The sequence below is a fragment of the Lepidochelys olivacea genome, assembly GCF_965140295.1.
Source record: "Lepidochelys olivacea isolate rLepOli2 genome assembly, chromosome: 9".
Taxonomy (NCBI): Eukaryota; Metazoa; Chordata; order Testudines; family Cheloniidae; genus Lepidochelys; species Lepidochelys olivacea.
Genome location: NC_140419.1, coordinates 80,483,789 through 80,605,684, shown reverse-complemented (window position 1 = coordinate 80,605,684; position 121,896 = coordinate 80,483,789). Strand labels below are relative to the sequence as shown.

Sequence of the window (121,896 nt, the reverse complement as noted above, 5' to 3'; positions counted from 1 at the left end):
CTTGTAGAAATGGTCTGCAGAATTTTTGCTTAAAAGTTATTCCTCCTCTTAAAAGTAATAATTTATAAACATGGTTTAGTGTCCCTTGATCAGCTAATTTAACTTAGAACATTCAATGATCCACATATGTTTTAAGATATCTTCAAATGCCAATTCAAAACACTGACGTTTGTTAACCTTCAGCACTTAAGCTTAGATTTCTTCAAACACAGAAGAATTGATCCCAAGAAACACACGATCATTATTGTAAATATGAGTTTGTATAAATGCTCTTTTTGAGAGCACAATATTTAAATACACTTTAATTTGTGTAATAGAACAATTCCAGAGTATATATTTAAAAAGAAAAAAACTCCAAAGACTATCATAGTCCTAGATAAAGAACAGCAAAAAATAAAATTGGGTGAAATCCTGACCTATTGAAGTCAATATGGCCATGTTTTCATCCCAGGGCTCCCTAGCTTGCTGGTCTTCGTGTTCCTCAGCTATCTTACTTTTATGTAGTTTGTCACTGAAGATTACATTACCTTCAGTTTATTAGGCAACTGAGTAATGATTTGGAATAAATTAAATGTATTTCTGGAATGTTACCTGAAGCTACTTAATGTTTTTGTAAATATCACATTGTATTTAGTATTGTATTAGCTTGTGTATATAGATTATTTGACTACTATTAGTCCTGTTGGCGTACTATTGAGCTACAGTAGTTTGCGTTATCCATTTGTAGAATTAAACGTTACTGTTTAATTGTTGTAAAATTTTATAAAAACTCTTTGGGTTTTTTGGTTGACCCAAATATAATGTAAGTCTCAATGACAAAAAGAGTGAAAATGGACGTTAAACCAGTACATGGTCTTCGTAAATCACTGTACTAAGTGTGCAATGCTCTACCTGATGCTGCATGTAATGCATTCACTAGCATGGCCGTATTCTTAGCTTTTTGTAAAGTTTTGATTAATTTAACTGTTTTTAAAACGCAAAGAATGTGTATGGTTGATAAGAACAAACTGTAAAGCAGACTGACTAAATAACTTATCACCAAAGTATTTTTTTTATTATTATTATTATTATTTTTTTTTTTTTTTTTAAAGCCAGTTTGCCTCTGAAAATGTGAATTTTTGCCTTTTGGAGTGATTTCTAATGACTAAAAAAATCAGAATGATCAAGGTGTGAATGAAGAAATTTCCCCATATTACTCACTTTTAAAAATTTTACTATATCAAAACATTAGGTGGTGGTAAGGAAACGGAACCATATACATGCCATCTTCCAAAGAAAACTCCATCAGAGGGCATACTGTGAGCCCAGTCTTACTCCCCAGCAGCATGTGAGAACAGGAGTAGTCAAAAAAAGCACAGCAATTTTAGAGAGATGCTGTTCTGAGGAATTAAGTATTAACCAGTTTTGAACTATCAATTGATTACTTGAACGGGGAGTGGTGCAGTAAGTTCACAGTTCAGACCATTAGATGTTTCACCATTATACACTTGGAACTTTCAACAGTAAATGTTGACAGTTTGGTTGTTTTTTTTTTAATGACAGAGCGTTTCTCTTGCCTAAGGCTTCTTGTTGCGGAAAGATTGTTGCGTGTGAGATTGTCTGTATGTGTATTATATGTAAAAATCCCACCACAATATTTCAGGCTAAAGAATGTAAGTGCACTATCACATAGAAATCACAGTATGCTTTCCCGGTTACACTGTTTGGTTAGCCTCTGAGGAAGAAGCTCAGTCTGTCACTTTGGCCTGTTTAGCACATGCATGTGGTGGTGACTAGTGATGTAGTGTGCAAAATCCCCATAAAACTTGTCTGAATGTATTTAAAGGTTTGTTAGTGGTATTACGAGGCAAACCTGGAAGACATTTTAGGTTGATTGTAAAATATTACTTGTTCTCTCCCCCCCAGTAATATGTAACGGGTTTGCACAGCTATTAAATATGATCAGAACACTTAATGTTATGGATTATATATGGATTTACTTATTCAATAAACTTACGAAAGTCCCTGCACTACCTGTTTCTAGTTCATTACTTTATAAATTCCTTTAGGTAACGGAGTATGAAAAGCACTGTGATGTGTCCAAATTTCAGTCTACATTCGTTTAGGATTAAGAGATTAAACCTGAACCTTTTTACTTACTGACGTTTGCCAAGATCCTACAAGCACAGAAGCACCTGAGTAACAAGTCTTCCCATTTAGCTAAAAGGACTATTCATGTGTGTAAAAGTTACTCAAATGCTTAAGTGCACCGCGGATCAGGGCCAAAATGAAGGGGTTTGCATTTCAAGGTAAAACACATTGTCTAGGAAGCTGAAAAATCTTGATTGTTAAAGAGAAACTGAACACAGAGCATGATGAATGGTAAATAAAGGAGGGAATATTTTTTTAAAAAATTAATACTTTCTATGCATGGTTTGGGTTCTTAGAGCGTAATTACCTTTTTTAAAGAAATTTTAGTTTATCTTTAAGAGAAATCAACTATCTCCAACTGTATCCAAATATACGAGTGACCCAAATAGTTTTATCTAGCTTTTTAAATAATCTTGTCCCTTCAGATGAAATGTAAGCTATAGAAACAGATCTTTCTCATTTTTTTTAAGATGCCTATTCTTTTTAATTAAAAAAAGAAATCATATTACTGATAACATGAACCAGAGTTCTTGTGGGTAGAGGCTTACCTGATGCTAGAACATTTTTTAAAAAAAGAAATTAAACAGTCAAGAAATGGAAATGCACACATTACGTAAGAAACCTATGCTGAATTTGAAAAAAAAGTTTTATACAATGCTGATTCTGCAAAGAAACTGATTTGTAGACTTATTTATTTTCTATGGACATTTCAGTAGTACATCATCAGTACCTAACACCTACCCTTTTAAAAATTCTTAGGGGGTTTTTTAATTGCTTTTCCAGGTCAATCTGTAAATGGAAACCTAAATTAACATGCCCCAATAATATAGGTAATTTGAAATCTGTTTTGCTGCCTCCCTAAGATGTGCTTCCATAAAATGTCCTCATGCCACATTAATCTGTTTGGATTACCATTATAATGACACATCAGGGCATGTTAATAAATGTAGATACCACAATAATCAAGTCAGTACACAAAACATTCTTCCCAGTACAATGTGTCATGCTGATCTGTATTCAAAACCAAAAAGTTATCTTAGCAGCTTCTCTAATTAGTTCCATTAATTAATATACTAATATTAGTTGCTGGATTCAAATTGTGACATTGGGAGCCAGGGACAATTCATTCAGATGTACTGTCCCTGGCTCCCCAACCTCTGTTTGGAGGGGAGCCTCAGGCCTTTAATCCCTCTTACGCAGGTGGAGGAATGTGGAAGCTATCAGAAAGTGGGTTGGCCAAAGACAAAGGGAGTAACAGTTCAATGGCATGCTCTCAGCAAATTTGCGGATGATACTAAACTGGGAGGAGTGGTAGATACGCTGGAGAGCAGGGATAGGATACAGAGGGACCTAGACAAATTGGAGGTTTGGGCCAAAAGAAATCTGATGAGGTTCAATAAGGATAAGTGCAGAGTCCTGCACTTAGGACGGAAGAACCCAATGCACAGCTACAGACTAGGGACCGAATGGCTAGGCAGCAGTTCTGTGGAAAAGGACCTAGGGGTGACAGTGGACGAGAAGCTGGATATGAGTCAGCAGTGTGCCCTTGTTGCCAAGAAGGCCAATGGCATTTTGGGATGTATAAGTAGGGCCATAGCGAGCAGATCGAGGGAAGTGATCATCCCCCTCTATTCGACATTGGTGAGGCCTCATCTGGAGTACTGTGTCCAGTTTTGGGCCCCACACTACAAGAAGGATGTGGATAAATTGGAAAGAGTCCAGCGAAGGGCAACAAAAATGATTAGGCGTCTGGAACACATGACTGATGAGGAGAGGCTGAGGGGACGGGGATTGTTTAGTCTGCAGAAGAGAAGAATGAGGGGGGATTTGATAGCTGCTTTCAACTACCTGAGAGGTGGTTCCAGAGAGGATGGTTCTAGACTATTCTCGGTGGTAGAAGAGGACAGAACAAGGAGTAATGGTCTCAAGTTGCAGTGGGGGAGGTTTAGGTTGGATATTAGGACAAACTTTTTCACTACGAGGGTGGTGAAAGACTGGAATGCGTTACCTAGGGAGCTGGTAGAATCTCCATCCTTTGAAGTTTTTAAGGTCAGGCTTGACAAAGCCCTGGCTGGGATGATTTAATTGGGGATTGGTCCTGCTTTTGAGCAGGGGGTTGGACTAGATGACCTCCTGAGGTCCCTTCCAACCCTGATATTCTATGATTCCTCCCCCAAGAATCCACAATTCACACTCCATGCCTGGACCCAATATTTATCCCGGTGACAATTTATCAGGAGCTCCCCTCACCTGCTCTGGCTGTCTATAACTTCCCTTTGGTCATAGTCTTTCAGATAGCTTTCAAGGCACAGGAATGATCCTTTTCCAGGAAATCTTATGTGGGATGAAAAAACATTCAAATGCTTTAGGAAAACATATCTGCCATGTTCCCTTCACCCAGTCCAGTTGTACTTCTAGTAAAGAAAGCAACCAGGCTTGCTTGACAAGATTTAAATTCACAATACTTGATGCACGTTTCTAATAAAACAACAGAACTTCTAGAAGATAAAGGAATCAGAAGTTAGATCTATGAGATAGTATTTGCCAAGATCACACTTCCTTCCTTTCTAAACTGCTACATTTGCTTTGATAAAACCCCCAAAACTATCAGATACAACAATTGCTGGCTTACTCCCTTATCTGTCTTCCGAGCTATATATGTTCAAAAATTTTAAGTACTCTCTCAATTGCTTTCAGTCACTTTCTACAAGGTCTTCCAAATTTATCAAAGTTAAGAAGTTTGGACAAGTTACCACTAACGTATCCTTCTATATTACTGGACTTAGGCACATAATTTTAATGGTATTTAGGTGTTAGACCTTGCAATGCTGAATGGATCAATGCCTAAATACCTTTAAAAATATGGGCCTTGCTGTTTATCTGTACTTTCTCATTTGTAAGAGCCCTTGTTACCTTTATCCCAGGCTGGCCAAGAATTTCAGAAGTGATTATTTTGAGTGCTCAACTGAAGATGCCATAATGGGATCTGTTTTCCAGAAAGTCTGAGCACTTATTTTTTGAAAGGCAGGTCTGTCCAGATGGGTAATCACAGTCACTTTTTTAAAAATTGGTATCTCTGTCCCTTACTTTTTCCTTACAGCCCACTCCTGACTTTGCTTTCTTGTGTGGCTTCATTCCCTGTTCATAGAATCCTAGAATATCAAAGGGTTGGAAGAGACCTCAGGAGGTCATCTAGTCCAACCCCCTGCTCAAAGCAAGACCAATTCCCAACTAAATCATCCCAGTCAGGGCTTTGTCAAGCCTGACCTTAAAAACCTCTAAGGAAGGAGATTCAACCACCTCCCTAGGTAACGCATTCCAGTGCTTCACCACCCTCCTAGTGAAAAGTTTTTCCTAATATCCAACCTAAACCTCCCCCACTGCATTGAGACTGTTACTTCTTGTTCTGTCATCTGCCACCACTGAGAGCAGTCTAGATCCATCCTCTTTGGAACCACCTCTCAGGTAGTTGAAAGCAGCTATCAAATCCCCCCTCATTCTTCTCTTCTGACGACTAAACAGTCCCAGTTCCCTCAGCTTCTCCTCATAAATCATGTGTTCCAGTCCCCTAGTCATTTTTGTTGCCCTCTGCTGGACGCTTTCCAATTTATCCACATCCTTCTTGTAGCGTGGGGCCCAAAAGTGGACACAGTACTCCAGATGAGGCCTCACCAATGTCGAATAGAGGGGGACGATCACTTCCCTCGATCTACTGGCAATGCCCCTACTTATACAGCCCAAAATGCCATTAGCCTTCTTGGCAACAAGGGCACACTGTTGACTCATATCCAGCTTCTCATCCACTGTAACCCCTAGGTCCTTTTCTGCAGAACTGCTGCCTAGCCATTCAGTCCCTAGTCTGTAGCAATGCATGGGATTCTTCCGTCCTATGTGCAGGACTCTGCACTTGTCCTTGTTGAACCTCATCAAATTTCTTTTGGCCCAATCCTCTAATTTGTCTAGGTCCTCTGTATCCTATCCCGTCCCTCTAGCGTATCTACCACTCCTCCCAGTTTAGTGTCATCTGCAAACTTGGTGAGGGTGCAGTCCACGCCATCCTCCAGATCATTAATGAAGATATTGAACAACACTGGCCCCAGGACCAACCCTTGGGGCACTCCGCTCGATACCGGCTGCCAACTAGACATGGAGCCACTGATCACTACCTGTTGAGCCCAATGATCTAGCCAGCTTTCTAGCCACCTTATAGTCCATTCATCCAGCCCATACTTCTTTAACTTGCTGGCAAGAACACTGTGCGAGACCGTATCAAAAGCTTTGCTAAAGTCAAGGAATAACACGTCCACTGCTTTCCCTTCATCCACAGAGCCAGTTATCTCGTCATAGAAGGCAATTAGGTTAGTCAGGCATGACTTGTCCTTGGTGAATCCATGCTGACTGTTCCTGATCACTTTCCTCTCCTCTAAGTGCTTCAAAATGGATTCTTGGAGGACCTGCTCCATGATTTTTCCAGGGACTGAAGTGAGGCTGACTGGCCCGTAGTTCCCCGGATCCTTCTCCTTCCCTTTTTTAAAGATGGGCACTACATTAGCCTTTTTCCAGTTATCCGGGACCTCCCCTGATCACCATAAGTTTTCAAAGATAGTGGCTAATGGCTCTGCAATCACATCCGCCAATTCCTTTAGCACCCTCAGATGCAGGGCATCCAGTCCCATGGACTTGTGCTCATCCAGCTTTTCTAAATAGTCCTGAACCACTTCTTTCTCCACAGTGCGCTGGTCACCTCCTCCCCATGCTGTCCTGTCCAGTGGGAGCTGACCTTGTTCGTGAAGACAGGCAAAAAAAGCATTGAGTACATTAGCTTTTTCCACATCCTCTGTCACTAGGTTGCCTCCCTCATTCAGTAAGGGGCCCACACTTTCCTTGACTTTCTTCTTGTTGCTAACATACCTGAAGAAACCCTTCTTGTTACTCTTAACATCTCCTGCTAGCTGCAACTCCAAGTGTGATTTGGCCTTCCTGATTTTACTCCTGCATGCCTGAGCAATATTTTTATACTCCTCCCTGGTCATTTGTCCAATCTTCCACTTCCTGTAAACTTCTTTTTTGTATTTAAAATCAGCATGGATTTCACTGTTTTTTCATTTGCAGTAGTTTGTTTAAAACTCAGGAAGCCCTGTTAGCTGCTGCTTGTGCCTTGTATTCTTTTCCAGAAAAAGTTCTCGTCTGTTGCACCTTGACTATGGTGTGCTCTAAATTTTCCCACCATTTTAACACACCGATGTATTGTAATATTTCCCTTCACATACTTAGGACCTCAATCCTGGAATTCAGAGTAACAGCCGTGTTAGTCTGTATTCGCAAAAAGAAAAGGAGTACTTGTGGCACCTTAGAGACTAACCAATTTATCTGAGCATAAGCTTTTGTGAGCTACAGCTCACTTCATCGGATGTATCTGATGAAGTGAGATGTAGCTCACGAAAGCTTATGCTCAAATAAATTGGTGGGTCTCTAAGGTGCCACAAGTACTCCTTTTCTTTTTGCGAATCCTGGAATTGGATCTGTGAATCCTTGCAGCATCAGGGCCTTTATCACTTAATTTGCTAAATGTTCTGCTGTGTAAGGAGCAGAAACCTTAATTAAAGTCAGGTCATTGATCAAAGCCCTGAACCCAGCCTGGAGATAGCTGGTTCTCTTGGAACTGTTCCAGAATCTTGTCCCAAGACATTAACCATGAGGCCAAAGGACAGTTCTGGGATTTTTATGCAAACTGACTTTCCTTTTAAGCACAGTTTCCATATAGGCAACATCTGATCGAACAGGGACAATTGTTTCAGGGTTATCCTTTTACATCTAACCACTTCTAAAAATTAAGACGCTATCTTTCCTGACAAGAGAAATTCAGCCATGTACATGATTAAATCATGAGAGGAACCAGAACATGTGCTTCACTGAAAAAAGAAAGACCTCAATAGTGATCTATTGGAAATCAAGTATCTTTTTCAAGAACAATTGAACACAAAAGAGAAGCCAAGATCCAGGAAGAGGGTTCACTTTTAACTGGAGAATATTTTATTAAATATAAAAGTTTAAGAAACAATGAAGGATTCCAATGTAAGTTAACCCTAAAACTATATTTCACATAGCTCAGTTAAAAAGAGGTAGGAATTAACTTTTGTTGTTAAATAGACTAGAGTTACTAGACAAATGACCTCAAGCACAAATCAAGTTATAAAATAGTCAAACACTTTTATTTCCCCCAGGAATTTTTTGCATGATAGACTATTTTAATATCACCATGATATCTCTTTGTGCTACTTATCTTGTCTAAAACTGGCTGCTTAGAAGAGCTGAAGGCCACTTTTTATTCTATGGAGGTCATTCTGGGTCCACAATAATCCTTCCATCACACCTCCATTCGATTCAGGAGAGCTGCAGAAAGGAAGAAAAAGAGCAATTTAAAAGCCTCAGTGATTTGTGTAAGAGCTAAAGTGAAGAAAAATCACTTTGAAAAGCACTTTTAACTTTGCCAATGAGAGCACGCGAAAAAGGGCTTGTGATGCGTGCCCTTTGGCACCATACTCTTGGCTCATTTTTAACTCGAGCTGCAGTGTCTGAACGTCCCCAGTCAATATTCAGGATCAACTATGAAGCTGCCTTTCCCCTCTACAGGTAAATATAACATCTGCTAATGTGAAAGATGCAAATGGATGCAGAATTACCTGTGCAATAATATTTCAGCTGAACTGCTCTTTGGAATCGGGAACACAGATATATCAGGCAACATGGTATTTCAGCAAGCAGTCAACTTGAGACCTGCCTATGCCAGGAGATACCTGGTATGCACAATACAAGTAGGCACAAGTCTCACAGCCTTGCTGTATCAGCCATTTTCTATTACTGAGGTCCTTGTTGAGGTTGTGACCACCCTGCTCTCGGCAAGAAGGGGCACAGATCATGAATAACATCAGGAACTCCCACCTGTCAGCAGGATGATAAACCAGTATAATGAGAAGGATGGTTCTGAAATAAAGGTGCAGCCCTGGGGGTCAGGAGATGTAGATGTCACTCCTGGCTCAGCCAATGACTCCCCATTGCTTAGATCATAGGAGAGTCTCTTGTGCCTAGCCCAGTGCAGTCCTTACCCATAAGTGGGGCTCCTACCACCATACAAATAACTTCTAGAAACCAGAGTGTACTTAGAGTTTTGTTTAAGGAATTTATTGTTTGGGCAATGCCCACAGTGTTCTAGGCCATTTCCAAACATAGATGGTGGCTCGCTCCCTCACAATCAGTATAAATAACCCTTTCCACGGCACAAATTACCCTCTATGGGGACGTTTTAACAGTGTTTCCTTATCCCAGGGAGAACAACTGGGGAACACAGGTAAACCACGCTATGCCCATCAACACTGCAAGACACACGTGTGGTTGAAACTAGTCAAGACGCTACCAGGTTGTGAGAAGACCTTCAAACAGTAAGTTTTACAGCTCTTATTCATTTTCCTGGAGTTGAAAAGATGTGAACCACGGTTAAATTTAACAGTTAAGTGTCTAAGGGATTCACCTGAAACCTGCACTCTGGCGCTGTGGAGAGCAGACGGCAGTCCGTGCTGTCAATTTCAAGTTTTTCCATTTTTGTTCTCTTCATGCTCAAGGACAGATCAAATTTCAGCTACAACCCAGCGTCCTCCACAGTAAGTGTATGTTCTCTACTGACACTATTTGATGAAACCCCTGGGTTTAGATACAGACTGCAGTGTCTTTCCTGCTGACTCATCGCTCAAGGGCACTGAAATCCAGTGATTAAGCAAGACTATTAAAAATGAATCCTATTTCTGAAATGTCAAAACTACCTTTTGACATGATCTGCAAGGCTGTGCCATGCTAGCAGCTATGCCCAGCCACCCACAGACAGATTCCCTTCTGGCTATCTTATTGCCAGCACAGCTATTGCTCTCAGGCAAGTATGGAGAAAACAGTGATAAGAGTAACAGAGAGGTGAGAAAACCAAAGGCTCTGCTTGCCTATGTGCAAAGAGCAGTCCCTACTTGAGGAAATGGGAAGGGATTCAAGACTCAGCAGCACCGTTCCTAAACCACCAGTAGCCAGAGGCATCCACTGAATTCGAAGTCAGGTGAAATTCTTCCTTTAGGGCCCACAGTAATTCTTAATTTATTTCCCTGCCGCAGCTTTGAGCTGGGACACACCATCTGGTAATCTGCCCTCCACTGCCTGAGATTGTGGAGTTAGTGGCCAGTATCAAATCTATATTTGTAAGTAAAAAAAAAAAAAGGTGGCTACAAATTACAAGATAGAGAAATGATTCGTCACACACTTTTCACAAAGACATGGAGATGGGTGCACAAGGAAGACTCCCACGAAAGACTTCAGACTCAGTGCTCAGCTCATCTTCCCCTATCCCTCACCTTCATCAACAATGCCAGTTCTGACACACAGTTTGTTGTCTTTTCCCACTCCTGTCTGTGCCAAACATACAATATGAAGAAATACCCTCCCACCATACCTGTTCACATAGCCACCATCTTCTCATTTAAATCCTGCATAAAGACTGACTCTCTTCCTTTGCAATGCCTACCAGGAGTTCATATAAAAATTCCAACTTTATCCATCCTATGGGATTCCCAGAGTTCCAGACTTCTGTGTTTATCCTTTGAACTGTAAGCTGTTTCAGGCTGGGATTGTCTTGTGTATCTTGTACAACGCATACCACATAAATAGCATTTAAAGAAGACCCTATCAACCCACAAAACTATTTAACTCTTTGGCTCTTGTATACTGCCCTAAAATTGCCTACAAATACACAGAATATAAAAACTAAGGAGATATAATTATGAATAATGGTATGATACTAAGAAAAAACTAAGGCTTTCTGGAAGCATCTCCCAATAGCAACGTCTATTAGGCTATAGCCGAGTCTCACAAGGTCAGACACCTCTTCACTACTGCCATTTTAAAATTGGACATCAAAGAATTCTCATTCAAGTATGTCTCCCAGCAACTCACAATTTCTACAGCTACCTGTGGTAATTTCAACATCAAGTATTGTTCCACTACTAATTGTTTTCATTATATTTTTAATAAAACATCCAATAAACTAAATTGCAAAAGACTCTGGAGACAAATACTGCAGAGAACAAGCTGCACTGAGTGGAAGGTGGACTTCATGTGGTCAGGAAGGCCTTTTCAATCTTTGATTTTTTAGGATACAAATGTGTGTTGCGGTGCACTGTTAAACCGCTGCCAAGTTCCACCCCAGAGATGGCTGCACTTCAGCAGTGGGCAAGATCATTTCCGTAGATACACAGTTTACAAATTGCTTTGGGTACCACTTCGATAAGAGGTGCTCAAGAAGCATAAGGAACAGATTCATAGATTATAAAGCTGGAAAGAACCATTGTAATCATCTAGCCTGACTTTAGGTTACATAAAGCAGGTACCGCAAGCTGCATGTCTTCTGCAGTGCAGTTCTATGTGTGGGCTAGTTTCTGCTGTGTTGTAATTGCAAGAAGCTGCAGCTGAAGTCAGCTGTTAGGTGATTTCTTCAGGAAGGCAGCTGCATCCTATACGTCACTTGCCCTCTTCCTCTTTCACTTCCAAGAGATGCTGGGGAGAGCAGAAAGCTGAAGATAAAAGAGGTAAATAACCCTCACTCCCAACCACAAGACATTAAAAAAATAAAAGCCTGAGTCACAGAGAAACGACATTTCCAAAGGTATCATTCGTTGTGTATCGTTGGTTTTCCTTATGGCTGCTTCTATAAACCCCACCAGTCAAGGCCTCTCCCCCAAGCACCACCACAAAGTTTCCCCCAGCCTACTGGGAACTTATCTCAAGAAGCAGTTACTGCTCTCTTCAGGATTATCTGTAGCCTTTCAGATCATAAGAATGACTGACCAGCATCCTTCCTCCTCACTCCACTCTGAACAAAACACCCCCTCACACCAACAACTCTGTCACAAATTCACACTTACTACTGAACTGAGGCCTGTATTCTGCTATCACCTATTGCATTCACTTCTGCAACACCCCTGCTACACCAAATTACTGAGCACTGACAAATTATACATCAAGAGACAAAAAACAAACAAACATCCCTCCCCCAGTATCTTACAAAACAAGAAAGAGAGGAGGGAGAGAGAGAGACACACACACAAAAGCTCTCTGGATGGATGCAGATATGTAGATAAACTAGACGCCATGTGTCATTAGTTATTCTATTGCTGAGAGGAGAATCATTATGGGGATTTCAAGGGGAATGATGCATGCACCTAAAGAACATTTTGCTGCAGGCAGGAAGTTAGCAGAGAGTTTGAAAGTACAGCGAAAACAGCTAAAATGGGTCAGATCCCCACATTGTCATTTGTGGGACACTGGAAGATTCTGGGGGCTTTCACCCAAGCATTATTAAAACTCTGCATGACTTTCTGGGGTGGAAGTGAAGGCACTACATGCATATATCTGCCAGCACAGTATGCATCCCTGTAAAGCCCGTTTAGGTTTCATCCTCCTGGATCAAGCAAATGTGCACATCCACTTTTCCGTAAATTTTCCCACCAAAAATACAACATCACTCTGATTATCAGTCATTTATTCTCCAGTCAAGGTAAGAGCTGTGGATGAGAGAGTGCAATTGGGGTGGAAGAAGTTACAGTACTAGCTTAAGAACTCAGGAGATATTTTAAGGCTTCTCCCAAGTGAAGTATCTTTACCAATGTTTCCTGTCTGTTGTTCCATAGCTACGTTATACACCAGGGGTCTCAAACTCAATTAACCTTAGGTCCAGTGCCAGTCCTCAAATCCTCCCAGCGGGCCAGTAATGTCACTCATGCCGCCCAGAACCCGCCCCCGCGTAAGGCTCTGGGAGGGAGTTTGGGTTGGGGAGGGGGTCTGGGGTGCATGTTCTGGGATGGAGTTTGGGTGCTGAGTGCAGGCTCTGGGACGGAGTTTGGGGGCAGGTGGAGGTGCAGGCTCTGAGAGGGGGTTGGAGGGTTCGGTGCTTACCTGGGTTTCCAAGGTGAGGCAGGCCAGGGGGCCTCCACGTGCTGCTGCCCCCAGGCACCACCCCCGCAGCTTCCCAGAGGCCGCAGGGACGCTCGGGGTGGGGACAGTGCGTGGAGGCGCAGCCCCACCCTGCCCTGGGGCCGGCAGCCACATGGACCAAGCGCGCAGGAAGCCGCTCAGCTCCACTGCACTGCTGGTGGTGGGTGGGCCCCGGGCCATTTTAAATCGCCCGGGGAGGGAGTGCCTGGGGGTGGCAGGTGGGGCCAAGAGAAAGACCCATCTCCAAAATTGCTGGAGCCCTGCAAGCCACATTGGGGAGGTTCTCGGCTGCAGATAGCCCGCGGGCTGGGACTTTGAGACCCCCCATTATACAGTAAACATTCCAGTTATCCGCTTGAAGGAAAACGTTCATCTGGGTCTTTAGTTTTACCAACAAACTAATTTCTATTCTGTTTTTCTGTTCTACAGCAATGTCAGCTGCTCACTGCTCGACATGCTGATAAGTCAATCATTTTACCAATGGACATCCCTACCCGACAGGAATCAATTTTTTTAAATCTCTGTCCTGTTTTGTGTGTCAAGCAAAGTTTACCCCTTATTTCAGTCTATGGAAACCATGGCAGATTGTCAGAGGTCATCTGTGGAGAGACAGAAAAAAGCATTTCTTTGAATTTGTTATTTGGGGTGAAGTCCTAAGTAGGGAAGCACAGTGAATGACTTCTGAAGGCCTTGATGTTCAGAAATAAAGACAAATACGTTCTGCTAGGGGTCACTACTGTGATAGACAATTGAACGCCACATTGCAAAGGACACTTTAAAAAGAAAGAAAGATTGCCTAGGAGGTTGGAAATCCACTTCTGTACCAAATTACCCACATAAACCCCTTTTCTTTACTGTTTTAAAAGTACAATGACTCTAAAGACACAGGTGGCTTTTTACCCATATACCTGCCCTCTCCAGGCTGGAAGGGTCAGTTGGGACCAACTACAAGCCTGACTTTTTAAATATTCTCTTAACAGCCCATGAAACAACTGCAAAGTCAGTTATAAGGAGGAGGCGTTTAAATCTTGACAAGTAACATTCTATAAAAATTATGCAGTCTGGGGGAAAGTCTCCCAAAGGGTTTGCCAAGGATTTCTTCATGTTGCGACTGCTTTTTAGAGACACAGCTTTTACTTGCTCATCATTTTCATTTAAGAAACATATTTGACTGTCCTTAGTTTTGGCTTTAAAATAAATAATAATTTTTTTGCAATTATTTGGTGTCTTTCAACCAAGACTCTCAAAATACTTTACACATAGTAAGCCTTGCTGCACAAGTGCACTATCCATTTAAGGACACAAATGGTGTGTAGCATTTAAAAGTTGTATCAACAAATACAAGAGGGAGAAAAAATCACTCTAGAAGTTCTCGTTTTGGCAAGGTAACTCTGGCAGGTTTTACCCTGAAAATGTCTATAGCCCCTGCTAAGTTATTATATGCCCCAAAATCCACTTAATCAACATGGCCAGTCCAACTCTGATGTACCAAAGGTGATGTTCCATCAACTTCCGTGGGAAAGGAACAGTTGCTAGCAGTAGTATCATAGTATTCACCTGCTACTTCCTTTTGTTGTGCAATTACAATAGCTTCAGCTACCTCACAGTATTTAATACAGCAAATGAATTTCACATAAGCAGCTAAAGAAATGAGGAAGAGTAATCAGGTGCAGCAATGCTAAGAGAATACAATATTCAAAACAGCAGGTGAGCAAGAACCATGTGTCTAAAGCCATTTCTACTTTCTACTTGTAAGGAACTGTTCACAGGCTCTAAATGCAAAGAGTTTTTTCCTTCTTGTCAATCTATGTGATGGTATATATACCCCATATAGTGGTGAAAGGGTTAATGTGGGCTTGAAAGACCAATTAATCCAGCTGGCCATACCTGGAAGGTGGGCCAGCCCCAATTAAAGATGATGTCCAGCTGGGTAATGGCTGTAAAGAGAGGTAGTACACCATAGACAGGTGCTCCAGGGAGAGAGGCAAGAAATCTGTAGTCACTGTTTTGTTAGTGGAGAGACCTGTGGTGAACAGGAAGGCTCCTGCAGGGTAAGGAAGAAGGTTAGAGAGGGAAGATAGCTGAATACACATGACTGAAGCAAGCTCTCGTGGTTGACCCTGACACCAGGATGAGAAACCAGACCTGTGGGGAGAAGCCCTGGATGGTGTTTCTTATTACAAAGAGCCCAGAAGGAGCTGTGACAAAGGTTATGGTAGGAAGGGAGGCAGGAGTGTGTTTGGCACAACTTGGCTGCTCATCCAGGGGTCCCTGTGTAGAGGATGGGTCTAGGTTCCCCTACCAGCCACTAAGAAGGTGGTGTCAAGCCCCTGATGATGCACATAATGAAAATTCAGAGCCTTGAGAGGTGGTGTGATGACTGCTGGGTGCAAAACCAGAGACCTGATGCAAGGTTTTAGAATTTCTTGTTGTACTGTGTTACACTGGAAGGGATGGGACTAAATGTGACCTGGCTGCAGGACCAAGTCTTGAGAGGGGATGGACCACTGCAGGGCCGGACTGACTATCTGCAGGGCCGTGAGAGCTGAGAGCTGCCCAGCCATGAGAGGGCACACCAATGTTGAGTCTACAAGGAGCAACGGAAGCTCCCTAAAAGGGGGGGAGGCCCCCGTGCTGCCCCTTCTCCTGAGGCCATGCCCCTGCACCACCCTAAGCTCACTCCTCTCCACAAACCCCCAGCATCCCATCGCTCACCCTTATGGCCAGTAAAAAGCATCTAAAAGTGATGGGGCCCTGGCCTCCCCTGTTCTGGTGCCCCTGGAATCTACCCTTCCACAATCACACAAATTGGAAACACTGCCTGTAGGATTCCTACAGCTCAGACACTACAGCCAACGTTAGATAACTGTGTACAATTCTAGTACAAGGATAAGCAATGCTTGAAAACTGCAGCGGATGTTGGCAAGTCGGACACATTCTGTGAGGAGTGGGTGAAAGCTGGCAGGAGTGGAGTGAAAGTGACCAGAATGTGGTTAACGCCATTGCTGATAAGAAAGCAGCTGTGACAATAACCAGATGCCTATCAGCTGCGTGAATGGCTCCCACAGCAGTACTAAAAGCATGAACTTAGTGTCTGAGGGAGGCACTTTATGGTGATGAGTGTTTGTTCTTCCCCTCCTCCCCTCTTTCAAACAATGGAGGAGAGAATTGCTGCCTCTTGTGTTTGCTTCCAGCAACTCAGCAAAAAGCAAATCTCTGTTAGCTTTCACTGTCCCTTAACATTATGAGGTGTAGGAGTGACTGGGGAATGGGGGAGGGTGAAGAAGAGAGCATGAAGGGTGGGGAGAGATTCCCCTCTCGTTTCCAGCAGCTCTGAAAGGAAGGGTGGAAAGCTGTAGAGACCTTCAATGCCCATTCCTCCCTCCCACAAGGAGGGGAGCAGAGACTTCCCCCTAGGGTGACCAGACAGCAAGTATGAAAGATCGGGACAGGGGGTGGAGGGTAATAGGCGCCTATACAAGAAAAAGCCCCAAATAATGGGACTGTCCCAATAAAATCGGGACATCTGGTCACCCTATTCCCCCCTGCATTTTGCAGTAGCTGGGTGTGGTCAGGAACGGAGAAAAAATAAACTCCCGGTTCATCTAGCAGACAGGAGGAATTCTAAACATATCGGACAACAAGAAGAAAAGGGCAACAAGACAGACAGAGAACCTTATAGCAATGGCTCATGCCTGTTCTCCCCCACGCCCTCCCCAGGCATCAGGACGTACTGGGCTACTCCACTCTTCTGCAAGTCTTTTATGTTAGCCTCCAGCTAGTAGATTTAGTCCATTAGCTAGCAAGTGTTTGATAACTGTTTCAAACCCTATCTACAAAGATGTACTAAATCACCTGGAATGTGGTTAAGATGTAGGGGAAGAAATGATCATAGGCGCCCTGGTCACCTTGATCGATTGGTCTATCAGCCCTGACAAAGAGAGTGCCAATCACGTCTTTCGTGTTGTCCTAGCCATTCCTGGTCAGGCTGTCAGTGGCACCGGATGCCCAATCCGCATAGCGCACTGCAGCCCAGAACCCTTGAGCGCAAGTGATCTACCAGCCTCAGCCTCCCAAATACCTGGGATTACAGGCACACGCCACAGCACCTGGTTATAGGGCTCCTTGACAAGTTTAAAAAAATTTCTTATCAACTAAGATACTCTCTGCACTAAGAGACCAAAGTTCTAAGGAATCAGCTTTCCATATTAGGGTCCCCTACTATTCCCACTGAGTTCGCTGGCAAGGCACTCTGAACTCAGATGCATCATAATCAAGCCCATAAAAATCGTAAACATTACTGAATTTTGCTAATGAAGGAAAACACTGTGTGCTACAGAGGCAGGGATTGTACATTTACAGCTAGCTACAGGCAAACTTTAATACAATCCAAGTTCCAGACATTTTAACCAATGGACTGATGAGTTTCTATACATGGGAATTCCTTCACATGTAGACCGCAAATGGCAGTGTCCCAGACAGTGGGATTGTAGGGTAGCTATTATTCCCTACACTTCAGAAAAGCTGTATCACCACCAATTCTGGGAAATATGTTTGGACTACAGTATGTCTATTATGCCTACCTGGGTTGAATCAAAGGGCATATTCTGCAGCTGGCATCTAGAATAACAAGTTGCAATCAAACCTGAGGAATGAATCACACCATTCTTTCATGCATTTGATTGCAGCCTCCATAAGCAGGAGTCTATACTGTATAGCAAAACCAAGAGTTTGTCCACATGACCCTGCAGTTTCGACTGGAGCGGGAGGGAGATGAACCTCAGCGTGCCCCATAGTGGTATGCTGTAACTCCCCCCTGTGGATGCCGCAGGCATGAACTAAAAACTATGTAGTTCATGTTAATATAAATGATCTTCAAACAGAACTATGTTAATGTGAACCACGCACCTTTTAGTTCATGCCTGCAACAGCTACACGGGGGAGTTAAAATGCAGTGCTTTGGCACACATTGCAATTCATGCCCCAGTAGTCCGAATGTGGGGCCGTGTAGACAAGTCTTAAATCTACTGATGGGAAATGAATGACCATTAAAGAACAAGCAACCAGTCTCCTATCAGAGCATTTGCTGTCAATTTGACAAATCTAAAGTTCTACCACAGCTCCCCATTCTGATGTCTTCTCTCATCAATCTAAATACTAGTTATACAGCTGGATGTTATATTCTTCAAGGTAAAGGCTCCCTACCCAGCAGTATCAATTTTGGGATACAGAGATTTAATTAAAAATAGATCTCTAAATTCCAATATTTACCCTACATGAAACATGTCCTGATGATTAGAGTTCATGCCTTGGGTGACTTCGAAAACAAGCAGCAGGCTACAGGTCTGAGGGGTTGGAGATCTCCCTTTAAATGGAAGCAAACACACCAATGTCTAATTTTACCCTGACCAATCAAGCAGCAACACAGTCCTTGGTGCTGACTAAGAGAAAAGTGTACTATTGTGGCTCCATTCAGCTGACCATCTGTGCTTACTGTCACAGAGACAAGGTGGGGAAGGGAATATCTTTTATTGGACCAACTTCTGTTGTTGAGAGAAAAGCTTTCAAGCTTACACAGAGCTCTTCTTTGAGTTTCTATGACTTAGGCAGACTGAGCTAATAATGGATAAATTGAGGAGTTCCAATTGGAAAATGGGGCTGTCACTCTCCAAGGGTTAACCTGATGCAACTCACAGCAAAATCCAAAGCCAGCTCAGAAAGGTCAGCTAACACTACAGAAATATCTAATGAGCATGAATTATTCCATAGCAACTGTAAATTGCCATAGCTGCTTCTGTTACAGTAACCAAGTGAACAAAATGCCTTGAACTGCATGCAGAAAACCACAATCCACTTGGTCTCTTTACTGAGGGCTTCTTTTTGCCTGAGGTAAGAACTTGTTTGTATGTTCCATAGCCTGAAAGACACCAACAATTGTTCTGTATCTTGTTCATTCTGTGGACCAATGATGTGCAAGAGACTTCACAGACCCTCTCACTCTCCCAACACCCCAATCCTGAAATATATGGATCTCATGTTTCCTTCTCCAGAACACTAGGACAGGCTTTACAGACCAGTTTGAGAATCACAGGTCTAAAAGTGTGGTAGCTATCACAAATGCAATGCGTAGGAATGCAGGAACTGCCATTTACTTATATTTTGTTTTCGAAGAAGAAAGGGTTTCTGTGCCCCTGTACTGCAATGTAAGAGACAAAATTGACTGGACAGTGAAACAGCCTTGCCAAGGCGGAGCTACTGGATTAACAGGGCAAATACCACAGCCAAGTTAAAAAAATCTTAAAATGGAATTGATAACTCCACATTAACCAGAGCGGTCCCATTCCCTAGAAGAAAAGACTCAGCTAAAGCTTCCTCCAGTACTACCATCATCTCCAGCACATCCTGTAATTCTTCACTGAGGCTGGGTGCAACCCAGGGGGGGCCAGATCTTTGGCTAGTATAAATTGTGTAGTTTCTTTGAAGTCAATGGTGCTGTTTCAGTTTATATCAACTGAGAGTCTAATCCCTGATCTCTAACACAGCCACAACAGGTTTGAAAATTCAACTCCAAACATTCATCACAGTCTGTGAAAAACAATAGCTTCCCTGATGGGATACAGCAAAAACCCACCACTGCTGGTTTTTTTTGTTTGTTTGTTTGTTTTTAAAGGACGACAGAGGAAGGGGTGGGACATATGGGGGGATGAAGATGGGACTGCCAGGAGCTGGTTTCCTCAGCAGGATTGTACTGAAACTGTGCATGTGACAATTAGGTTCATCTTTCCACAGATGTAACTGCATTTAACTGTCCAACAGGTTAAAAAAAACCAACCCTGAGGTGCAAAAAGAGACAACACACAGATTCTCAGACAGAAAAAAAGAAAAAAGCTGCTTTTATAATGGCGGCAATTACAAAAAAAAAATCTCTCAAAATTATTCTTGCTAGATATAGGGGACAAACATTAGTGTAGGGTAAGATTCCTCCATTCAGAAAATGACTGCCACTGCTTTCTAAAGATTCATAGTGAGATGCTGGATGAGATTCAGAGGGTGTGCATGTCACTGCCAGGCAAAGATAACTTTCGTCCCATTATACGCAGCCCTGATTTTCTGAAGGTTTATAGAAGCACACACAAAGTCTCACAGGGAAACAAAGCATGAAGAGAATAGCCATCAGGGATGCCTGACTCACCTGTGGTTAACCAGAGACTGGATAGCTGAGACTACTACATTGTTAAAGAACTCATTCAGTAAACATTTTGTAATAGTCACACTGAGCATATTAAGTGAGATAAGTTTGTTTGCTCACACCAATTTCCAGGTATAGTCATCTCCATGGTTATGTAAAAGAAGCACCATTCTATATTATGACACACATTCTGCAGTTACTCATTTCCTGTAGCCCCCTGTGATAAGATTGATTTTTCTTTTAGTTCTTTTCACCAGAGTACCTCAAAGTGCTTTTATAAACACTTGTTCATTAAGTCTCAACACCTATCCCATGCAAGATAGGCTAATATGGGGAAAATGATGCACAAAGCGGTTAAATGACCTGCCTATGATTAAGCAGTGAGTAAGTGCGACAGCCAGGAACACAACACCCAGGTCTCCTGGCTTCCAGTGCAGTGCTTAAGCCACAAGATCATGCTTCTTTCCATTAAAGGCATCCTGACCACATCACATCATAGAGTGGCTGTTCTGGTTACTTGGATTTTTAACTTAACTTGAGGGATCTGGGTAGGAGGTAGTGATAGTAGGTGCTGGGACAGCATATTTTACCCAGTGACATCACTGAATGCATTTGCCAGTGGTTAAAATAATACAATTTGGACTGCCACATTACCGTGTTAATTGATCTTGTCAAGGTAAAGGTCTCTATGCCCCTGCCTTTTTCCTGTGAGATTCAGCCACTTTGCTCAAAACAGACCCCCCCCCTTTTTTTTTTTTTTAAGTAACCCTCTCTGGCCTCTTCCTGCATCCTCAAACTACAGGTCAATGAAATGCTAGTGGAGAGAGAGAGAACAATTAAACATTTCTCAAACTGCTACAGCTATTAACAGGAACAGCTGTCTCAGACTCTTCTTGTGGTGGTGCAGGGCTGAGCATAAACAACATGTACTTGTGGCATAATAGCAGAAACCCCCACCCATACCATTACTTACTTTGTACTGGGGGAGTTCCTTCCACCGTCTCTTGTCACTGGCTGATCAAGCATGGACATCATAGAATAACTATCCACCAATAGGCTATCAGGGTCATCTGTCTGACCTGGAAGTTTCCCAAGAGGAAAGTCTTTCCACTGCACTCCATCTGGGTGGGAAAATAACATTCATGGTACAAAACAAGTGCGCACTTTCTAAATAAACTTCAGAAAACAGTATGTGGGCTGTTCATACATTTCATAGCTCATGTAAGAATTGTGTAGCACACATTTGGGAATAACTTCTCCAAATTTTGATTCTGACTTCTGCTGCTTCTCCAAAGTATAGCTTGTCCAAACATTTTGGGATACTCTGAGTTATTAAACCCCACAGATTCCAAAGCCAGAAAGGACCATTCTTGTCATCCAGTCTGACCCCCTGTATAGAACTTTTGGGCAACAGAACTTCCCCAAAATAATTCCTAGAGCAGATCTTGTACAAAAATATTGAATCTTGATTTAAAAGTTGCCAGCGATGGAGAATCCACCACAACCCTTGGAAAACTGTTCCAATGGTTAATTACCCCACTGTTAAAAATTTACACCTTATTTCGAGTCAGAGTTTGTCTAGCTTCATCTTCCAACCACTGGATCGTGTTATGCCTTTCTCTGCTAGATTGAAGATCACATTATCAAATATTTGTTCCCCATGTTGCAGGTATTTATAGACTCTGATCAAGTCATCCTTTAGCATTCTTCTTCATTAAAAGTTTGAGCTCTTTGAATCGATCACAATAAGTTACAGTTTCTTATCTTTTAATAGTTCTTCTCTGAACTCTCCCGAATTTATCAACATCTTTCTTGAACTGTGGACACCAGAGCTGCACACAGCATCCAGAAGTGATTGCATCAGTGCCAAATACACAGGTAAAATAACCTCTCTGCTCCTACCTGAGATTCCCATTTATTCATCTAAGGAACATATTAGCCCCTTTAGCCTCAGCATCGCACTGATAATCACTTTCAGCTGATTATCCACCATGACCCCCAAGTCTTCTTCAGAGTCACGTTCTAGAGCAATTTCTTTTATTTAAATTTAGATTTTTTTTTTTTAATATACTTGTAGCATTTGAAAACTAACAAAGCCGTTCATGTGTGTTAATTCCGAAAAGCACCTGATTTGATTCCTAAAAAAGTCCAAGATCTAGTACATGGAAAGAGCCACTTGCACACATGTAAGACACTCCCCCATCTTAAGGAGCAGAAAGCTATATGTTTGCCACCAAGCAGTTTGCTCCTTTGGTTTTCATCCACAGTAACCTCTTTGCCAGTATCCCCATCAGCAAAGACAGGAGCGGAAGAGAGGAAATATATTTTTAACCAAGTGGGAGTTGGATAATTGGAACAAGATCACTTAAGATAAGGGGGATTCAAACTGGGATTTTTCAAAAAAGCATAAGGGAGTTTGACACCAATCTCACATTGAACTTAGGTCTCTTTAAAAATCCCAGCCTGAAAGTGTTAGCAAAATACAGTAGTAATTGAAAACAGGAACTTGCCCTACAGAATAGAAGGGAAGCAAGACAAAAGCTGGGGGAATAACCTGTAAAAAATCTTTTGCACATGACTGGCCAGGGTGGGGGGGAGAAAGAGATGTGAAAGAGGGAACACAGCAATAACTTGGAAAGTACACATTATCTTATCAACTGGTAGGGTCTTACAACAGTGATGGGCACAGTTGTATCTTCCCCACCACTTCCTACTCCTTTATTCAGTTTCTGATAGTCTACAGGCTGCACACTCTCACAGGAATTATCTGCCAACTTGGACAGCAGTAATGAGGCTGTTTGTTTGTACTTCATATTCAAAGTTCAGCAGACAATGCCAAATCCAAGTCATCTCCTACATTTCAAAAGCCAAGTCAAAGATAGGTGTGTCGCATATCATTGTTTGGAAAGCAAGGCTTCTCAAAACTCGTTTGCTTTCCTGATAAAGGGATGGCTGCTACTTTGGAGGGGGAGAACAGGAACCTGATCAATCTAAAAAAATAAGTGGTATTTCATGTTCCAAGTAAGAATGTTAGCCCAAAGGAGAATGGAGTTGGGGGGTGCAGGAAGAAGGGTAAAACAAAGCAACCTCACTTGTCTCAGGCTACTGGAAGTGGAACCAATATGGCAGAGCCATGTACGCAAACCAACCACAGCACTGAAAATGTTCTCTATTCCAGCCAGCCATAGAATGTGAACCGAATGTTTCCAACTCCTGCTTACCATGGAAAAGTTGCTCATTTCACTGTTACTTCATTCTCCCACTCACCTGAATATTCAGCTCCAGTGACGCAGCATCAATCTGATTAAGAGTAATTGCTTAGACAAACAAAAAATAACGTACTTAGGAAAAGTATCTGAGTGAACTGCCTTTCGCATTGTTGCCCATGTCTCCTTTCATGCAGCTCCATATCTGAAATGCCTTCCCTGATCTGACTCACCAGTTCTTTCCTCCTCATCCCATCCCCCCACCAAAGTCTTCAACAAATTGTGCTTCTTCCATGAACCCTGTAAACCTTAAAATCCTCCTAGTCCCTCAAAAATAAGTGTTCAATAGTAGTGGGGAGTAGTCTTATAACTAACAATGTGCTTGCTAAACTGCCCTAAACACAATAGTTTAATCTCTTAAGGGTTGTAAAACTTTGGTCTAATTCCAGTTGTTGGGTTTAGTGTGCAGGGTACTGGGTGGTGTTGGTATTCATCCATTTGCATGCTGGCTGTGTATATTGCAAGCTTCCTGAAGCATGGTACTTGTATGGAAAGCACTTTGCACATCACTGGAAATACATAAATAACATTTTTAATGAACTCTTGGTCTGATAAGGGGAGGCTTTCAGCATGTACTGCCAAAGTCCATGAAATGTTCATATTTTCTTTACTGCTCACTACTAGCCCACACCCTTCTCCACCAACTAGGTGAAGTGAAATTTTAAGTACAGTGATATGAAAGTTAATGAAGCATTAACTGTGTGTACCTGTAAAAAGTAACCACAGCGTTATGGGAGCCACGAGAAGGGAGATGCCTATAAGTGGCAGGCTGTGAAAAAACAGTTTACAGGGTTTAGCTTTAACATGGATTTGAAGTACGCTTCAGTCTTAACCAGGCTGAGAGGTTTGAGGGGCCACTGTGCGTTTCAATTTACATTTAGTGGTGACAAAAAGACCCAGGACATCAGAGTAAGTCTTAAAATCACTTTTACCTGCACTGATCTGCCAGATGGACCCATGCAGCGCTGCCCTTTTCTCAGCAATAACCATCATGTTATCAGCATGAAGAAGTTCCTCCAAAGGCGTTGGCTCAGCTTCCATCTCTTCTTCCTCAGCTTCCTCCTCCCCCTTGTCTTCTTCATCACCAACACCGCCCAGTACAGTTTCTCGCCTTTCCACCCTCTGGCCTTTGGCCTGACTCTCCTGTCTGGCCTTCCACTGTAAACTCTCAATGGTGTAAATTGGCTGCCCACTGCTGTCTGAAGAAGAGCCTGGACTGGAGAGAGAGTCTCCTTCTTGGGTGTAGATGGAGGAGAGATAGAGAAGGTTCTCCTGAGCATCTGAAGGCAAGGGAGGCTCCATGTCTGACAGGATCCTAGAAAGAGAAGGAGGGAACCAAAGCATTACAAGCAAGGAGAGACTCCAGGACAGAGGCTTATGGAATTGAGCAGCTCTTTAAAAGGGCTCTTCTAAACGAGCTCTCCCATGCCATTGGGATGGTGCGCATGACAGAGGTGGTAATTCTCCCAAGCTGAGTGGGGTCCTAGGCTACTCACTCTCCCTCTTTGCTTTCTTAAAGATTCTGATTTTTTTTTTCTTAATTTCCCCCCTAATGATTTTCATGAAACAGCACAGATTACAACCCTTATAAGATCTCACTACATTATTAACTTCAACCAGCCTTGTCAATGATTCTTTGCCCATATTGCTTTTCCGATACCTCAAATGTGGATTTTTTTTTTTAATCACCAATTTCTAGTTTCTCTACTCCACTCTTAATTTGTTTTTTGAAAGAGAGACCTGAAAAATTCTGCTGCTTTCTCTCTTGTAGCACCAGTGGAAAGAAGAGCAGAAACAATATAAGTTTAGTATACACCACAGGGTTTCCACAAGGGTGACAGCAGGTCAGTGAAGGCGTCCCAGCCACAACTGAACATACTTCTTTTTAGTGGCTCTGACCAGGTTGCGTATGATCTGTTTCCTGTCCCCTCTTTCCTTTTTCAAAGAGATAAGGGTCACACTTACAGCTGCAGGAGGTGTGGGGTTGCCCAGCAGGGAGCTTCCAAACATTTATCAATGAGCTTTATCCACTGCAAAGAAACTCTACGGAGAAACAGCTTCCTTTTGTTTATCTGACTCTGTGAAGGGCGTCTCATTTTCCTCCCTTAAAAAACAAAACAAACAAACAAACAAAAAAAAGATAAAGAAGAGAGGGGCCTCACAACATAAGAAACATGTTTATAACCAACCCTTTACATTTTTATAGTACCTTTCACCCTTAAGAGGCAGAGTTAACGTGCTTCTCAGGCCACCATTCCAACCAGCTGTGGAATGCAGCTACCTCTGGAATGAAGCACAACATACCATGATCTGGCAGTTTCAGCAACTCTCAAAAGTTCAGGACAGGAAGTGAAAGACAACTCACCCAAAGGCAACATATGCTAAGTAGGAAGAATAAAATGAGAATAGCCATAGTGGGGTCTGGTCAGGACACTAAGAGTAACCCCAGGGTGTTGCAAAGGCAGCACCGTCTGACCTAGTGGTGGTCTGAGCACAGCACTGGAAGCCAGGGACTCCTAAGAACTGCTTATTATGAGAAGTCCAGCCGGCATCTGTAACAACACAAACTACTGGTTTAGGTTTTATGTATAAAACAGCACTTTAGCAGTGCAGTGCTCTCAACACCATGCTGGTGCATTGGTCCCTTACAGGAAAAATTACCACCTTTCAAATCTTGATAAAACCCATAATGAAGTTTTGGAAATGATTTTTCCATATATTACAATGAACTAAAGGGTACCCAGAAAGTGCACGTTAAAAAGCATGAAAACTGAGATCTTGAAAGCCATAGGAAATTAATGTGACCAGTATAATTAGGATCCTGAATTTCTGACTTGAAAGTAGTACCATCTTCCTTGCACTGGAACAGGAGAGGATTTTAAAGCCATCTTCATATAGAACCTAAAGAATTTCAGACTCACTCACTGGCTTTTGCTTTGGCGTTGGCAGTCAGAATCTCAGCAATCCAGTTGATCAGGTATTGAGGCCTGAGTTCTGAAGATTCAGAACACTGCTTCAGGTCAGCAAACATTTTCTCTAGCAGGGTCTGTGTAAAGTCTCGGGACTGGAGGCCCTTTAGCAGAGGCTGCCAGAAGTAGTAAAATGTCTGAGGGATTTTGAAATCCAGCAACTCTTTATTTTCTATGAGAAAAAAACAAAAACACTACACTTAAATGGTAAAGTATTTTAAACATAACATCTGGTTCAGTGATAGCTCCAAAGCGAGTAGCATATACTGTATTAAGTGGCCTTATATTTCTCCTGACATCCCACTCTGAAGCAGTCATAATCAGCAAAGACAGGAAAAAACAATGAATGGATAATTAGGTAATTAATACAATCTTTCAATGAAAGCAGAAAATATGAAGCCTGATCTAATCATGCAAGCCACAGGAAAACCTCTCTGTTTGGCTAATGCTTTGCCATCATAAGCTCAACGCCCACAGAACTGAGAGCTAATCTATCTAAAAAGGTACTATAAAAAGGGTTAGTAAAGGGTAAAGCAACATAGTATTGAGCAGCTCCGAAGAGCTCTATTACTGTAATATAATTACAGCAACATGCAGATAACCCCCTGGGAACCTCTGAGGTGGGGATTTTCAATTAGTCCCAAGGGAGTTAGTCACCCGATTTCCAATGACAATAGGGTTTGGGTGCCCAACACTCTTTAGACAGCATTTTAAAGGGGCCAATGTTGACGTCTCTCAGTTCAGTCTCTCTCAACCTGTGAGCAGCAACACGGAAGCAAGTCACAGCTAGAGGCAGTCATACAAGGGTAAGAATTATTTTTGACCAGTTCCAAATGGAAATTCCTGTGGTCTCCATGAAACCCGTAGCTATAGTGGATACAGAAAGAGAGTCACAATCAGACTTAGAAGGAACCCTCCGCTTGCAACCACTTAACTGCAGCATTGGCATGGAAGGTCTGCCTTCATGCATGTAGGAGTGAGTACATGAGAAGGTAGACATGAAAATAAAAGGGGCTCCAAAAAGATGGGGTAGGATTTACCAAAACTTGTCGTACACAAAAGGGACACGAGAGTAGGCCTGGTGTAAGCACACAGCATGTTTCAGTACAAATTACACTAATGCAAACTTAATTTTTCATCATAATGAGAAAACATATTAAGCCTAACTCACTGCCTTACCCTGGGGTGTGTTAATTTAAGGCAGGGATTGGCATCCTTCGGCATGCCGCCCGCCAGGGTAAGTCCCCTTGTGGGCAAGGCCGGTTTGTTTACCAGCCGTGTCTGCAGGTTCGGCTGATCGCGGCTCCCACTGGCTGTGGTTCGCTGTTCCAGGTCAATGGGGGCTGCGGGAAGTGGCGCGGGCCGAGGGATGTGCTTACCGTGGTGGGCCGCATGCCAAAGGTTGCCGATCCCTGATTTAAGGGATTTCACATAAAGTCTGAGACACTAACCTTCACACTTGATATTTAAAGTCTCCAGTTGTTCCACAGTTGGGATGAGACAGCCATCATCTAGAAGAGCTTCAGCCACCACCTCCCTATAACAAATAGAAATCCCCATTAGTCCCACCCGTACCTCACATTTCCAAAGCATCTCTTGTCCTGACCCCCAAAACACTTCACATGCTACATACAACGGGATTCATTTCATCTGCTGCTGAAATGTGGTGGGACGTGCCAGCTCCTTAATAGGCAGGATTTGACTTTAATCAACTAAGGTCATTAAATGTCGACTTCAGCTGACACCCTCAAATCAACAGAAAAAAAACCCCAATCGATAAACAAGCGGCACAAATGCAGCCTCCCTCCCCCTTGCACCTGCAGGGATTGGTGTCACCAGCCCTGTGGCTGTGCAGGGAGCCCTCTGCAGCCCTGCCATCACAAAACTGCTCTCTCACACACCAGTTGGGAGTGCTGGGGCGGGGGTCTCTGCTCTGTTCCACCAGGACCCACTCAGTGGAACTGCAGAGGGCTCCCTGCATGGCTGCAGGGCTGCTGACACACAATCCCTGCGGGCACAAGGTGCGAGGAGGCGGCTGCAGTCCTGGAGGGACAGAGCAGAGATCCCCAGCCAGGACTGTGAGGAGTACTCCAGCAGGAGACATTCAGTAGCGGGGTGGTCTCTCCCATGGTTGGGGAGTTAGCCAGGCCAATGACACCCAGTAGAAACCTCAATTAAAAATTGATTAAAATAAAAACGTAGTTCTGCCAAGCCTATTAATAGGCCCCAAAACACTATACGAGCTCTAGTCTGAGAGTTAAGATACCCACTGAAACGGGAGGGAAAACACAATCCTCCAAACCAGAATGTGACCAGGTCACTACAGTTAACACTTGTACTCTGGTGAGGGGGGAATCCCTAGGCATTGAGATTTCAAAAGCAGTGCAGGGGATTCAGCACTATGTTTTTCATTAAAATGATTCGATAATGTGTGGTAGAGGTCTAACAACCAGGATCTATAAGAACCACAAGCAGTCAGCCCTGTTAAGTCCCATCTGAAAGATGGCATCTCTGAACCTCTGGCAGAAAAGCATCCCCGTATCACGATGTTAAAGATACTAGTTCAAATGTCAGAAGACGGGCACTCCCTACTGCCATTTTCTGCAATACCTGGGATGTACTTTGATGTCTCCCATCCAAACATCAGCCAGGGTTAGCATGGGAGATCTGGAGCTCACAGCCCAAGATGGCGTGCAATTGCTAGTACAAGGGCTTGGTGCAACTGAAGTGGGAGACAGAGGAAAGTCATTTAAACTCTCTGGTTCAGATAGGTTGAACTGGAGGTTGGCAGTGAGAAGCAGCAGTAGGTTCAGGTATAAATTCCTACAGCCACTCATTATTTGAATAAGGGCTTCTGCTCAGTCCAGTGTTTGGTAATATACAAAGGACAGCATTAAAAATAACAGCACAAATATCAAACCAGCAATTTTCAAATGCAAAATGCTCAAGTGAGAGAAAACGGCATCTCTGCTTCTATTTTCTTTGGGTTTACAGAGGTAGAACCAGAGTTAAACAAGACATACTTTGTTACAGGATGCCTGTGGCTTTTATTGTCTGGGGGGGAAGGGGAGATCCCCAAACCCAGATCTGAACATCAAGACAAGTTAAATAGACCTGATCTAAGATTCTATAGACACCAAATTGCAGCAACTAAGTGATTCAGGGAGACCCCAGCTACTAGAAAGGCTATCCATAGACTGTGACTTGCCCTACAAAATAGGTTCTAATTTAGATCCCTCTCTTTTCTGGAATCTGTTCTAGGATAATTACTGTATTCCTAGATACAATGACTGTTCCTCACTGACTATTTAAGGTTACAGCCATGGAGATGCAGGCTCAACCTTGTGATTACGCAAACAGGGATGACAAGCACAGCTGACTCAAGTCATTAGCACTGGAAACTAATTCTGCTTTTAATCTCTAGAGGCATCTTCCTGCCTTTCCACCACTGCACACATGTGGTCTATATGGACAGAACCATAGCAATGAACAGTACCCAGAGTCATGTAGGAATGCTAAATGACGTGTCTTCTCAGGTTGTATGGAGCACTAGAAGAGGTTATTGGACCCCGTTAGCCCTGGACTCTGCCACCTGGATTGCCAAAACCAGTGAACTAGTAAATTTGTCATTTTTAGACTCATTTCCTTCCTGCCTTCCCAGCAGTTTCTCTGTTTTCCTACAAACATGAGACCACTCCCACTACTGCATACCGGTATCTTATTGCTCGTTGCCCACCTTACCACTTCTGACAATACAGTACCATCTTTCAGCTGATCAGTGCCATCATCTCCATGCCAGGCCTTCCCTACATTCCAGTGTAACCCTTTTCCCCTCCCTGATGGTTCTCAGTCTGAGGGAATGGCAAGGAACGAACATCAGGTAGGAAGAGGGTCATGCTATGGGGGCAGGCTTGGATCCTCTCCACTAGTCCCAACATCACTTGCAGCTGGTGGCCAGACAGCTGCCTCCATCCCTGGCACAATGGCCAGATAAATGCTAAGGGGGGCAGGGTAGGGGAAGGGGAGTGGAAAGTCTAAAAAAAAACTTGCCATCAAAGAACTCCCATCCAAATTCTAGGTGCTTCTGACATACATATAAAACCAATACTAAATGGAGTTACAACAGTCATCCAAAGCAGTGGTGTTTCTCCATTACCCACACCCTGCCACATCTCATTTAATCATCAGTCAGCAGGATTTAGTTCCCCACCACGCATCTCCATTCCAACTGCCTCAATTCCCTGCCAATGCCCAGACTGTACTGCTGTATGCCCAGGCCGGGCCAGCCACTTCAGATGGGGTGGGAGAACAGGTCAAGAAAGGGACCCTCACAGAGTATACACTACCAGTAGCTCTCTCATACAAAAGCAAACCAAGCTCAAGCACCCCTGTTCATCCTAACTGGGCAGAGTGTCATAGGAAGAAGGCAACCTCTCAGGTAGGAAGGTCTGAGGCCACTTAGGGCTTCATCGGTTAAACACACCATTTTAAATTCCACCCATTAGTCAATACCCAGTCTCAGCAGGTCCTGGAGCACAAGCCTAGTGTGCTGAGGGCAAGAAACTGTACTCATCAAGCAGCCTACCAACATTCTGCACTAGCTACAGCTTTCCATTACATTTCAGATCCAGTCCCAAATATGTTGCATTACAATATTCAGTCTAGAGATGAGAAGACACCGATCATAGTTAAGGCTACATTTTTGTCACTGTGGTCACAGAAGTCAAGGAATCTGTGACTTCCAGAGACCTCTGTGATATTCTCTGCTTCAGCCCCAGGTGTTGCAGGACTCTGGAGCTGACAGCCAGTGGGACCCTGGCAGGGTTCCAGCGACAGCAGTGACAAGTGACAGGAAGCCCCCTGCAAAGTTCCAGCAACAGGTGACAGACTCCTGAGGGGCCCTCCTCAGGGTTCCAGCGACAGCCTCACGCGGGGGAAAGGGGGCGCCTCAGGTAAGCGGCTGGGGTGTCCCGTTTTCTCTGTGGGAAATATGGTCACTCTGCAGCTCCCAGCTGCCCTGGGCGGAGGGGAAACCCCACAGCTCCCAGACACCACAGTAGTGGGGGAAACCCTGGAACTACAGCAGCAAAAGTCACAGACAGGTCACGGCGTCCGTGAATTTTTGTTTACTGTCCGTGACCTGACAATGACTTTTACTAAAAATAACCATGACAAAATCTTAGCCTTAATCATAGTGCAAGTTTCATATCCAGGAGAGAACACAGCAACCTCACCCAATGCCACTATTTGATCATCTGGAAACAGCTGGGAGTGAAACCAGACCCCAAGTCGTAGACTTTGGTCACAAACATTGATTGTACATCCCCAAAAGGGCTGAGAGATCCTGACCCAACTACTCTCCTTCCTTCCCCCAGTGATTGAGCTACAGCCAGTTTGCTCTCATCCATGGTCCAACAGTACCCAGACGCCAGGAAATGCATTTGGTTGCACTCTTCAGATCACATGAGACAGCAATTTTAACCTGGGCATCACCAGCATACTGCAAATGCTTCAGCCTATGCCTCCTCACTAATTCTCTTCATATATGCACTGAATAAGAGGGGTGATACAGTAGATTCTTCCAATACAAAACACTAGAGTATCCTTGGAGCAGAATACACCGATCGCCAGTTCGCACCTTCTAGCCACCGGGAAATTAGCACATTTTCTAAGGGTTAACTATGAAAATGAAAGCAAAAATTTTCCCATTTTTAAGAAGTAAAATATCCGCAAAAATTCACAGGAAACAGTTGTTATGCCCCATCTTCCCAAGAAAGAGGGCTATGGTAGTCCTTTAAGAACTAGACTCTCTTTGCAGGCCTCCTGGAGGTGTTATCTCTATAGTACCTGTGGCACTAGTTAGAATTCCCTGGACTGACAGAGTATTTCTAGCACTGCCAGAAACATGCACAACACAGAGCAGTTCCAGTTGGCTCCTTGGGGCCTCTGTACGGTTAAGCAAGAGGGTACTTATCAGACCAATGGTATGCATCATAAAGCACTCCTCCTGTTCTCTCTGCTGCTTTTGCATCCAAATACCATTCTTTGCTCTCTCTTTGGTGTCAAAAGGCAATTGGCAGATTCATGGCAGAACTTCAAACTGGAAGCCACAAGCTGTAGGGAGCAGAGGTTCTATTTTTAATTTGTAATGCTTCGGTGGCTTATTGGCCATTCACTTGCAGTTTACAGACAATTCCAATTAAGGGAGGGAGGTTTGCACTCAGAAGAGGCGAGATCCATTGGCATTACCCAGTAGGAACCTATGCTATGCTATAGCATTGGTTTTGCTATATAAAGATCAATGGAAACAATAATGTGACAGGGTCTTATTTTCATTTTTAATATAGTAATGTACTACTGCTAATAAAAAAAGGCAAAAGACACAGGTAGGATTCTTTTATGGGAGATGCTTTTAATCACGCTTGACTCTCAAAGAAAGCCTGTGGGAGGAAGAGAAATGTCACTCCAGTCAGAGCATCATTTCCAGCTGCTGGAAATAGGTACAGCCTCCCCTTAACTATAAATATAACAGCCCATACTGTTCTTTACAAGTTTGAAGCTCTGGACTTAGTAATAAAGATAGAATGAGAGGAAATGTGGTCTAATGGCCCAAGCATGGGACTGAAAGCCAGATGATCCCGAGTCCAAATCCGGGCTCTGCCCTCTGACTTATCACATGGCCTCCATCAAGCAACTTCACTTCTCTGTACCTCAGTTTCCCTATCTGAAAGAGGGGTAGTTCTTGAATATGTTTGCTACGAGTCACAGCAAAGAAATTCCAGTAGAGTTTGTTCCTCCAGTGGTTCACCATTTCCCCAGCAAGCTCACCTGCTTAGTGCAGGCAAGTGCAATCCATTCGCACACAGCATTTCTGAGAACGTGGTTGCATCTGTGCATAGTGGAACCTGTCCCATTTCATCAATCAGTTCCACAGGGCAAATGGATGAAAAGAAGTATGCTTCTATATTTTACAGGCCGACATGCATACGCGCACCACGATTTTCAATTATAACAAATGACTTTTTGATGCCTCAGTTTGTAGATGCTCAGTTCGACACACATTGAAGGGGTCTGATTTTTCAGATAAGCGCTCAGTAGATTACTTTTACAGCATGTCTCTAATTGTGCCTCATAGCTGTGCATACATAAATTAACACAATATCCATCTTTACATCCAAGTTGCATTATGCTCCCTTCGGTTTGTTCAATGGTTTATTCCAGCGATTGTTTCCAACTGTTCTATTTTGCCCACACAGTGTAAGCAACAAAGGCCTAAATTCTCACACAACCATCTGCAGATACCAGGGCAGGAAATAAAACTGTCCCAGCATCCACTGCCTAGAGGCCAGGAATTCATTTTGATGGGCATGAAGCACTTTTGGCGGGCACATGCTGACAGAAGTAAGAAGCCCATTTCATGTTTCTGTAGGATTGTGTTGTTGCTGGACTAGTAGCTTCCTTTTCTTGAGCCTTGCCCTGTAGGTTTCAGGCATGGGAGTGGACCAGAACAGGGTCCCAAAGGACATGGCTGTATGAAATAGCCCAGAACTCAGTCAACTGCTCGTCATATTCCCTACAGTGGACTCCAAGATGGGAAGCAGGAGTTTGTTTAAGGACTCTCAGGACAGCGGACATGCGGGCACAGGGAGAAGAGAGAGACACCAGTGGCTTTTGGTGCAAGCGTGAGACCTGCCAACTAGGCATGTTATCACCTAGCATCCCTTTTTCAGGACTTTTGAGGCAGCTGCCTCCCTACAGTTGCAGCCCTAGCCCTAACTAAATGAATACAGTCCTCTATCCCAGGGAATTTAGCGTGTGTGCACGCTTGCTTACTGACCACCCTCCACTGGGTGAAGTGTTTTTCAGAAGATACACATCCACTGTCCACCCCCAAATTTTTACTGCAAGATAAAAAAATCCACATCCTACATTGTTTTATTTTCAGTTAGCTGCTTTGTGCCCTGCATGTATCCTCTGTGGGAGCAGAGTACCAGGCACAGACAAGACCAGTTAAGCACCACTGCAACTGCTCTGGGGCCCACACAGAATTGAGCAGTGAAGGACTGACAAAGGGTAGGGCTGGTGCTCTAAAGCTGTGAGAGCTGACATTGAAATATAGGTACAAGCACCATGCTGGGAGGACTAACCAAGCCTAGTACAGCTGCAGGGCCTGTAATTCCCATTGACCCCGGCACTAACCATTGAGTGGGGAGCAGAATTACGAGGAAACGTTACCAGCACATCCCTGTTATTTCAGGTAGCTTAAGTTACAAAAAGCATTGCAAAAATGTAACAAAACCCCCAAAACCTGCCACATGGTGCAAGAGTAAGAGGGCCCTGTGTAAACCACAGTTTCACAGAGGGCGAAGGATGCATGAAAGTGCCACCAAACGCTGACTTAAAAAAAAATCAAATCAAATCAAACCTTGAAATTGACTAAAGTTAATTGTAAAATTTATTCTGTGCAAACTCTGTGAAATTCAATACTTTGCCATTTACACTGTGGTGATTTTTAAAAACAAAATAAAATTACATTTATGATTTACAAAGGACCCTATGCATGACAAGATCAGGTCTCAAGGCCCAGCATGCTAGGGAACCTGCCATTCTCCAGCTGATAGTCTGGGCTGGTTCAGGAAGGGAGCTTTGCTCTACGCTTTGTCTTCTCTGCTTCCTGTCTGCCATGACCAAAGCAAATGTGCAGAAACGCGCACACCAAGACTTTTCTCTCTGCCAACTCAACTCCTCCTTCCCCTGGAGGGAAGAAGAAAGTCAATTCATCTGACTCAATTCTTCCTTATTCAGGCCTCCAATGCGGAGCAAGGAGGATAAAGAAATAGCCCTGCTCATCTTGCACGCCATGGGAAGAGGTTCTAGTGGCAGACACACTCACATTCTCCCCTGCTTGGGCAGTGCTCCCTTCCTCTATGGGGAAAGAGGAACCCACCATCCCTCTCCCAGACTGAGAACAAAGATATAATGCCTGGAGTCCTCCCAGTCCCCTAGGCAAAAGGCTCCACTCCAGCAGCTGACATGCTGCATGTCAATGCTGATCCTACAGTGTGCAGGTGCATAGGTCCCAATGTAGGAATGTGGCAAGCAGATGCTGGGTCACCCATTGGTGCCTCTCTCTATGTATCTAGGGCAGGTATGGGGCACAGAATTAATACTGTCTCAGCTGAAAGGCAACATGACTATGCGGAACTGGGAAAAAAGTTGTATGTGATGGCAGGGGTAGGGGCAAGGGATGCCCCTTCCCTCTTTCCCCCCTCCCCGCACACAAAAATGTTTGCTAGAAAGTCCATCCAGAGGTTGTCCTGTCCTTGGGCCAGAGAAGTTACCTGTGCCCAAGCACGAACAAAAAGGAGGCTGGACTGAAGTCCAAAATTGTGAAACCAGCAGTTACAGGAAATAAATTTTCTTGGAGGCTTGGAGGAAAATATCAGAAAATGAAAACAAGTCTAAGGCAGTTTATTGCAATCGCAAAACCTCTCTCTAGCACCATCACCACTGCACGCTCCAGCTCTCTGTTGGTTTTACAAGTGGAGAATTGGTATTTTGCAATCCCATCCTCCAGAGGTGGCTGCCATGAGCAAGAATCTCCTTACATAACAGTAACAGCCCAGTGCAGTGCAGTGCAATGCAGCCAGATTCATAGTACCCCACGTGACCCCAGCGATCGGATTACCCCATGAAAGTACTTAGTAAAGAACTGGAACACAAGTCACAAGCTATAAATCTTGTTACATTAACAGATGCTCACTTCCCCCTTCTTTCTTCCTGCTTTCACAGTTTGGAGTCTTTGTTTTTCCAGAGAAAAAGCCCTAGTAATCATTACATAATGCAAAAACAAAAACAGCTAAGTAATGGCATCCAATTACATTTTATTAATAAAGCTACGAGGGACACATTATTCAAGTACTTATTTTTAAGGGAGTGGAGTGTGGCGGCATGGCAGATCCTTCCCCCACTTTATAAAAACTCCTTTAGGTCATAGGCTATGTTCAAGCCCCATTCTCTGTCATCTAGTCACTGCGCCAAGTCACTGCCCTGAAACTACAAGGGAGGCTCCCAGAGGTGAAATTTGAACAGTGAAAGGTGGAAGTGAAAGCTAGGCTATACAGCTTTTATAGCTAACCATCTGGCCACAAGGTTTCCTCTCACCATTATCTAATCCTTCACAAACTCTCATGTCTCGGGCTCTCTTCCTACAACAACTGGTACCAATGACCTGGAGCAGAAAGGCTTTATATCACTTTCCTGGTCTTTTGAGACATCCAGTTCTCCACAAACCAAGGACATTGACTATCAAAAGTTAAAACAATTAAATAAATTAACAGCAAGAGCTGACAAAAAAAAAATCTACTTTTTAGTTTTGTGGCAGTTTCTACAAATGTATCTTGTGAAGTAGCAGAGATATCATTCCAACTTCAAGCCTCATTCACACTCTGCCTGTTCTCTAAAGCAGTGGCTCTCAACCTTTCCAGACTACTGTACCCTTTTCAATAGTCTGATTTGTCTTGTGTACCTCCCAGTTTCCCCTCACTTAAACTACTTACTTACAAAATCAGACATAAAAATACAAAAATGTAACTGCACACTACTGCTGAAAAATTGCTTACTTTCCTATTTTTACCAGATAATTATAAAATAAATCAACTGGAATATAAACATTGTACTTACATTTCACTGTATAGTATATACAGCAGTAGAAACAAGCCATTGTCCATATGAAATTTTAGTTTGCACTGACTTCGCTAGTGCTTTTTACTGTAAAACACTGTAAAACTAGACAAATATCTAGATGAGCTGATGTACCCCCTGGAAGACTTCTGAGTACCCCTGGTTGAGAATCACTGCTAGATGCTTACTGTATACCCTCAGCTACAGTATGAGGAGTGGCTGTAGTGACACCCATCAGCCACAGTAACCAAGAGCAACACAAAAACTTTCACTTGAATGTAAGTTAACTCCAAGAGGATTCTCTTTCATGCTTTCTTGCTCTACAGAACTCCAGCCTGGTACCCAGACCTGTGTACAGCAGATACTTTAATTAAAAGGGCTACCGTTTATTTTGCCCAGGTGCTAGCAAAGAGAAACCACTGCTCAGATACTGAATTCAGCCAGAAACCCAAAGAGAATTCTTCCAAGCACCCACATTAAATATTCACAGCATGATACACACAATATGCTTAAAAAAAGGGAGTTTGCAACGTAAATAATTTAGAGAAAACATTAGTGCAGCGCTGCTATGCCAATGGTGGAAAGCCAGCACTGCAGAGCTCTGAGAGTGCTTAAGTCGGCAACCCTAAGGCCACAGATTCCTTAGGGTTTCATCACCTCCAAACATTTTTAATTGGGCTGACACAAATTCACCTCTCCCGTAGCATATAATGATATTTGGTGTGTGACAGGATCAGGCCGGATGGCTACAGGAAAGTAATAGAAGGCAGATATATTAGCCCCAGGCTAAGTAGGTCCCTTTTCCCTGGGTAAGGTAACAGGGAAGGTTCCAGATCAATCAGGAACCTTCTGGAGACAATTAAGACAGGCTGATTAGAACACCTGTAGCCAATCAATTAAGGCAGGCTAATCAGGGCACCTGGGTTTTAAAAAGGAGCTCACTTCAGTTTGTGGTGTGCGTGTGAGGAGCTGGGAGCAAGAGGCACTAGGAGCTGAGAGTGAGAACGCGGACTGTTGGAGGACTGAGGAGTACAAACATTATTAGACACCAGGAGGAAGGTCCTATGGTGAGGACAAAGAAGGTGTTGGGAGGAGGCCATGGGGAAGTAGCCCAGGGAGTTGTAGCTGTCACACAGCTGTTCCAGGAGACACTCTAGACGGCTGCATTCCACAGGCCCCTGGGCTGGAACCCGCAGTAGAGGGCGGGCTCGGGTTCCCCTCAAATCCTCCCAACTCCTGGTCAGACACAGGAGGAGTTGACCTGGACTGTGGGTTCAGAAAAACAGCCAAGCTGAGGGCTGCTGTGAAGCTCCAAGGCGAGCAAATCCGCCAGTAAGCGCAAGACCCACCAAGGTAGAGCAGGAACTTTGTCACAGGTAGTATAAGTAGAGCAGCAGCTTCTAAAAGGCCATTCAGAGGCACAAACAGCTCCAAGTTGTCAAGTGAAATATTTTTGGAGAAGCCTAACTAATTAAGGACCAGACAACATTCTGGGTGCATTTGGAAATGCACTTCAAGTGCTGAATGTACCCAGTACACACTCATACAGCATAGCGAGAACAGTGGAAAACAGAGCAAAAGCTGAGAGAGGACACATCTGATGACACACCAAACCCAGAGCAGTGCTTCAGACAAGCTGCTAACTTATGATTTCAGGGTTTGTGGGGGTAAGGTTTTCACAGAAACAATCATGAAGGAATACTACAAGATGGTTTACCGTACCATCTTGCTCTTAATGGAACAAACATACCAGGCTATGTAATAGTCCTAACGTGAAGAGAAGCTATACAATGTAGGATTCTCCAGAGAAATGACACTCCCTTCAGTCGGAGCAATGATCATTCTCTCCTATATATTTGATTCCCAAAGGCTTTGCACAAAATCTTGGACATATGTGTTCAAATAGACAAGAGCATCAACAAGGTAGCATTAGGAAATCACTGCAATATATGATCAGATCTAGTTGCAAAGCTTGTCTGCTTCAGTTTTGCCATAATTAAAAATGTACTAAGTTCACTTTCTTTTCCTGCATCAGCACCTACCTGAATCTCTCCAGTCGATCCCATTTCACATTAGAGTCAAGCATCTTGTTTCATCATCAAAACCTTTCACCGCTCTGTCCCCTAGTGTGTTTCCCCTTGCCCCACCAATGATGCCAACCTCAAGTACCCGTTTGTCAGCTTCTTACACTGACATCTTTATGCTTTCTTCCTTGATACCCCCTATATCTGAACTGAAGGGCAAAACTACCATCCAATGATCTTTCAATTCCCTCTTTAGGATCCCCCTGCAACTGATACCTAAAAGAAAATCAACCAATTTATGATGTCCAGGTTAAAGTGCAAATGGGGGCATCTGACATTCTTTATATTTCTAATTATCAAAAACTTTGCAGCTACATTTCTAACATATATTATATATTTGATATCTCTCTCCCAGCCCTGCATGTGTCACTTGTCTCAGACTGCAAGATTCTTGGGGCAGGGACTGGGGCTTCATACGACTTTGTACAATGCCTAATGAGGCTCCATCCCAATCGAGTCCTCCAGGATCTACTGTTACACAAATATTTAATGATGTGAACAGAGCTAATATTGCCCCATAGAGGTCTTGCGAAAGTTAGACCATGTCCACCTCATAAGGCTGTTGTGAAACTGAATTCTCAGATGGAAGTAGAACATTCACAAGGAACTACTGCTCTATTTTCTTTCAATTTCTTCATCTCTGCTGCCATTTTGCCAGCTGCCTGTATAAAGCACTGATGTGTAGTGCTTCATAGAACTGGGTTTATTCTACTTCTCGGGTAGAGCATATTGCCAAAGGGTTAAATACACAAAACCACCCCATCGGTCAAAGTGACCTTGACTGAGTTGTCAATTATCCCCACCCACCCACAAGCAAATGGCTGCTGAGGTTAGAGCAACAAAGAAAAAGGAAGTAGAAAGAGTGGTCACATATCCAAGGGCCAGCTGCACACACAGGCCCCTGGCAGGGGAAACATTCTTTAGCAGAAATCAAGAACTAAGACCATAGGTGAGTTATCATCAGCAACCTATGACTTTGTCTGTGACTAACTTAAAGTACCCAGTAAAATGGTGCAAGCAGACAGCCCTACAGCTGTACAGAGTTATGGTTCCTGCCTGGAGTATGCGGCTGCTCTCCAGATAAACTGTACCTGCTCTCTTGCAACAAGTCTTTAATCTGAGCCAAAATCCACTCCACCTCGGAGGAAGAATTACACCATGCTTTGCGGGCCTTTCGTAAGGACTGAAGCTCCTGAAGAACCTGCATAAGAGAGAAAACAGTATCAGTAAATAAATATATTTTGCTACATGGGAGTCACTGAGAGCAGGAGGCACTACTATAAAGAGCAGATGCATAATCCAGGCATTTCATTCATAACCCTGAGAGTGGCTCTCAGAGCTTCCCTCTCAACCGCATTATAAAGCACTAATACGGAAGTGTTCTGACTAAGGACAGGCCTAAACTGAAAGGGGAGCATGATCAAGGATTCAGAGGCAGAAAACTAGGTATTAGGACTCCCTGGTTCTATCCTCTGCTCTCCAGCAAGTCCATCTCTGTTCCCAAGTGCACACCTGTAAAATAGATAATGCCTACTCGAGTCAGGATTTTGCCATTAATGTTAAGCACATGGCAGAGACGCAAGTGTCAAATCAGCTTAGTGATCTATGCAGCATTCAGGATGCAGTAGCAGTTGGAAAACAGCAAGCAAGGTGTCAGGCTATACCAAGAATAGGAAAGACTAACGCTAGAGACATATGCTGCCACTCTAGAAATCAGACTCGCTTTCAGCTTCACACACACACCCTTTAGCACAAAGTTATACACTCTGCTAATAGGGACATTCGCACCCAGAGCAAGTAGCATTTCCATCACTACCCTGAAAAGTACCAGTATAGGGCACCTTCCGTTTACAGCTGGGAAACCACAGGCATAATGCCAGTGGAGGCTGCAGGGAATGTGACATCATTGAAAGTGTAAATTTCCCAATGTTTTGGTGACATGCTCTCGCAGTTTTTGTGCATGGGAGAAGGTGCAGAGACTTTTCAGCACAGGGCCCTCTGCACTATATTTCACTCCCTTCTGTGGTACACCGGAGTCTTCTGGGGAGGGGTGGCTTAATATGCCTTCTGATTTTAATATCTGTGTCAGGGGGTAGATGGCATTAATTTACTGAGCACTAATATGGTGGGGTTCATCCTGTATGGAAAAGAGACATGGCCACACACTGCCAAGCTGACAGTGTAAATCAGACTCAAACACCACGTACATGATAAAAGTAGGTCAACCCTTCGTGTGCTCAGTGATTTTTTAAAAAAAAGACATTTCAGCACATGGTGTTCATCACCAACAGGACTTCCTGCAGAATTCTGTTCTGAGGAGGCTGATGAATACGGAGAGTTAAGGAGTCCCATACACAGGGGTAGGCACAGAAGTTGTTGTGCAGATGATGAGACTGAAGGAATACCAGTTAGGCCCTGGAAGAACCTAGAGAACCGTGATTTCTTGTGCTTGTCTGAAGTTGCGTGTGTTTAATTTGCTTAGCACAGGTCACAATGATGAGGTGCAACAGATGTTTTAAGTAACAAAAATCAAGTCTGAGATGTGACCTGAATATCACGAATCATTAAAATATCTCCAAGCCAGTTAAACATGAACATGTGCAGGAATATGTGTCCTTATGTTAGAGTATTTACTAAAGAAACTCACCTAGGTCTGATCTACACATTAATGTTTCACTGTTACAGTCAATTCAGTGATCTTAGCTTTACCAGTATAGTTAAAGCAGTACAACCTCCCTAGTATGGATAAAATTATACTGCTATAAAGATGTCTTATACCAGGATAGCTTGCTGAATGGTAATAGCTATACTAGTATAAAGGCACCTGTACACCAGTATAACTGTACTATAATTGAACTGTAGTTCAGACAAGCCATTTGTAAAACTAGTTAATTTCCAAAATTTAACATTGATTCTAGAAATCCATACATCTTTTTAGGTCTATAGACATCCACTGTTCCCAGGTATGGACCTTAAAGAGTAAGCCATTGGCATTTTACAGTCTCTAAAATGCAAAATCAAACTGTACATTTTATCAACAGCAGCTAATTCAAGAATATCTCTAGTTCAGTGATGTAAGAATCATTTGTATCCAACGCAATATTTAAAATCAGAACCAATCTCAGATACAATTAGGATTACTTCATAAATTAATCAAGCTAGTTCACACCACCTCTGAACTGTTGGATGGAAATCTTGTAGAAATAATAATAATAATCTCACTCTTCTGTTACCAGTGTATTGCTTCCACAGAGTTTAACAGTGTGAAAAGTTATTTCTTGCCATTAATTACTTCTATTGTTCATTATATGTATTCCCTCCATCATGAAAACACTTACCAAACACATCACATATGAGTGCAAGAACACTTTACCCTATAAAGTTGTAGAACAGCATACTGCACAGTCACTAATATCATTTAGCCTCTCTGGAGCAGTTTCCCCCACACTTTTAAAATGAGGATAATTTGCTTATTGTACTGTAAAGTCTCAATGTTTGTAAATTCCCTCAACACTCCTTAATTCAATGTGTCATTATATACATGCAAATTATTACTATCCTCTATATACCAAGTCTGTGAAACAGTTTGTTGCTAATTCTAAAACTATAAGCCACATGTAATTGCTTCTATGAAAGTCTACTCACTCCATCCGGAACTTGCTTAGCCAAGTTCCCGTAATCTGGAGCTTCTTGGATTTGCAATGATGAAGTCATGCCTCACTAAATGTGATTTTGATTGCAAAGGATTTTCCCCTTGAATATTCTAGGATATCTGGGCACTACAGTGAGAGCAGAGGAAGGAGAGACAATAAAAGAGGGGCTGGGGAATTTAATCCATGATGTATCAATTGTTTTAAAAACAAAACTTTAAAAAAAAGTATTTAGAAGTTTTCCCCTCCTACACAGAGCAACTATGTCACCTTCTCTTCATCTTTCCTACTCTCTCCCCCTGCATTGCCAGGTGCTGTCCAGGACACTATAAATAGCTTTGGGCAGACTATTAAAAAAAACCCACACAAAACAAAAGACCCCTGAGTTATTGGAACAGTCACTTCCTGCTCTGCTCCAGAAAAGGGTGGGAGTGCCTGAACTTTCCAAAAAATGACTTGTAAGGCCGATTTATTACCTGTCCCATCATTGCAATGTATCACATTTAATGTCTGGTTAAATTGGGCCATGTTTTGATTAACAGTTTATTTGTAATGAGAAAGAATGGGGGATAAGAGGGGTTTTGAGAATCCCAGTACTGAAGAAATGTGATTTATTTGTTCCAGAATGGAGCCAATACAGGAAACTATTCCCTGCATCTGACCTTCCTCCCCAAACCTTTTTGGTAAGAAATACATAAATATTCCCCAGCAGATATTTAGCAATGGTTTTGCAGTAAACCAACCTATGTGCTGAGAACTATATCTATGAATTTATAATTCAGATCATATATTTAACATAACAATCAAATAGATAAAAAATGAACAGGGGGGGGAAAAAAAGCATTCAAATAGGAGTTTTACAGAGATCCTGTCCATGGATCTCCTACTGTGTTTGGTGGGCATAATTCTCAAAATGGTATACTCAATACATTAAAAATGAGAGGAAAATGTTCACACCGTTTATTCCACTGAAGATTTATTTTCCAGCACTCAGCTACATTCCCAGGCCTTTCCTATAGTTAATAAGCACAGACTGGAAAGAACACCTTACTTAAGAGATGTCCAACAAAAAGGCTGGTGTACAGGATAGCATGTTTGGAGGGTATGGTATCAGAAGCAAGCATGCTAAAGGGTTTATTTGGTTAGTTGATATCAATAGCAGGGCATTTATACATGGTCATTCATGCATACCATTTTGATGAAATAATGTTGCTTTTCTTTAGCAGTTGACACAGAACTAAGGGAGGGGAGGGGGGATTTTTAAATGCACAAATGGGAATTAAGTGCCCAATATCTATTATCTTTCAATGGGAATTGGGTGCCTTTATTGCCCCTTGTGCCTCTGAAAATCTCACACCAGATTTAAGGAATTGCCAGGAGACAACTGTCCAGCCAATAAAACATTATATATACACACCTGTCAACTTGAAATGTAGCTAATGAGTTAAAAGGTAATTCCAGATCATGCACCAGCTTCTTCCCTTCCACTGCCAGTTTATGTACTTTTATAATCACAATTTCCTATTCATTTTGTAACTTTTTCCTCTCCCCTATCACTACTGTAATGACCCAGGAGAAAGACACTGACTGTGTTTCACAGTTTCCCTCTATATAGTACTGTGAAACAAACAGAATAAACTAGAAAAATTATTTCCTAATCTTTCAGTTAATGTAAGTATTACTTGTAACAGCAGTAACATTTTTCAGACAGAAATGTTATTTACATACACAATTACCAAATACACTGTTTCCCAAGGATTTTAGGAATTGGGATGGGGATGCGTCATTATCTCCACATATACCTCACAGAGAAATCTGGATGTTTATTCTAAATACATTGTAAAGTTGCCAGTTGTAGTTCTTACCTATGGTTTAGTTAATGGTCTGTGGGGTGGAGGAGAAGGAGTTACTGGAAAATATTACTTTAGGGAAATGGAGATGAGTTCTCAACAGACTTGATCCAAAGCCCATATAAAGCCAATGTAAAGACTCCCACTGGCTTCAGTCCTTATCTGAAGGTCTTCTAAGGTACCTGTCACCAGGGTATCTCAACATGCTTTACTAAGGACATAAGTATCATTATTGTTGTTTTAAGGAGAAGGAAGCTGAGAAATTGAATTATTTGTCGCAAATCACAAAGCAAGTCAGTGGTAGAATTTCTGTAAGAGTAGAATCCAGGTCTCCTGAAGCCCAGCACTATCCCTATCAACTGAACCCTGACACAAATACAGCAGGCTGGCTGATGGAAAAGCTGGACTGAAGATCTTAGACTATTTTAAAATGACTGATATCAATCAGCTTCTAAAGACTTGAGTTCAATAATTAAAAGTATATTGTTAAACCTCCTGCAGGAATAAAAAGGCACAGGATTTGCAGAGACAGGTTTGGGGCTATTACATATAAACACAAACAACCATGCTATAACGTTTAATCATGTCCCAAGCCACAAGAAGCCCACATTTCTTGCTCTCTGAAGTGAACCTGTGCCTGCTTTGCTTTGATGAATCACACAAGACACTTAGTACCAGGAGAGAAAAGAGCACAGCCAAGCTACATAACAGAGAGCTCTCTTCATCAGCAATGCTCACAGCCCCATCTACAGGTCACTGGATGAACTGCTATGTCACTGACAACACAGGGCCTTCACACTTTCGATAAGAAATGGCACTTCTGAAACTGGCAAAAATCACCTAAGTTTCAGTCTACTTCTACTACTAGCAGGACTGCAAAGCAGCATGGGCAGAATCATCAGAAGTACTGGTATGACACTCCTATGCAGGTTTTTCCCCCAGGATGATTTAAAAATTACTGGTGGGGAAAAAAGATATTCCTATAATTACATGTAAGGCTAAGATTTGGTCATAGTTATTTTTAGTAAAAGTCACAGACAAGAAACCATAATTCACGGAAGCCATGACCTGTCTGTGACTTTTGCTGCTGTGGCTCTATGGTTCCCCCTGCCATTGTGGTGGCAGGGAGCTGTGAGGTTCCTCCTCTGCCTGTGGCAGCTGAAAGCTGCGGGGGAGCGCGGGGGGCCTCCACCCATGGCGTCTGGGAGTTGCAGGGTGACCGTATTTCCCAAAGAGAAAACGGGACACCCCCAGCCACTCGCCTGAGGTGTCTCCCTTCCCTTCGCCCTGTGCGAGGCTGTTGCCCGTCACTGGAACCCCAAGGACGGCCCCCTCAGGAGTGTGTCATCTGTTGCTGGAACCTTGTAGGGGCCCCCTGTCACTGCTGCCACCTGTCGCTGGAACCCTGCCAGGGCCCGCTGACTTCCAGCTCCAGAGTGCCTCAGCCCCTGGGGCTGAAGCAGAGAATGTCATGGAGGTCTCTGGAAGTCACAGATTCCGTGACTTCATGATCTCAGTGACATAAACTAAGCCTTAATTATATGTGAACTAGCCAATCTTGCACACAGATATTCCAAGTCAGGCCTTGCAAGGCATGTCAGTTTTCTGAGTCTGAATAAGAAGATTTGTGATAAAAGCACAGAAGCAGTTACACAGCAGGGAAAGAAGCAGCACTCGAAGAGTTAATCAAATTGCACTTACCCCAAACTGCTGATTTTTGTAGGACACCAGCAGCTCTCTGACTTTCTCTAGAAATAAATACAATTACATGGTTTAAACAGGTAATGAGGAGCTAATATAACTCCCATTTCACACAGAGAAATGGAACCTTCCTATCTTTAAGGAACTAGTGAGCTATCCTCTCCAAACTGACCCCCCTTGGGCAAGCCATTTACATACTGTTCAATGCTTACTCAAGGCTTAAGACAGTGAAATGCAGAGATTATATAAATCCATACCTGGCAATTCTTTGATTATACTAGATTAGCAGTTCTCAGTCTCTTCAGTTCAATACAGGAATTGCCATACTGGATCAGACCAGTGGTCCACCTAGTCCATATTTTGTCTCCAACAGTGACCACTTCCAGATGCTACAGAGGAAGGTGCAAGAAACCCTGTCATAGACAACTACAAAAGAACTTGACCATAGGAAGAGATGTTTCCTGTACCTGACAATTAGTAGTTATCTTGTGCTTTGAAGCATGAGGGTTTCTAGCCCTTATAATTTTGTTTTAAGTCCTATGTAATGGAACTGTGGATGTTATAAACATACAATCCTTTTTGTACTCCTATTAAACTCTTGACATTGAGGATATATTGTGGCAACAAATTCCACAGGCCAATTACGTAAGTCAAATTGTATTTCTTTTCATCAGTTTTAAGTGTTTGTCTACGTCTGGACTTCTTCTGCTTCTACTGTATCTATGAGACAAGATGACCAGAAATGAAGATAGTGTTCTGGCTGAAGATGTAACAGTTCTTCCAAAGTGAATTTCCCTGCATTTGTTATCACTGAGTTTTATCTGCCATCAGGCTGCCCAATCACCTGGCTTTGATTAGGTCTTCTTGGAATTCTTCAGAGTATTTTCTAGTTTTAACTATGTTAAATAATTTAATCATATTAGGACATGTCTACACTAGAAATGTGAGTCGACTTATTAGGCAAACTGTCAACCACCACAGTAATTGTTACTATGTCCACACTATCCTTCTCCCGTCGGTGGTGCGCATCCTCAACAGGTGTGTTTCCACTGACTTAAGAGGAACAGTGTGGTGGGCTGAGAGCCTGAGCTCTCAGCTCCACATGTAGCTTCCTGCTGGGAACCCGGCAGCTGCCCCGAGGCTCCCTGCTGAGCCAAGAGCCGGAGGAGTGGAGGAGCCAGGCTCCCAGCAGCAGGGAGCCTCCTTGCAGCACCAGGGTTCCCCATAGGGAGCGGGAAGTGTCCGGCAGAAGCCTGGCTGGCAGTAGGGAGCTGGGATGGCACAGCCCGGCTTGGAGTAGGGAGCCCGGGCAGCAGCTGGGCTGGGAGCAGGGAGCAGCCAGGCTCCAAGCGGGGAGCAGGCAGGCGCATGGAGCCGTGAAATTGACAAGAATGACAGCCAATAGCCCATGTAAGTAATGCAGTGTCTACATGGACACTGCATCACCCTAACTACCCAGACATAAGCTCTAGGCCTCTCGTGGAGATGAAGTTATGATATTAGTGTAGTACAGCACTTACATCGGCAGGAGCAAGGCTGTAGTGTGTACACTGACATAATTAGGTCGACATAAGCTGCCTTACGTCGACCTAACTCTGTAGGGTAGACCAAGCCTGAGTCTCAAACCATAAGACGTTGGCTCCTTCAGCCAATACCCTCTGTCTCTTGGTCACTTTACACACACAAAGCCACGAAGTAACGTAGACTAGGCTCACAACCGAGAGGCAGGGTCTGAAAGCAGACCAACTGATATTAAAAAAAAAAAAAAAATCAAAGGCAAGAAAGGACCATTATGTTCATTTAGTCTGACCCCCGGATTAACACATTTAATAGAATTTCACCCAGTACTTCCTGCATCAAGCCCCTAACTTCTGGTTGAGAGAGCATCTGTCCAAAGCTCAATTAGACTGTGACCCCTAGACTCAATTTCATGTAGGGATTGATATATTAATAAATCCTGCACCCAACATTCTTCCTAATAACCTGGCTTTTTCAGGAGGCATTAGAATGATTCTACTGTGAGAACTGCTTCTACCTTTTCAGCTACTATTCACTACTCAGCACTTCCCATAACTATAATACTGTTCAATTATACAAAACTGCTACTGATCCAGATCTCTTCTGAGAAGGCAGAAGAGCTGATTCAACAGAAGAAGGACCTGGACCAGGCCGAACAGCATGTGTCTGCAGATAAGCAGGAAAATGCAGAAGAGAGATAGGGCTATAGATGAAATTGACTAAAATTCCTTCTTCAGAGAGGTTACTTGGCCAGCTGGGAGGCTCAGTCTAACACTTGGCTTAAGCCACCAGTAAGTTAGACACAGGACTGGAAAAAAGAATTAGTGACAGACAACTAAGGTGCATCTGATCTGCTGGTGTCCTCTCTCTTTGAAGGTGTCTCCTGTTACCAAGAGGCACCGGATCAGCACTTGCTGGATTGATGACCTATACCTGGGGTCTGATTATTATTATTATTTTTTTTAAAAAAGCGGACTCCTATTTTGCACTCAGTTTTATGGGGACCAACTGACATCACTTAGAAGGATTATGTATCATCCCCGCTCAATAGAAAGACACTGCAGAGACCCCTGGACTAAATAGGTGATCTAGGCTTTTCAGGAGTGTAGTGGGGCATTAGAGTGGAACTTGGAATTAACCCTTAGATTTATAGTCAGGAGTTGAAACCTGGTTTGACCAGTTTCAACACTAAATTATTCCAACCTAATACATATTACCCTTATGGTACTGGGGTTCCACTGCTAAGAACAGTGTTTGTGCTGAAATCCAGACAGTTGGTATGAGAAAAGTCAGACCCACCAATAACCATCAAAGCCCCAAACAGCAATTGTACCAGCTGTGCTAAGGGAGTGTAATAGGATGGCCTGCCCCTTTAAGGTCCAGGAGGCCCAGGGCTAGCCAACCCTGCTTAATTAGCCCCGCCCTCCCACACCTGAGCTGGATGTAGGACTTAAAAGGAAGAAGCCCAGCCGTTATGGGCTGATGGTAGAGAAAAGCTGAGCCACAGAAGCAGAGCTAACTCCTGTGGTAAGTCCCTAGAACAAGGGGCCAGGCTTCAGGGAGGCAGAGAAATGGGGAGCTGAAGAGAAACCCAAGAGGCTCAAGATTTTTTGGGAGGTGTGGGGATGCAAGGTTCTTTGTAGCATTTAATTTAGTGTGTAACTTTGGATTTCTACTGAAGAACCCAAAGAGAAGCCCTGAAACTTCTTATTTTATAAAAGAAGTGTGATTCTATTAAGTTCTGTTTGATTTAGCAGGACTTTGTGCTGGCCCAGGGCTAAGCTGGGCAAAAGAACTTTGAAAAGGCCATACGTGAGAAGCCAGGTTGGGGCCTGACCACTTAGATACCTGAGAAGGACATCAAACTTTTAAATGACCTGGCTGGGAGGATCAGGGCATAGAAGACCAGCCATCAGAGGACCAATTAAGTGACTAAGGGGAAAGCCCAGCAACCCCACACCTCATCACAAGGAGGTGCCAGCTGGTGAGTGACTTCTGTGCATGACATGCTTGTTCTGGGGATAGAAGCCTATAACAGGGAGAATATCCATCAAGTAGCAGTAGCAGCAGTACTTGTGTGTTCTTTAAGCTCCCAGCTACTAGAAGATGACCATGATCTAACTTTGATACCTCTGTCACTGTTCCCCAGACACCCACCATGAAGCTCCTTGTGTTTCTGATAGCCCGGTGGTTGTGGGTTCTGAGCCTCCTCTGTGTCACTGTCCACCTCTGCCTCGGTTGCTGCTGCCTCTACCTCCTCATTCTGCTCTTCTTCACATTCTCCAGCCAGACTATTACCCAGCTGACGGCTCCAGTACGTCCGGCGTAGCCACTCCAGCACCACATCACAACCTGAAGGTAAACACAGCAACACGCCCATTTGTTCCCTCTTTATCCCAGAGAAATTCACTCTATTAGAATAGAGCAGGCACTTACTTAATCCGCACTAGTGACTAAGCTCTTTTGAGAGTTACTGAATTCAGAGATGAAATAATACAAACGCTATGGCTAATGTGACTTCCTGCTAAGAAAGGAAGTGTCTTCTGACTGGACAGCCAAAACACACAGACAGCCCTGGGGGGTTGTCAGCTGTCACCTTGCCAGATTCTCAACCTGGATGATTTCAGTCCAAGAGGTGAAAGTTTTTAGAAAACTGATCAGATTCTTATACTGTGCCCATCAATGTAGTATTCAAGCACCTAATTATAGTGTTTGTTACCTAAGCAAAGACTATAAACATCCAATTGTCTGACAACTTTTTTTTCTAGTCACTATCTCACTACTATAACCACTTGTAAAAATTCAGCGTCCACTCCAGAGGAGACCACTGGTTCTCAATCTTTCTAGGCTCAAGACCCATTTGTAAGTGTTTATGGCCCGCTGAGATGCAGTAAATAGGGGGTGGAGGCCCTGGGGTGGTTTTAGTCAGGTCCTGCCCTCCTGGAGGGGTATGTCCTGCCCAGCACACTCTCCACAGTGGCAGCTCCTGTGCTGTGGGGCTGGCTGGGCTTGGCTCTCTGCTCTAGGCTTTGCAACCTCTGGGGTTGCAGCACTGCTCAGATTTGGCCCCATCCCCCTGACTGGACCAAATTTGTGTGAGTGGAGTTGTGACCTAGCTCATGGGGTTTCAGTGCCATTCACTCAAATTTGGACTGCCATCATCATGATGGCTGGGCCAGACCTGAGTGGCACTGGGCCCCCAGAGGCTGTAGTGCCTGGAGCAGGGAGGCAAGCCCAGCCAGCCTGTGGGACAGGAGCTGTCATCTGACCTTTAGAAACATTCTGGTGACCCAGTTTAGGGTCCCAACCCAAAGGTTAAGAAAACCTGGATTAGATAACTTCTAGCAAAATCCCTTTCTATCTAGCACCTCAATAATTAAACCAAAATTTGCAGACTTGGATACCTACTTAGACATCAGACCGCTTATGCAGAGGTGCTGAAAATCTTACTTCAGTGAGAATGGTAGTGGGTGCTGCCAATTCTCAGCACCTCTGAAATCAGATCTCTTAATCCAAGTCCCTCTATGTAGATTTAAGTGCCAGAATTTGAACACAGTCTGACAATCTTGTTTTAAATCTATTAATTTCTGCTGTACAGGAGTAATTCCAGCCCCACTCAGCTCCCGCAATCAGGGATGGCAGACAGAAGGGGTGCAGGAGCACCTATAGCATAACCAGTTTTCGGTTACCATAAAATGGTGCCAGCTCCATTTGTCATTCCTTCCCTTAAAACCAATGGAGTTGTAGTCCTTTCCCTCCCTTCCTCCACATCCCTTTCAGTTGGCTTGTGAGGCTTTTCAGTTTCTTATTTTAGATTTTCCCCCTCTTCTCCCAAAACTAGAAGCTTTGGAAGGAAAGGGCCTGCCTCCTTCATTCCCTCAGTCTCTTGACCTCTCACCTACACCATTCTGCTGTCCCCAGCCTAAGGCCACATTGCCCCTTTGGCAGGATAACCCACTGTAGCACCCCACTTCCCAGATTCTCCTCCTTCCCCTCCCCCAGGCTACTGCCCCCCTCCAGTCATAGGCACGCCCGTCACAATCAGCTGGCAAGGCCCTCCTTGCCCAGCCCACTGGGGCTGCTGCCACATCTGTCTCTACATTGACCTCTCCTGGGAGTTTGTGGATCTGCGCTCTGCTACCATGGAGACGGCAAACCCATGTCCAAAGCACCACATAGTAGAATACTGAGAACTGTGCCTGGCAGCAGCAGAAACACAACAACCAGCAGCTCCCAGAAACATAAAAGCTCCTTAGGCACAGAGTGTGCCTGTGTGTACATGACTCTCACCTTTTCGGCAGGCAACTAGCTGAGGCAGTTTCCCATGGGTCAGATCATGGCGAAGGTTCACAATCCAAATTGGGATGTTCATCTTAGAAAGAACCACAAAATTATTACATGAGGCATTGCATTTAATTGCAGCCAGACATGCAGGCAAACAGCCACCCAGGTGAGACAGAGCTCAGAAGAGAGTAAAAAAAAAAACTCCTCACGGCCAGAGATATTCTCCTATGCATATCTCCTTCCTGCATATCTCTGCCTCATCAACTCTTCAGTGCATTACAAGCCTCAGCTGATGGTACCATCTCCCACACCTTCACCTCACTATTTCTTTCTGCTACTTTTCTTGTGACTTTAAAGGGACACAATCACCTTGAAATCTAGTCAGAGTTAGAAGTAACTTCAGATCATACACCAGCCCCAAGTACCAGTTTATTTTTATACTCATTTACATATTTATTTTGTAAGTATTTTTCCTCTCCCCCAACACTTTGTTAGAGACCACCCCCAACAATGGGAAGGTCACCAACCAAGAGGAAAACAGTAAAACTGACTACACAAAATACACAGCAAGCAATTCTCCCCTCCCTCGTCTTTCCATTCTCAAGATTGAAGGTTACATGCAACAATGGCAGATAACACTTTTCAGACAGAAGTATGGATTTACACTAGGGTCCCTTTAATTGGATAACTTACTCTTGTGAAATCTTTTGAGTCAATTTGTTCTAAAGACATTACAACATATTATATTCAACTCTGACTTCCCTTAAGAATAAGTTCTGACTAGGCAGGGAGTTGCGGATTTTGATGTTTGTTTAGGTAATGGAGACATTTTATTCTGTCCTTGAAAATTAAAGTGGTACAGAACCATGAAAGCTAAAGATCAAACAGACTTTGGCCCTGTGCACAAGGCAGGGTGGTGCCTACAGTATAGTCTCAGAACTGACCAGACAAGCATTTAACTGACTTTCATCCCTTCCCCTGGAAATTCTTCAATAAGAGGAAGGACATCACTACCACAGGAGTTCTCTTGCCATTCATCTCAAGTTTCTTTTGCTTTAGTTTGATCCCATTACTACAACTGGATCCTGAGGTTTTGTATTCAGGGTGAGGGGGAAGAAGATCCATTTCTCTCCTCTGAAGCGATCCACTTCAAAAGGAGACAGACCATGGTCACACCGGTGTTGCACAGGAGATTATTGCTGTATTAGCCTTTGCCCTTGAGTGAGATTTCAACACTGGCCTTAAATTCCAAAGGATTTTATAATGGCTCCTATCTAGCCACAGCTCAATATCCAAGAGATGCAAGTACATATTTTTTTGGGGGGAAGAAGAGGTGCTACATATGTTGCAGGGAAATCTTTACATCCAAAGCTGTGTTTCTTCATGGGACTAGGTTCCCCTTGCTCCTCAAACAATATTCATGAAAATAATTCCATTAACCAATCCTAATCTAACTTAAAATTCATACAAAACCAATGTTTTTGACAAACTACCTTGAGTTGCAATAACATTTCTTAATTGCTCAGATTAGGATGGATTTTGATTTAAACTAAAGCATTTTAAGTTACCCCACAGAAAACCTTGCTTTAAATCATCTTTTAGTTTATTTTTCTAAAGAGAGATTGACTTTCATTGGCTGGTAACCATCAAAACGTTGATTTACAACTAAATATAATCTTTACACTAAATTTGGTGCTTTCCCCCCCTCTACGGAGCAGGCTACATCTTTCTCAAACACTAAATCCTTTTAGCTGGCAACAGCCAGGCAACAAGTGGCCAAACGTTTTAACATATAACAGAGGAACATCACTGACAATTAGACACCAACATGTATGTTGTCTACATGCACATGTAAACCAGCAAGGAACTCTTATTCAAAAGTACCTCTTTAGCTAATCGTCTCAGGGGAATGTTGACAATTTTCTGCTTCCGCTCTGTGATTAGATTCACAAACCTATGCAGAGGTTACAGACAAGAGAAGAGTATTTCAAAGATTAAAAACAGCTACCAGAAACCCTGACACTCAGGGGGAGAGTTAACCCACACATTCAAGTGGGATATTGCTGTCAAGCAGCTACAAAATGGAATTGCGCAAGAGAATACTGCACTCCCCCAGAGTCTGTCCTTTTCCAACTGTACAAAGACCTTTAAGTCTTACCTCACGAGAGCCAGACCATACAGAAGGACCAGTTCATGAGATCTCATGTTGCCAGATGTATCCAGGATTTTACAGCGAATCAGATCGGCAGTGCAATCCACAGCTAAAGGCATTCTGTGCCCATACCTAGAGACAGGGGAAGCATAACAAACATTCTTATACCATTCCCATTAAAAAGGGGGAAACGGCAAAAAGTTAATTGCCTTGAGGTCTTCCTGCTGGATTCACAGCCTAGTCCATGTAAGATACTCCTTCACTGCACCAATTCACTGAACAGTCTCCTCAGCAGGTCTCTGCTTATGAGCAGAATAAGAGATACTTTGCAAGTGCTGGATGGAGACGCACGGACACTCAGAGGCCGGACGAGCCAGGGCTCTCAGCACCCCCCACTCTACAAATTATTCCAGCACGCCGGGGCCGGCAGTGCAAGGCGCACCCAGCCAGGACGGGCAGAGCGGGACAGCCGGGGCTCCAGCCCGGCCCCGCCTGGGGCACTGTGGCTCCCCTGGGACAGCCCCTCCGCCGGCGCCCCCTCACCTGCTCCGCCAGCCCGACACCCGGTCCAGCGCGTCCCGCTGCAGCCGGCAGTCCCCGCAGTACAGCCCCACCATCACCTGGTCCCACTCGGCCTTGCTCCTCCAGGCCACCACGGTCCGCCGCGGCGGGCGCTTCCCGCGGGCCGGCGCTGCCGCCCGTCGCCCCGGCTCCGCGCGAGCCCCACTCCCCGCCATGCCGCGCGCCCGGAGCCCAGCCTTTCCGCGGGGCCGTGGCCCCGGCCAATCAAAGCGGAGAGAGGGCCGTGAGCTTCCGCCCTCCTCCATTGGCTCCTCCAGCGAGCACGTGGCTGAGGGAGGGTCTTGCCGCGGGGGCGAGGGTGCGGGCGCGCGCGCGCGCTCCGCAGCAGCCCGGCGCACAGCGTCCCCTAGCAACCCAGCAGGTAAGTGCCCGGCTGGTCCTGGCCCCAGCATCCACTTGTGCTGCGGCACCGCGCTAGCGGGGGGGATCCTGGCCTCTCCCCGCCCTTCCCCAGGGCTGCTGTCTGGTGTTTCCTTGGTCCCTCCCGCTACCCAGCCTGCTTCCTGGCCCAGCCTGCTATACCAGCTCCCACAGGGGCATCCCACTGCTAGCTGGATCATAGTCAGATAGCTTCATCTCCTGGCTCCAAGCCCCAAAGGACTCACACACTTACCCTGGTTTGCTGGCCAGGGCCCAGCCCATACCCCTTCCTCTTCCCCTCCGCCCCCATCTCGGCTACTTGGCTCCACTAGGGGTGTGGCCGGTTGGCGGGGAGAACGGTGATGCTAGGCGGGTTGGGCCAGTGGCAACGCCAGGCAGCTTGGGGCCCCCCTCCGTGCATCCCGTTTTCAGTTTAGAGAAATATGGTCATCCCAACTCTTTGGATTTCAAATGGGCGCCACAACGGTATATCAAGTTAATATAAATATAAATAATTATTTATATAAATATTGAAATAAATTTTAAGCTGAGTTTAAACAGAGCCTCAGGAGCTTCTGTTGACTCCACGGCCTCCCTTTATTCCACGTCTAGCAAAGTGGTAGGTCAGCATGGCTTGTTGAAAACAAACTACTTTGCAACACAATGAAAATTATCACATTTCTGTTTTCTTTCTTTTGCAGGGTAGTTGCACTTTCAACTGAATAAAATTAGCTCATGTGAAAGTGAAATTATTTTGCCTTGACAGAGGTGTAGATGTTTTACTTTATATCAGGTTAGACAAGTCATCACATCTTTTAAATCCTAGTCTAGACAAAACCTAAAAATCGGACATGACACAAGGTGGGTGAGGTAATGTTTTATTGGACCAACTTCTGTTGGTGAGAGACAAGCTTTTGAGTGACACCAAGCTTACCTCAACCAAATATCTATCTCATTCAGTGGTCTTCAATGAGTCAGTCCTCCTCAGGATCCTCAGTAGTGCTGTGGAGAGAGATGGCTTCCATTTATGAATAACAGTACTTACATAGCACTTTGCAGCTGTAAAACAGGGATAAGGCTTATCCCCCTGTTGAAAGGGTTTTCATATCTCAGACAAACAACACAATATATGACGAGTATTATTACTTTCAAAGGACTGTGTAAACATTAACATATACAGCCTCACAACCCCCCTTCCCAGAGGTAGGTAATATTATCCCCATGCTATTACCCCGAAAAATGGATTTTGGAGTGCCCCAGAATAACCGGCCTATCAACACCTTAAGCTATCCCTCCAGAAGTATGGGTTTTCAGGGCAGTTAAGGAAACACTGAAGGACATGGATATAACCTTCCAATAAATGATTGACACCAGCAGTATTCTTTCCAAAACAAAGTGTATTTTATTGATGTAACTAATAATCCCTTCTACAATGTAATCTAAAATAACTACTAATGATCTAAAACATAAATTAGACACAAATCTCTTATTGCAAATTAAAAAAGCATCTAAACTACAATAGCATGCAGTTTAAATTATTCTAAACAATGTGTTCTGCCACAGATGGTGGACAGCAAGTTCTTAATTTTATACTTTGTAATTTTCTTATGTAAAATTTAATTAAAATACACACACACACATGCACACTTCAAGCATACAAATACTAAAACTACACTAAACTATTATACTTAAAACTAAAAACTAGCAGGGTTATGTTATCTGCTAGTTATTAATGGTTGATGCTGATGCTGTTGCTGCTGTTGTCACCTTCAGTCAACTGCCAATTTAGAAAGCTTGGAATTCTCTCTCTCTCTCTCTCTCCAGCAGCTCTTCCTGCTCCTTTCCAGTAGTTCATCTTGCTGTTTCCTGACTGACTGCTGCCTCCTGATCCTCTGCCTTTTATGCTGTCCTGTCAGAACTGTTTTTTATACTGTCTATTTTAATCTCTACTGAGTATGCTCACTACTAGATATTACCTCATCCCTTAGCTACCAGAAGAAGCAAACTGACCTCTTCTCAACCTTATGTTTCACATGCTTATTGTCCAGCATTATCTCATTTGGCACATGCCTAGTTGTGTTGTTTTACCTCAGAGCCATGATTACCTCATCTAACTTACTGCCCATGCTCCAGATCTAGGCAACTTCATGTCCATACCTCATTTTATGCTGAGTTCTGGTCATTTGACTTACAATGTCCTATGGTAAGTAACCTGCAACGTTCTGTGGTGAAATGATTTCTGCTTACTCCAGAGAGAAGCCAGAGACACAAAATGGAGGTTAAGACTGCAAAATGGAATTCAGAATTTCTTCAGTATCAATGCTACCCATATGGACACTGGGACATAGAGAACCTAAGTGACTCCGGATCAGAGGTCAAGCACAATATGAACACAGTAGCATCACACAGAGGACACTGTAATGAGGAAAAGCCACTTCCTGGAATCCCTCCAGCACCTTGGCCATCACATCTGCTGAATGGTGCTTCTAGAGTGACACCTGCATGTCACTGGCTGCATTCTGGAATAGGTACTCCACTTCCTATGGCAGCAGAGAAACATTAATTCCCGCATTAGCATGTTCAAAGTGAAAGGTGTGGCTGTCCCCAGGAGGGAGGCCATTTCTGTTATAGTGCCCTGCCCCTAAATAAAGAAGAGAAACAACAGCGATGCCTCTGAGATCCAGATGGCCTTTCTTTGGAAGTGTGATCAGAGGGGCAGGGAAAGAGGCCTGGAACCCAACACGTCATTTGAAAATGGAATCACCCTTTTTGCAGCTGATGAGCCATGACAGTGTGATTACACCTTTGCAATACTGGGAATCAGATTCTGTATTCTGTATCAGAATCAGTATATGTCCATTGAAGTCAATGGAACTGTCACCATTTATATTAGATGAGGATCTGGGTCTAAGAATCTGTCTGAGTTTTTGCTCAGAACTTAACCCAAGCCCCCAAACCTCTTTGCTACTTGAAAACTTTTCCATGCTGCCTCTCCACTTTGTGTCACGAACAAATACCAAAACACATCAAGGATCCTGTTGGTATTTCTGAGCCCCAGCTCATTTTAGAATTGTGAGAAGGCACTCACTGCCATACAAGAATGGCACTTTTCCTTTCTCGAGTAGCTGAAAGCACATGGCCTCACAATACACCAAGGAAACACACACACACACACACAATCTGGTGTGTCTCATCACAATAGCATTCGTTGGAGGAAAAGTTTGGAGAGCTATTTCCATAAATTAGGACTATTTAATTATTGAGCTTTGTGTGGTCTTTTTCAAATGTCTGTGTATATTTAATCTCTACATTTTGCTCTTACTGTGCTCTTTGTCCTATCTTCAGAAGCCAGGCTAAGGAACTTGTTAGCCAGGCTATGGTCAATGTGGCTGGAAGAGATGATCATGGTCTGTAGAGCTTAATAGATACGGAGTCTGTGTTTTGGGGATATCTGCAGAAATATAAGGCAAGTATGGATCTTAGGGGAGTTGATGTTTCAGAGGATACAAGCTAAACAAAGCCTTAAAGAAATATTGTAAGTGGGATTCACCCAAACTCAGTCATCTGGATTGGTTACAGAGACGGAAGGAAAGGGCTAGAGTCAGTGACCCTAGTATACAGACTACAAAAATCCATTAAGTTCCTTCACCTATATGATCAAGTTCGTCTTTGTCTGGGCTCTCCTTCAGCTTCACCTGCTCTGACAGTATGGTTCTGTTTAAGGGAGAAGTGCTTCCACCTTCTTGGAGAGGAAACTGTTCTCTCACCATCAGCATTTGCCATAGAGTTTCCAGATTTCCTACAGACACAGATTCTTTTCATGCAGATGGGATCTTCCATGAGAATTTGTTTTTCTTGGGCATTTCCGGAAAGGCCTGCCCTTGATGGCTAAAGAGCATGTTTCATTTGCTGCAGGTTGGAAGAGCACTTTTGGAACATGAATCTCTCTCTGCTCCCTAGAGGCGAGTCTTTGAAAAAGGGAGCTTAGCCTGTAAAATAAGGAGCAAATGTATTCTGGCATTCTTTAAAATAAGGGATAGTTTGCACCGGATTCACATTATTCAAGATAGTGGTGTTTTGAAACTTTCTGCTTCGCAAAACATTTGTTCCTCTAATACCCAGGGCTGGTTAATACAACCCAGCCAAAATTGAAGACATATGGGACCATGGGTCAAACCAGAATTATTCTGGGGAAGTTTTAGGGCTTGTGTTATGCAGCAGGTCAGAATAGGTTATCATGGTTGTCCCTTCTGGCCTTAGAATTTTTGAATCTATTAATTTATGAAACTAGAGTTGGCTTTAATTGCTTGTGTGAATATTTCTGCTTCAGTAGAATATGATATGCTTTGTCTGAGGTTTACTTGGGGAGAGGAACCAGGATCTCTGTTCCCCCTTTCTGTCACAGCCTTCACGGAGTACATCACAGGTTCTCCCCTCCTGCTATATAACAGGAAACCTCCATCCACCATATCTGTAATTCCTCCAATCCTAAACATGCACAATCTCTGGATACATTTCCTATTCTGACTCTCACCCTATGGATCTAATGCCTCCTCTGCCAGTGGACAGAAATGGAAACCGCAAAGTTCAATATATATTTTCTTTGGTTATTACCTGGGCCTAGTTATAAAGGTGCTTTATTATTAAACTCCACTCTTTTGTGCACAGAAAGTTTGGACTCTGGCAACTGCTAGGGCCAAGCTAAAAATCAATAAACTTCTATTCCCATAGAACCCAGTAAGAGGAAGAAAAGACTATCATCTAGAAGATTTGTACGTCTGGAAAGATGGATTATCAGCTGAAAACATGTTTAATCATTCTCAACTATTTCAAAATCTGGAATCATTAGCATAGGAAAAATAACCAGTAAACCCTAAATGAAGATTTGTACATGCTATTTATAACATCTAATCAGAAGATAGGCCACCAAAACAATAACAAAGAAATCATAGCTAGACCCATGACAGATTTAGACTGTAGTTTATTTAAACCTCTTTTGTGAAAAGGAATTTCAGGGGAAATTTTACATGTGTATTTTATATAGCCTGATGGGAGTATAGTAGAATTTGTATAGAGTTTTGAATTATATCTTCATGAGATTATTTCTGAGAGAACTACCAAGAGGACAACTAGGGGGTGGAAGTGGAGCTGTATCACTTTCAAAATATTATGATTTATTTCTTGGGTAATGATTACTTAGTTTCATTTATTTTCAATAATGTAAATTCTGAGAGATTAGATAGCTATTGTCAGAATACACATACATTAGACAATCATTACATGAGACAAAAAATTTATATACATTTTGAAAGAAATGAATCCATTGGGGCACCTCTAAGGGAAATAATCTTCATGGAGATAGTAGAACTTGTGTAGAATACCAAATTCTATCTTTGCTTTAGGTTATATCCATGGACATTCACCCATACTAGTCTGCAGAAAGATTAAATAATCTAATCTGCCTCAAAAGAACTTGGAAGATTGAAGCAGAAGGAGAACTGAAAGGTGAATACAGTCAAATCAAAACGGAACGTTGAGAAAACCCCAAATTCTCTCTGACACCATGGGTGGAATTTTGGGGGAAGGGAGGGGCGTTGTCCCTGGCTGGGTAGGGTTATCATATATTTGGGTTTTCCCAGACGTTGCTTCTTTTTAGGTAATCTGCTGTCCATCTGGGCAGATTTTTCAAAAAAGAGGCAATGTCTGGGATTTTTCCTTGGGGAGCAGACAGTGCAGCTCAGAAGGAGCTGTCTCTATGCCTCGATTGGTCCTTCCCCTGCATCTGCAACTTATTGGTCCTTTCCCTGTAGCAGCAGCTGCTGGATCCTGCCCACCCTGGCTGAGCCTGCCCAGTAAGTGCAGAGATGTCAAGGGTTGGCAGTCCTTAAGAACAAGATTTACAGCCCCGAAGAGGGAGATTCAAGCCCAAAGAGTAAGACTTTCCAGGTTGTGTGTTAGGTCATTGCTTAAGACAGGGACTCTCATCTTTCATCCTTGGTGACATCCAATAGTCCATTTTTAATCTTATCACCACTTAATAGTTTGTTTCAAAATGTACACTACTTAATATTGCATACAAAACACTTAAATGGCCTAATTCATACTAAAGTCTAGGGCATGTGAGAATTCTATATGCAAGGCAAACCAAGGAATTTTTAATAAAAATTATTTTCTGGTTGAAACAAAAACCTGGATGGTTGGAGACCCCTTAGAGTTAATAACCCCTGGTTTAGGGACACAGTCAGTGGACAGAACAAGAGAAATTTTTTTTAATGTTTTTATATAAACCTAACAAAAAAGGAACTTTTATCAATATGTTTATTTTGCATAGCACCTTGTCATAGTTATCATCCATTTGAAAAACACTTTACGTCACAAATATTATTTGGTTTGTATATTATTGTTCAGATTACATTTACAGCAAACTAAAATAATCAGATTCCAAAATAAATAAATGCAAAATAAAATTAAATGATTAATAACACAACTGAACAATACATTATATGAATGTAAAAATAAAATAATTAAATTGAATTAGTTAATTAGAAGCTAACAAACCATAGATAAAGGATTCAGATTCCACATTTCTTTTAATATCTAATTGGGTTTCACATTTTATTCGCATGCTTTATTGTATTGCCAAGTGGCCCCCTTTGCTGTGTTTATAAAAAAAATTGGTGGCTCATGCTTGAAACATGTTTCAGAATTTGCCAGTTTCACTTGGGGCTCAACAATAGATGCAGCAGGTGTTGATTTAGTGGGTCTAGTGAAGACCCATTAAATCAACCGCAGAGCGCCCTCCAGTGGATTCCGGTACTCCAGCTCCCCGAGAAGAGTAAGGTAAGTCAAGCAGAGAGCATCTCCCTTTGATGCAGCGCAGTGAAGACACTGGGGTGAGTCGACCTAAGCTACATCAAATCCAACTATGTGAATAACGTAGCTGGAATAGCGTAATTTAGGTTGACTTATCCCAGTAGTGAAGACAACCCCTTGGATAATAGAGGACAGTGTTTTCCCCCCTAGTCCAAGGTCTGAATAGTGTCCTATTCTTTTGAACAAGACTGAACGCTGTCCTGCATTTGAATGAGGTAAAACTAAGACAAGCCTGGCAATCCTGGACAGTAATAGGAACTTTGAAAAAGGGCTTTTGACATTGCTAAGATATGCCCACATAGTGTCCACCTTGTATGGCACAGCAGTGTTGTCTCTGTCAGTTTGTAGTGCTGCCTCAACTGTACACACTGAGTGATATCTGATTTCTGCATTAACTGGTAATGAACCAACTCCTCTTGAACCTCCCTATCTCAGTTGTGGAGAGATTGAACACGTACTGGTATCTGTCAGCAAAGTGCTCAATGTGTCTTTTCAAAAGTGCAGTTTTCCTTACTATCAAAGTTTACAAATGCTGCCATCTTTAACATTTCATCATTCAAAGGTAGCTTCTCACATGTATACTTGGCTACACTCGAATGCTCTGGCTGCACAGAAGAACTTCTGTTTTTCAAGAGGAGTAATATCCCCCTGCTCTTCCAACTTCCAACCTGTTTTGTGACCAAGCCTACAAACAGACGTGTCTGGAAGCTGATTGTCCGAATTAACAAAGTCTACATCTGTAAGTGAGACAGCATATTTTTGATCATTTGCATGTGAGTAAACTTTCCTAGCAGTTTCCTCACAAAAGTAGAAAGCACACCATCTATCATGTAAACACAAGGATCTTCCCTCTGCAGAAACTTGTTAGTGGTGCATCTGATGAAGTGAGCTGTAGCTCACGAAAGCTTATACTCAAATAAATTAGTTAGTCTCTAAGGTGCCACAAGTACTCCTTTTCTTTTTGCGGATACAGACTAACACAGCTGCTACTCTGAAACCTGCATCTGTGAAGACACTGCTCTGCTATTTGTGTGGTGTATTTTACTTTCCAGATGATGAGTTACATCTTTTTCTCTTTGATGGCTACAGGACTGCTCCCAGCGATACCAGAGGCGGAGCTAGGGGAGGTTTGCGGGAGCTATAGTCACCCTAAAATTTGCTTTAGTCCCCCTCCCCAATCCCCTAGCCACCCTTCCCAGCACAAAGGTCAAATATTATGCAGAAGTATGGGTGATATGGCATGGCATTGACACCCTGACTTCTCAGCTGCTGCTGGCGGCATCGTTGCCTTCAGAGCTGGAATCCTGGCCAGAAGCCGCTGCTCTCCGGCTGTCCAGTTCTGAAGACAGAGAGGAGAGAATGGTGGCTGCTGGCTGGGCACCCAGCTCTGAAGGCAGTACTGCCACCAGCAGCAGTGCAGAAGTAAGGGTGGCATGGTACCAACACACATGTAGTCTTCATGGTTACCACAGTACACAAGCTTGGAAAGCAGCTTTAGAACAAGTGAGATAAGCTCAGGAATATGAGTATGAGATAACATGCTAATGAGTGAGTATCACACCCAATGAGTGAGTCTTGACATGTCTGGAAGGATCTCTAGGCCGGTCTGCCTGCCCTGCTGTGGGACCTCAGAGCGCGGCCGGTAGGGGTGACAGGGCCAGGCCCTGACTCCCCACCCTGGGAAGAGGGAGAGGCCCGCAGGGAGGCACTGACTGACTGCATCATGGACCTGTGCCAGCCAACCTACCACCATGACAGGGAGTGCAACGCTTCTCCCCAGTATAGGTAACCCCCCCAATGCCCCCTTCCACTTCCTCCCCCCTCGGGTTGTGGGCTCCTGCATATTAGCCACCCTGTGGCCCTGGTTAAATCCCCCCCCCCGGGTTCCTGTGCAAAAATTAACACACCCACTCTCCTCTCAGGGCCAGGATAAAAACCATGGGCACAGGTTCCCAACTGCTTTGATCCATGGAGCCCCACTCCTCCCTCAAAGCTAATAACATAACCTTCTTTCTCAAATTTTTACATACTGGTTAAGTTTTCCATTATATCCTCTCTCAGTTTGCTAAATTTGCTGTTGTTGCCTGTACTTTAAGATAATTTAACAGAGTTAATTTTTTTTGACTCAGGTTTCCCTCCCTTCCAAGGCTGCTCGCACCCCTCCTCCTCCCGCCTCTCCTCACTTCTGCTTTGTTTTTGTTTTAAAAGTTAAAAGTTTTACTTATTACAGAAAACTCTATTGCTAAAAAGATGAAGCAACTAAAAATAAAACAAATCAAGAAACAAAGAGAAAATAAGGTAAATGTTTAAGCCCAATGAATTAATTATTTTAACCTTTCAGGAATGTAACAGCTGGAAATACTCCTAACTTTCTTGAAGATACGGTTGCCAAGCAACAGAAATGTTAACTTTACTTCTAATCCGAACCACTAACTAATAAGAAATATGGGCTTTTCTTATTTCCATTTAATAGCATTTTTACAATAAAAGTAATATAAAGTAATGGAAAATGACTTAAGTTACTAAATTAATGCAGCAAAGGGGAAATAATTTAATATGGATTTTTATCAGTCCTTATTAAAAGTTTTTAATAAAAAGATAACTTGCTTATTTAAATGTTTAATTATTTTGTTTGTCTGCCTTTTTAAAATGCATTGTTTTAATAATTTTGAGCTCTTAGTGCCTTATCTTGTAGTTATGATTGTAATTCTGGTGCCATTTGTTTTTAATTGTAAGTTTGTCCTGTATGTTATGTATTTTGTCCTGCATTGTGTGTTGTGTGTGTGTGTGTGTGTGTGTGTGTGTGTGTGTGTGACGTGGCTACTTTTTTGTTTTTATTTTGTTGCAACAAAAGTCGATTTTATACTTTTTTAATATGTTACCACACTATTTTAATATTATGGTTGAAGTGTAACCATCATACCACCAATTAATTGGGGTTTTTTTGCAAAGCTCAAAAAGGCCTCAGTTATAAATATATGTACATATATTTTTGCCTCAATAAATAATACAATTGCAAACAAAAAGAATTCTCTTTTATTAATCACAGGCTTTTTATTTAAAGGAAAATGTAAGGGGAAACAGCAATATTAATGTAAAGGTAATAGTAGCAAAATGTCAGTTTCTTGTTTGTTATTTTATAAACTTGATTGCGCCTTTATTAAATATTAAAATATAGTTAAAAGAATGTTATAGAAAAATGGTAAAAAATATAAAAAACCATATACTATGTCTGGTTATGTTGCAAAATGTTAACACTAACCAAACAATTTCAACAGGTTTCCCAGTGTCATAAAAGTTTAGTACCCTCAAAGTGTTTGCATAGACCTGCATTTAAAATTCAGTTTGGTTTAATGTTTATACTCTTTTCTTCTGTGTTATGTTAAAGGGAAGTAGTTGTTAAAGTTTGTGCTTCTAAATAGTTAACAAAAGTGGAATTGGTGCGACAAGCAAATTAACTCTAGAAAGTTTGGATAAAAATTCTGTTATCAACTCTTCTGCTAAAACGGAGTGCTTGGCAGGGGAGAACAATCTTCTGTGTGGTGTATTGCGAGCATCTATTTTAGCAGTTATGCACTATAGTATAAAAAATTAATGTACATTTTAAGGAAGTAAAAATGAATGTCTTCAAAAACTGCAAAAGCATTTGAAGCAGTTACATTTGTGCTAAAAAAACGGGAAAGTCTGCACAAAAGCATACTTTGTTTTATAGAGTACTTGGTCCCTATTACAATGTAAACAAACTAAGTTAATGTGTGTATCAAATTTGGGCTATTGAAAACAAGAGAAATGTAAAACAAACAAGCAAAAACCTTATCGTGTTAACCAACTCAAGTTGTTAAGAGTGGATCCCAAAGACACCAGAAGATATCAGTGTACAGTGAAGAAGCCCCTGGGTATCAGGAAAAGAAAAACAAAGTGCTTTGTATATAACATACTGGTCAACTAATTTCAGTCTACTATATATGGACAATTAAGTACGCAATTGTCTACAGAGACATTATAGAAACCACAAGCTGGGCCAGGTCTAATTGTTGTTTAGAAATGGATATTATTAAGCAAAGTAAGTTCATTTTATTCGCCTGTGGTTTTAAATCTTAATCACTGAAATATGGATGAATTTGGTTACTCTGTAAAAGCAGCTGTATCATTGGTGCATACTTCTCTTTTAACTGATATACTAGCATCTTATCAGGAATGTGCATGAGAATCGGGCTGGGCAAAAGACTAATCCTCAGTCTGGTATCTTTCAAATAGCAGACTCCAAAATCTAGATACAATGACTGAGTATATTTCAAGATTATTTGAATGTGGGGACCTATTTAAAATAAGGGTAATATGAAAAATATGTTTGTATATGAGTGCATATATATATATAACAAAACATTAATTATTTTGACCACCAGGCAGTGGAAACTGTTTTTGAACCTGTAATTCATGGATAAGGGCCTGGCTACTAACAAAACAGTACCTCATTTATAATGTGTATAATATTGCTAAACTGTAACAAACTAATTGCAGCAAACAATATAAAGGCAAGGAAAAAACAAATTGGTAAAGAAATTATTTGTACAGCTTATGCAAGTTACATAGTAACTACCATAACCAACTCATTAGGGCAAGTTTAAAAAGGAAAATAGAGCAATTGGTGCCCATTGCCCAACTAATTGCTGAGTAACAAGCAATTGGGGATGATATTGCTTGCACCCCTGCTTCGTACTTTAAGCCTAATATTAATGGTGGTTCAAATGATTACCACCACTGTGGTCTTGGAAATGTGCAGCTGGGTAATAAACTTGAAAAAGAAAGCACAGAAAGACAGGAATATAATGCAAATGAAACAAATGCTGATATAAAAAGAATGACAGAAGCAGAGGAATGTAGCTAATGCCTGGCCCAAAATGAGTAATTAACACCTGGAGGGAGACCTAATTTTTTGGAAGCTAGGGTCAAAGAAGAAAATAAAGTAATAGGTTGAAAACAATGTGCTAAATTAAGATAAGTAAATAGGTCAGTAGGCCAAGAAGACAGAATGTCAAGGCCAACTAAGATAAGAGGGAAAACAGAGAACTATTTACTATGAAATAGATAATAAGGGACAAAGAATGTAGAGATAAGGTAAAGAGCGAGCAGAATCAGTCAGTGGATGTATAGTAAAGGCAATGAGATGTGTAATGTACATAAAGGGAGAAGGTTTCTGTTTAGTTTTGGCACTGTAATCTACCCTGCATCCACCCCCACTGCATTTGACTCTGACCAACTCAGTGTAGCACTGCAGTATGTAACTTACCACTTGTATAAATAAACTCCTGCGCCCTGTCCAACGCCCCCGTTCCCCGTCCCCTGACTGCCCCCAAGACCCTCTGGCCCGTATCCAACCCCCCCAGTCTGGCCTGGGCCCCTTACCACACCGCTGCTCAGAACAGAGTGCTCACCAAATCCCACCCTGTCAGGGTTCCCTCCCCACTCTGAACTCTAGGGTACAGACGTGGGGACCCGCATGAAAGACCCCTAAACTTATTCTACCAGCTTAGGTTAAAAACTCCCCAGGCACAAATTCTCCCTTGTACCTTGGACTTAAGTAACGCTGCCACCACAAACTGATTTTAACAAAGAACCAGGGAAAAGGACCACTTGGAGTTCCTCTTCCTCCAGCAATCACCCCAAGCCCTTACACCCCCTTTCCTGGGGAGGCTTGAGAATAATATCCTAACCAATTGGTTACAAAATGATCAAAGACCCAAACCTCTGGGTCTTGGAACAATGGAAAAATCAGTCAGGTTCTTAAAAGAAGGATTTTATTTAAAGAAAGGGTAAAATAATCACCTCTGTAAAATCAGGGTGGTAAATACTTTACAGGGTACTCATATTCAAAACACAGAGGATTCCCCTCTAGGCAAAACTTTAAAGTTACAAAAAACCGGGATAAACCTCCTTCTAGCAAAGGGAAAATTCACAAGTTGAAAACAAAAGGTAATCTATCGCGCCTTGCCTTATTTACTTACTCTTTTTGTAATATCAGAGACTTGTACAGGATGGTTTATAAGAGAAGGAGTTTTTTTGACCTGATGCTTCTCTGCTTTCTCCAGAGAATACACCACACAGCCTCCCCCTCCCCACAAGATTTGAAAGTATCTTCTTTCCCCATTAGTCCCTTTGGTCAGGTGCCAACCAGGTTATTTGAGCTTCTTAATCCCTTGCAGGTAAGGAGGAATTCTAGGCTACCCTTAGCTGTATGGTTATGACACACCCCCTGGATATCCCCTTGACCAATGACACGATGGCACTTACGGGGCGGGCGCAAAGAGCGCCAAACAAGCTGGAGCCCAGCAGTGGAAGTGTGCTATGACGGACGTAAGTCAACAAAGGTCACGTGTAGTGCTGGGGAGGCGGCGATTGGCTGTGCAGGCCCGGGTGGGAGGGCGGCCATGGGAGGTCACGGTAGCAGCGTGGGGTTCGCTGTGTGACGCAATTACAACTTTGTGCAGCTGCTGGGGAAGTTTGTTCAGGCAACAAATACACCCTGCGAGGGTGGGCAGGGGGGACCCCGTCACCAGGGGTGGCAGGTTTGTAGAAATTTTGGTGGTGCCCAGAACCTGCCCCTACCCAAACTCCACCCCAACAAACTCCGCCCCTCACCTGCCCAAGGCTCTGGGAGGGAGTTTGGGTGGGGGAGGTCTGGAGTGCAGGCCCTAGGCTGGGGCAGGGGATTGGGGTGCAGGCTCTGGGAGGGAGTTTGGGGATGGGAGGGGGTGCAGGGGTGAGGGGTGAGGGCTGTGGGGTGTGGCTGCAGATGAGGGGTTTGGGAGGGGCTCAGGGCAAGAGTAGGGGTGTAGGGGGTGAGGGCTCTGTCTGGGGATGGTGGGGTGGGGTGTTAGAGAGGCTCAGGGCTGGGGCAGAGGGTTAGGGTGCGGGGGATGAGGTCTCTGGCTGGGGCTGGAGATGAGGGGTTTGGGTGTTGGAGGGGCTCAGGGCTAGGGTAGAGGGTTGAGGGTGTGGGGGGTGAAAGCTCAGAGGGGTGAGGGTGTGGGCTCTGGGGTGGGGCAGGGCTGGGGATGAGTTTGGGGTGCAGGCAGGCTGCTCCAGGACAGGGGCCAGAGAGGAGGACTCCCCCCAGCCCTTTCCCTGCCGGCAGCAGCAAGCTCTGGGGGAGGAGCCCCCCTTTCTTGCCCCCCCAGCAGCACACTCACCCCCACCACTGTCACTGCATGTGCTCCTAGGGCCCCTCTCAGGTCCAGGAATCTCCCTCGCCTCCCCCGTGGTGAGTGCCGGTAGGTGCTGCATGCGCCTCCTCCCCTGCTGTTGCCCCTGACTGTAGCCTCACTGGGGGTGAGGGATGGGGCTGCCTCCTTGTCCTGCATGGGGCAGGAGCGGTGACTGCGGGTGGGGGGTGGAGTTGGAGGGTCCCGCCAGAAAAGGGAAGGGTCTGAGGTGGAAGGGCAGGCTCAGTCAGTGCCCTGGCAGTGGAGATGGGGGGCACTAGGACCCTGCGGCAGATGCAGGGACTCTGTGCTCTAGAGGTGTGTGGGAGCAGCAACAGGGGACAGGTGGGGCCAGGGAAGGACACCTGGCCCCAAATATTGTGGGGGCTGGGCCCCAGGCCGATTCCACTTACCGCGCGCCGCTGGGGCCAGCAGCGCAGCAGCGATGTAACTGCCTGCAACTGCTGCAGCCTCCTCCTCTTCCTCCTCCCCCACCCCGAGCCTCCAGCAGGGGAGGAGCAGCCTTCCCAGCCGGAGCTCAGGGCATTAGGATGTGCCTGGGCACACCCCGTGCGCACGCCTATGGACATGAATGTATGGATGGGTAAAGCAAAAGGACCAAGAAACCGTGTGTAGCTCACTGGGTCATTTTCAGTCCATGCATTGTGCTTTTCTGTGATGATGGGTAAACATCCTCCCCATAAAAAGACAAAAAGCAGGGGAATGTAGTAGATAGAGTCTGAAGCACTACGCCTGGTGCACGATTTGAAGCCTGAACCAGAGGCTATGAACCAAAGTCAGGCCATGTAGCAAAGTAGATGCTTACAAGTTCATTGTCCAGTACATGAACTTGGCACAGTTGTTGCTAGTTTATTAGATATTTACATAAATATATTTTAGCTAGTACAGATACATTCCAATCTAATACAAGATAAGATGGTTTGACAAAATAATGAATAGGGATGTTTTGTCCAAGATATCAGGAACAAGGGGAGGTAACATGTCATGAAATATGTAAGAGGGTGTTTAAATTGTGTTTTCCTGTTGTTTGCTTCAGCCTATAAGTGTCAGGGTACTTCGCCTTAACCCTTTTGTCCAGCTGAGGGGGGCTAAGGAAAGTCCCGCCGCTGACTGAGCTAAGTCCATTGTAATGAGCAGACATAGGTTAGTGTAACTGTAGACATTGATCCAGGGAGGTAGGACCATGCTTCATTGACAATAAATCTGGCCAAGTGCCTTCACCACTGAACCCTGTTTGTGGTCTTCCTTTATTAGTAAACTCCAGGTCTGCTGAACTACCATGCTGCATTGTTTACTAAGAATATTGAAAAGGAGTACTTGTGGCACCTTAGAGACTAACCAATTTATTAGAGCATAATAAATTGGTTAGTCTCTAAGGTGCCACAAGTACTCCTTTTCTTTTTGCGAATACAGACTAACACGGCTGTTACTCTGAAACCTAAGAATATTGAAGCTTCAAGGACAGAAGCAATGAGCAGCCACCTTAACTGTGTGTTATTGCAGTTTGGGTGCTCTTTAGCTTGTTATTAAGGATTTGTGTTTTATAACATCAGTAAGGGAATTCTTAGCTTGTTATTGTATGAGGAATTTGTGTTTGCACCAAGAAAGGGTGCTTTGTTTTGGAAAAGATACTTGTGTCAATCATTCATCAGAGGCCTGCATCCTCTAGTATTTTCTTGGGCACGCTGGAGACCCACACCTGATGAGAACAGATTGGGTTTGAGGGAGCCTTTGGTAAACCTGGGAGAGGACACTAGGTAGCTACTCAGGGGCTGGGGAGTACCTACATTCTGTTTTCTGGGGTAACCGTGGGGGGCAGTTGATCTCACTTAGATGTTTGGCTGATCATGCCCACTTGGAGTGGAAAGATGCTGCAAAGCTCCCTGGACTAAATATGGAATATTGGATTTTTTTTCAGGAGCACAGAGTAGAGCGTGTCATTAACATAGAAATTGGGATTAATTCTCAATTTGAATTCAGGGTTGAAACCTGGTGTTAAAAGGTTCAACCCTAAATCAACCAATGCAATGGATATTACCCATTTTCATAGATTCCAAGGCCAGAAGAAATTATTGTGATCCTCTGGACTAAATTCCTGTATAAGACAGGCCATAGAAATCCCCAAAATAATTCCTCTTTGAACTAGTGTAATTTTTATTTATTTATTTATTTATTTTTGGTAATTTAAACATCCAATCTTGATTTATAAATTGCCAGTGATGGAGAATCTACCACAAAAAAATGTACATGGGTAAATTTTCCGAACGGTTAATTACCCTCACTGTGAAAAATGTACACCACCTTTCCAGCGTGAATCTGTCTAGCTTCGGCTTCCACCCACGGGATCTTGTTATACCTTTAGCTGCTACATTGGCCAGCCCATTATCAAATATTTGTTTCCATGTAGTAAGTGCTTAATACTTCTGCCGTTTCTGCATTATTATTGACATTATGTTTGAACATGATGATAATATGGCAGACTGATCCTATGGTGGCTCAAGAGAAAGGCCAAGAGGGGGTTGTGCACAGATTGGGATAGAGAGACTGACCTCTTAGCAGAGCAGAGTGAGTGGGGTGGATCAGGTAGGGACTTGGAAGGGCCAGCAAGACACTCATGTGGTTTGGTGAGGAGTTTGGTAACAAAGAGTTTTCTGGAAGGAGATCAGGGAGCAGAACAAAGAAATTCTGTGTGCATTAGACAGTAGGAGAGAGATTGGCCATCAGGGCCCATACATACATACATGTCAGGCATGGTCTTTTTTATGGTATTGCTTCTGGAATGGGCCTCACAGCCTCTTGTCACGTATCTGATGGTTCTCATGGAGCTGAAGGAATTTAGCAGCAACACAACCCTACAAGGGAAATAATTTATAGAAATCAGTCAGTTAAAATGGTATGAACTGAAATAGGGTATATGCAGTGAAAATCCTGGCCAGGTACAACAAAGGGAGTTATTCCCTTCAGTATGGCCACTCTTTCCCATTTGGATTATTAGAAAAATAACAACCTCTTCTGTAGAGAGACTGAATGAATTTAGCTTAATCTAAATAAATTGTCCCTGGAAACTGGACGAGACAGCTAGTTCTAGTGCTGTCTGGTGCTGGAGAAACTCCACTCCACAAAGTTCTCCTGCATTGTATCACACAATAAACATTACAATATTGAAATAAACTTTACTGGTGAAACATGCCTTGAGAGTGGGACACTGATGCCTCGCAATTACTGGTTTTATAAAAATCCTTTCACTGGTATTTCATATGCTGCGGACATATTATCTAGTGAGGTCCCTAGCAGACTTAATTTATACACCACCATGATATGAGGCTGTCAACATGATTTATCCCCCTCACTAGATGGGTCATGGCTGCTGCTTATAGAATCAGAGATGTTAGAGATGGAAAAGTCCTACAAGAGTTCATCTACTCCATCCCTAGAGTGCTCCACTTATTCCGTGGCTGAGAAGTTGGCTGCAAAATGCATCCATCATTATGGAACTGCACAGAAGAATATTAGTTTAAAAGGTAAATCGCTAGCCCCTATAAGTGTGAAAAAAATCACCCCCATGTGATCCAAGTGTAAATGCAGTACAGTCTGCCTGAGTCTGCAGTCAGCCTGAAAGAATAGCTCTGAACGGTGTGAGTGGCTCTTTTCATCTCAATAAATTGTTAACTCTGGATCCTGCTGGTTCCTGCTGATCACTTTAGCAGAGACATCCAGCTGACGATATGTTTATTGTAAACTCCCATACAACTGGATGCTGTGAAGCACAACAATACCCTAGCCAGACTTCAAACCTCTGGCTCTGTAGAAGGAGTTTAGAGAATGAAGATAAATTATTGGAGGCATATAGAGACTTCTATATGAAGAAAGACTGAAGAGACTGGGATTATTTACTTTGGAGAGGAGTGTGATATTAAAAAACACCTAAGTGGATTACGTACCCCATTGACTTCTGTTGAATTTCAATGGGAATTAGGTGCCTAATTCACTTATGCGCTGTTGGAAGTCCCACCTGAGATGACATGACAGAGGTATGCAAAATATGAACAGTGGGGGAATTTAAACTCGGCATTCCTATTTACTCTAATGCAGGGATTCTCAAACTGGGGGCTGGGACCCCTCAGGGGGTCACGAGGTTATTACATGGGGGGTCATGAGCTGTCACCCCAAACCCCGCTTTGCCTCCAGCATTAATGATGGTATTAAATACATTTAAAAGTGTTTTTAATTTATAAGGAGGGTGGGGAGATTGCATTCAGAGGCTTGCTATATTCAAGGGGTCACCAGTACAAAAGTTGAGAAACACTGCTCTAATGGGATATTCAGTGACACTTACAGGTGTGCTCGCACACGAGGGCTCCCAGGAAAAGAGGCATTTCCAAAATATGCTGGGGATTTTAAAGAGGGGGAGGGGTGGGCTTCTGGTCACAGTGCCCCCTGGGCAGTGGTGTTCAAAACAGTGACTAGAGTGGTCACTGTTGAGGGAAGTAGGGCATAGTGAGACTGTTGCTGATGGACTGTTTTTTACCAAAATAGGTAACATTGTCCATGGTGATATTTTGCAAGCAGAAGTATGTTGGTTATGGACTTGTGTAATTCGGGGTTTCACCAACTGAACCAATTTTGGGTGAGGATGTATGCAAACCTGCAGTGACAAAATGCAACTTCAGCCAACAAAACTTTGTAGTGCAGACCAGGCATAAGAGATCAAGTGGATGGAGAATATATTTCTATTTTGCTGAATGCATAGAAGTGTCCTTATCACTGTATTTCATCCATGTGCTTTAGTTCAGCTAGGCTCATTTATCTGTCATTTTTATCTTGAGCGCAATTTTGTACATAGTAATAGAATACTTCCAAGTGTCTGTGGTCTAGTGAGTCATGCCTGGAGTTAGAGACCAGGAAGTCCTGAATTCTAATCACAGCTCTGATGCTAGCATATCAGTTCACCTCTCCCTGGTTTGGTTTCTTTTCCCATTTTAAAAATGGGTGAAGTTTAAATATATTGTAGAATAAGAGGAACCCGTATGGCCTCCAAAACCTACTTCCTCAAGTTTGAATGAGAGAAAATGGTGGAAACGGGATGATTCTTGACACCTTACAGTTATTCATGTTAATTGCATTTTGATCACTAGTTAACAGTTTGATATCCTCAAATACCATTTCTCTCTCATTGTGGAAACCATGCCCGTTTCATCTTGTCTTGCAGACAGCAGTGAAAATTCACCCTCTTCCAGAGCATCAACTTTCTACAGTGAATTCAGCGGAGACAAATGCTCCACAGCATCATCTGGGACTATGATTTGCAGTGTATCTGGAAGTGCCTTGTAAGTGATTCTTGTCATCTTAGTATTGAACAGTGATTTGAGGGTTGGTAGCATGAAGTGTACTATAGCTCAAACTCACTTTCAGGCTTTAGGGTGTAGATAATATAGCGTAATCCCCTTTCTCCTTCATAGGACCTTTCTAATTCCATATACCAAGAACCATAGGGATTGCTCCATTTGGTCTTATCAAGAACACACACAACCTAAGAATTGGGCTGGCTAAGCTTCTAGCTGGACTATTATGAGGCAGTATGGAGTGCACAATGTATTCAAAAGAGGAAACAGCTTTACTGTTGCCATCTTTCAGTTACTTTTCAAGTCATCTTAATACTCACCTTTGAAGATCGGTTTGTTTGCTAGTGCTTGGCAGATGATATATGCACTATGCATGTGTAACAGGATGGTCTGCCCCTTTAAGGGCCTAGGGCCACCAGCCAGCCCCGTTTGAGTGTCAGACCCAGCTAGGAAGGGGTCCAGTGATCCCTATAAAGGGCTGAGAGAGTTCAACTGGAGGGAGATGGGTTTCTGCAGTAGGTTCCGAAGCAGGAACTGGACGAGAAGGGTATGTTCTCCTTTCAGCCCTGAGGAGGAAAGAATGATGTTTTGCTTATATTTTATGTTTCAAGACTAAAACTGCCCTGAGGGAAGATCCTGAAAGAGATCTAGGCATAGGGCTGAGTTTTTCCTGTGCCTACAGTGTCCCTACGACTTATATTCAGGAGGGATAAATCCCCATATTCAAGAGAGAGGATGTGGCTTGAGCTCTGACTCTGGAATGTGTGCCCCACAAAGGGTGTCACTTCTGGAAATGAAGACTTCAGTTGTTGTGTGTTCTGCAGATGGTTCATATCCTAACACCAATAAACCTAGTCCTGCCTGTTGTCCTAACAATTACATCACTCTCTGGCAGCAATGATTGAGGCCATCTCTCTCTCTTTCTTCTCCTCACTACAAAGCAGAGTTAGGTCACCATGTTCTAAAGCACTTAGGATTTCTCATCTGTTTCTCTTTTATTCTTTTAAGTGAATTAAGCTCTGGTGAAAAGTGCTAGTTTGAAAGCCCCAGAGACTCCAGTCTCCCTCTTTATCCTCAGAAGAGGAACAGTATAAGCATCAGTTGTGCAAGCTCCCTCTAGCAATGTGCCTCTTCCTTGGTGAGGAGGCACTGCTTCTAGGGGTGAGTAGGGAGTTCAGTCTCTGGCTGTTTTGCTCCTTACCTTCTCTACTGAGAACAAGGAAATCAGTTATTGCCAGTTGTGATTGTTGTTTCTATGATGCAGACACCTGTTGCTTAGGAACTGGATGGATATGTCTGACCCCTAACTCATTTCAAACAGGCAAATGACTTTCAGGGTCACATTCTTTCCTGTGCTGAAGGCTGGAGGAGGTGTCAGGGGCCAGTGATGGCTCCCTCATCTCAAGCAGTCCTGGTGTACATTAGAGCAGCCTAAGAGGGATGTTCTAACTTAGGCCAGCAGGTTATGGAACATCAACAGTGGCCAGATTGGTAGAAGAGAATATGTCCCTCAGTTGCTACTGACTTGAGATGGAGTTGAACCGGTGAACTGCTTTGTATCCCCAGTGGCTCTGTTTCCTGTCAGCCTTTCAGGACCCCAGCATATCTTATACTTGTTTAGTATTCTTAGGCACCATTTGTATTTAATAAATTGCTAATCATCTCCACCAGCAACTCATAAATCATCTTTCTTTCAAGAACCTTTTTGGGAGTTTATTCTATCTTTTTCAGATGATAAATTACTTTGGACCAGTTTCTTTTCCCCGTTTATACCAGTGTAAATGCAGAGTAACTCCAGTAAGTAAATTAAGCCACACCAGATTTAGACTGGTGTGACTGAGAGCATAGTTTGGTCTTTCCTATATATCTCAGTATGAGCAGATGGGAAAAACATCCTAAAAGGTTTGTTATACACAAAAGCTGTTTTTATTAAATCAGAGAGAAAATACAGAGAAATGCTATAAAGAATCTGGTATTGGAAAACAGGAAACAATAGCTCAGATGTTGTTAGCAGCTGGATCTAGTCACTTTCACTATCTTCATTTCATCTACTAGTGGATCTGAATCTGTTTTGTTATAATATGGTCTTTGAAAACACAGCAAAGTTTATTACAGTAATAACTTTCCCAAATCTGCCAGGCCCTGGGCCTGAATAAATCGAGGTCAAAATGAAACAAGAGATTCATTACCCAAAGAAAAGTGAAATGCGGGAAGAGATTTGAAGGTCACTGCCAAGCTCCTGCAGTGCTTCATGCAGGGAAAGTAAATTCTCGGAAAATACCAGACAAAGAGAAAACTTGGAAAAGGGCCCTGTTCTCTGGAACTGGATTTGCACTTTCCATCTGTGTTTAACCATGATCGGAAAACACAGGCTCTTGTTGTATTGCTATCAAAGGGCCTTATTCAGAGCCCAGTAACAGCTTGTATCATTTTGTTTCCTATTATTTCAATGGCTTTTCGCATCTGGAACATACCTCTAGGCTTCAGTAACAAACGTTTTGAGTGCAAACGTTTTAATGTGCTCATGTGAAAGTGTACTGTAGGAGGTGCTGTAACGCCTGTGGACTTAATTTCTTCCATCCACTATGAAACTAAGTAGGACCTTAGAATAGATGGGAAAATTGAGCAGCTAACACCAGACCATAACACCATGAAGGAACTGGAGAAAGACCTGAGGCCTGTAGAGCAGCTAACACCCATATTTATACAAGAGCCAGGGAAAGAACTAGGTATCTACATGGTTTCCATGTTGCAAAAGGCACTAGAGTCACCGTAGGTGAACACTTGAGTGGGCACAGGTTGGTGATAGACACTCAAAAGGGATTAATCAAGACTGAGTCAAACTTGATGTCTGTGATGAAGTGATTGTGACGGGGACAGGAGTGAAGCAGCATCTATGATTCACTTGGGGCCACTCATCCCCCTCCGCTCCCCCGGCATCTGGAGCAGAGGGAAACGTATTCACACAACGGCCCTGACCATTGTGTCTGGCCGAGCTTCGCTCACTGCATGAGTGTGAGGGGGTGGACAAACGTGACTTAGTGCTTCCATGATCCTGAGGCCAAGAGCCAGGCCTACCGACGGGGGGGAGGGGAGGAAAGGGGGCAATTGTCCAGGGGCCTGGGAGATGTAAAAGAGCCCAGGGGCACTGGCCACCACCACTGCTGCAGTAGCAGCGGCAGCAGCCAGGAGCCCCAGGCCCTTTTAAATCGCCCGGACAGGCCACAGGGCTCCTAGGCGCACACGGGGTGGTACCGGCGGTGACAAAGACAGCCAGGCAGGCATATGGAAGCCCTGGACATCCTGGAAGAGCACCCAGTGACTGTTCTGCCCTGGGGCCTGGAATTGCCAAGAGCTTTAAATTAAAACAACAACTAGCAGAAAGGGGCCATTCTGGCAGCCAGGGAACAGCAACACTTTGCCATACCCCTTCCACCAGCTACGTCCCTGTGCTGAACGCTTAGAAGCACGTAGCATGGGGCTGTCTGTGATGGCTGTGCGCCACCCTGGGAATCCTCAGCTGCCTGGCTAGTGCAGCTGTACAGCCTCTTTAGCTGCAGGAGTGGTGCATATTGGGGGACCAAAACTGGCCCAATTAATCAGCCTGGAAAGTCCAAGTACAAATACCTCTTTTCAGAAAGAAGTGAGAGGGATTGCAGAGCCCTAGGGAGCATAACTAGGTGTAGTGGGTTAAAATGAAACAAACCAATCTTAGGTGGAATATCTGGTAGATCTTTCTCTGATGAGGTCTGAATCTGCCTCTGTGCTTGTGTAATTTAAAACTAGACTGGAGCCTTAGGGTACGTCTACACTGAAATAAAACACCTGCGGCTGGCCTGTGTCAGCTGACTCGAGCTTGCGGGGCTCAGGCTGCAGGGCTATAAAATTGCAGTCTAGACATTTGGGCTCGGCTGGAGCTCATGTTCTGGGACTCCGTGAGGCAATTTTATAGCCCCACAACCTGAGACCTGTGAGCCCAAGTCAGCTGTCACAGGCCATCTGTGGGTGTTTTATTGCAGTGTAGACATACCCTCTTAGGAAATAGCCTAATGCAGGGGTGAGAAAGGTGACGTGAAAGGTCCTTTTTGTCTCTAATTCCTTTGAATAGTATTACAGGTAGTCTGACAGAGAAAATCTGGAAACGGACTTTGAGGAGTAATTAAAAGACCATCTCAAACACTCTGTCTTGAACAGTGAATTTTCTTTTAACAGTCTCAGCAGTTAGATACCTAAAATTTTCCTAATATAATCAGGGACCAAAACAAGTTAAAAATTTGCAGGTGCAAAAGTTTATTTCCTCTGCAGCTAGAAATGAATGGAAAGCACTTTACATGAAAGGAGGGTGACAGCTCTTTTTTTAATTTAACTTGAGTAAGGAACAGTCAGGAAAGGAACAAATTTTCCCTGCATTTCTGTTGCTCAACATTCTAATTTTAAATTAGGCCCAGGAAGCTTGAGCATTACATATTTTCAAAATACCACTGTTCTTTGAGGCTGTAAGAAGCACAGCGGGTGGCAGAGGGAAGAATAATGTGGCCAGGAGAACATCTGGCTTGGCAGTTGTTGACATGTTTGAGTATTATTCCTTAGAGGATGAAACGTGATTGCTGATAGGACAGACTTGGAGGGGATTGGGGAGGGGTTCAACATCTTTTCTGTTCGATTGGTTGGTTTTGTTTTCTAGCATCCCTGAGCCTAAGCTTGGAGCCCAGCCACTGAACATTCTGTTTTCACTGAACTTGTCTCTTCCTAGGCTTCTTCTCCTCTCCTCTGGTCACAAAGCTACTGCAATAGCTCCAAGGTAAGGCTCTGAAATGTAGCTTTTTAGTTGATTACTCACTTGGGATTTGTACTGTTGAGCAAGAGGCATCTAGCATCCTAAGCAGATGAATAAGAATTTAGCAAAGGCATTTAAAATCAGCTTTTTACACAGCTACTTGCTTGTAAAAGGAAAGAGAATGCTCTCGCAAAGGTCCAGTAACAGGTTTTTTGAACTCTGAGAAGGTTAGTCTAACTTGCTGTGTCACTCATATCCTCGCTGCAGTATTTGAGTTTATGTGCTGCAAGCACGAAGCAGTGTGTGTATCTATGTACTGTGTGGGCCCAATCCTGCTCCTATTGAAATCAATAGGAGTTTTGCCATTGACTTCACTGGAAGCTGGATCAGGCCCTTGGTGTGTGCACATGTGTGTTGAGGGCAGTCACTGTGGCAGCCAAACAGCAATTAATTTATGCTTCTAGTGAACTTCTGAGCTAGCCCCAGCCTTCTCTTACCAAGCCTTCTGGTGAAAGGGCACTATATGGGGAGCCTAGTAACATACTGTGATAGTGTCCAAGCCCTTCACTTCTGGACTGCAGGTTCAAATCTTGATTACCAGTAGGTCACAAGTGGAAAGGCGCTGAGCTCCCATTCCTTGGTACCACACAAGGGAGCTGGTGCTTCTCTGCCCAAGTGCTTTCCACAAAGACAGAAGAAGGTGACAACTGGACCACACCATAGTATAAAGTACAGACAGGAATGAATGGGTGGGGTGCACATATGTGAGTGGGAAGGAAAGAGAGGACAGGTCTAGACCAGCTCGCAGTGATACAGGTCAGAACTGAGAGGTATACCCCAGGACTGCCATAGAAGGCGGTGCAGTATGTCAGAAATGACAGAGGTGTCTGTGTGCATGATATCCATGGGTCCTTTCTGAAATGCCCCAGTTCTCTGTCATGGCCACATGTTGTATGGTGCAGGAGACTGAGGTTGACTCATGAAATTTCTCTTGTAATGACATTAATACAGAACTGAGAAACAGCTTCTACACATTTGGGCTCAACATATTTTAAGCTTTGGAGAATGGAGCTGATACTGGGTTATCAGTAACGGTACATGAATCATGCTGCTCAGTGACAGAGTCCTGGGCAACAGGGTCTGGGATTGCTATGGAGGCATCACATTCAGCCCCTGGAGAAGGGAGTGCCTCATGTTGTTCATGAGCCCCTCCAGGCTGACCCAGGCGTCGTGTTGATAGACTTCAGGAGGAAACAGCATCCTACAGCTGAGCAGATGGTTATGCCCAACATGAGTCCAGAGGGGAGGAATGAAGAGACAAAGGGGAACCTCAGAGAACATTTACCTTCCCCTCCCAGAAAACATGGTCCAGTTGACAGCCATGCAGTCATATCATCTCACTTGTGACACTCCAGATCATCAAGGTAATGTGGAGAGAGGAGAAAATCTCCCACACCCAGCAGGATAGGTGAAGTCTAAAAGATCACCTAAAGCTCTGGGATGAAGACCGTGGTCAAAAGCTCTGCTCCTCTGGAACATGGGACCTTGCCTTCTCTAACATAAATACATGCCAACATGTATATTAAAAAAATAAATTATATTACATTAAAAAACCTCTACCAAAAACAAGACACTCCACAGTATATCCTTCTTCCATAGGGAGAAGATGAGAGAACAAACAACACGTGACAGACAGTCATGTTGCTTAGTGCATTATTCGAAGGCATTCAGATGAGTGATGAGCTCAGTAGAAGAGCCTATATTGAATAGAATATGTCAGTAGTGAGAGGAGTCGGACACTTTCTCTAGGAAATTCCAGTGCTCAGGGAAGTTACAAAATGAGCTTTAACAGAGTGGTGTGACTTGACATGGAAAACTGCCCTGCTTCAGATTTGCAGCCTTGAGGGTTTTGTTTTAATTTACATTCTTACCCTTTCTCCCTCTTGTAGGCTTGCTAGAGATTAACAGAAGCCAATCAGAACGTGAACTCACCACTTGACACCTGAAGGATGGATGGCTCAAAAGCCTGCTGCAGTTTCCACGATATGCATCTGAGGAAGTGAGCTGTAGCTCACGAAAGCTTATGCTCTAATAAATTGGTTAGTCTCTAAGGTGCCACAAGTCCTCCTTTTCTTTTTGCGAATACAGACTAACACGGCTGCTACTCTGAAACCTGTCAAAAGAGAAGATCATCCTGAATGTTGGAGGAATCAGACATGAGATGTACTGCAGCACCCTCCGGACCTTCCCAGGGACCAAGCTGTGCAGCCTCACAGAGCCCCATGCCAGCACACTATACGATTATAACCCTATCACCAAAGAATTCTTCTTTGACAGGAGTGCTCAGCTCTTTGGCTATGTGTTGAGCTATTACAGGACCAAACACCTCCATTGTCCTGCAGACACCTGCAGATCAGTCTTAGAGGAAGAGCTGGCTTTCTGGGAGATAAGTGATGCACAGCTGGCACCCTGCTGTTGGCTGAAGCTGACCAACAAAGACAGCCAGCTGGAGGAATTTAATGTTTGGGATGAGAACGAACATACTGATGACGAGCGCCTCGTAGTCCAGGTGGAAAGAAGGGATTTCAGCTGGAGGGCCAGATGGCAGCCAAAGATCTGGTCTACCTTTGAAAAGCCCTTTTCCTCTTTAAGTGCCAAGGTAATGCTCCCAGTGGAGAACCAGATAGATTTGTCAGCGTGAGCCTGAATCTGTTGGGGTTAGCTGAATTTAAACCTCAGTGGAAAAAGCTTAGGAACTTGCAGCTCTAGTGCACGGGTTCAGAGTCCTGCTTACAGATACAGTACTTGAATAATTAAATACAACATCCCAGAATAACAACTTGATTCACCAATATTTTTAGTGCGCAGTTCAACTTGCTCTGATTTGGGTAGGTGATGCTGCTATTCGTTACACAGAAGTATTTGCCTGGGTATTCCAGGGCAATTTGTGAATCCTAGAGGTTTCATGAGTTTTAGCACTAATGAAAATTCATACTAGAAATGAGCTATTTACTATGAGTTATTTTTATATTATAAAATCTTACTAATCCCACTTGGGAGCTGAAACCAGACCATGTGACTTAGGTGACCCCCTTCCCTATTCAACATGATTAATAAACAATTGAAGTGATCATTTCATAAACAACCTACTGCAATGGTGGGCAACCTGCGGCCCATCAGGGTATGCTGAATGCAGGCCGTGAGACACGTTGCTGACATTGACCGTCCGCAGGCACGGCCCCCCGCAGCTCCCAGTGGCCACAGTTTGCCGTTCCTGGCCAATGGGAGATGTGGGAAGCGGTGGGAGCTGTGGGAAGCGGCGGGCCGTGCTGGCTGCCGCTTCCCACAGCTCCCATTGGCCAGGAACGGTGAATCGCAGCCACTGGGAGCTGCAGGGGGCCGTGCCTGCGGACGGTCAACACCAGCAACATGTCTTGCGGCCCGCAATCAACTTACCCTGTTGGGCTGCAGGTTGCCCACCACTGATCCATAGGCTCTAAATTATGCCTCCAAAGCATTCAGCAAATAATTTTGAAAATAAGGATCAGTTCATGAAAGTTCTCCAACCAGAAACAGGATAAATGTGCAATTAATATAGGGTCTGATTCTGACCTCACTCCAGTTTTACAGCTGACTCCACTGACTTCATTAAAATTACTCCTGATTTACACCAGTGTAAATCTGTTATTTGTAAAGGAGAGTTTGACCAGCTTTAGACCTACTATCTACCTGTTGTTATTAAACAATACAAGGCATGTAATTTGGAAGCCTGTGAAGTCTGTTAAGAGTCTGTTCACTGGAGTGACTAAAATTCAAACATTCTTCTTTACCTTGGGTTCTACCAGGTCACCTGCTTTTCTAAACCTTGGAATGGAAGTTAAACCAGGTAATGGTTGAGTTAATGCTAAACACTTATGCCAGGGGGCTTAATTAACTCTCAGGTGATTTCTGCTTGTTCTATCAGGGGAAAAAAGTGTCAACTCTCAGCTCATTTTATTTTCTGTAACTAAAATGCTGTTATGTCTCCCTGCTAGTGCTGTGCCATGGCTGTGGCCCTTTGCTGTGCCCCACTGCTCTTCATGCTAGGACTGCGCATTTGCTACTGTGCTGTGTACAGTTAAATAGTTATTTAGTGCATTTCATTAATTCCTCTCCTCTCCTCTCCGAATAGGCACTTGGGGCAGCAACTGCAGGTTTGGAGAAGGCAGAGGACATTTTCCAGTCTGTCTAGAACAGCTGAGTCACTTGAGCCAGCACTTTGTGCTAGGGCAGGGATCGGCAACCTTTGGCACATGGCCCATCAGGGAAATCCGCTGGTGGGCCGGGACGGTTTGTTTACCTGCAGCAGCCTCAGGTTCGGCCAGTCACAGCTCTCACTGGCCATGGTTTGCCGCTCCAGGCCAATGGGGGCTGCAGGAAGCAGCACAGGCTGAGGGATGTGCTGGCCCCCGCTTCCTGCAGCCCCCATTGGCCTGGGACAGCGAACCGCGGCCAGTGGGAGCCACGATCAGCTGAACCTGCGGATGCGACAGGTAAACCAGCCCGGCCTGGCCCGCCAGGGGCCTTACCCTGGCGGGCTGCATCCCAAAGGTTGCCGATCCCTGTGCTAGGGCAATCTCAGTGAATCTGTCCATATTGCTCCAGCTGTCAGATGTCTCCCCTTCTCTACAAGTCCAGATGCTAATAGTTCACATTATTTTCCTTGACCCAGATCCCCCTCTTGGCCTTGGACAGGTAAGAATGGAAAAGAAAAAGAAACCTTCAATATGTGAATCAATTCCTAGACAGAAATTGGGTAAAAGTTAGTCTAGGAGAAGGTAATGTTTGATGCTGAGAATCCTGGATGTGAAGTGAGGCTTTGAAGTTTTGTGATACTCTCACACTGACCTGATCCTACATTTGACTTTTCTGTCCCTCTGCAGTGCCTGGCTATTATTTCTCTGCTGTTCATCATTGGAATCATCATCATTTTCTGTGAGGAGACGAAGGCACAGTATGAGTACTTTGCTGCTAACCTTACCATTTTCGGCCGTTCCGATGTGATCCACAGCATCCATGAGCCTTATTATCACCAGGCCCCTTACCTGCTCCACCTGGAGCTGTTCTGTGTCCTCTGGTTCACTTTTGAGTTTTCCATGCGATTTTTCTTCTGTCCAGACAAAAAGAAATTCCTCAGAAATCCTCTGAATGTGGCTGATTTCCTCTCCCTCTTCCCAGTTTACATTGAACTCTTCACCACCGAGCAGATTCAGAAAATGCCTAGCCTAGCACTTTGGCTGGGTTTTGTCCGCATAGTCTACCTCCTCAAACTTCTGAAGATAATCAAGCTAATAGAGACCCCTCTGATCCTGAGAGTCCTGTCCTACACGTTCAAGTCCATCATCCAAGAGATCTGCTTCCTGCTGATGATCCTGGCCTTTGAAACCCTCTTCTTTGGTTCTCTCTTTTTCTATGGCGAGTTGCTAGGTGTTCATCCTTCTTACCGGGGGGATTTGCACTTCACAGACATTATCATTTGCTTCTGGTGGGCTCTGATCACGCTAACCACTGTGGGCTATGGCGACATCATCCCTCTCACCACCTTTGGCCAGGTGATGGCAGCCTTTGCTGCAATATTTGGCATGTTAACTATTATCATTCCAATCCCCATTTTCCTGGTCAAGTTTAAAGGCTATTATGCCACTGCCATAACCAAACAGAAGCTGAAAATGAGCAAAAAGCAATAATGCCATTGACTTCAGATCATTGCTGCCTCAGGGCCCTTCAGAATTAATTCCAGTGTGGTTTGTTTCCACCACATTGTGGGAAGAACACATACTCCTATGAAAAGTCTATGCCACATTAATTAAGTCTGCCCCCTTGCTCCTGTTGGTATATTTCAAATCAATGTCAGGTACCCAGATCTGAGTTATAACTTTCTATTATAGTGGCTAATGCTCTTTATGGCCTATCCCTATATCAAACAGCACTACAGTAACACTCAGTGTGACCCAATTAACACTGGAATCTTACCTATCCTTTGTCAGAACAAGATGAGAAACTTCACTTTGGACAGTTTCATCACACAAGATTTTTTTTTTTCCCCACCAGCAGGAAAAAACAATGCTGTTCACTGTGCAAAGCTATGACAAGCGATTCCCAGAGAAAGCGGGGATGAAGGGCTGCACTGAAGCATAGACCAAGAATCTGCAATGTGCTGAATACTCTCAACCCCAGTAATGCCAGTTCAAAGTGGGGCCTAATGGGAAAATGTATGAGGCACACACCCTTGCACCAGTCTTCTGCACACTCTCTGGGCCTGATAATCAGCTGGTGTAAATCAGTGCAGCTCCATTGCCTTCAAAGGAGCTGTGATAATTTACACCAGCTGAGGATATGGGTCTGTGTGCCTCACAGGGACAGTCACACCTCCATTTTCATAGATGCCCTCTTTATGGAGAGAAATGTGTAGCTAACATCTAAGGTTAAGGGTCAGATCTTGGGCCGAGCATCTGCTCCCAGAGTGGGATCTTTCACCTGTGAGATCTCACCTTGCATGGAATGGGGAGAGTCAATTATCTCCATGGCACTGGACGCCACCAAGAGGCTTTTACTGAATCCTGGTGTGGGAAGTGGGTGAAGACTGCATGGACAGTGAGGCAGCCTGCATTAGGCTATGGCAGGCTGGGAGGAGAAGAGATATAGGGATGCACATTATCTTCCCATCAGCCCTGTTACCAGTGGTGGGGAATCTTCCACCTTTAGGAAAGGACCTGGGACAGCTGCAACTAGAGCAGGGATCTCAAACTCAAATTACTAGGAGGGCCACATGAAGACTAATACATCGGCCCGAGGGCTGCATCATTGACACTGCCCCCCTGCTGCCCCTGGCCCCACCCCCACTCCACCCCTTCCATGAGACCCCGTCCCGCCTCTCCCCACCCCTTCCCCACCCCCATTCCAACCCTTCCCCAAAGTCCCTACCCCAACTCCACCCCCTCCCTGCCCCTATTCCAACACCTTCCCCTAAACCCCGCCCCTGCCATGCCTCTTCTCCGCCTCCTCCCCTGAGCACACGGCTCCCCGCTTCTCCCCCCTCCCTCCTGGAAACCGCTAAGTGCCGCCAACCAGCTGTTTGGTGGTGGGAAGTGCCTGGAGGTAGGTAGAGGACCGGGGACGAGGTACGCTGCCAGGGCGGCAGGGGAGGGGAGCTTGGCAGCCGCAGGAAATAACTGGGGTGGGGGCACGGGGAGCTTGGCGGACCACAGCAAAATGCAGCCCGCGGGCCATGTGTTTGAGACCCCTGAACTAGAGGAAGTCCTTATAGTACTTTTTCACTGGAGTCCATTGGCACAGGATCTGTGTGTGGAAACGCAGGTGGCAGGGAATCCACAAAGTCGGATGCTGACACACAGCTCCTTCTAGGCAGGGTCAAACTCCCCCATGGAACAACACCTTCCCTCCATGAGTTTGACTGGGGGGTGGAAGCAATCTGGCCCTAAGGAATTCTGCCCTGTCTTCTTATATTTTATTAAAGAAGCAAGGGATGTAGTACGTTTTGTCTGATTTGCCTGCACATAGAGGCCAGTGTGAACTAGTGAACAGATCTAAAATCTGCAGTCCTTACAGTCAATATTTTTAGTGATTTTTTTCCTTTTAAAACTCACTTGACCTGATTCTGATCCTCACACACCCCACTGCCAATGGGGTAGGAAAAAAACAGTGGGAGATCAGAATCAGGCCCAATAAGTTGGTGGTGCATTCAGTGTGCAATAGGGAGCCCTCCAATGGCAATTCCCTTGGACTGCAGCCAGAGGCTGCATATCCTAGTGGAAAGAGTTTGTTTGAAATTGCAAAAGCAATCTGTTCTAGTCCACTGGTGGGGCTGGTTTTATATGAGAAATCCTCTGTATCTTTTAGTGTCCCTGGATGAAATCCTGGCTTCATTGAAATCAATGGAAAATTTCTATTGACTTCAACAGGATCAGGATTTCACTTCCCATGTCAACTGGATCAATACCTGTTCAATATCTCATGATTTTTATGTAACCAGAAAAGCTCTACTTTTAATAAAAATAGTTAAACAGCACTATTCTGTCAAGAAACAAAACATAAACAAAACAGTATTAAATATAATGTTCATTACATTTTATCTGCCTATAGATATTGTTATAAACTAGAAAGATTACATTTCTAATTTTGTAATCTTTATATGCCATCTATTCCTAATTTTTTTCCTTATAATATCCAATACTGTATGCTTCTGTTGAGGTAAAGAAACAAGATCAGATGTTGTGGCTATTTCAGCAAAGATGGACAAAAGTTATGTTGCTTAGTTGAAGAAAAACATGTCTTTTATACTATTCCATCTGTGAATTTAAAACCTATTAAGACTGTACCTTTATTAAAATTTCTATTACTGTATGTTCATCGGTGTGATTATGTTGCAAAGGGCATGAGTTTAAAGGCTGCTTTATTTTTATTAAAACTTTATTTGCTTTTTTTGCATTAATGCAATTACAAAGGAATTAATTGTCTCTAAAGAAAAAAGGATATGCTTCAAAACATTTCACATATTAAAAAACCACCCAGGGAAAAACAGAAGCTCAGGCACATAAAATATAAGATCAGATTCTCCCCTGCATCCCAATTCTGCTTGGCAGGGGGAGAGAGGAGCCATCAGGGCAATATTATAGCAATCTGAACCTCTGTATGTGGCTAGTGTTAGTTAGAGTAGCCTTGGTGTAACAAGGTAGTCTGCCCCTTTAAGGGCCTGGAGCTAGTCAGCCCTTTTTGATTATCAAAACCATCTGGAAAAGCATCCAGTGAACCCTATAAAGGGCTGAGAGAGCTCAGTTGGTGAGATCTGCAGGAGGGAGATGGGTTCTTGTAATTGGTGCTGAAGCAGGGGGATTGACGGAAAGGGAAGATTAGGGTGGTCTCTTCTCCTTTCAGCACTAAAAGAGGTAAGGGGGAAAGCCTCTGCAAGCTGAAGTCTGTGGTGGGTAGAAGAACAGCTTTGTTTTGATGTTTTAAGTTTAAGACTAAAACTGCTCTGAAGGAAGGATCTGAAAAGGCTGGGTGTGGTACGGAGACCTTCATGGGCTGGGGAGCCAGGCCAGCTGCCTACATGTGGGGATGTTATACCATTGGTATACAGCCTTTATGTGACCAGATGTAAGTGCAGGGGATGGTCCTGCTATTATGGGGAACTTTCCTGGCTTATACACTACCCAGGTGGAATTGGCTAGCGAACGGATCTGAGTCCTCCTTTCCACTCCTTTTAAATGGAGGCCGGCCTGGCTTCGAGGACTTCCTTTCCACTCTTCCATGCAGCAGAGTCCTTGTAACCTCAACCAGGCTGGGCCCAGGATTCCTGGGAGGCTGAACCCCCAGTCTTGTGGTCACTTACAGCAGGGGCTAGGGTATCCCCACTCTGGGGTATTCTCTTCTCACTGGATGCTTCCCTGAACCACTGTCCATTACATACAGTTCAAAGCAAATACAATTTATTAAACAACTGTAAGGGGGGTGGGAAATGGAAAAGGTTAAAGGAAACAAGTAACCCTGCCATGTGAGCACAGGGAATCCACAAACAGCAGTCTTTGGGACATAAGGAAAGTTCAGTCTGTTCCTCACACGTCCCAGGTCCTGGCTGTGCTGCAGTGATAGCAGAGGTCAGACACCCGCTCTGGCAGCGGTCACGCACCCTCAGGCTCTAGGTGGTAGGACCCTTTATTCCCAGCATCGGCCCTCCCATCGGGGTCACAACCCCCCTCCTCCAAGTCCGGCCTACAAGATTTCTTGTCTAGTGACATCTCCCTCCTCTGGGCCCTCACTGCCCAGGGTCCCCCCTCGCTCTCCCCAGCTGCTCACCACGCTCGGCTCCTGTGTTACTTGTGGCACAGTGGACATCCACGCCCCAGCTCTGGGCCCACATCTCCCCGCTGTCGCTCAACCCCGGCTCTCCATCAGCACAGCTGGTCAGGGCTCCTGACTCCCTCATTGGTCTGCCTGCCTGCCTGTCAATTAGGCTGACCTGGAGCATTGGCCTCTCCCCATTGGCCCTGGGGACTGTCAGTCTCAGGATCCTGATTTCTCATCAACCCTTCCCCTTTCTTTTGATAGTGGGAGAGGCCAACCAAAAAGCCCCACTAACTAAGTTTCAGTAAGGGGGCAACAATCCCCTTACACCAGTGTTCTCAAGCAGGGATCCGCATACCACTGGGGGTACGCAGAGGTCTTCCACAGGGCACATCAACTCATCTAGATATTTGCCTAGTTTAAAAACAGGCTACATAAAAAGCACTAGTGAAGTCAGTACAAACTAAAATTTCATACAGAAAATGGCTTGTTTAAACTGCTGTATATACGGTACACTGAAATGTACAATATTTATATTCCAATTGATTTATTTTATAACTATATGGTAACAGTGGGAAAGTGAGCAATTTTTCAGTAACAGTGTGCTGGGACACTTTTGTACTTTTAGGTCTGATATTGTAAGCAAGTAGTTTTTAAGTGAGGTGAAACTTTGGGGGTATGCAGGACAAATCAGACTCCTCAAAGAGGTACAGTAGTCTGGAAAGGTTGAGAGCTACTGCCTTGCACAGAGGAGAGCCACTGCCTTACACAATGTAGCTCTGCTATGTTCTCTCCCCAGCACTGACAAATGGTGGTGGGTAGCAGACATAGCACCTGGCTTCACAAGAGGATTTCCCTGCTGGCTAATTATAGCTGGAATCTGGCCACTTTGTGCCACCTGAGCTTAATAGGGCCAGCATTTGGCCCCATTACACCCATTTTAGGAGTCCAACTTAAACCTGCGGTGTAACTTTCACCACCGTTTATTGTATGCCACTGCTATACTTGGCCCCTACTTTCTAAATATAAGGGATGGTCCAGAATGCTGTTGCCGTACTCCTCTCTCATGATTGAAAAGATGCTCATCTCTCCATCCTCCCCCAACTTCTTGTTTTTCTTTCCCCAGTTGCTGCATAGAGAACTAAAGGTTTCCATGATTAATGAATATTACTGACTATTAAGTCTTTGTCCAGCTGGGGGTGTTCTCCTACCGCATATGACAGATCCCAATCTACACAGTCAGTATGACTTGGAAATCCGAGCAAGGCCTAAAATCTCTCCCAGTCACAAACTTCCATTTAGACCCAAATTTACCTCAGTCCCATGTTAATCTGGTGTTTGTTCCCTTTTGTCATTGTGTCAGTAACTTACAACAGAAACATAGTCACAAAACGGAGGCTTAGAGAAAATGTTAATTAGCAATTGAGCCGGCATTTTTGTTGAGCTTCCTGTGCTACTCTCCCACATTTTGGGGATCTGTCACACAACTGGCCTCAGCAAATTGAGACATAAGGACAGAAGAAGTGCAGATTCTGAACTGGTGTAAATTAGTGTAACTCCACTGAACTCAATGGTGCTACACCAATTTATGGCAGCTGAGAGTTAGGCCCTGTGTGCATTGAAAGAGGTAGACATTCAGAACCGCCACATGCGGTTGGCTTTAAACTGGCTGCATCGGATCAATATTGATGGTCTAGTTACAAGAGTGGTACATGGGAACTACCTCTCTCTGCCTATGGAGTATTGTCAAGCTTTATTTTAATTATTCATTAATTGTCTCTGTAATGTAGATTGCAAACTCCTTGGGGGAAAGAACCTCATTTCCTTAGATGTCTAAAGTGCCATGCATACCAACCACACAGTATAAGCCAAATAATCACATTAACAATAATATAAAAAATGTAGAAACTTCAGTCCAGTGACATAATCCACTCCAGAGAAAAATCATCCAGCCAAGTTACAAGGTGCTAAAGACAAAAATAATCAACTCAGCTAAATATTGGAGATGCAGAAGTAGCTCTGGGAGTTTTTTTATAAAAAGTCATTGTATCGGGGGGAAACCTTCCTGTATATTAATAATATATGTTCTGGAAAACTTTACCTCCACCCCAAGTTTCCTCACATGAGGAGGGGACATCTTGGAGCTACAAATAAGGTGGGTTATTTTTAAGCTCCAAGTAGTGATACTGATGGGCAAAAAATGTAACTGCTGAAATAATAGGACACACATTCTCCTGAAAGGAAGATTGGGGGGAAAAATGACTTTAAAAAACGATCTATGATTGCCCCTACCCTGAGACTGCTGTTATCCCAGGCAGGCTGGTCCCTGATCAAGCTGTTTTGACTGCTCACAGCCCCAAGAAGCTGTTTTGCCAACTGGGGCTCAGTGGCATCCTGGCCATAACCTCTACACTGGGCAGCAGGAAGGAAATGGCATAGCAGTCACTACACCACCATCTTCATTCACAAGTGCAGGGAGAAATCCCTGTAACCTCCAGTTGTATTGCATGGGCGTGGGCGGCGGGTGAAGTTTCCCCTTGGAGAGGCTAGTCCCCTTCCCCACCTCTTCTGGCTCAGGCCCCACCACTGCTTGCAGTTCCCCCTCAGCTCACCCATGACCCCACCCCATTCTGCCTCCTCTCTGCCTTTGCCCCGAGGCCCTGCCCCTGCTCACTCCTTTCCGTCCCCCTCGGCCCAGCTCTGTCCCTGAGACTGGAAAAGCTCTGTGCCCCTGCTGTGGTGGGGAGTGAGAGCTCTTCCAGCCCTGGGGCCATGACAGGGGGGAGATTTTTCCATGGGCCCCAAATCCACCACTGCTCCCCCCAGGCAGCATGAGGTTTGGGGAGGCTTAGCCTTACCCAGCCTTCATTACGTGCCACCCATGGGTTTATGGCTGCTTTGTGCCAGGGTACTGTCACAGAGTGAGCACAGAATGCTGAGCACAGAATGCTGCCTGTATGCAAGAAGAGCAGTTGCTTCCCTGGCAGGCTTTTAGTAAAATGATGGTGTCTTTGTTTATCATCTCAGCTGTTGTCTCCTTTCGGCTAGCACTAGAGGTGGGACCAAACCACAATGCTCAGGAGTGTTTGGATATGTGATTTGAGTTCAACTCGAGGAGGAAGGGTCAGCTCTGAAATCCAGCGATGGATCACATTTGAATTCAGACCAGTTCTTCCCACCAAAGCTGAGGAGCTCAGTAAGTAAGGCTCATGTTTTATGGTGAAAGGGGAAGTGCTGGGATCAGAGAACAGCTTGTGAGAAAGTTCTTGTGCCGACCCCCTCTATGCAGCAAGGCGAGGCTTTCACAACCCTCAGGATAGGAGTCAAAGGGGAAGGGAGTTTCACCACACAGAAGTCTGCACACATTGGGCTGAGTGCTACACCATGGAAAACAATCTCTTTGTTTGTAGGGCAGGTGCACCCCCCCACACACCCCCCAGGGAAGGAATGGTAAGTTCTTTCTGTAAAAGAAGAGGAGCATCACCACCTACTGTGGAATGGGAAAAGCGTCTGTAGCAAACTCATGACATCCTCTGTGGAAGGCTCTGTTTCAACACCTTATCTCCTGCCTGCAGCAGGCAGAGGGAGCAGGCAGGACTGGGTGATAGGCTCTTGTCTTGGGGGCTTTCCAGCCCAACCCAGCCCCATCTTCTCTCTTGTTGGTCAAACCATGTATAGTTTCCTGTAACAGTATAATGACAGGTTGTAGAGAATCCAGCCCACTGGATATCCCCAGACAATTCCACTAGAAAAGTCCCATGCAGCAGACCAGTAGGATTAAAGAGCAGCCATTTCCATTTTAAACTTCATGCTTTGAATTGCTGCCTGGGATGAGGCTAAATCCGGGTCTGATCCAAACACTGACTGGACATCCTCCTGATCTGTGCAGGAGCTGGAAAGGTGCGTGAGATGTGGAGAATCTACTCTTTTATTTAATTATTTGAGAACAAGTATCAGGCATTACGTTTGATACTGAGCTTCTAAACCTCTGATGTAGGGAAATGAGGTGAGGGGGAGAGATTATGGTTTATGATGGTATTAGAATAGGCCTCAGTGACATCATATCCTTGCAGCTCTTTGGAGCCCAACCACCCTGTTATATCATCTCTATGTAGTACCTAATTCTACTCTGACAGTCAGATGCAAATCCCCTTGAAGACAGTGCGGAGCAGCAGGAATCAATGCAGACTGTCTACATATACAATATTTATATACAGGTTATGGGTAATGATTTTTTATTTTTTCAACTGGCATTGAAATTATGTACAGAATGAATGGAAAGCTGTTCAGGCTTAGCAGGCTGAAAGCCAAGAGAGCAAGAGAGAGATTTCCACGACATTTATTGTGGAACTTCAGTATGCTGATGACAACGCAATCTTTGCCCACTCTGAGAGAGATCTTCAAACTATCTTGAATGTGTTTGCCGATGCTTATGCATGTCTTAGTTTCACTCTTAATATCAAGAAGACTAAATGCTGTATCAGCCCTCTCCAGCTGAGGTATTGCATGCCCCATCTATCAAAATCAATGGAGTGGCACTGGAGAATGTAGATAATTTCCTCTAACTTGGAAGTCATCTTTCATCCAAGGCAGAAATTCAACATCTCCTGAGCTGTGCCAGTGTAGCTTTTTCTCGATTGCGGCACAGGGTTTTTAAAGATCACAACTTTCGAACAGACACCAGGCTTCTTGTTTATCCAGCCGTTATTCACCCAACCCTGTTGTATGGGTCGGAAACTTGGACAACTTATACACACCACTTGAAAGTTCTTGAGAGGCACCATCAACGCTGCCTTTGTAAGATTCTGAAGATCAAATGGGAAGACAGGTGCACCAATATTAATGTCCTGGAAGAGGCAAAACCACCAGTATCAAGGCAAAGATAATCCATCATCAATTCTGCTGGACTGGTCACATTGTCCAGATGCCAGACCATCACCTCCCAAAACAGGTCCAATTCTCTCAACTGAAAGAAGGGTACTATAACGTGGGTGGACAACGGAAGCATTATAAGGACTTGCTGAAGGACAACCTAAAAAAGTGTAACATTGACACTTGGGAGACACTTGCCCAGGATCGCTTAAAATGGAATGAAGTCCTACGTGATGGTCCCCTGCATTTTGAATGTGCTCGCTGACAAGCCAAAGAGGACAAGAGGTGCAGGAGGAAGGAGAGACTGGTTTCCAGTCATTGTCAACAGCCTCCTGCTGAGCCTGAAAACATCTGCCCTCATTGTAATAGAACTTGTGGTTCAAGGATTGGCCTTATTAGCCACCTGAGGACCCATAACTCCCATGGAAGATGATTATACTCGGTAATGAGTGATTGCCCATCATGGGTAATAATTCTGAATGCTTTAATACTGATTCCCAGAGATCTATCTTTGTTTCAAGCCTGACAAGATAAGATCTATGGGGAAGAGACCAACTTTGTGCTAGAAGCTGTAGAAACAGTGAACAAAATGGGGTCCTGGTCTATTATTAGGGCTCTTAGGTGCTAATGCAATAAAAATAATAATTATAATTAATGCACAGTTCAGAGTGTGGATATACCTACAGGGATATGGTAGTTCAATCTTTCAGAGAGAGCACAGGATTATGTACAAAATATACAACTCCAGTGATATGAATAATTATGCAACCTAGCACTTACTCAGGTTTAGGAGATAACAAATGGGGACAAATATTGATATGTTACTATTTTTATAAGGCTACAATAATGACCACTATAGAAATGCAAATAAATAATCCAAATTGTATACAGCACCTCTCATCCTGAACCCTTTCAATATACTGTATGCGTAAGGATTATTCACCCCCCACAAAATGTGAATAACTCTATAACTATTCTGCTGGGACAACACAACATGATAGTTTCTAGAACGAGAAGTGAAGGATCATGTATGCAGATGAAACTACGGGGGGGTGGTATTTAAGGAGACAGAATTAAATTACCCAAATGGAATTTGGCCAGCACACTAGGACTAACAGCGATAAAGTGCTATAAGATCTTTAATGACCACAGGGGGTTAGGAGATTTGTTCATCTCATATCTCCTCTGAAAGATGGCACCTCTGGTGGCATAGTCCCCAAGAGCATCACACCTGGGTAGTGGCACAATGTGGCATCAGAGAGAACAGTTAGTTCAAGCAGTTTGTACTGTTGCCAGTTCTTGCAGCCTTGGAATCTTTCCATGCAAGCACTGACTCAGTGTCTCTTCGAAGACAGAAGGAAATCAGAGCCTGATTTGGTACAGCTGCAGACAACTCACTTTTTCTCCTCATACCTCCCTCAGCTTAGCCTCCCACTGAGCTGAAGCTGAAAACTGTATGGTCACTGGCCTTTAAAAGAAAAGGAGTACTTGTGGCACCTTAGAGACTAACCAATTTATTTGAGCATAAGCTTTCGTGAGCTACAGCTCACTTCATCGGATGCATACTGTGGAAAGTACAGAAGATCTTTTTATACACACAAACCATGAAAAAATGGGTGTTTACCACTACAAAAGGTTTTCTATCACCCCACCCCACTCTCCTGCTGGTAATAGCTCATCTAAAGTGATCACTCTCCTTACAATGTGTATGATAATCAAGGTGGGCTATTTCCAGCACAAATCCAGGGTCTAACAAGAACGTCTGAGGGGGGGTGAGGGGGTAGGAAAAAACAAGGGGAAATAGGTTACCTTGCATAATGACGAAGCCACTCCCAGTCTCTATTCAAGCCTAAGTTAATTGTATCCAATTTGCAAATGAATTCCTATTCAACAGTCTCTCGCTGGAGTCTGGTTTTGAAGTTTTTCTGTTGTAATATCACAACTTTCATGTCTGTAATCGCGTGACCAGAGAGACTGAAGTGTTCTCCGACTGGTTTATGAATGTTATAATTCTTGACATCTGATTTGTGTCCATTTATTCTTTTACGTAGAGACTGTCCAGTTTGACCAATGGACATCGTACCAAAAGGACTGAAGGTAAAAAATCCATTACAATCTACATACCACACAGACTATGCTGACAGCTTGTGCCACGCACTCTCAAAGAAACTGCGGAACCACCTGATCAACATCCTCTACAGCAAACAGGGAAAGATAAAGAATGAGCTCTCAAAAATGGATACTCTCATTCATAAAAAACCAACCTTCCACACAAACTTCCTCGTGGCTGGACTTTACTAAAACTAGACAAGCCATTTACAACACACTTTGCTTCTCTACAAAAGAAAAAGGACACTAAACTTTCTAAACTACTACATGCCAGAAGGGGCCACAGCAATGGTTCCCTCAACCTACCCAGCAATATTGTTAACCTATCTAACTATACTCTTAGGACAGCTGCTTCTGCTGTGCTATCTCGGGGCCTCTCCTTCTGCTCCTCCACCCCCACGAACATGATACAGTTCTGTGGTGACCTAGAATCCTATTTTCGACGTCTCTGACTCAAGAAATATTTCCAACACACCTCTGAACAACGTACTAATCCACAGAGACCTCCCTACCAACACTACAAAAAGAAGGATTCTAGGTGGACTCCTCCTGAAGGTCGAGACAGCAGACTGGACTTCCACATAGAATGCTTCCGCCGACGTGCACGGGCTGAAATTGTGGAAAAGCAGCATCACTTGCCCCACAACCTCAGCCGTGCGGAACACAATGCCATCCACAGCCTCAGAAACAACTTTAACATCAAAATCAAAAAGGCTGACAAAGGAGGTGCTGTTGTCATCATGAATAGGTTGGAATATGAACAAGAGGCTGCTCAGCAGCTCTCCAACACCACTTTCTACAAGCCATTACCCTCTGATCCCACTGAGAGTTACCAAAAGAAACTACAGCATTTGCTCAAGAAACTCCCTGAAAAAGCCAGAGATCAAATCCGCACAGACACACCGCTGGAACCCCAACCTGGTGTATTCTATCTACTACCCAAGATCCATAAACCTGGAAATCCTGGGCACCCCATCATCTCAGGCATTGGCACCCTAACAGCAGGATTGTCTGGCTATGTAGACTCCCTCCTCAAGCCGTACGCTACCAGCACTCCCAGCTACCTTTGAAAGCAAAGGAGTACTTGTGGCACCTTAGAGACTAACCAATTTATTTGAGCATAAGCTTTCGTGAGCTACAGCTCACTTCATCAGATGCATCCGATGAAGTGAGTTGTAGCTCACGAAAGCTTATGCTCAAATAAATTGGTTAGTCTCTAAGGTGCCACAAGTACTCCTTTTCTTTTTGCGAATACAGACTAACACGGCTGTTACTCTGAAAGCTACCTTTGAGACACCACTGACTTCCTGAGGAAACTACAATCCATCGGTGATCTTCCTGATAACACCATCCTGGCCACTATGGATGTAGAAGCCCTCTACACCAACATTCCACACAAAGATGGACTACGAGCCGTCAAGAACACTATTCCCGATAATGTCACGGCTAACCTGGTGGCTGAACTTTGACTTTGTCCGTACCCATAACTATTTTACATTTGGGGACAATGTATACCTTCAAATCAGCGGCACTGCTATGGGTACCCGCATGGCCCCACAGTATGCCAACATTTTTATGGCTGATTTAGAACAACGCTTCCTCAGCTCTCGTCCCCTAACGCCCCGACTCTACTTGCGCTATATTGATGACATCTTCATCATCTGGACCCATGGAAAAGAAGCCCTTGAGGAATTCCACCATGATTTCAACAATTTCCATCCCACCATCAACCTCAGCCTGGTCCAGTCCACACAAGAGATCCACTTCCTGGACACTACAGTGCTAACAAACGATGGTCACATAAACACCACCCTATACCAGAAACCTACTGACCGCTATTCCTACCTACATGCCTCCAGCTTTCACCCTGACCACACCACACGATCCATTGTCTACAGCCAAGCTCTGCGATACAACCGCATTTGCTCCAACCCCTCAGACAGAGACAAACACCTACATCTCTATCAAGCATTCTTACAACTACAATACCCACCTGCAGAAGTGAAGAAACAGATTGATAGAGCCAGAAGAGTTCCCAGAAGTCACCTACTACAGGACAGGCCTAACAAAGAAAATAACAGAACGCCACTAGCCGTCACCTTCAGCCCCCAACTAAAACCCCTCCAACGCATTATTAAGGATCTACAACCTATCCTGAAGGATGACCCAACACTCTCTCAAATCTTGGGAGACAGGCCAATCCTTGCCTACAGACAGCCCCCCAACCTGAATCAAATACTCACCAGCAACCACCTACCACAGAACAGAACCACTAACCCAGGAACCTATCCTTGCAACAAAGCCCGTTGCCAACTGTGCCCACATATCTATTCAGGGGACACCATCACAGGGCCTAATAACATCAGCCACACTATCAGAGGCTCGTTCACCTGCACATCCACCAATGTGATATATGCCATCATGTGCCAGCAATGCCCTTCTGCCATGTCCATTGGTCAAACTGGACAGTCTGTATATAAAAGAATAAATGGACACAAATCAGATGTCAAGAATTATAACATTCATAAACCAGTCGGAGAACACTTCAGTCTCTCTGGTCACGCGATTACAGACATGAAAGTTGTGATATTACAACAGAAAAACTTCAAAACCAGACTCCAGTGAGAGACTGTTGAATTGGAATTCATTTGCAAATTGGATACAATTAACTTAGGTTACCTTGCATAATGTCTTAGCCACTCCCAGTCTCTATTCAAGCCTATTTCCCCTTGTTTTTTCCTACCCCCTCAGCCCCCCTCAGACGTTCTTGTTAAACCCTGGATTTGTGCTGGAAATGGCCCACCTTGATTATCATACACATTGTAAGGAGAAAGAAAAGGAGTACTTGTGGCACCTTAGAGACTAAGCAATTTATTTGAGCATCCCCTCCAATGAAGTGTGCTGTAGCTCACGAAAGCTTATGCTCAAATAAATTGGTTAGTCTCTAAGGTGCCACAAGTACTCCTTTTTCTTTTTGCGAATACAGACTAACATGGCTGTTACTCTGAAAACTGGCCTTTAAGGAGATGGAGACCAGCCCTAGGCAACTTTCTTGGCTTTATCCTCCTTTTCACTTACAGGGACTCTCAGCAGCTGAATGTCTCCACAGAAAGAATCTAACAGGATAGGACCATTCACCTGGCTTTAGGATTGTAAAATCTGTCTCTTCTTTCCCAGCTCTGTGCTACCTACTCCCCGAGCCCCAGGCAACTGTAATCTGTCTATGATTTGCAAGCCTGCCAAAGGGGTGACTTTTTAAGGTGGGTCATATCAATTACTTCCAGACTGGGCTTGCTCAGGGTGCATCTGAGGATTTGTTAAGGCTCATCCTTTGCAGTGCTGAAACTCTCCTGAGCTGCTTGAACTACATCAGAGCAGGGCCTCGGCCTGCCGCATTAAGTACCAGGCTGCTGTATAGCATTTCCACCTCTCTCCATCTGTGCTTGTCGTCTTAGATTGTGTGAGCTCTTTGGGAAATAGACTGCATCTCCCTATGTGTGTGAATGGTGCTGGCATGGTGGGAGTGCTATCACAATACACCAATAACAACAAAGATAAATAGCAGTGTGAGGCCTCTGCTTGCTGGGTTGCTGCTGGATTTGTGCTGGTTCTTCATTGTCTTAGTCCTGGGGCAAGAGGCTGTGTTAAAACAGCCACACTCTGTCAAGAGCAAGTGAGCCATAACGTTTAACAGGGCGGGTACAGGAGCCATGTTAGAGACATAACAGCCAAACGTCATAAAGATGTAAGAGCTACACAACCAGCCTGTGAGTTCTGCACTACTACAATACAGATAATAGGAGTCAGTTAAGGCTATTTCATTCTACGTAGGTTCTTTTTATCCTTCGCTCATCACCATGGTAACTGAGCCCCTCACTTTATTGCTGATTTTCTCCCAAGAGTTTTGCCATTGATTTCAGTGGATGCAGGGTCTAGCCCTAGATATGCAGAAACTAGTCCTCTAGCCAGCTGTGGCATCCAGCCTGCGGGGGATGAAAAGAAAACTACTTAACTAGCGATCGTCATCTTGCATATTGTTAACTTTGGAAGGCACTCAGATACCACAGTGATAGGCCTGGTGAAGAGCTGAATAGAACAGAATAGCTTGGCTCTCCCAAAATATAGCCAGGTGTGATGAGGCAAGGCCAGATGGCTATAGAAAAGTAGTGGGAGATAGATATATTAGCTCCAGGCTAAACATATCCCTGGTACCAGGTTAAATGAAATGGAAGCTGCTCCTGGTCAATTAAGACACCTGGGGCCAATTAAGAACTTTCCAGAAGGCAGGGAGAAGGCTAGGTTGATTGGGACACCTGAAACCAATCAGGGGCTGGGTGAAACTAGTTAAAAGCCTCCCAGTCAGTCAGATGGGGGTGCATGTCAGGAGCTGTGGGGGGAAGTTGTGTTGTTGGAGAGGCTGAGTCGTACACACCATATCAGGCACAAGGAAGGAGGCCCTGAGGTAAGGGTGAAATGGAGCTTGAGGAAGTGAGGGCTGCTGTGGGGGAAGTAACGCAGGGAATTGTATATGTCCTGTTTCTAAAAGGTCAGCTACCATAGCTGATATTATTAGGGTCCCTGGGCTGGAGTCCAGAGTAGATGGTGGGCCTGGGCTCCCTCCCCGCCCTGCACCTTTGCCCCCTGATTAATCACTGAGACTGGGAGACAACAGAGACTGTACAAGGAAGGATAACTTCTCCTCACCTCCCTTGCTGGCTTATGATGAAAATGGCTTCAGTAGACTGTGACCCTTGTCTCTAGAGAAAGAAGGGTTATGTGGAGGGTCACAGTGATTCTCTGAGGCTAGCAAAATCCGCCAGGAAACGTGGGACCCACGGAGGCAAGGACAGAGCTTTGTCACACACGTTAGAGCAGTCCCTCTTTGGATTCTAGTAAGCCCAACTCTATAATAATCATAAAATAATACCTGTATCCTTTCTTCTGGATGATTGCAAGGGCAATTTTTCTCCCTTTTGTGTCAATCCCATCTGTATTTTCTTCACAGACCTTCCTTGCATCTCTCTATAAACTGAAAATGCTTACTGATTTTTTTAGTTTGTTTGGCCTTAAAAGGGCTGTTTCAGATTTTGTCATTAAAAAGTAAGTCTTTATGTGATGGCATCTTATAAAATGCTAAATAACATTTGAAGGGATGAGCTTGTGGTTAAAACCCTGGACCAGAAGCCAAGTGATTCATGTTCTATCCCCAGCTGTGTTATAGACTTGCTCTGTGACCCCAAGCAAGTCAATTAATCTCTTTGCCTCAGTTTCCCCACATATAAAATGGGGATAGTGATATTCACTGGCTGCATAGTGGCAAAGTGAAGTTACACTACACTAAAGTTTGCAAAGTGCTTTGCAATCCTGTGATGGAGGATGCTATAGAAGTCCAAAATATTATTTATACAGTAATATGTTTCCATCCCAAAACAAAGTTAAGTTCCTTTTTTAGTAGAAACAAAATATGTAGACATTCTACCCTGGCCTGTCTGAAACAGTGGTCATGGGGAGTGCCGACTAGGATGTAGTCTGATTGCAGTAAAGCAATTATTCCTCCCAGAAAGTCTATGGTAACCAGACTCGGGGTAGATTCTAATCTCTGTTAGAGTGGTGCAAATTCAGTGAAGTTATTTAGGATTAACACTAGTAAAAATGAGACAAGAATCCAGCCCAGTGGGTCCAATTCTTGCTTAGTTTCACATCTGAGCTGTGAAGAGTTTGGTCTTTAGTTTTCATTTCTTGATAAAAGTTTCTTTTTGATTTAGTGCACAGAAAAAGGACATTTTAATTTGCAATCCTTGCTATATTCAGTGCTAGCATCACTTTTCAGAGTGATCAAATCCATTCCATATTTGCCCTTTTACTGGATCCCTACTATTGATTCAGCTGCCTTGATTTGGGAGGGATTGTGAGTAAGACATTCTTGTCCAACACCTCCTTGAAAAGCTGATCATTTGGGAGGAAGGCATTGCCAAAATTTTATGGGGCGGGGGATGGGCTGGTATATTTCGGTCCCATCCCTTCAGCTCATCCTCCATCAAACAGCCCTTCTCATATTTCAGCTCTGCTGCTGCAGCAGCCTGTGTTCCAGGCATCAATATTGTATGTGGCTAAATGGTTCCTCTTTAGGAAAAGTAAAAGGAGTTTTTCCTGTTTCTTAGTCTTGGCAATGCTGACATTTCACAAAGTGTTGGAAATCCTGCATCTTCACTGCAGTCCAGGCTTGCAGAGCTCCACTGCCTTATAGGGTCTGAAATCCCCTGGATTCACTGAAGGGGTGGGCCAGGAATGCTGCCTTTTCCTCCTTCTGGGTAATTCTGGGAGGCTCTGAAATGACGTCATGGTACATTTTAGGCTACAATAACAGGAAATTGTCAAGTGTTTACACTGGCAGATGGGGCTGTGATGTGATTTCCCTCCCCTCCCCACCCCCCCATTTCACTTCCTTGGTATATCTGTTTCCTCCGATTAAAATACTACACAGTGACAACACGAAAGGAGGAAAAAGGAAAGGGGGGAGGGATATGGAAAGGCATAATTTAAGCGGATGGCTCCCCTGGTGTCATTTACACACTGTAAATACACTGTAGTAGTGCAGCAGCCTGGACGCAAGAGGCATCAGCACATCCTGCTGAGAGAATAAAGGGCACAGATCTCTGAGCCACAGGAACAAAAAAGAAACCATCCCAACTCGCAGCCCTGGGGTAAATTAGTCGCTTGGGAAACCTCCTCTGCAACATTTGCCCTGACTCTCCAGTGGGGTTAGGCACCCACTTGTACACTAAAGAAGTCATAAGACAAGACAGAGGTTGGTACAATCATTTAAAATGAAAGTTCCAGCAGCAGGGCCAAAAGGTGGATTGGATACACATCAGGGTGGCTGGGTGCTGCACCACCATATTAGGCCAAAGTCAAGCTTTGGGCCAAGCTTCCAGGTTAGGGTCAGACAGGGTTTGGAGATCAGGCTCCATTTAGATCAGGGTTCTCAGCCTGCCCTTCCCATACTGCTAACTGGTGGAGAGAATCCCAGCTAGGTGGAAGGAGGTTCTAAGGGCCAGGGGTTCCAATATGGAAAAGGATGAGAACTGCTGGACTAGATGGCTTTCAAATTTTGTGAGGTGTTCCGGTAAGATTTTGGCCTCCCGTGGCAGAAATCTTCTGAGATCAGCAGTTCTCATAGGCACAGGTAATCTCTCAGAGTTTTGGTTGCAATGGAACTAAGTCTGCAAATAGGCCCCTTCCAGTTTGGGATCTAAATCCAAGCCACAGAGCAATGTTTTTTGATTTGGGTATTGGTAACCAAAGCATCGCAACTAAAATTGGGGTTCAGATTCTGGCCAATTGCTAGTTTCAGGTAACTATTATCGTGGGCCTAATTCTCCTTCCACCTACACCAGCGTGACTCCATTAACTTCAGTGAAGCTGCTCCTGATTTATATCAGGGGGAGTGAGAGAAGAATTAGGCCTTCTGACTCAACCTGATTTATTAAATTCACTCTATACAAACTATTGGTGTAGTTCAGATTTCAAGTATAGTTCAGATTTCAAGTAATGATTGTTTTTACTTGTGTTGAGTAGTAAAGGATCAGTGCAATTAGCAATTAATTTGTCCCTCCTGTAAGTAATTATTTATATTCCATGTGAAATAGTTATTTTGGTTTTCTGGAGGGTAACTGCAGGAATGGGCCCTTAGTATGTGCAGGCCTCTCCAATGGGGCCTGAATCTAATCTCTCTAGTGCTTCTGTCGTTCAGAAATTACTACAACAAAGTCGATGAAGTTACACTGGGGTTCAGTCAGAATCAGGCTGCTGCAGAGTGGGATTCACAGAACCTGGGGAGCTACTATCCATAACTTGGCAACTATCGGGTTCAATTTTCATCTCTTGAGATTTTAAATTAATTGATCAGTTGCCTCTCCAGCACAGACTAGCTCTTCCGACTGCCTACCCCATCATTAGGGCTGTAGATCAGATTCATCATCATGGTGTTACTCCATTGACTTCATTACAGTTACATCTGGGATGGATTTGGCCCTGCGTGACTCCCTAAGAGGAAAATTGTGCATATAAATAATATAGCACATTTCCTATTAATAGGGTTGCCAACTGTCTAATCACACAACCCCAAACATCCTTGCCCTGCCCCTGCCCCCAAGGCACTGCCTCTACCCCACCCCTTCTCTGAAGCCCCGCCCAGATCACTCCATTCCCCTCCCTCCTCCCTTGCTCACTTGCTATCCCCCACACTCTCTCACTTTCACCTGGCTGGGACAGGGGGTTGGGGTGCAGACTCTGGGCTCGAGGGTGGGGCCGAGGGGTTCAGAGTGTGGGAGGGGGCTCTGGGCTGAGCCTGGGGCAGGGGCTTGGGGTGCAGGAGGGGATGCAAGGTGCAAGCTCAGGGAGGGAGTTTGGGTGCAGGAGGGGGCTCAGGGCTGGGGTAGGGGGTTGAGGTGCAGGAGGGGGTGAGGGGTGCAGGCTCTGGGAGGGAGTTTGGGTGCAGGAGGGGGCTCCAGGCTGGGGCAGGGTGTTGGGGAGGTGGGTGTGGGCTCTGGGGTGGGGTTGAGGTGAGGGGCTTGGGATGCAGGAGGAGGCTCCGGGCTGGGGCCAAGGGGTTTGCGGTGTGGGTGGGGGTGTAGGGCCTGGGAGGGAGTTAGCGTGTGGGAGGGAGTTCTGACCTGGGGCACTGGGTTTGGCTGGGGTGCAGGATCTGGGAGGGAGTTTGGGTGTGGGAGGGGATTTTGACTTGGGGCAGGAAGTTGGGGTGCGGAGTCTGGGAGGGAGTTAGGGTGCAGGAGGGGGTTCTTACCTGGGGTGCAGGCTCCAGCCAGGCGCTGCTTACCTCAGGCGGCTCCTGGTTGGCAGCGCAGCGGGTCTAAAGCGGACTGCCTGGCTCCGCGCCACTCCCAGAAGTGCCTGGCATGTCCAGCCCCTAGGCAGAGGCGTGGCCAGGTGGCTCTGTGTGGTACGTGCATGTGGCCCGCCACTTCCCGCAGCTCCCATTGGCTGGGAATGGCGAACCGCAGCCACTGGGAGCTGTAGGGGGCCATGCTGGCGGACAGTCAACATCAGCAAAATTCAACATCAGCAAAAATCTCTCAGCCTGCAATCAGATTACCCTGATGGGCCTCATGCGGGCTGCAGGTTGCCCACCACTGGACTAGATGGACCAGTGTTCTGACCCAAAATGGCCATTCCTGGGTTCCTATAAAAAAAGGAGGAGTTACACCTTTATGGAGAAAACAGAGCTTTGTGAAGAAAACTGATGCACCGTAATGCACATCTGTATCATGTGACAGGGTCGGGCCAGGTGGCTACAGGAGAGTAACAGAAGGCAGATATATTAGCCCCAGGTTAAGTAGGTCCCTTTTCTCTGGGTAAGGGAACAGGAAGGTTTCAGAACAATCAGGAACCTTCTGGAGACAATTAAGACAGACAGGCTGATTTGAACACCTGCAGCCAGGTGGGGCTGTTCCACCAGTTGGGAATATTGGATGCATAGAGGCACCCTGGCTCTTTCCCCAGCTACTCTCCTTATGCTGCGGGCTCCTAGGGACAAAGGATCCAGAGAAGTACACAGACTAGGCCCCTTAAAAATGGCCTATTCAGCCTACAGAGTTGTGACTCAACTTCCTGTAGAAAAGCTGTGGGGAAGCTCAGTGGAATAAATCAGTGCAGGAAAAGAAGCTGGACAGGTAGAAGGAAGGAGACTGTTCAAAGATAAATGCTGTGATTGGGTTCTGTCTAGTCTGTATCCTCTGTAAAGCAGAATGTTACAGTAATGGAGGCTGCACAGTAGAAGGCAACGGGAAGAGTCTCAAGCATCTTAGCTACAAAGACAGGTTAAACCGTATAATAATACCTAGTGCTTATTAAGTGCTTTTCATCCCAGGCCCTCAAAGCACTTTGTGAAAGGCAGTATTCTTATTCTGAATTATAGATGGGGAAACCGAGGCACAGAAAAGACGGGCAACTTGTCTAAGATCACCCAATGGCAAAGCTGGGTATAGAACCCAGAAGGACCACCAGTTCAGAGCTCCAGCTACATGCTGCCTCTCAAAAAGGGCTGTGTGTGAGTGAGAGGAGAGAAGAGAAGAGGATGGGCTTTCAAAGAGGAAATGCACTGCGGATGGAGAGAGAGTGAGGCTAAAAGTCTGCTTGAATGAATGTCAAATGCACAGGCTGCATGTTAAAGAGATGGTCAAACATGATAAACATTTGGGCTGCATTACTCCATACAGTGTCATTAATGCATGGATTAAATCTTAGCAAAGGCAGTGACAGGGAATTACAGAGCTCCAAAACCATTGCAGAGTCCAACTGCAAACTCAGAAGAGGGGAATGTGCCAAGAGGAGCTTCCTGTCCCATAATTTCCCACCCCTGTACTGTATCTTCCTTTCACTGAAAGAGTTCACTCGGTCACACTTTTAGAACTGGTCCAAACCGATCTATCAGCCTCCTATGTTTTCTCATTTGCTAACAACAGCCTGGGAGCCTGCTTTGTATTGTTGTCTTGGCATCCAAGAGGTGAAAGACTTAAGTGTAATCAGTGGTGTGGAGATAAAAAGGTATCCCCCATTATGCTGTGTGAATGAGTGAGTCTGGCGCTGTGTGTGACGGTGGCTGTGTGCAAACAGCTCTCTTTGTGAATGACTCCCAGTGTGTGGTGTCCGAGACCGTGCGTTATATGAATGTGCTGTGTATGGGGCTCTCTGTGCAATCTCTGGGCGTGAATGCAGGTAGGTATTAAAAGCCCAGCCTAATGTGCTTTACCAATGTGTCTTCAAAAGGAATCAGAAATCAAACAATTTGGGATCAAATTCTGCTCCGAGTTAGTCTTGTAACCCTGTTGAAATCAATGGGCCAGATTCTGATCCTTGTTACTCTGGTGGATGTGTGGATTTCAGTTGATAGTTACAGTGGTGTAAAATTGCTGTAAGATCAAAATTAGGCCCAGGAGGTTTACACAGGTGTAACTCAGGGAAGAATTTTGCCTTTGAGGTATTGTCTGCTGTAGTTTTGTGCAAGTATCTGTATTCTGGTCAGTTTTTCTTGAGCACGCTGCTCAGAGTTGTGAGGGGGCAGCACATGGTTTCACTCCTACTCTAGGGCTGTTGAACTAATCTAATCCATGTGGTTTGGTGGTGGTGGTTTTCTTTGGCATGTCTGTTATATTTGCATGTGGATGAACCAGGATATGATGGAGCACATGGCAGAGGCAGCTCCCTGCTCTGTTCCTACCATATGTAACTCCAATTACAGAGGAACCTGCATTTTCATAGAAAGCAGGAAAGACAACGGAAGCACCAGAGTTTCCTCTGCCACTTCCTAATTTCATTCTGTTTGTTTGATGCTAATGTCAGTAGTCTGTCCCTATGAGTCCGTGTTTGTGTCTGTGTCTATGCAGGGGAGGGGGCCTGCTTTTCAGTCAAAACTCAGCACCACTGAAAATCAGGCCCATATAGATAGATATGCATGCTGGACTCGGGGTGCTGTGCTAGAACAAGTTGTATTGTGGGGGTGCTGATGTTGGATCATATTAAAGAAGTTCTGTATTAAAATCACAAATGAGTTTGATTCCCCAGAGTTTAAATTCCAGGGTATTACTAATTAAGAGGTCTCTTGGTTTTTGGTGCTGTTTCTCTCCCTCTGTGTGAAACTTGCAAGCTGCTAATTGCGTTAGTACATTCGAAGACAGAGTCTGTTCTCAAAGCAATTCACAGAGAGAGAGACTCAAAGCAATACTCTAACAACAGAAACAGCACCCAGAGACTCCCCGCCCTTTTGTTGTATTAACAATTGTGATTAAAATAGAGGTAGAGGATGTATGTGGATGGATGTTTGGTGTGGATAATAACTGAATGATCAGGGAGGTGCCAGCCTAAGAATCCAGTGTCCATCGGCTGAAGAAGGCGTCAAGTGGAAATAATCAGAGGATCCCCCCGGTGGGCAGACTGGAATCCACCCAACAGCCTCAAGAATGGGAGAACCAAAGAACAAGATAACATCTTGGAGCCGTCAGGAATGTGCTATCTGCTGATTGATTCAGCAACAGCATGATGAAGCAATTCCCATAGACTGGCATAGGAAGAAATTCCTATAAAAATAGACTCTAAAAAGTGAGAACTTTGGGGTCTGATTCTGCAAACCAACTTCCAGGAGCATCAGATGAGCATCTGACAAGGCCCTGCTCCCTCCTCATGTCCAGGCCACCTGGCCAGTGACTTGGCATGAGCAACTCTAAGGCTGGTAACTATGATAACAACCTTGCAGAACCTGTGTGTGTGTGTGTGTGTATGTTTGTATGAATGAATGTGAGAATAAATTTGAGATTGAATGGAATGTTATAACTATAACTAACTGCTTACTATGATTCTTTCTGTATTCACAATAAATGTGGTATTTTGCCTTTTTCCCTTTAATAAGATCCTGCTGGTTTTTATTTTATTGGTACAACACTGAGAGAGCCATTGAGCCAAACTGTCAACTCCGTATATGATGGAAACTGCTTCAAGCCAGAGCATCCCCAGGACCCCTAGTTCCAGCACCTATGTTCTAGACTGTATGATACATTTTGTATGTGTATATAAGGAAGAGGATCTTCTGTCCTGAAAGGTCCCAAAGGTCAGGCTAAGTCTCCAGACAGGGAGTGGAACTTGCATATTCTGGGCATCCTGCCATTTTGACATTTCATTGTCCTACTGCAGGACACAAATACCACAACTGAGGCATAAGCAAGCAGGGTGTTACCTATGTACAACGGTGCAGCAGGCTAAGGCAACATACATTTCTCGTTAGCACGGTCCTGAAACACAAAATGTTACTATGCATTTATCAGCCATCCCTTAGTGATCACAGTCTTTCTCTTGTCTTCAGTGATCTCTTTTATTTCTCCAAAGAAATAGATCTTTATACTCTGTTTGTTTACCTAGAGCAGTGGTGCTGGGGCCCATTAATGCAGAAGAGTCAAGAATTCAGGCACTGAAGCTCAGATAGGAAAATGGAGAGTGTGAAACGTGGAAATAATCAGTTCTATTAATTATGGCTGAAAGGGCTACAGTCCCCAGGACCCTGTACAGCACCTCTCACACCACAGGATCTCAACATGCTTTATGGACTCCTTGGATACAGTCACCTCTGCCATACAGAAATACACTGACGTTCCCTGTTAGCAGCAATGAGCAGTGCAAATTATCCAGTCCTACCAAATGAGCCCACCCAGGAGGGTTAAGCATTGCCATGACTTGGCACTTATCCGTTTCTTTCATCCCAGGGTCTCAGAGAACTTGATAACCATTAATTAAGGCTCTCAGCATCCTGATAGATCAGAATTACTATTCTTATTTTGACAGGTTTTTTATTTTATCAATGGGAAAACTGAGGCACAAAAGGTGTGACTTGAACTAATTCTTTTGGTGATGAATGGGTCCATTGTTTCAAAGCATCCCATTGTCCCAGAGAGATAAGAGCAGACCAGAGGCATCATTTCCATACCATAATGTGGTGGTAGCAGCAGGGCTGTAACTTGGGGTTTTGTTTCAGAAACTGTTTATGGGTTTTATATTGTGAGCTACGAAAGTCCCAGATAACTGGGCAGCCATTGCAGGCTATGTCCTCGCACTGGGCCAGGGATCAGTGGACTTGCTCCAGATTTATATTGGTGTAGCTGAGATGAGATTCTTGCCTGCAGACTCTCTTCTATTAATATATTGACATTTTCAATAATAACCCACAAGGACATGATGAATGGGGGTTAAAGCAGGGACCTGCAAGTCAGGATGCCTGGGTTTTATGCCCTGCCCTGCCATTGGTTTATGGTACGCCCTTAGGTAAGATTCTTCAACTGTAGTTGTGCTTAGTGAAGCCCAGGGACACGGCCAGCTACCATGCTGTAGCAAGACAACCCAGTGGTGTAGAAATTGGCCACACCCACAGGGCCTCATTCTGCCCTTTCTGACTCTTCAGCAACCTCACTGGAATAAAGAGTTGCATAGGTCAATAGGCACAATTTCATCCTTAGAATCTTGGGGTGAGGTTAAATCAGTCTCTCACTTATCAGCCTTGCCTAGGTCTCTGGGAGGGACCTTTTCTCACTCTACTCCAATGGTCTCTCTAATTTTTCCCATCCATGTGCAGAATGAATTTTGTTATGTGCACCAATATGGAAGTGATGTGTGGTGGGGGTGTGGCTGAGGGTTTTGGAGTGTGGGAGGGGGCTCAGGGCTGGGGAAGAGAGTTGGGGTGATGGCTCTGGCTGGGGGTGCGGGCTCTGGGGTGGGGCTGGGGATGAGGGGTTTGGGGTGCAGGCTACCCCGGGGCTGTGGCAGGGAGAGAGGACTCCCCCCACCTCCCCCAGCCCACTCTCGCCGCAGCAGCCCAGGGCTGGGGGAGAGCGCCTCTCCCCAGCTGCAGCAACTCCGGGGATAGGGTCAGGGGAGAGGTGCCTCTTCCCACCTGCGCGGCCCTTGATAGCAGCTTAGAGGGAATTTAGCTCTACTCCTCTTTCCATTCCTGTGTCCCATCTTGCACGGGCCTTCTTTCTGTTCCTTTTCGCAGTCCCGCCTCTTGATGTGTGAAAGCCTTCTCCTCTGCAGCTTGTAGCATCTGGAAAAGCCTCTCTGTATCTTTCATTGCATTGCCCTTCCATCTCATTTCATATCTCAGCTGTGAACATCTTTCTTTTTCCATATATTTTTCATGCCTGCTGCTGTTTAACTTTTTAAAACATTCTGGGCTACAATTTGTCTGGGAGATACTATAGAAAACAAAATCCCATACCATATAACCTCCCCACAGCCTCAGAGATAACTGCTGACTCTAGGAGGTGCTGAGCACCTCCTGCCCATGGGCGCTGGAAAGTAATATCTTGCAAGAATGGGTCCTGGATAGAATGTTAATTACATCTGGGTTATACAGCTCTTCTGTGCATCATGAATCAAGTCAGTAACTGTGTAAATCTTCTTTGGGAACAGTGGCAACTATCTGGTTTTCTTATCTCTCCTTTGAGTGCTGTGGGGGGAGCCCATTGTTCTTCACCACCCTATCAACAACTCAGATTGCAGAATAATCTATAGCAAACACAGTGGTGCTAGGGCTGAATGAGAGCAAACAAACAGGAATAATGGACTTGTGATTTCTGTTCTCCTTTCTGTTGATTTTTCCTAACTACTGTACAGTCAAATGAAAAACCCTCAAAGATATGCTCTATAAAGGTTTCAGAGTAGCAGCCATGTTAGTCTGTATTCACAAAAAGAAAAGGAGTACTTGTGGCACCTTAGAGACTAACCAATTTATTTGAGCATAAGCTTTCGTGAGCTACAGCTCACTTCATCAGATGCATTCAGTGGAAAATAGTGAGGAGATTTATATACATATAAATATATATAAATTGTATAAATAATACAAATAAATTATATATATATGAAAAAATGGGTGTTTATCATGCACACTGTAAGGAGAGTGATCACTTAAGATGAACTATTACCAGCAGGAGAGGGTGGGGGGAGAGAAAACAAATCTGCACAGACACACCCCTGGAACCCCAACCTGGGGTATTCTATCTGCTACCCAAGATCCATAAACCTGGAAATCCTGGGTGCCCCATCATCTCAGGCATTGGCACCCTGACAGCAGGATTGTATGGCTATGTAGACTCTCTCCTCAGGCCCTACGCTACCAGCACTCCCAGCTATTTTCGAGACACCACTGGCTTCCTGAGGAAACTACAATCCACCTGTGATCTTCCTGAAAACACCATCCTAGCCACTATGGATGTAGAAGCCCTCTACACCAACATTCCACACAAAGATGGACTACAAGCCATCAGGAACAGTATCCCCGATAATGCCACGGCAAACCTGGTGGCTGAACTTTGTGACTTTGTCCTCACCCATAACTATTTCACATTTGGGGACAATGTATACCTTCAAATCAGCGGCACTGCTATGGGTACCTGCATGGCCCCACAGTATGCCAACGTTTTTATGGCTGACTTAAAACAATGCTTCCTCAGCTCTCGTCCCCTAATGCCCCTACTCTACTTGTGCTATATTGATAACATCTTCATCATCTGGACCCATGGAAAAGAAGCCCTTGAGGAATTCCACCATGATTTCAACAATTTCCATCCCACCACCAACCTCAGCCTGGACCAGTCCACACGAGATCCACTTCCTGGACACTACAGTGCTAATAAGCAATGGTCACATAAACACCACCCTATACTGGAAACCTACTGACCGCTATTCCTACCTACATGCCTCCAGCTTTCACCCTGACTACACCACATGATCCATTGTCTAAGGCCAAGCTCTACGATACAACCGCATTTGCTCCAACCCCTCAGACAGAGACAAACACCTGCAAGATCTCTATCAAGCATTCTTACAACTACAATACCCACCTGCTGAAGTAAAGAAATAGGTTGCCAGAGCCAGAAGAGTACCCAGAAGTCACCTACTACAGGACAGGCCTAACAAAGAAAATAACAGAACGCCACTAGCCGTCACCTTCAGCCCCCAACTAAAACCCCTCCAACGCATTTTTAAGGATCTACAACCTATCCTGAAGGATGACCCAACACTCTCTCAAATCTTGGGAGACAGGCCAATCCTTGCCTACAGACAGCCCCCCAACCTGAATCAAATACTCACCAGCAACCACATACCACACAACAGAACCACTAACCCAGGAACCTATCCTTGCAACATAGCCCGTTGCCAACTGTGCCCACATATCTATTCAGGGGACACCATCACAGGGCCTAATAACATCAGCCACACTATCAGAGGCTTGTTCACCTGCACATCTACCAATGTGATATATGCCGTCATGTGCCAGCAATGCCCCTCTGCCATGTACATTGGCCAAACTGGACAGTCTGTACATAAAAGAATAAATGGACACAAATCAGATGTCAAGAATTATAACATTCATAAACGAGTTGGAGAACACTTCAATCTCTCTAGTCACTCGATTTCTGACCTAAAAGTGGCAATTCTTCAACAAAAAGACTCCAACGAGAGACTGCCGAATTGGAATTAATTTGCAAATTGGATACAATTAACTTAGGCTTGAATAGAGACTGGGAGTGGTTGAGTCATTACACAAAGTAAAACTATTTCCCCTTGTTTATTTCCCCCCCCGCCCCCCACTGTTCCTCAGACGTTCTTGTCAACTGCTGGAAATGACCCACCTTGATTATCGCTACAAGGGGTTTTCTGGGTTTCTACCCACCACCACTCTGCTGGTAATAGCTCATCTTAAGTGATCACTCTCCTTACAGTGTGCATGATAAACACCCATTTTTTCATGATCTGTGTGTATATAAATCTCCTCACTGTATTTTCCACTGAATGCATCTGATGAAGTGAGCTGTAGCTCACGAAAACTTATGCTCAGATAAATTGGTTAGTCTCTAAGGTGCCACAAGTCCTCCTGTTCTTGCCCTATAAAGGGCTTGTCTTCGTGTACAGCACACGCTGTAGTGAAGACGCTACTACATGTGAGTTAACTGCCTCCCCGAGAGGTGGTGAGTGGGAAAAGCTCTCCAGTTGACAGCATTGTCTACACCCCTGAGCAAAGTAGTTGTACCGGTATAGGTCTGTAGTGTAGACCTGGCCTAAGGGCTTGTTTGCATTATGGAGTTTTGCACCAGTGTGACTGCACAGGTATAAAGGGGCAGAACTGATGTAAAGGGGAGTAAATCACACTGGTGTAGCATTCTCTGCTGGCAGCTTTGCACTGGTATAACTCCAATGTTGCAAAGATGTCTAATATAGATAAGTTTCAGAGTAGCAGCCGTGTTAGTCTGTATCCACAAAAAGAACAGGAGTACTTGTGGCACCTTAGAGACTAACTAATTTGTTTGAGCATAAGCTTTCATGAGCTACAGCTCACTTCATCAGATGCATAGAATGGAACATACAGTGAGAGGATATATATACATAAAGAAAATATGAAAAGGTGGATGTTGCCAGACCAATTTAAGATATAATTAATTAAAATATAGATAAAGGTCAGCTCTTCACGCATAATGCAGGTGAGGGTTACACTCTTTGCCTAATAGATCAGGATAAATCCAACAAAGTTCACTTCTTTTAGGCCCTGATCCAATTCTTATAGAAATCAACAGAAGACCTCTCGTTGACTTTTACCAGAGTTGATCCTGGTGTTTGTGCTTAAAGCCCCAGCTCCTGGAGTCACATGAATACATCAAAATCTCAGCATTCATTTAAAAAAAATGTAATTTTCTAGCTCTCATTGTGGAAAATGTGATCCCTGAAGGTGCAAAAGCCAGATGGCAAATAAAAAGAACGCAAAATGAATTTTTAAAATCATATGGTTTTTAAACTAATCCCATGATTTTTTGGGGCCTGACTCATTATTCTGGAGTACCTGGAGCAATTCTGTGGATCCAGCCCTTAAGGAGAATCCCCAATATAGGAAGAAATTCAAAAGCCATTCCTTTTGCAGTGACATGGTGATTCACCGCCGTTCACAAGCATGGAGCCAGATTCTCTGCTATTGTAACTCTGGAGGTATACCAGCAGAGAATTTGGCTCTTATTGGATTAAAGCAATGCAGTATTGCCAACTCTCACGGTTTAATCTTGAGTCTTGCAATATCTCCTGTTTATCTTCAAGCCCCATCTCCTGGCATCAGGTGATTATGTGAGAATCTCTGTTTTCATTTTAAAAAGGGTAAATTTCTAGCTCATTTCATTGTGAAGAAAAGCAGGAAAGTATGGCATGACTATGACCTAAAGGCTTAAAAGCCAACCTTCCCACCAAATTTGTTATTTTTTAATAAAAATCCCATGATTTTTAAGATCCAAAAAATCATCAGATTGGCTTGTCTCATTATTTTGGAATGCTTATGATACCCCACAGCACTATGGGCAACAGCCTTGGTTGTTCCTTGAGGTGGCAGGTTGTTCCTCTCTAATGAATGAGCAGGGGTTTTGGTGTGCAGAATTCATGGTCTCTATCAAGATTCACATGGATCCATGCTGCGAGGGATTGCTTTGCCCTCTGTTGTCCCCAGCATCCTCCTTACAGGGAGGGACTGCAGAATTATTACTGCAGATTCACAGCTGCTTTGGAAAGGGGCAGAATGCCAGCGAGTTGTCATTCCCTCTTGTCACTGCTTTCAGGGTGTCTTTGTTGCTTTTGGCCATGATTTGTTCCCTTTGGTGCCAGGAAGAGAGGAAAGAATAGAACAATGTATCTATGTTAGCCATAACTGAAATGCAGTCACCTCTGGGGTGTAGCACAGCTGCTTTTATATAGTACACAGTAACATCACACATTGTCCATGACAGAAAGGTTATGCTGCTCTTTTTGGAAAGCTGCCCTTAGCATATCCAGCCTTGCTGATGGCTCCAAGCTGTAAGACATTTTCGTAGCAAAAACTCTCTTGGGCATTGATAAAGCTGGTGGGTAGCTCAGGTGCAGAGTGGGAGAGGTCATCTGGTAAAGGCAGGGAGGCATTCCAGTAGCCACTAAGGTGATGGAACTTTACTGCCATCTTAGAAGCTTTTAACCTCTGCAGGGGAGGCATGGGGAAGGGGAGAAAAGAACTTCTACGAAACAAAGGCCTCAAATGCCACAGCACTAAATAGAACCCAGAAAATTTTATGGCTCCTGAATGAAAATAGTCCAAATACCAAGCTGCTCTTTCCATCCACTGACTTCCTTGCTCACATTCACCAGAGCCAGGATAGTCAATTATTTTTTGTCAAGGTCCAGATTTCTTGGTCAAGGTATAGTCAAGGTCCACACTCCAGAGAAAGATATTTCACACTGTAATAGCAGTAATAAGTACATAAAAAGATTTTGTGGTCCATTCAAAAGTATCTGGCGGTCCGGGTTTGGCCCACGGTCTGCCTATTGACTACCCTTGTCCCAGAGTGTCGGTCCAGGGCTCCTTGCTTTATAGCAAAACTTCCAAAGACTTCAGCACTATGGACTGGAGTCCTTGCAGCTCTCCATATAATATCTCCTCATATGCAAAGTCCTTGCCTACTCTCCTTTTGGTAGTAAATTCCCATTAGTGCTGAAAATTGCTTAATTACCAGTTCCATTGAGAATATAATGGCACAGATCCTCCCAGGGAAAAGAGCATACCAAATGTATGTATTTTAGCACTAGGGCCCAGTCCTGTGACGGGCAGAACACCCTCTACCCCCATTGTCTTCGGGGAGAATTGAAGGTGCTGAGTACCAATCAGGATGGTGCCCAAAATCCTTCTGATTCATCAGTTTTGCTTAATGATCATCTTTAGCTGCACATTATCTTTTGCTAGTGAGGGCTTTGGCTTCTTGAAGGCTGCAGGATTTCAGAGAGAGAATCACCTGGAGAGCATCTGCTTGTTCAAAGCACTGTGCAAACACAGCTAATTAATCCTCCCTGCCCCCGGGAGGCCGAGGAGTGCTGGGGTGGGGGAGTACTGAATTTTACAATCCACTCAAAATATGTTTTTGGGTTTGCAAAACTAGTTTTGAGTTTGGGAGCCTTTTCCTAGTAATACAAATCCAGGGGATTTTTGTTCAAAGGAGATTCTCTTTAGTGAGACAACCCCCTCCCCCCACCAAAACCCCCAAACCAACCAACCAAAAGTAAGTGGTGATGGTGGTTGTTTTAAAAGGGAAAGCCAGTGTTCTCTGTTTAGGTTAAAGGAACCTCCAAACGCAAGGCTAGTATAACTGGGGCAATCTGTCATCCATGTGCTATCACAGTATTTGTTCTTTACTATGCCTAGGGCCCTACCAAATTCACAGCCATGAAAAACACGCCACAGACCGTGAAATTTGGTCTCCCCCATGAAATCTGGCTATTGTAGGGGGGGTCGTGGTATTTCAGCAGTGCAGAATTAAGGGTGGCAATAAGATACCATGCCGCCCTTACTTCTGCACTGCTGCTGGCGGCAGCGCTGCCTTCAGAGCTGGGCTTCCAGACAGCAGCTGCCGCTCTCCAGCCGCCCATCTCTGAAGGCAGTGCAGCAGTAAGAATGGCAATACCATGACTGACCCCCCCGCAATAGCCTTGTGACCTCCCCCTGCTTGAGAAACACTGACTTAAAGGCTTTAAATGTTTATATTAGGGCTGTCGATTAATCACGTGATTAACTCAAAACAATTAATTGTGATTTAAAAAATTAATCGCAATTAATCACATTGTTAAACAATAGAATACCAATTGAAATTTATTAAATATTTTTGGATTTTTTCTACATTTTTCAAATATATTGATTTCTATTACAACACAGAATACAAAGTGTACAGTGCTCACTTTATTATTATTTTTATTATTTTTATTACAAATATTTGCATTGTAAAAATGATAAAATAAATAGTATTTTTCAATTCAATATGTATGCACACTTGGAGTCTTGTGTCAGCGGGGCACGTCCTCACCAGGAGTTCTTGTACGGATTTTATTAGGAGTGTGGGGCATTGTGGGATGGCTCCTGAAGGCCAGTAGCAATCAACATAGGGAACATAGTGTCTACACTGATCCTGCATCAACCTCATTACATCAACAGTGTTGCCAGCTCTCATGAGTTTTCATGAGTCTCATGATTGTTTTCCTTAAAGCCCCCAGCTCCTGGAGTCAAGTGGATATGTGATGAATTCAGCCTTCATTGTTAAAGAAAAGGTAAGTTTTGAGCTCTTGTGGCTGTGGAGAAAGCTTCAAAATGTGACCCCTGTGCGCCCCAAAGGCTCAAAAAGCAGAAGGCAAATAAAGACCCCCAAATCTATTATTTTTACATAATCTCATATTTTTAAAGCCACTCTCATGATCTTTGGTGAGCCTGACTCATGATTTTTGAAAATTTGGGATTGGCAGTGATGCACCAACCACAGCTCTATGCTGCTTGGGGAGGTGGTGTTACTAATTTGGCGTAGAGAGGCACTTACGATGGTGGTAGCCAAAGTTTAAGAGAAAACACTTCCACAGCTAGGTGGATGCAAGGCAGGTTAACCATGTAGTGTGGACCAGGTGTAAAGCTCTGTTAATCTATGCCTGTTACATCTCAGTAATGACTAGAGTAACCATTTGGCCAGCTTTTTTTGTGGCTTAGGTTTTGCGGTACATCTAGAATCCACTTTAAGATGAGGAGAAGCCAGTTGGTTTTTTTAAACTGTCTTCAGTAAATAAAGTTCCTGTATCTGAAACAAAGTGGCTGGCAACTCCCTGGATATTTTTAAAGCTTCCAAAAATAGATCCAAGTCTCAGACAAAATGAATGGAGCCAAGAGTTAGATGGAAAGAAGAAGTAAAGGGTGGTTTGTCTGAAGCAGTTATTACTGAAATCCTCCTCCACCCCAAATGCCACTACCTTGAATCCTGGGCCAGTTTTTATTCCCATCTTTATAGCCTTCTTTCTGAACCTTATACCCCAGCCTGTTTGTTCACTTGTCAGGTTTCAGTGCAGCCTGGGAGGAGCTGATTTAGCTTTGGTAGGGAAAAGTAGAGGGAGGGTGCTCATCCTCTGTGTTTGTGCTCTTTGGAATGCATGGGGTGAGGAACCAATATCTCTGGCGTCAACCCTGATTACCAAATAGACATATCTACCTGCAAATCAACACAACAGGCCAGATCCTGGGCTGGTGTAAATCTGCCTAGCTTCATTGACTTCAGTGGAGCTGGTCTGACTTACACCAGCTGAGACTCAGCCCCTGCATCATCCAACTTTGGGAACTCATTCTGCAAGGTGCTTATTTTGCATATGGTCTTTCATACAAACTGTCTTCCAACTCCTGTGAAGAGTTAAATGATATAGTACAGTAGAGTGGGAATTATAGAAAATGCAACGACACCAGACTCTTCAGTTTGTTTATTCCTTAAATCAGAGCAAGCAACAAATTAAAAGGTATAGGCAAGAGAGAAGAGATCTCGATGTAATGGAGAGAGGGAAGGTGCTCCAAGTGGCAGGAACTGCAAAGGAGAAGACTCTCTCACCAACAGTGGTGAGACTGTGTAAGAGGCCAGTGATAGATGAGTGCAGGGAACAGAAAAAGGAGCAGTGACAGAGCACAGGACAGCTTCAGATTTGATGTAACTCCACTGAGATCAATGGAATTGTGCTCACTTGATACCAGAGGTGTTATACCATGATGTGGGACTGGGGAAGTCTATGGAATGTTATAAAAAGGAGAAGGGCCATTTAGAAACACAGGTCCTGACTGTCATCTGCAGTTAAGTTTTGAGCTACCTTTGTGCCTCCTGCAGCATGGAGGCAGCTGGGGACCAGATTGGTCCTTGGTGTAAGCTACAGCAACCTCAGGGGCTGCTCTAAATTATGCTGTGCTGCTAAAAAGCTGCACTGAGCTCCAGTCATGCACTCCAATCCGCCCCAACCACTCCCCATGCCAGGGTCGCAAGGGGAGAGGGCACTGTAAAGCTTTTACATTGGTTCTGTACTGGATAGGAAACCTCTCTTTATTAAAGAGGATTCTGGAGAGTGGTTCCACTCCCTTTGTGGCCCCTTTACATTACCAGAGTGGCATCAAGGAGTTACAGATTTTGGCCTAGAATACCGAAGTGACCGTGGAATTGATGGATGGTTTGAAGATGAGTTTGTGCTTCTCCATATGTGTGAGAAGGCAGCCAGTGGCATTTTGCACAGGCTAGAGTCACTTGCTATGAAACAAGGTCATGGGACACTGTCATAGGTGCAAGTCATTACAGCTCGCCATCAAAGGGCACAATGTGCTCTGCACCATAAGGGGGCAAGCACCAGGGAGAACTGCCTCTCAATGCTGGGTAGCACCTAGGAGTCAAAGGGCTGTTTTGTCCTAAGAGTTTCACACAGCCCCAGACTTCAGCAAATGAAATGCAGCTTTGTGCTTAGAGTGGTGCCAATATGGCAATGACTTATTTAATGGTCTGTTAAAGCTGTTGCTTTGGCTGCAGCTCGTGGGGTAGGAGGAGTTTGCTGTCTCGCTCTCTCTCACAACTTATGGGCTGTGTCCTCATTCTGCTGTTGGAGCTGCTTGTGAGCTCTGGCACGGGCAATGCCAGAATCCATTGCAGGGAGCCATAACAATCCTGTGAAAAAATGAACAAATTCTCCTGGAACTAGCCAAGAGGAGAAAGCACCCAGCCTGTGTGCACTGAGACAGAAAACCAGAAGATCCCTTCTGACCTTTTACCTTTCTATTCAATGGTTAGCTAACACATATCTATTCTTTCTGTGGCATGGTACCTTTCAAAACCCTGAAGGCATTTTACGCACTTACAAAGTACATAACTGTAGAGGCAGTCACCACCGAAGCACAACTGCCTCTGGGGTGGAATATGACAGCAAGAATACCATGTACCACAAAAAACAGTTTAGGACAGGAAGTGACAGAGAATACTGTTCCCAATTAAAATACCAGAGAAGTTTAGGTGGGTGGAATAGGATTCCATGTAAATTTTCACCAGTGACTGTCATGAGATATCCGCAGACTTTATTCTATATCTCTCTGATTCCATGATTTGCCTCCCAAGTGAGGTTTTAAGCTTAACGTACTGTGCCACCTGCCATGATTTGATCAGTAGGATGCACAAACAGATCTACAGTTAATTTGCAACTAATAGAAAGTGCTGTGACAATGATTCAGAAACAGACTCCAACGAGAGACTGCTGAATTGGAATTAATTTGCAAACTGGATACAATTAACTTAGGCTTGAATAAAGACTGGGAGTGGATGTGTCATTACACAAAGTAAAACTATTTCCCTATGTTTATTTCCCCCTCCCCCCCGGCCCCCCGCACTGTTCCTCACACGTTCTTGTCAACATGTTCTTGCTGGAAATGGCCCACCTTGATTATCACTACAAAAGGTTTTTTCCCCACAGCTCTCCTGCTGGTAATAGCTCACCTTACCTGATCACTCTTGTTTACAGTGTGTATGGTAACACACATTGTTTCATGTTCTCTGTGTATATAAATCTCCCCACTGTATTTTCCACAGTATGCATCCGATGAAGTGAGCTGTAGCTCACGAAAGCTTATGCTCAAATAAATTGGTTAGTCTCTAAGGTGCCACAAGTACTCCTTTTCTTTTTGCTGCAACAGTGAGTCACTCATGGTGACAGGTTTCTGTGTGGTAGCCGCGTTAGTCTGTATCGTCAAAAAAAAATGAGGAATACTTTTGGAATCTTAGAGACTAACAAATTTATTTGGGCATAAGCTTTCGTGGGCTTACAGCCCACCTTAATTGATTGGTCTCGTTACAGTTGGTATGGCAACACCCATTTTTTCATGTTCTCTGTGTATATATATCTCTCCCCACTGTATTTTCCACTGCATGCATCTGATGAAGTGGGTTTTAGCCCATGAAAGCTTATGCCCAAATAAATTTGTTAGTCTCTAAGGTGCTACAAGTACTCCTTGTTTTTTTTAGTGAGTCACTCAGATACTCTG

General features: G+C 44.1%; 2 protein-coding genes across 3 annotated transcripts; one reads left to right on the top strand and one right to left on the bottom strand.

Moving 5' to 3' along the window:
- Positions 1 to 8,220: 8,220 nt before the first annotated feature.
- Positions 8,221 to 55,768, bottom strand: LAS1L (LAS1 like ribosome biogenesis factor). 2 transcript variants are annotated; one of them, XM_084640127.1, is made up of 13 exons: positions 55,045 to 55,287; positions 54,508 to 54,633; positions 54,234 to 54,303; positions 52,356 to 52,437; positions 50,223 to 50,417; positions 46,548 to 46,594; positions 40,438 to 40,547; positions 28,031 to 28,116; positions 26,536 to 26,751; positions 25,576 to 25,714; positions 24,543 to 24,925; positions 21,318 to 21,465; positions 8,221 to 8,523 (listed from the first exon to the last, which is right to left on the bottom strand). In XM_084640127.1, exons 1-13 carry the CDS (start codon positions 55,236 to 55,238, stop codon positions 8,433 to 8,435), a joined length of 1,887 nt encoding a protein of 628 aa, XP_084496253.1. In that variant the 5' UTR covers positions 55,239 to 55,287; the 3' UTR covers positions 8,221 to 8,432. The 2 variants fall into 2 exon arrangements, with proteins under 2 accessions (XP_084496253.1, XP_084496254.1); XM_084640128.1 differs by lacking the exon at positions 55,045 to 55,287 and adding an exon at positions 55,697 to 55,768 and having other exon boundaries at positions 8,222 to 8,523.
- Positions 55,769 to 62,061: 6,293 nt separating this feature from the next.
- Positions 62,062 to 88,030, top strand: LOC311526759 (voltage-gated potassium channel KCNC1-like). Its single transcript, XM_084640129.1, has 7 exons — positions 62,062 to 64,101; positions 64,547 to 64,614; positions 74,749 to 74,866; positions 79,635 to 79,682; positions 81,608 to 81,683; positions 81,842 to 82,317; positions 84,581 to 88,030. Exons 5-7 carry the CDS (start codon positions 81,668 to 81,670, stop codon positions 85,382 to 85,384), a joined length of 1,296 nt encoding a protein of 431 aa, XP_084496255.1. The 5' UTR covers positions 62,062 to 64,101; positions 64,547 to 64,614; positions 74,749 to 74,866; positions 79,635 to 79,682; positions 81,608 to 81,667; the 3' UTR covers positions 85,385 to 88,030.
- The last annotated feature ends 33,866 nt before the right edge of the window (positions 88,031 to 121,896 follow it).

Coding starts and splice junctions, on each gene's coding strand:
- LAS1L (XM_084640127.1), bottom strand. CDS start 55,238: ATGGCGGGGAGTGGGGCTCGCGCGGAGCCGGGGCGACGGGCGGCAGCG. Junction 52,438..54,233: donor TGAGACGATTAGCTAAAGAG/GTACTTTTGAAT, acceptor GTTCTTTCTAAG/ATGAACATCCCAATTTGGAT. Junction 46,595..50,222: donor GAAACACAAGGAGCTTCATG/GTGGGTGTCTGG, acceptor ATTTATTTCTAG/AGAAAGTCAGAGAGCTGCTG.
- LOC311526759 (XM_084640129.1), top strand. Junction 82,318..84,580: donor TTTCCTCTTTAAGTGCCAAG/GTAATGCTCCCA, acceptor GTCCCTCTGCAG/TGCCTGGCTATTATTTCTCT.